Genomic DNA, 143,534 nt, shown 5'->3' with positions numbered 1-143,534 from the left:
TTTTTGGAGTAAGTGTCAATGACAACTACTGCAGAACATTTCACGGACATTTTGAGATTTACATGCCTCGTTTATGTTAACAATCCAGTGACCCAGCTCTGTCCTTCCCATTTATTAAAAAATGTTGAAACTATGTCTTCATTTATCTGCACACAAAAAAATATGATACTGAAATAACCTAGCAAATTAGAAAATTCCATAATATAGATTTCCAGAAAGCCTTTGACAAGGTCCCTCACCAAAGGCTCTTATGTAAATTAAGTTGTCATGGGATAAGAGGGAAGATCCTTTCATGGATTGAGAACTGGTTAAAAGTCAGGGAACAAAGGGTAGGAATAAATGGTAAATTTTCAGAATGGAGAGGGGTAACTAGTGGTGTTCCCCAAAGGTCTGTCCTAGGACCAATCCTATTCAACCTATTCATAAATGATCTGGAGAAAGGGGTAAACAGCGAGTTGGCAAAGTTTACAGATGATACTAAACTGCTCAAGATAGTTAAGACCAAAGCAGACTGTGAAGAACTTCAAAAAGATCTCACAAAACTAAGTGATTGGGCAACAAAATGGCAAATGAAATTTAATGTGAATAAATGTAAGTAATGCACATGGGAAAAAATAACCCCAACTATAATACATACCATATGATAGGGGCTAATTTAGCTACAACTAATCAGGAGAAAGATCTTGGCGTCATCATGGATAGTTCTCTGAAGACGTCCACGCAGTGTGCAGCAGCAGTCAAAAAAGCAAACAGGATGTTAGGAATCATTAAAAAAGGGATAGAGAATAAGACGGAGAATATCTTATTGCCCTTATATAAATCCATGGTACAACCACATCTTGAATACTGCATACAGATGTGGTCCCCTCATCTCAAAAAAGATATACTGGCATTAGAAAAGGTTCAGAAAAGGGCAACTAAAATGATTAGGGGTTTGGAACGGGTCCCATATGAGGCTAGGACTTTTCAGCTTGGAAAGGGGGGATATGATAGAGGTCTATAAAATCATGAGTGGTGTGGAGAAAGTGAATAAGGAAAACTTATTTACTTGTTCCCATAAGAACTAGGGGCCACCAAAAGAAATTAATGGGCAGCAGGTTTAAAACAAATAAAAGGAAGTTCTTCTTCACACAGCGCACAGTCAACCTGTGGAACTCCCTGCCTGAGGAGGTTGTGAAGGCTAGGACTATAACAGGGTTTAAAAGAGAACTAGATAAATTCATGGAGGTTAAGTCCATTAATGGCTATTAGCCAGGATGGCTAAGGAATGGTGTCCCTAGCCTCTGTTTGTCAGAGGTTGGAGATGGATGGCAGGAGAGAGATCACTAGATCATTACCTGTTAGGTTCACTCCCTCTAGGGCACCTGGCATTGGCCACTGTCGGTAGACAGGATACTGGGCTGGATGGACCTTTGGTCTGACCCAGTATGGCCATTTTTATGTTGTTATATGATGAAAAGATTTAAAAAACCTTATTAAAAACACATCATGGATGAGGTTCTCAGCTAATATAAATCAGCATAGCTCCACTGACTTAAATGGAGCTAAGGCAAATTACACTAGCAGAGGATCTGTTTCACAGTTGCATACTGACAGCAATGTCAGTATCTGTCCTATCACTTACAAATCGCAAATGCGTCTAAGCAAGGAAATGAATTACTAACTACATCATTAACCTTACACTGTTCACATCACAAACACATTATTCTTATCAAGTAATAACTATTTCATCACAACACAACCACCTTATAGTCCCTTACAGGAAAAAAATAACCCTATTCTTTTATTTGTAATGTCAAAATATAAATGGAAAACCCTTCTACATGGGGAATATAAAATACATATAATATAAAACATAAAAATTAGAATACCTCGCTAGATTTTATCTAACACTTTTCATCGATAGATATCAAAACACTTTACAGAGGAGGTCAGATTCATTAACACCATACTACAGATGGGGAAACTGAGGGATGGGGGCGGCATCATGACTTGCCCAAGGTCACCCAGCAGGCCTGCAGCAGAGCCAGGAATAGAACTTAGGTCTCTAGTTTAGTGCTCCATCCACAGCCTTACTGACACACATTACTTAGGGCTTGTCTACACTTAAAACGCTGCAGCACGTGCCTATGCTGACGGGAGTGGTTCTCCTGTCGGCATAGGTAATCTACCTCCCTGAGAGGCAGTAGCGAGATTGACGGGAGCATTTGCCCATTGACCTAGAACTGTCTACACCGGGGGTTGGTTAATTTCACTGTGTCGCTCAGGGATGTGGATTTTTCACACCCAAGTGACATAGATATACTGACCTAATTTCCTAGCGTAGACCAAGCCTTAAATGTTAGCTCTTTGGTGCAGGAGTCATTTTTTTGTTCTGTGTTTGTACAACGCCTCGCACCATGGGGTCTTGAGCCATACGCCTGGGGCTCCTATGTTCTACCACAGAACAAATAATATTAATAATAAATATTGTTATTACTATACCAATACCCACAAGCCTCAAATGCAAGTCTACAAGCCATCCAGAAGCTTGCCATAAACCAATAACATTATATATGTTTTCCTATTAAACTACAGAAGTGATATTATTTTCAAGAGACAACAGTTATCAAAACTGCACCAAAATATTTAAGTGTGAGCTGGTAAATGTAGTGATTCATCATTTTTCCTCCATTTAGCAGTAGCTCTTAAAAGAAGAATATACATATAGATACTGAAATCAAGAGTACAAAAATAATTGGTAAGAAAACCAGTAATGCATGGGTCAGAGTTAAGGTTACAGTGTTGCATTAAAATATGCACTTTTAATATTGTCCAAAAAAATGGGTGAAAATCCTAGCCTCGTTAGGTATGTCTACACAGCAAAGAAAAGCCCACAGCACCACGTCTCAGGGGCCAGGTGAATTGACTCAGGCTCACAAACTTGGACTGCGGGGCTAAAAATAGCAGTGTAGAGTGATTCAGGCTCTGAGACTTGGTGCCACAGGTTTTTCTGGACAGTGTAGACAGACCCATTGAAACCAATCGCAAAATTCCCACGGTCTTCAATGGTGCCAGGATTTCGCTCAGTGAGTGTAAGATGTGGTCAGTGAAGATATCCTTAACCAGTCATTTCCTTGCTGTGAAGCGCTCAAGAGCTGCAGATGATCTATGTGGGTACATTGTTGTGGCTTAGCAAACTTCACTGGGTTTCTTTAAAGAAGATTTTGGAAGATGAGCCAACAAAGTGCGTGTGCAGAGCAAACAAACAAACCTCTTGCTCTCCTGCTGATGTAACCCTCCTCCTTCCCTGCCCTCCCTTTTGTTTACTGCCATTCCTGTAAAAAGAAAAGGAGGACTTGTGGCACCTCTGATGAAGTGAGCTGTAGCTCACGAAAGCTTATGCTCAGATAAATTTGTTAGTCCCTAAGGTGCCACAAGTCCTCCTTTTCTTTTTGCGGATACAGACTAACACGGCTGCTACTCTGAAACCTGCCATTCCTGTGTCACTTCACATTTAGATTGTCAGATCCACCGGGCAAGGACAGGTAAACGTCCATATTTAATTCAATGGGAGTTTTGCCCCAGTCAAGACTGAGTTAGAATCGCGGGATCGGGCTCAAATATTTATACAGGTGTGTAAATCTTGTTCCCCCCGCCCCTCCTTTGCCCCCCCATCACTGAGATATGGGAAAACTTGGCTACAACTCAGAACAGATGCTATCTTCCCAGTTGAGATCAGAGTCTGCAGTTGTGCAACCCCAGCTTAACTCACAGTATCAGTCGAAGACCGTGTTTCGTAGAGAGGCGCGGTCTTGCAAGGGATTGCAACAAATGTACCTGGTTTTCCTCCCATGCAGATCCAACAGACCCAGCTAAAGGGGTGCCCAGTTGTTCAGGCTTCAAAGGCTGATTCTGCAGATGCTGACACCTTGATTATCATACACATTGTAAGGAGAGTGATCACTTTACATAAGCTATTACCAGCAGGAGAGTGGGGTGGGGGGAGAGAAAACCTTTTGTAGTGATAAACACCCATTTTTTCATGGTTTGTGTGTATAAAAACATCTTCCATATTTTCCACAGTATGCATCCGATGAAGTGAGCTGTAGCTCACGAAAGCTTATGCTCAAATAAATTGGTTAGTCTCTAAGGTGCCACAAGTACTCCTTTTCTTTTTTCCTATAAGGTGCTGATCTTAATTCTTAAATCCCAGTAAAATGAATGGGAACTGAAGGATTTCAGCAAGGTCATCAGAACTAGGTGATGTTCTGGCCTTAAAACCTATGAAGCTTCCCAAGGATCAGGCCCTAAAACAGAAACCAAAAAAAGGTTAAAGCATTTTTTTTTTAAAGTTCTTTCCCACAGGAAATTTCCATTATTGTCGTCTTTTGCCTAAGGTGAATTCTGTTATCTGTCATTAAAAATTACTGCTGTCAGCCGTAATGCATCAGAGAAAACCAGAGGGTTGGGCCGTGGTGGTCTGAAAGGGGATTTAAGCCGTAGGTTGTTTTTATCCATCACCTCACCCTCAACTCAAGCGAAAATGCTTATTGTGCAACAAGGCCAATTTAGTGTGGAACAGAGATGATGTCAGAAAGAAATTTTCTCTATGCTGTTTTCATGAGCGGATGCCTTGATGCTGATTCCTAATCATAATAGCCAAAGGCTGGGAGATACATATTTTGTTCACAGATACTTTAGGACTGAGCTAGTGCGCCAAGGTATAGGTGGTGTGACTAACAGGAGGAATCTAATTAGAAGGGCAATGTAGCTTAATATGAACAGGGCACTCGAATGAGAGTCAGGACTGCTGGGTTTAAAGCCTACCTCTGCCACCGACTTACTGCATGACTTTGGTCAAGCCACTTTGCCTCTCTGTGCCTCAGTTTCCCCATCTCACGTAGTAAAGCTGTCTCCCCTGTATGCCTACTGTGAATCTGACCTGTTAAGACAGTCAGTGTTTTATCTAAATTTTATGTAAGCATACATCCATAATGTTTTAACTAGACACAGAGCAATGGCTGAAAATTCTGGTGCAGGGTAAAATTTTTAAAAACTCCCAAGAAACGTAGGCGCATGAGGCCTATTTTCAAAACTGACTTGGGGGTTTAGGAACCTAAAATACCATTAATGTTATTTAAGCTCCCAAGTACCTATGCAAATGGGTCTTGGACTCCTATGGCTTTTAAGCAGTTTTGGCAATTTGACCCAATATTCTTTGCTAGATTTGCAACATCCCCTTCTATCCTAGGCCCTGATTCAGCAAAGCATGCGCTTTGTGCCTCAGTGACCACAAGAGCCAGCCCTGGGAAAGACCTCCTCTTCAGGAGACAACAAAGCCTTGCAAAATTACATCAGCAAAAGGAAGACTGTTGAAAAGCCAAAATGTGCAGTTTTGCGCTTCATGAAAGGTCTCTGTGATCCTCTCAGCTAGTTCACCTGTTTACAGCTTGCAAGGCTTTTCAACCCAGGCAGCGAGAAAGATGCTATTAATTACTCCTTGTTTACACAGAGCTTGGAAGAGATTTATATGGCGCTGATCAACTGTTAAGAGTTGTGCTACTAACTATCCTGAGTAGTAGTGATAGGAACTGCTCCCCACGTGCCTCCTCTGTTATATGTAAAGATCACAGGGACAGGCACCATTTACAGGCTAAAGCCTCCTTCACATTAAAGAGCCACTACAAGCCTATGGCAATTTTCACACCCAGTCCTGCCTCGCTTGCTCTGCCGAGCTCCCCTTTCACAGCACAATGCTGCATCTGAGGCACATGGCAAAAGCACCGCTCCTCCCTGGAGGAGTGACTCTGTGAAAAGGCTGCCATCACAGGGGGTTCCATGGGTATTGACGCCACGATTTCTGTATCAAGTGTACTTGCTTTACATGGGGGGTAAAAGATGATTTTTTATTTTTTTTTTTTAGCTGCCAGCCCTGCAAACATATGTTGGAACCTTAAAGACAGATGAGACTTTCTCCTGCTTGTGCGTCATCACTGTAAAAAAGGCTTTGGGAGCCTCCCCAGATGCACTGCCCCCATGGTGGCCTCCTCAGTGACATCTCTGCAACCTCTTTGGCTTTCATATTCTCCCCTCGGGGACACCTGTGCAACCACATAGCTGCCGAGGCATACGCACGCCGCAGATGATGAAGTGGGTTCTAGCCCACAAAAGCTTATGCCCAAATAAATTTGTTAGTCTCTAAGGTGCCACAAGGACTCCTCGTTGTTTTTACCGGAAGGAATGGACTCTGGCTCACACGCTCTTTGCCTTGATGACTCTGCAGGGCTAGGTGGAACAGGGTTGCTGGCATGAGAAGGTGCACTCACTATACTAGGGTGGGCAAACTTTCATCTGGGAATAGAAATTGTATGGCAGGCCATGAATACTCATAAAATTGGGGTAGTGTGTGGTGGTGGGGGGGTGAAGGCTCTGCAGTGGGGCTGGGAATGAGGAGTTTAGGGTGTAGGAGGGTGCTCCGTGCTGGGATCGAGGGGTTTGGAGGGCAGGAGGGGGATCAGGGCTGGGGCAGGGAGTTGTGGCATGGGGGGAGGCTCGGGGTGCAGTCTCCAGGTAGCGCTTACCTCAAGCGGCTCCCAGAAGCAGCAAAATGTCCTTTCTCCGGCTCCTATGCGGAGATGTGGCCAGGCAGCTCTGCACGCTGCCCTGCCTGCAAGCACTGCCCCTGTAGCTCCCATTGGCCACGGTCCCTGAGCAATGGGAACTGTGGGGGCGGTGCTTGGGGCTGGGGCAGCATGCAGATCCGAGTCCCCTGGTTGCCCCTACACGTAGGAGCTGGAGAGGGGCCATGCCACTGCTTCTGGGAGCCACGTGAAGCAGCCCCCGACCCTGCTCCTCAGCTGCAGCGCCAGAGTGGGGCAAGCCCCAGACCCCACTCCCTAGCGGGAGCTCGAGGACCAGATTAAAACAGCCGGCGGGCTGTAGTTTGCCCACCCCTGCACTACACCATTGTTCTCTGGGGTAGACCGTTGCAGCACCAAATAGAGCCTGGTCTCTTTCCGTCCACATGTTTGTAAAGAGTCTTTCACCGAGCATTTGAGCACCAGAGATTTGCTGGTTGTTAGCATCCACAAAAGCGCTGAAGGAACCTAGCACAGCTGAAGGCCCTGTCCTTCCCTCCTTCCACAGGCAAAATTCCCCCTGGCTTCAAGCTAGCACCAAGAAGGGGAGCAGAGACACTGGCAGGTACATCTCTGATGATGGGCAACAGATTCCACAGGGGAATGTTGGTGTGGGCTGGAGACGGGCAAAAGGATCCATAACTATGCAGGATGCAATGACCCTGACCCCTGTTTACATGGGACTGGGGGGCTACAGCCCCTACTGCAGGCCATGCTCGGTAGCAGCAGCTTGGCAGGCCGTAGACTGCAGACATAGCAACAGCTTGGCAGGGTGTACCACGCATCTCCACTCCCCAGCTTGAGAGCTGCGATCTTCCATTCTCCCTTCCATGCCTATGGAAAGGCAGAGTAACTGGATTTACGCAGGTGAAGTGAATTTCACCCTGGGTGAGAAAATGCAATGGAGAAAGCATTCTCCCTAGCATGCATTCATCACAGAGCCCGGGTGGAGCTCGTAGGCAGGTCTGTTTATCTGTTCAGAGCCGTTGCAACAAACAGGAGCAGAAATTTAACTATTGTATCATTAAGCATGCCCATGCTTCCTCAAAATGCTAGTGTGGCCTCCTTTCTGCTTAACGAACTGGGGATTAATTAGGAGCAGGTAATTGGCTTCTGAAAGCTGCATCATCAGGGCTGTTTGTTGATTCAGCTAGTCATTGTGTAATCCCCAGCTGTGTTTTGCAGTAACTATAGGAAGCAGGTACAAATAACACGTAGTGCACACACCACCGTACGAGTTCAAAGCACTGCACAGACTTCTTGGTAGAAGGTCTGTGTTTCTGCGTCTTGTACAGAGCCAAGCACATCAGCAGCACACAACAGACAATTCTGGACTGGGAGTCAGGAGACATGGGTACTATTTCTGGCTCTGCCACTGGCATGCTGAGTGACCCTGGGCAAGTCACATCACTTATCCGTGCCTCGTTTTCCCCAATATACTGACCTCCTTTGTAAAGTACTTTGAGATGTCCTGATGAAAAGGGCTATAGCAACTATGATTCATTAATCATCATCATCATTATTAAATCCCCGGGTGATGGTTTGAAAAATGGTAATTTTTTTGTGTGCAAAAATTTTGTAAATTTTTCACTTAAAAAAATCTATGAAAAGTTTTACAAGACTAAAACCATTCGTTTAGAGGAATTTTCTTCCCCCATCCTTTGCCAGTGGCAAAAAATGGAAAAAGAAAAAGAAGAAGAAAAGAAAAAAACAGACTGAAAACAGTTTTTTGTTTTTTCATTGAGAAAATGGGAAAATTTTAAAAAAAAGACATTTCCCATGATAATTTCCATTTTGAACACAAAAGGCCAGTTTTCATTAAAAGATATTCTTCAAATGCAACATTTCAACCAGCTGTACCCAGGGGGAAACTGAGGCACAGAAGGGTGACGTGACTTCCTTGGCGACAGAGTGGGTATTGAACTCAGGAATTCCATGGCACTGAAGCACATTGCTATGGCCACTAACCACTAGGGGCCTGATTCTCCATTGCCTGGAGCTTGCCCCGTCATTTTTACACCAGTGCCAAGTGGATGTATCAAGCTAAGGACAAGTCTACACTTAAAACGCTGCACAGGCACATCTGCACAACTTTAAGTGCTTTAATGAAGATGCTCTAAGCTGAACAGAGAGCTCCCGTTGGCTTAGTTAGTCCATCTCCCCAAGAGGTGGTCGCTATGCCGGGGGAGAAGCTCTCCTGCCAACACAGCACTGTCTATACGCCGGGGCGGGGGGCGCGTAAGTCAGTATAAGTATGTCGCTCACGGGGGTGGGTTTTTTGACACAAGTCTGCAGCGTAGACCAGACCAAAGTCAGAAGGGTAATGATTACATTCATTTTGCACTGGGGTAAGCCACTGCCCAAGGTGGCGGAAGAAGAGAATCCGCCTCTATGGGTTCAGTGCATTCCACAGAAACCCACTCAGGGCTGGGCCAGGAATTGGGTCTCCAAAGCGTTTTCCCTGACACGATCTCTCAGCAAAGGACATGGTTACTCCCTCCTGCATTGAAGCACTGTTTCTCTCCTAGGCCGCTTGGATTTTAGCAGTGACTCCCACGTCACACACCACTTACAGGCTACAGAATACGAAGGCATGCTAGTGGGTTTAACCTGCCTGCCACAGTTCTGTATTTGCTCCATACGGGATTTGGGGCTGAGATCCAATTTCAGTTTTGTCTACACAAGTCATCACAAAAAATGACTTCTGAATTTTCCTTCTCAGTTCCCCTTGGGAAAGGGTAGAAATTCGCCAGCCTCTTGAAAATCAGGGCTTAGAAATGAAGTTACCTCACTCTTTGCTTCCAGTAGGTGCAAAGGAGCTGAAGACGTTCTCAGGACTGCAGCTGTCTACCCAGTTGGGCAGCTGATGCACTAGATTTCATTTCATTCGGCCGATACATGGTATTTTTCTTGGATCACATAAGGCAAAACTGTCACACATGAGCGTACCAGAGTGGAGGCTGTCTCTGCCCTACCCATGGCACCATTTGGGAAGAGGCCCTGGATGGTGGCCTCATGAGATCTGGACTGATTCCTGGCTCTGCCGCAGGTTTCCTGTGTGACCATGGCAAACAACTTACTTTGCAGAAAATGGGAATGATACTTCCTTTCTCCTAGTCTGTGTACGTCTTGTCTAGCTAGACTGCAAGCTCTTTGCGGTGGCGGCCATCTTTTCGTTCAATGTTAGTACAGCGCCTAGCGCAGCGGGGGCCTGGCATGCGACTGGCGCTCCCTGTGCTACTACAGTAATACAAATAATAATAATTCATTGTGTCCTCTAGCTGCGATTGCAATAATTACCAAAAACAAACAGTGCCGGCTTGATGAGACTGAAGTCCTTATCCATAGAACAGGGATCTGCAGCCCCCAAGCCAGCGCAGTTAATCTGGGTTAAAGAAAACGTCATAAATTCTTTTTCTGGGAGGTCACACCTCGTCCCCCTGCTCTGACCGCACCCCCTGCCCCCAGGGGCACTGGTGCAGTTTGAGGCATTGAGTGCCGACCCCTCCACAGCGGCTTGGTCTGCCATTTCAGACACTGAGCAGGCGCCCTGGATCAGTTGATGCACTGAGGTCCTTCCTGAATTATGTGTCCTCCTGGACAACCCTTGCCCTCTCTGAGGAATTGGACAGGGCTTAGGCCACTCCCAGCCTGAAAGATATAAGGACTCTCTCTGCTTTGTCAAACCTGCTTGCACCAGACTCCTCTCTGCCGTAGCGCCGCAGACTTCAATGTAGCTACAGCGAGGAGAAACCAGCCCCTTTCCTAACAGACACAAACCGACGCTTTATTATTGTGAAATTAGCTTTGCACTAAGCCTCTAATAGCACCAGAGAAGACCCCTCCTTGCTCTTCTCCAGAAAAGCTGGAGGCTATGGGCCAGATCTCACATGAATCCAGAGCACCCCAGTGGAGTCACTCCGGATTCACACTGCTGGAACTGAGCTCAGCATCAGCTCCTTTCAGAGCCTCAGTGTAACTCAACTCCAGTTCTGCCCCCAATCCACCAAAGCTTAGTGCAGAGTAACGTAAGGAGCAAGTGCTGCAGCGTTCCCTACTCTGTTGACCCACTGTTGTGTTTATGCCAAAACAAACCACCCCTTAGGCACAAACACAGGGCTAAACTCTCCCGTCCTTCCCCCACCCCCCAGCACTGGGTCCCGGCTCAGCTCCATTCATTGTGGTTCCATTGTTGTCAATGGCAGCATGCATAGGGAGCATGGAAAAATGAAGATTTGCCTCCCTCTAGAAGCTTTCACCCAAGGGTTGTAACATGCTTTACAACCATTAATTCACTGTGCCCTGCTAAGAGAACAATGGAACACCACTGGACAGATGGGGAAACTGAGGCACAGAGCCAGGAAGGGACTTGCCCTACACACACAAGCAGTCAGTAGCAGAGCCAGGGACAGATCACAGATCTGACTCTCAGCTTCGTGTGCTACCCACTAGACCATGCTCGCTCGCTCTCTCTTTGAAACAGTATTCTGAGCTGCTCATCATGCACTTTAACCACGTGCAGTAGAGGCAGTTATTAAGGAGCTCCTAATTTCTGTGTCATTTCAAAAAAGGAAGTTTCTAGCCCTCCTGGTTTCAGAGAAAAGCTTGAAAACAGGACCAAGGTGCCCCCTAAAGGTGGGAAAGCAGAAGGCAAAGAGAAAGAATCCAGAAGATAATATTTTTTTAAATCTCACAATTTTTAAGCCAGTCTCTTGATTTTTGCTCGCTGGGGTTAGCAATAGATTGCATATATATCATCTGTCTCTATCTCCTGTATTATAGGCTTTGCATACTGACAGCTACAACCAAGATGTTCTTCAGTATTGTGCAAAGTCCATCTAATGATCAGGGAAAAAAAGTTGGGAATCAGGACTCCTGGGTTCTACGCCTGGGTCTGCTGCTGACTCACTGGGTGGCGTCAGGGAAGTCACTTCCACTCTTTGCCACAGTTTTCCCATCTATAAAATGGTGGTAATGCTGCTGCCCCATCTCACAGAAGCAGTCGGAGGGGGAGCCAATATTTGTACATTGCTGTCTATTATTACGAAAACTCCAAAGCTGTACATGAAGGATACCCTCAACAAGGCAATGCATGGACCTGGCAGAACTCAAAGGAGAGGGGTGCGTAGTTCACCCACACAGAGCCAAGCCCTCTATGGGTGGGGCTTTCAGTGATATGTCTGGCTAGACATTAAAGTGGATCCTATAAGCTGGTTGAATCCTCCCCCTCAAGGAACCAGATTTGCTACGTGAATGCTACACGCTCAGGCTGGAAGTAGGACTGTGAGGACAGACAGAAAACATACAGGGAACTGACACACTTACCAGGAAGCAGAGAAGGGCCTACAGAAATCAGAATGAAAAGGGCCCCCTAAGGGCTGCAGTTGGTGTTCTCTCCCAGATTTAAAGGGTCAGCAATCAGGTGAGCAGGGTGGGAAAGGCATATATAAAAGAGCAAACCAACCAAATAAAAGAGAATGGTAATAACCAGGAAGGGGAGTGTAAGTACTCATCTTCCTGGGGAGTTGTGCTAAGAATAGCTGAGACTCTGATAGCTAGAGTTTAGCATGGCAAGGTGATGTGTTTTTATTACTATTAATTGTTTGCATTACATTAGTACATAGAGGCCCTAACAGAAATCAGGACCCTATTATGCTATATGATGTATGAGAAACATAATAGACTGTCTCTGATAACTTATAATTTTAATAGACAATGCAGACAAATGATGGGAGGGGAAACTGAGATGTAGAGAGGTGAAGTGACTTCCTCAAAGTGATACAGTCCAGTGGCAGAGAACAAGAACAGAATCCAGTTCTTCTAACTTGCAGTCTGATGTCCTATCCACTAGTCAACACTGTCTTTCTCTTATCCTGTGATATTAAGGTAAATCTCCCAGTCCTTATGGGCCTCAGTGGCTTCCTTTGCTTGAGATTTATCATTTCCATGCCTTTGGTGGTCCATTATCAATGTCTGTCATCATTTCCCCAGCCAAGTAATGAAGAGCTATATTGAGCCTGTCTCACCTGGTGGTTGTTTTTTGGAAGCTGCCTGTTCTGTCCTAGCAAAGAAAACTCTTGGTAAGAAATAAATTAATTTTTAATGTGAATGGCTGTACAAATTCCTAGCAGCACCAAAGTTCCTGCCTAGAAGGCCTCTTCTCTTCTGGATGCCTGCACATCACTCCCATTAGCACTAATGAGAGTTAACATTGATGAAGGCGAGAGCCTGGAAAGTTCCTGGCCCTTTACCTGGGTGGGGGTTTGTCACAGCAGTGAGTCTTCAGAAAAGATTTCAGTTAGATTGCGGGGTGGGGGTTAGATCGTCCCATTTCAAATCACTGACACTTTAAATTTGAAGCTTAAGTACAAAGCTGTTGAAAAACATCTGAGAAAGTGAAGCCAATGTCCTGAGCTAAATAACTAACGAAGGAGCCAAAAAGGCAGGCAGTTTGCCCTCTCCCTGCCTGACAATGCTCCGCTACCTGTCCATCTGTCACCAGTGACTGCATACGATATCAAGACGTTCTCTCTCAGCTTCTCAGATGGAGCTGGAAGGAAACCCCATGTGCATACTGCTGTAATGGGCTTTGATCAGATGGAATTACCAACTTGGCTGAAGTGTGTTAAACATCTGTGATGTGTCTGTCTGTCTCCAGTAGGTGCACCTGCTATGGAGTGACCCCTGCTGAGAAGGGGAAGCATGACTCAGAAGTTAATTGAGTTCCATGCTATGGTATACCAGTCCGTGGCACTCCTCTGGTGCCTTTCATAGGAGGGTCTCCAAGCACTTTATTGCTAAGTCTCGTGATGCCCCAGCGAGGTAGCTAAGGGGTGCACAGGGATCATTTCACCCACCACTAAAATGCATCTCGCTCTGGTCTGACTTTCTAGAGGAACGAACCCCTGCAGCAGGGATATGAAAGGAGAAATCTCAACTTGCTGGGGATGAGGAGTTTGGGGTGCAGCAGGTAGGTTGCTCTGGGGCTGAGGGCCAGAGAGGAGGACTCCCCGAGGCCCTCTCCTTGCTGACACAGTGAGCTCCAGGGGAGAGGGGAGCCCCTCCCCTGCTCAACACTCACCCAAGCCCCCCCACAGGCTGCTGCTCAGGAGGTCCAGCCAGGATAGCTCCCCCAGCAGCTGCTGCAGCCTGCCCCCAGCACCAATCCCTTGTAGCTGGCAGTGGCCGGCAAGGGAGCGCAGTGCAGAGCTGTAGGGGGCAGCCGCCCGCGGTCCAGAGCAGGCAGGGACGCTCGGGGGTGGCAGGCAGGGCTGGGGGATGCTCTGAGTGGGGCGCGCAGGGGCGGTAGGTGAGGCTGGGGGAGAGACCTGGCCCCGGACATCGATGGCGCCGGGCCCTGCGGGCCTTGAATTTTCTGGTGCCTGGGCACCATGGGCCCATATAACTCGCTGCCGCTGCCCCTGCCTCTTTGGAGATGCATCAAGGGCTCCCTCCGATGTCAGACCTCCCGCCAAGGTGTCCAGCCCCAACCTTTGGGGCATGAGGTTGTGAGGCCACAATGTGACTCCTCCTTGCACCAGCATCCTTGCTGCCCCCGCCCAGATGTTCAGTAGGGTGGGCAGACACCCTTGTCCCAGGGAAGTCTGGACCCATAGGTTCTCCATGGAGAGGGGTGGGTTGCAGTGGGACGACTCAACTGAAGTCTGGAAGGTGCTGTAAAAGCCGGGTATTAAAGTCTGTCCTAAATGCTCATGGAGACCTTATCTGCTTCGATCTCTTCCCATAACAGTAAACACCCATTAGCTGCCTGGCTTCAAAGTCTCAGCAGTGGTGGGAAGGGCTTCTGCATGGCTGGGGGACATTTCCCCCAGTGCATATACATCACTGGAGGCTCCCATTTCCAACTTTTCCCATGCCTCTCTTTCACTGATTCTCCTGTCATTCAGATGAGCTCATCCTCTCCTGATGGCAAAGGGGCCAGAGAGGACTCCTGGCTCCTTGGAGACTTTCCTCCCGGCGATGGGGAGGGTGGGAGCTGTTCAGACAGGAGACTGGGGGCCTCTACATTAATTCCTGTCAGCTGCAGAATGGGTGTGGTGGTGGGAAGCACATTCTACCCAGCGTTCTGGGAACATCCCACTGCTAAGGCTAAGGGCGAGCTCCTTAGTCGATGTAAATCTGTGTCGCTCCATTGGAGCCCATGGACTGATCTCCATGATAATGCCACCCAACCCAACGTCCCCCTCACTCCCCAGCCTCTGCCGAGCCCCAGGTGTGACTTGCACTATCCTCGGAAAGTCAGCACACAGGCTCTGTTGGACCAAGGGAGTAAGTGAATGCCAGAGACACGGCACGTTCACTGCAAGGGCCCAGCTACCCGCTTTGTAACTTGGGGGCTGTTAGCATGGTGCGTTTCCAAGTGCTCAGCGCCCACAATTGGGGTGATGTCAGGATCACGCCTGGGACGTGGGGGGGGGTTGGGCCTAATGGTTAGAGCCATGGGGTTGGCCAGACCTGGAGATGAGTGGGCCACTGCTAGGTCAGGTAGTAGCTTAGCTCTGCTGCTCCACCAGTCCAGAAGTGCAGCCATTTGGGTAGCCCCTGCCAGGGTCAGCTATGCCCAGGTTGTTGCTAGAAGACTGGCCCGGCAGTGACAGGCCAGAATTTCAAAGGCGCTCAGCACTCAAAATGCACCCAATGTGGTGATCAACTTGGAACACCTGGCCACTTGCGCTGGTGCCTAGATGGGAGCTGGGCTCTCCTGAGTTATCAGACCCTAGTGCCAAATAATTACTGCCCTGGTTGAACCTCAGCTTACCATGTCTACTCTCCATTCACCAACTGCAAATCACCTGGGGCCAGATGTACCCTGGTGTGTCAGGAGGAGAAGCTGCTGACGCGAATGGAGTTGTACCTGACACCACTGACCGACTTGGCCCCTGGTGAATGTTCTCCTTTGCTGTTGTCTTGTTTAAAGAAAGGATGAACCTTAGAGAGGTGCTGGGGTGACAGCCCTGAAGAGTGGTGGCCTCTGTTTGCCCAGGCTTCCCCCACACGAATGTCCTGTCCCTCAGCAGGCAGGACCCCCTGGCAAGCTGGGGGGCGGGGTGGCCAGTCTCCATAACCCACTCCCAAGAAGAGGCTCAGGGCTGGTCTAGACTACCAAGCTTTAGCAGCAAAGCTTGCCTTCTGTCAGCACAGCCTTGTACGCCCCACACACGATTTTGGAAGCCTGGCAGCAAACTCCTGAACTTTCGTCAGTTAAGTTAAAGCGGTTCCCTGCATGATGTAAGCCCTCCACCAGCCCCATGCCTGTGTGGATGCGGATGTCCATCCATTCCTTCAGAAACTAGCCCACAATGCATCTGTCCTCACAGCAGTGACCACTGGGGTGGAAATGTTGAACTCTGCTGCTGTCTGCGCTGGCTATGCTAGTGCTGTCTGTGACGGGGACACTTCTTTGCTACAAACTTGGGAACCCACTGAAGGCATTCCACACTGGTCATCAAACGGCTAATCACTTATTTCACTGGTGAGTAAGCCTGAATTTACCTTTACCTTTGCGTGTTCCTTCTTCCCTTCCCTGGCTTGCAAGTCAGCAACAATAGAAGTGAGAGGTATTGAATTAGTTAGCGAGCTAATTAACTTCGGTAGCACCTATTGCCTTGCCAGCCAACCTCTACAATGCAAAACATTGCCAGCACTCAGACGCCCCTCTTGCCCAAACAGGGAGTAAAAATGGCCACTGATGCTCGCAAGAGGATCCGATAGAACCACGCTGCCTTCATGTGGGCTCTTGAAAGTACTGCTGCCTCTAGGCGGTGCTCTCTCCCACTACCCTGGCTTTGACTCGTGTCCACTTGTGCAGCTCACTCCCCTTCCCGTGATGTTGTTTCAATGTAAGGGACATGAGATACTCGGCTTCCCTCCCCCACAGCTGTAGTGTTATCTCCACCTTACTGCTGTTGAGCTGAACACAGCCAGCACCCAACGCATTTCCGATTTGGAGCAAGATCTTAAAAGTTCTTTTGAACCCTCTGCCAAGCAAAGGGATTGGTCTTTTCTCGGTGCAGTCCACTCTGTGTTCATTTAGATGGAATCTATGGGCCCAAAGAGCTGCCACAGATAACATCACCATGAAACGGTCTAACATTAAACAGTTTTAAACAAGGTTCAGGGGTTGGAATACAGAGACTTCAGCCTGCTTAGGACCTCAGCAAACACACCATTAAAAATCCTTTGAACCTTTTATTAAAGATACAGCCAAGAAGAGAAAACAGTTAAAGCTTTTGAAATATATCATGTGAAGTAAGGCTTTCATTTTAGTTACAATATTTGTTCCCTTTCCGTTTTGCTGGAGAGATTTTTAGAAGGGAAAAAACCCTTGTCTGACTGTCTCTTAGATGGTATTAAAGATGGTAATTTTGGCCTTTTGGGGGAAAAGAGAAGTTAGTTGAGATGGGCTGGTGGTGGTTTTTGCTCTCATTGTTAAGGTCCAATCCTGGTTCCTAAGAAGATAAAACAAGACAAACACAAAAGGGGAAAGAAAAGAACACAAAGATAGGAAATGCTACTTCTGTTTCTGGTGTTGACTCTCACTTGCTACCTCACTGGTGGAAAAACACAGGCCCGGCAACATGTAATCAGCCCTTCCAAGAGCTGACAAACGTGTGCCAGTGTTGGGCTGTTTAGGGCATTGCTTTTCTCTAGTCATGGGCTTACAGCAGTGTTGTAAAATATACAGTCTTGGCCAGCTGAGCCAGATTTGTCTTGGGTGAGGTGTGGCTTCTCAGTGACTGATTGCATTCTGGTGACTGCATCTTGCACTTCCCAGGAGTGGCAGGTTCTCTTTGCTGAGGTGAGGAAGTCAGGTAAAAATCTCTGCCTATTTCCATCTCCCAGATCAAACAGCAGTGGGTGCCCATGCAGGCAATCCTCAGCTGCCATGGACAGCTCATTGGTTTGCACTGGAGTGGTCCTTTCCCCTTACGGTAACGTGTCTCACCAACACTGTCATCCAGGAGAGAGGTTAAAGTGGCACCTAAGCAGATCTGTGCATGCAGGAGTCCCACTAGGGCTGGGGTTGGTCCATGCAATGCCCTGCAAAGAGCCTGAAACTTCTGCTAGCATGGAATGCAGCCATTTGGCCTTTGTGTGGGATGAGAGGTGATCAGAGAACCATAGCAAAGTAAAGGGACTTCAAGAAGTCATCTAGTCCAGCAGGATTAAGTATCTCTAGACCATCTCTGACAGATGTTTGTCCAACCTGTTCTTAAAACCTCAGACGACAGGGAGGTTATGGAATCTCCAGGTAACCTCGTCCAGTGCTTAACTGTCCTTACAGATACAATGGTTTTTCTAACCGCCCTCGTTGCAAATTAAGCCCATTACTTCTCATCCTCTCCTTGGTGGACACAGAGAACAAGTGATCACCATCCTCTCTATGTCAGGTTTCAGAGTAACAGCCGTGTTAGTCCGATGAAGTGAGCTGTAGCTCACGAAAGCTTATGCTCAAATAAATTGGTTCATCCTCTCTATGACAACCTTTGACATATTCGAAGACTGTTATCATGTCCCTCCTCAGGTCTTCTCCTTTGCCTTCCTGAATCCTTTGAAAGACGTTCCAGAGTGAATAGGAACCAAAATAGCGGAAGCCAGAGCACTCAAATTCCACACTGCTGGGGCAATATAAGAACCTAGACAGAGAGCGAATATACCATACTGAATCACAAAAGACCCAGTCCCACAGGCTACAGGCTAAACACTCCACTGCAAGATCTTTGAAGAGAACCACTCCAGGACTTCCCAGTGATAGGGTGGGAAAGTTCAAGCTGCTCCAGCCTGGGAACCAAGGACAAGTCCAGCTGCCATATCACAGAGTGCCAGGATCAGGCTCGGGGCTCTCCGTGAAGCTGTTACAGCACCTCAGAGGATTCGGCCAGTGCTTGTCACTTTGATTGATCTGCTTCTCTTCAAGTACGTGTCTTCCCCAAGAGGTCAAAGTAACAGAAACAGATGCTCCCTAAGGTGATCACTGCTTATGAAATGGGCTGCTATTCCTGGACCTTAGTGTGGAAGGGCCGTATAGTATGTGTGCCCATGGCTGCTCCCTTTATCATGTGACTTGTCCCACAGAAGGTGACTGTACTGTATGAACCGGTAAGTAGGAAGGAAGGAGGCTGCTGTGGAAGTGGAAATGGAGCCAAACATGGTTGGAATCAGAGAGGGATCTTCCCAGCCCAACTCCAGGGCGCCCTTCCGTCCAGCATCACACAAATGGGGAGAGGCTCGGAAGGTGCCAAAGGAAGTGAGATCAGAGCTGCTGGCCAGAAACCAGCGTGGCCTTGAAAAATTATGAGCTTCCATGTGAAAAATGTTGTTTTAGTGAAATTTGTCTTTGGGAAATTTTGAAACAAAACCATTTTGAATGGCCTTTTTCATTGAATGTTGGTTTTTGAAAATCAAAATGCATATCTTCTATTCAAACCAAAACCAGACTGATTTGTTTTCATTACATTTCTAATTTTCCCATGAATATTTTTGAAGGAAAAATGTCAAATGGAACTCCCATGTCCCATCCCAGTTTTTCAACCAGCTCCAGCTAAGACACTTCAGGGTCGGCAGGCTTAGAGAGGTGGTTAGGGCACTAGCTGAGGATTTGGGAGAGCTGGGTTCAATTCCCTGCTCTGCCACAGTCTTCCTGTGTGACCTTGGGCAAGTCCCTTAGCTGCTCTGTGCCTCAGTTTCCCTTATGTATAGTGAGGACAGTAGCACTGCCCTCCCTCACTGGGCATAAATACACTGTGAGGCTCTTAGATACTACAGCAAGGGGGGGTCATGAAGTGCCTTAGGTCAGACCCATTGGACCAAAATTGCATTGTGATAAGACATTGGGAGTGATGAGAATCCCACTCACACTGAGGCTGGTTCCCTTTGCCTAGATGCTCCGGGGTGAGGAGAAAAGGAGATGCCCATAAATATGTGTTGTGCTTAACAGAGAAATCAGTGGGACCCGTCCCTGCCCCGAGGATCTTACAATCTAGGTTAGAGGAGCTAGGGCACAGGAGAGATCACAAGAGGTTGGGGAGGACTTCACACTGTCAGGTCAGGGGGTTGCTCACCACGCACGTTATGCTAGTTAGCGGACTGCATGGGTGGGGCTGGCTCTGAGGAAGCATCTGAAGGAGGAGAGAGAGAGGCTGCACAGCATCTGTGATCCAGGCAGTCGTTCCCAGCAAGGGAGAAAGCACTAAGTGCTGGAGAAGGATAGAGGGGTCCCGAAGGGAAGCACAGTGGAGTGTGAGCAGGGACTAGCAGGAGAGAAGATGTCAGTGGCACAGTCTGTGTGGAGCCTGGAAGTCGAGGACGAGGCCACACAGGATGTGGAGTTGCAGAGAAGCCGCCAGAGGGACACAGTGTTGCCCAACTCTCATGATTTGATCCCAAGTCTCATGATATTTGGTGGCTTTCTTAAAGCCCCAGCTGCAGGAGTCAGATGGGAATTGCAGCTTTCCAAGTTTCTAGCTCTCATAGGTTTGGAGAAGAGCCTGAAAATGTGACCTAGGTCTGACCCAAAGGGCTCAGAACCCAGCAGGCAACAAAAAAGAACCAACGACCTTTACACCAATCCCCTGATGTTGGGGGGCAGGGGGGGGAAAGGGGGCTGACTCATGATTTTTGAATGCTGAAGAAACTGGGCACCCATGAAGGGAGGTCAGCTGATTAGAGAGGAGGAGGTCAGCTACTGCAGTTTGGACAGACTGACCGAGAGCAGTGCAAGAGCTGGGGGACCCTGAAAGCAGAGGAGTGCAGCAGCCTGAAGGATGGAGAGAAAGAAGTGCACTTTAGAGAGAATACACAGGAGGAAACACTGGGGGTAAAGATACAGGGGGCAGGGATTGTCTCTTACTCCGTGTATGTACAGCCCCTAGTGCAATGGGGCCTCTATATCTCAGCTGGGGTGATTACTCGGTAAAGATGTTCTGCTGGATTGGGCCCTTTGGTAAATTGCAAAACGAAACAAACAGCCCACATGGCAAAGAGCCACTGGGATGTTTAAATGGCTTTCCGTTTGAATAACCAAAGGGCTTTGGAGTCAATCATTAACCTAAGCTTTTAGGGCTAGAGGTAAGATATGTTTTTAAACACGATCTTTACCGTACAGCGTCCCTTTAAGAACATTGTCAAAACATCCAGTGAGAGCTACCAGGAAGTCTAACTGCATTTGACTAAAGGCTTGGCAACACTGGAAATTTACAACAGCATAGCTGGGTCTCTGAGGAGTGTGAAAAATCCACACCCCTGACAAACTAATGCCCAGTGTAGACAGTGCTAGGTCAATGGAAGAATTCTTCTGTCAACATAGTCACCACCTCTTGGGGAGGCAGATTACCCAGTACCAGGTTTACAATGTGCCAATGGTGCCATCGCACCTAGCCCATGCCATAATAACTACACGGTGGCCCACAAAAGGTTAATCCAGCCCTGGGGTTACCTACGCTGGTGGGCGAACCCCTCCCGTCAGCATGGGTTGCATCTATGCAGACACATGACACCGCTGGAGCATTTCAAGTGTAGACAAGCCCTAAGATTTTCAATTTCTGGTGTATGCGAGACAGCTTGGTCACTCGACACTCCCTGCCTGAGATATTCGTCAATCCAGCCTGACGTTATCCTACCCCAGGTAACGAGAGCCAATAGGAAAATGGGAGATAAGGGGCAGGGCAGGGATTCCATGAAATTTTGAAACAAGCAAACAAAAAAAAACCTTTAAAAAATGTTTTCCACTGAAGTTTTCCAGTGCTTTGACAGAAAACGGAAAACTTTTTGGTCGTCAAAACACAAAATTTTGTCCATGTTTCACTGAAAAAAACCTGGAAAATTTAGGGGAGAAAAAACCCCAAATCAACTGCAAAAAATTTCTTGACACAAAAAGGCCATTTTGCATCAAAAAATGTGTTCCTAATGAAAAATGTCAGCTATCTCTAAATGAGCAATAAAAATAAAAAGACATTAGCAGCTGGAATGACTCTAGCAGAGACCACCATCAGCCTTTATTAGTATTATTTATTAGTCTTGCTTGTGAAAATCACAATTTTCTGTTGTCCAAACAGGAAGAGTTCATTAAACTGGTGCTGTCCCCACCGTGCCCCAGTGCATAGGGGGTGCTACCATCCATCATTCACAGGTGCTCTCAGTTGCTCTTGATCCCCTACAGATAGAGGCAGGTGTGGTCATAGTGGCAGGCTGACTGCCCCAGCCAGCTCATCTCAGCTTCCTTTCAGCTTAGCTACCTCTAGTGCTGGATGCTTGACCTGGCATTTGTTTCCAGGTAATTAGCAGTTAAGGTAGCTTTGAGAAGCAAAGCGTCCAAGCTGGAATGTCAGACTCAGACCCATCAGCTCATCCCTAATCCCACAGGGAGGTGCCTCCTTTGTATGTGTTTGTAGGTTGGAGAGTTCTTATTCTTCCTCGCTTTTCCCTGCACCCAAATCCTGGCTCAGAGATCACCTGCGCTTTTTCTTTATTCCATGACCTGGGAGCATGAAAATGGCTCTGGTCCCCATGGCGACGCTCATACCAGAAATCCCCTCTGTCTGTCAGCAAGGGCCTCCAGCTGGCAGGGGATTGGGATCACTCCAGGCTTGGCTGTGAAGATGACTTCTGCACCGACTGGGCCAAAGCCCCCGGTCATCACTTAGTATCACTCAAGCAGGGGGCCCACTGGAACCAACGCGAGTTTGCCTGAGTAGTAACTGAAGGCCTGATGCTGCCCCCCACTTACTTTCACTGCATTGCACCTTCCTGACAGGGCTAATCCCATGGCTTTCAGGAGGGCTGCTCATGGGGAAAGGGGTAGTCAAGCCCTGACTCAGTAAGGGCTGAATCACTGGTTGCAAAGTCAGAAAATAGCTGGGACTCTCTAAGTTTCACTATTATTGTGATTATGGTAGTGCCTAAACGCACCAGCTGAGATCAGTGCCCCGTTGTGGTAGGTGCTATAAACAGAGTGAGAGTCAATCCCTGCCCCAAAGAGCTTACAATCTAGACAGACAGGACACAGGGGAAAGAGACACAGATAGATCAAGGACAGAGCTGGGAAAAGCACCTAGCTCTCCCGACTTCCAGGCCAGTGCCCTACATGCTGTACGATACTGCAGGACAACCTGGATTTTACACACTGTTTAAGATTGTGGCTCACGCAATGCCCTGATCTGGAGCCCACACAGCCCCACTGAAGTCTGGGTATGCTGGCATGAGAGTAGAGTTCGGCTGTAAGGGTCTCATGTTGGATGCCCAAAGTTAGTGGACATCTTTGAAAATCTGGGTGCAAGCCAATACAGAAAAGGGCACTGGAGGTGGAGGGAGTTTTAATAAAGTACATTTCAAGTTCCTAAGTGAGTCTCAATTCCATCCCAGATTAATGCCTGTATCCTCCTATATTCCATGTGCTAAGTATCCCATGGGTTTTTGCTTGCTAGGCAGCACCACCTGGTGGTACTGACCTGCCATGTTAGCTTGTTTCTTTTCTGTGATTTAGTTAGTTTTGGGGGGCTGAATAGGGTGACCAGATATCCCAATTTTATAGGGACAGTCCTGATTTTGGGTCTTTTTCTTATATAGGCTCCTATTAACCCCCCGCCCCCATCCCGATTTTTCACACCTGCTGTCTGGTCACCCTAGGGCTGAAACCTTGACCCTGTTGAAGTCAAAGAGAGTTTTGCCATTAACTTCCAAGAGGCCAGGATTTAACCCCTGATGTTCTACAGGGACACACAGGTGTGGAGGTCGGAGTCTCCTAACTCTTGCTAAAAATTGCATGTTCTCTTTTATATTGACCTTCCTCCAGGGCTCTTAGGAAGACCTGAAGTGAGGTATTTGCTATAGATGCTGTTTCCCACTCCGCTGCAGAGTGGGGGAAAGAGTCAGAAATTGCTACTCGCCTTCCTGTGCAACCCCATTCCAGGTCTGGAAACTTCCTCTACCTTCACCATGGTGAGTCACCCTCTTTGAGCACTGTAATCAGTGGACACTGTCTGACCTCTGCCATGGATGGGGGTATTAACTGGTTATAACCCTGAACCACCACGTCAGGTGACTGGGGACTAGGGATAAAGATCACCTAGCTACTAACAACCCTATGTGTCAGCCTTTCTTTCCAGGCACATGTGTGCAGGCAGCCCTAACACACACATGTGCATTCGCTGTCTCTCTGTGCACTGCTCACACCTCCTGTGTGCCTGTCTCTCCCCGGCTGTCCTGGTCACCACCACAGGGGAGCCTTGCAGACCCAGCACCCACTCTCCATCCTCATTAACAGGCACAGTAGATCCCTCACTGAGATCTGAGGCATCCTAAAGAGTTGTTGGTGCCCAGGACTTGAGCATCTCCTGAGAGTGGCCGGGAATGTGCTCGGGGAAGGGGGATGAGGGGATGCCCCCAGGGCAATGACAGGAACAAAACAATGGCCACCCATACCCTGCTCCCATTTGTTGGTTCTCCTGCAAGTGAAGGTTCCACGGCACAATGCAGGCAGGCAGTGAGCGACCCAGCCTCTGGGCAGAGCTTGGTGGAGAAAGCTCATTCCCTTTTGCAGGGGATTTCGAGATTTCAACATTTCTCTCGTCAGTTTAGAGCATCTGCACTAGCGGAGATGCTGGGGTGAAAGTTTTGTTTATGTTCTGCATTGCCTTTTTTGTTAGTTGATGAAACTCTCCACAATCATCTATCAGTCTGTCTGGACTTGTTGAAATGCTGGTAAGGGAAAAATCAAGTCAGGGCTCACCTGCAACACCACACCCACCGGCAAGGGGATGCACTGGGTCAGCCTGGAGCAATAACAGTTCTCAATACACAAAGGAGAAATCTATGGTCTCTGTGAGAAAGCGCCCAGGGGTGTGACTGGGTGTAGACCTGGAGTCTAGTCCCAGCTCTGCCACTGATAACAGTGTGACTTTGGCAGGTCACTTTCCACATCTCCATGACTCAGTTTCCCCATCTGTAAAATGGGCATAATAATATCTTCTAAAAATATGCTCAGCCCCAAGATATAGTCTCAACACAGGAATGACTGGATGAAATTCTTTAGCCTGCTACTAGACACACAGGCTGGGTAATCATAATGATCTCTTCTGCCCCTAAAATCTATGTATGGATCTAAGAATACTTCCCCACACCAGAAGGCTATTTGGAAGCAGAAGTATTTGTAAAGCACTTTGGAAGGGAAGGCTAGAGCATATTTATCATTGAAGGTTGAGAGTTGTTTTCTTTTATTACAGCAATCGTTAAACTGGGAGCTGCGTACCCTTACATACAGGTGTCATATGTTCAAAGTACAGCTCAGCCTTTGGATTGCAGCTGATGTGTGAGGCTACCTCTCTCTCAGGGAGTGGTTCATGTGTTCTCCTGTGGGTGGCTGACGGGCAACACTACTTATTACAGGAAACTGGATAATGAAAGTGGTCATAACAAAAAAAACTCATTACAAGCAGGAAGTTGAGACTTCAGCATGTCTACCCAGAGAATCGGAGTCCTGTTAGCTCTGTCTTCCTTACAGCAGATTCTAGGTATGGTATGGACATCTTTGTGCTGCTTTGCTCATGTTAAAGGCATAGTCCAAGCATAGCGTATCCTTTTTGCTTTGTCTTTGCCAAAGCAGTCAAAGTCGCTGTGGATGGGGCCTCGGCCATGTAAACAGGAGTGAAAGGCTCTGGGGTGGATAAATGTCAAATGAAAGGTTTTCCTCTCAGGTGTGCCTACATTTGAAATGGGAGGTGCGATTCCCTGTTCATGGAGATATACTCACGCTAGTGCCTAAAACTAGCAGTGTGTCTGTGGGGGCCCAGGCCCAGGCCCAGGGGGTTGGGCAGGATTGTTCTCTGGGTGGCTAGTCCCAGCAGTTGCCAGTGCTGCTGTGGACATGCTGCTATTTTTAGGCGCTTGCTCACGCAGAGCTAGTGCAGGTCCATTTACAGGAGCTGGGCATCACACCCCCAACTCAGACGTGGACCTACCCTAAAAAGCATCGTGCTGAAGGAGCAGGGATGGCTAGAAATTGGTTCTGTCCTGAAAACCCCAGGTGCCTGGCGTGTAGGGCTGGCAGGGCCATGGCCTGCTTCGGACTCAGAAATCTGGAATTTTGGGAGTGATCTGTTTTTAAAAATTGGAGTTGAAACAGTTGTCTGAGGAATTGCTGTAGGACTGAAGGTAGCACCTTCAAACCAGAGCATGTAAACTAAGAACTGATCCAGTCCTTTCCCCAGAGCCGGATCTGAACCCCAAGCTGCTTTCAGGGGTAGAGAAAAGTGTGGGCAGCCTACGACCTCGTTGAGGCTGGACTCAGGTGCACCGAGCTTGTTCTTGTGCTTGAAGGACAAAGCCTGAGGGGCAGGAAAATGGGCAAAACCAAAACATGCTCCAACCCCGCCCCCCCCTCCCTCTAGGGCCGGGGTGAATCACGCCCATTGGGAGTGCTGCAGGAAGGCATCAGAGAGCAGTAGGTCCTCACACATGCTGTTCTCCCATGAGCGCCCAAACCTGTCCCAGCCCCAGAATCAAGGCTGGAGCATTTGAATAGCTTTTCCTTCCTATTTCCTTCCTTTCCAGGCTCTGTAGCTCTGGGGCAGCCCACCGTGCCACTGTCCCCCCCTCGCAACGTGACGCTGCTGTCGAAGGATTTCGGCATGGTTTTGACATGGCTCCCCGGGGAGGGGTCCCCGCCAGATGTGCTGTATACCGTGAGATACCAAAGGTGGGTGTCTCACAAGGGAAAATGACTAGAAGTGCCTGGGGCTTGTTCCCCATGGCAGTGGGGGTGTGGGGAGAACTGGGTGTGGTGGTTCTATTAGCGGGGTCTGTTCATAGCTTTTTATGCTGGATGGACCAGGCCCGCAAACAAACTGATCAGGTACAGGGCTGTCCCTTGTAGGGCTAGGATTGCCAGAGGTCTGGTTTTCAACTGGAACACCAGTCGAAAAGGGAACCTGGCGGCTCCGGTCAGCACTGCTGAACCAGGCCATTAAAAGTCTCATTGGCACGGGGCTGGTAGGCTCCCTACCTGGCTCCACGCAGCTCTCCAGAAGCAGGGACATCTCTCGGCAGCCCCTAGGTGGAGGCGCTGCCAGGGAGGCTCTGTGTGTTGCCCCTGCCGCGAGTGCCAGCTCTGCAGATCCCACTGGCCGGGAACTGCAGCCAATGGGAGCTGCGGGGGTGATGCCTGCAGGCAAGGCAGCGCACAGAGCCACCTGGCCGTGCCTCCACCTAGGAGCCAAGAGACATGCTGCCAGCTTCCTGGAAGCCACCTGAGTTAAGCGCTGCCTGGAGCCCAAACCCTCTCCCACACCCCAACCGTCTGCCCCAGCCCTGAGCCCCCTCCCGCACCCAAACGTCCTCCTGGAGCCTGCACCCCCCACTCCCTCCTGCACCCCAACCCCCTGCCCCAGCTTGGAACCACCCCCTGCACTCCAAACCCCTCGGCCCCAGTCCAGAACCCCCTCCTGCACCCCAAACCCCTCATCCCTGGCCCCAGCCTACAGCCCACACCTCCAGCCAGAGCCCTCACCTCCCCCCAGCCCTGACCCCCCTCCCACACTCTGAACCCCTGATTTCTGGCCCCACCCCAGAACCTGCACCCCCAGCTCAGAGCCCATATCCCCTCCCGCACCCCAACTGCCAGCCTCAGCTCAGAGCAGTCTCCCACACTCCAAACCCCTCAGCCCCAGCCCAGAGCACCTTCCCACACCCCCCAGCAAGAGCTCTCACCCTCTCCCAGACCCCAATCCCTGTGGAAGGGGGTGAAAATGAGCTGAAAATGAGCAAGTGAGTGAGGGCGGGGGAGAGCAAGCAACAGAGGGAGGGGGGAAGGAGTGAGCAGGGGTGGGGCATCAGAGAAGGAGTGGGGTGGGGCCTTGGGGAAGGGGTGGGGCAGAGGGTGGGGCCAGGGTGTTCGGTTTTGTGCGACTAAAAGTTGGCAACCCTATGTAGAGCACTGCGGGGAGCTGGGGTGCAGGCAACTTAGAGCCTGGTTAAAAGCGCTCCCCAGTGCTGCCCAGGCCAGCCGGGCCGTGTTTGCTCTCTGTGCTGTCACGGGGACTGTCTTAGTACACCCCACGCAGGCTGGCTGCTAAAATTCCCTTTCTCCCCTGCCATTCTGAGCACACCCCTGTGGTCCCTGTCTAGCTTCCTGCCTCTTACCACTGCAGTTTCAAGTTCCTTAATCTCATCTGCCCCAGGCTCTGCCTTCCTCTTTTACCTCTCCCTAGAGGGTCTCTCTTTTGCTGATCTCCCTTCAGCTGGCCCCTTGCTTCCGGCCTTGCCTTCCTCTCCAGGTGGTGTCAGTTCCCATGGGTCTGGTTCTTTGGGGCCTGAGCCAAGTCAGTAGACGTCTTTCCGTTGATGACCATGTAACTGGAGACATGGCGTTTCACCAGCAGGAAGCTGGTGCAGCAGAGTGGAGAATCTGGCCCCTTGTTTTCATCTACCAAGCACAATCTCTCTTTTCCTTCTCTCTCCTTAAAACCCACTGCTTCAAACCTCCCCTTCCTTTGATCCTCCCTCAGCCTTCCCTCCCCTGGGCTGCCTCTCCTCCTGCCTGTGTTTGCCTCTCTTCCCCAGGGCCCGCTTGTGCAGCCCACATTGGGAGGACTTGCAGATCCTGATCCATCCTGCAGGGATGTCAATGGGAGCCTTTTCACTGGCCTCCATGGGCAGGGACTAGGCCCAATGAACTTAAGCTAAGAGTTTCAAAAGTGATTTGCGGGCCCCAGTGTGAGACACTTTCAAGGGGTCTGATCCTCAGGAGTTGCAGAGGACCATCCCTCTGGAACTCAGGACCTTTTAAGGCAGCTCAAGTAGGGCACCCAAAAACCCCCCAGGGGTGCCTAAAATTACGAGTCACATTTGAAAATCTTGGCCTGGGGTTGTAAAGCTTTTTAGGGAAGAGGCTGGGTCTCATTCCTTCTACCTTAAGCACTTATATGTCATATCTGAGTGCCTGACTGTGTTTAATGTGCTGCTCATCATGACATCAGTGCAAGGCATGGCAGGGCAGTGTTATTATACCTGATTTACAGATGAGGAAACTGAGGCACGGACACTAAGTCGGTGTCTATGCTTACCGCGGTGTGTGGAGTACAGAGGTAGCACGCCCCGCAGCACAGGAGTAAACAGCAGTGTAGACGGCGAAGCACTGCTTAGCCCTGTAGAGTAGAGACATGCCAGAACCTTAGTGTGTGTACCCTACACAGCCCTACATGCCCAAGCTGGGCCTCCCATGTCTGGACTGCTATTTTTAGCAGTGTAGCGTCCTGTTACCTCTCCTCTGCCAGAGCCTTTCCCCACCGCAGGGAAAGCCTCTGTCAGCGGGGAAAGGCTCTGGCCCGGTGGAAACAGTGGGGAAAGGCTGCAGCAGCTTCCCTGCTGCCAGAGAATTTCCCATGCATCCCATTTTTCACTGCAGTATGTAGCTACATGTACCCTACTCCACGCCACCATCAGTATCACGGCATGTGTGATTTTCCCAAGGTCACCCAGGAAGTCTGAGTCAGAAAAGGGGATTTGATCCATGGTTGCCTGAGTTCTAGGTTTGCACCCTAACCACTGGGCAATCCTTCCTTTCATTGTTTAGCTGCAAAGCAGAATGTAAATCTGTGAGGCCATTTAAATAATTAGAATTTGGGCTCTGTCTCTTTGCCAGGGCCAATCCCTGGGAATAGGCAAATATGGGGAGAGCTCTGCCGTAAACCCTCAGCCATGTTTGGGGCTAGTTCTGCAAAACGCCACCCCTGCTAGCCCAAAGAAGCACTAGATGTTCAGCCCTGTGTTGGTTTTGTTTCTTCTTTCAGATGGGATCACTTAAAGCACTGGGAAAAGGTCCAACACTGCAGAAATATTTCCCAAACCACCTGCAATCTGACTTGTGTGCCAGACCTGTACAACAAATTCAGCGCCCGTGTCAAAGCCCGGTCGGCAGGGCGCAGGTCCCCTTGGGTGGAGTCGGGAGTCATGGAATATCATTTTGATGGTATGTTATTGTTAGTCTATGCTATGGCTGAACAGCCTTTCCCGAGAGAATGTTTGTGTGATGCCCCCACAGGACTAGAAGAGTTTGGAGTTTCCCTCTACTCTCCTCCACGCTTGTAAGATTTCGTAAGGTGCTCAGATACCATGGTGCTGGACACGGCATAAGAACCTGAATAGAACAGACCCACACTACAGCTGTAGGCCCTATGCAGAGAGCTGAGTCTCAACAACCTCCCCTGGAGGAAGGACAGTGCCCATTGGGGAGTTTCTGGTCGGCAGCTCTTTGTCCTTCATTATCCAACATGTTCACTGAGATCGTGGCTTCTGCAGATCAAGGGGCTACTGCCAAGTCAGATGCTTAAAGCACTGGCAGGCCCACTGACGGGGGGGGGTAACGGGGGCAACTGCCTAGGGGCCTGGGTGATTTAAAAGGGCCCGGGGGCCGCCGGCAGCAGCACAGCAGGGCTAAGGCAGGCTTGCTGCCCGCCCTCACTCTGCGCTGCTGCGGCAGCCCTTGGGGAGGGGGTCTCCACGCATTGCCCCCGCCCCAAGTGCAGACTCCACAGCTCCCATTGGCTGGGAACTGCAGCCAATGGGAGCTGTGGGGGTGGTGCCTGTGGGCAGCGGCAGGCAGAGACTCCCTAGGCCCCCCACCTAGGAGCCACTGTCAGAGGGGTATGCCAGTTGCTTTCGGGAGCCACCCGAGGTAAGCGCCGACCCCCTGAACCCCTCCTGAACCCCAACCCCCTACCCAAGCCTAGACCCTGCACCCCACACCCAAACTCCCTCCCAGAGTCCGAACCCGCATCCCTTCCCGCACCCAATTCCCTCCCAGAGGAAGGGGCGGGGCAGGGGGTGGGGCAAGCGTTTTTGGGTTTGCGTGATTAGACAGTTGGCAACCCAACTGGGCGGGCATTTGGAAGCCTGGCTGTGCAGAAGAGCGCAGCCAGCAGCTTGCTGGGCACCAGCCAGCACAGGCGCAGCACTGCCCAAATGTCAGGCGGACCACGTCCGCACAGGTTCGGCTTGTGCATGCATGGGGGCCCACTGCTTGTTGTGCCCTGGGGCCTGGAATTGCTGTCGGCGGGCCTGAGCACTGGCTTTGAACTCTTTCTAGCCATCTAAAAAAGAGCCTGAGCTTCACAAAAACTTAGTGTCCAGGGTTGCTTTATATGTGGCCTGTTTGGGTGGCTGGCTTTGGGCTGCATACTGGGATCTATGCGAGTGCTGCTCTAACATCTGGGCACTCAATTGCAGTGGAACTGGCTCCCCCGACACTAAAAGTGAGCGTGACGGAAACTACAATCAACGTGAGTGCCACCTTCCCCCTGGCCTCCTGTGTGAACGAAGCCTTTATCGGTCTGAAGTATGACCTGGATTTCTGGGAAGCCGGAACTGAAGACAAGGTCAGAAGACCAGTGTTTCATTGGATTAGGCATAGATACATACTGGAGATGCAAAGCTTGGATCTTGGTCCAAATTTCTCTAAAGTTCTGGGGAGGGGAGAGGGTTGGATCTGGGTTTTTGGGAACAGGGAATCCTGGGAATAGTTGTTTGATTCCAGTTCCTTCTGCTATATATCCCACAATGTACAGAGACAAAAGTCCCAGGATACATAGAGTCCTGCAAAGAAGCAAAGCCTTATGGGATACCTGCCCACGTCCTCCACACAAAGTCCAAAGTGTGAGACACGCTGATAGGTATTGAATCAGAGAACAGCTGACGTTGTGTATACAGAGCAGGCCGTCTCACACGCACCAGTTAGTGTGCAAAACACTCAGCGCAAAATTAACACCCCCTAGCCCCACCCCTAGTGCAGCCAAGGCCTAGAAGACTGAAACAGTCAAATGAGAAATACCAGTGCCAGACCAGGCGTCTGTGGAGTCATACGTGGTTCTTGCCTGACTAACACCTACACACTGAAGAGGAAAGACGTGTCACAAAGGTCCCTCCAGAGTCTAAACAGAGGATCCAGGTCTGAACAGAGAACCCCAACTGTCTCCAACCCTCCGTTTTCCTTGTGTCTCAGCAGAAGCAGTACTATGACAACATGAAGCAGGACAAGGTAACAATCAACACTTCTGTGTTCAGCGGCAATTACTGCCTGAGTGCCAGGGCTTCCTTCCAAGCAATCCAACTAAAACACAGCAAGTTCTCCAAGCCAGTGTGCGTGCTGTTAAAGACCAAAGGTACGGCCCTGCTGGGGGGGAGCAAGGGGATCGGTGGGAAGGGGCAGGCCTAGGAGGAAATGTTTCCATCCAAACTGGTTTTTAATGGAGAATTGGGTGGTCCAGGAAAGAGGCTGGTTTTGCAAAAAAAGTGACTCCTTTCTGTGGAAATTTTTGTCAAAAACCAAAATGCCCAAAAAACTGAAAGACTTTGGCCATAAACCAAAATATTTTAGCCAAAATAACTTGGTTTTTCAGCCCAGAATTTTTGGTATTTGAATTTCCCCTGAAAATATAAATTGTCCATGGAGAATCCAGATTAGAGTGTTTGGTTTTTTTCCATTTTCAGCAATGTTTTCTGTAAAAAAAAATGAATTAGGTTTTGACCAGCTCTAGACAGGATGCTGGTCTGGATGTGGGCAGACCTGAGTTCTGTTCCTGGTTTGGTCACTGACCTGCTGGCCAAATCACTCCCTTGTCTAGGCTGTTGTCGGATGAGGAGAATGACACTGGGATTTGAGACCGACGGATGGGAAGTCCTCTGTAAGAAGCTAGCAGTATTTGTAGAACATGCCCACAGCTACAGAACTATTTCTTGGCTTTCTCTCTTGCAGCCATGGACTGGAAGTTCCTCGCCACCATTGCAGTCCCATTGCTCGTCATGCTTTTCCTTTGCGCTGCCGCTGCCTCCATCCTATGTCTGGGTAAACAAGCTGCCAAGAGAGAGAAGAGGCCTCAAGCTTTGGTATGGAACGACTGCGTTATTGGGTCAATCCTGGAAGCTGCCGTGTTCTTGCAACTCTTCCTGATTTCCTCCGCACCTCTCAGGATTGAGTCCAGAGTTGAGATCAGATAACACAAACTTCAGTGTATTTGAACAGCGGTAGCACACAAGGCTTAGGAAAGGGATAGATAATAGGACAGAAAATATCATCTTGCCGCTATATAAATCCCTGGTATGGCCATATCTTGAATACTGCGTGCAGATGTGGTCACCCCATCTCAAAAAAGATATATTGGAATTGGTTCAGAAAAGGGCAACAAAAATGACTAGAGGTATGGAAGGGACAGGAGCTGCTTCCAGCTGCAGGGGAGGAGGGGGGAATAATAGAATATCAGGGTTGGAAGGGACCTCAGGAGGTCATCTAGTCCAACCCCCTGCTCAAAGCAGGACCAATCCCCAATTTTTGCCCCAGATCCCTAAATGGCCCCCTCAAGGATTGAACTCTCAACCCTGGGTTTAGCAGGCCAATGCTCAAACCACTGAGCTATCCCTCCCCCCAGGGAAGGGATGACCTGGCCTGTGTTGTTGCAGAGTTCATCTCCTCTCCACCCCCCACCCCCAGTGTGGCTGGAAGCAGCTTGTCCCTTTCTGCCCACACAGTGTCAAAAGGCAGCTATCACCTCCAGGCTGCTTCTTGGCACCCACATAAGCCAGCCACCTCGGCTATGGCACAGGCAGGAAGGGGTTAAGCCCTAAGAATGCATTTTGCACCAGGGCCCAGGGAACCTGACTGCAGGGGCTTCAGTGAACCCAGCCAGAGGGGTGGTTCAGGAAGGGAGGATTCCTAGGGGATGGAGCAGCCCCGCGCTCCCTGGGGGCAAGACCCGGGGGTGGGGTGCTGAAGAGGGTGCTAAGCCTCTGCCCTGAGGGCTGCTGTGGAGCCTGCAGGTTCGGGTATGAACAGGCTGGAAATTGCTTCTCCCCGCCCCAATCCTGCCACTTCAGAGTTTAGCTGAGGGGCGGAGAGGCTTTGTTGTACCAATAAAATAAAAACCAGCAGGATCTTATTAAAGGGAAAAAAGGCAAAATACCACATTTATTGTGAATACAGAAAGAATCATAGTAAGCAGTTAGTTATAGCTATAACATTCCATTCAATCTCATATTTATTCACACATTCATTCATACAAACACACACACACACACATACACACCCACACACACAGGTTCTGCAAGGTTGTTATCATAGTTACCAGCCTTAGAGTTGCTCATGCCAAGCCACTGGCCAGGTGGCCTGGACATGAGGAGGGAGCAGGGCCTTGTCAGATGCTCATCTGATGCTCCTGGAAGTTGGTTTGCAGAATCAGACCCCCAAAGTTCTCACTTTTTAGAGTCTATTTTTATAGGAATTTCTTCCTATGCCAGTCTATGGGAATTGCTTCATCATGCTGTTGCTGAATCAATCAGCAGATAGCACATTCCTGACGGCTCCAAGATGTTATCTTGTTCTTTGGTTCTCCCATTCTTGAGGCTGTTGGGTGGATTCCAGTCTGCCCTCCGGGTGGGGTCCTCTGGTTATTTCCACTTGACGCCTTCTTCAGCCGATGGACACTGGATTCTTAGGCTGGCACCTCCCTGATCATTCAGTTATTATCCACACCAAGCATCCATCCACATACATCCTCTATCTCTATTTTAATGACAATTGTTAATACAACAAAAGGGTGGGGAGTCTCTGGGTGCTGTTTCTGTTGTTAGAGTATTGCTTTGAGTCTCTCTCTCTGTGAATTGCTTTGAGAACAGACTCTGTCTTAGAATGTACTAACACAGTTAGCAGCTTGCAAGTTTCACACATAGAGGGAGAGAAACAGTACCAAAAACCAAGAGACCTCTTAATTAGTAATACCCTGGAATTTGAACTATGGGGAATCAAACTCATTTGTGATTTTAATACAGAACTTCTTTAATATGATCCAACATAATCCCCCTTTTGACACTAAGATTTATAATCGTCAGTGTCACTTTCTATGTAGCCTATTCAAGAGAAAGTACTGTGAGGCAATTTGAGTTTGTGATTCCAATTCTTGCCACATACATGATCCTAGTGATGTATCTTTACTACAAGGTTCTGGGGCAACAGGCAAGGTGAGGCACACCCACTTTTGAGGAGTCCATTCGGTACACCCTCTAGTGTCCAATAGCTTCCCTCCCTCCCCAGCCCACTGGCTCAAGGTCCAGGGTAGCCAAAAGGATCATCCCATGTGTAATATGGGGAGTGGGTTAACCTTCAATACCTTTGCCTCCAGGGACTGTTGGTGTGCAATTTTGACAACAATTTCTCCCATTAACAAGTCTGGTTTACAATAGTGGAAACATATTGCATCCATTCATATTGATAAGTGTCAAACAATGATCTCTTTCTTTTTTAACAAATGCATCAAACCCTTAATATTTCCCAATATGACCCAGAACATTTTGTGTTCCAAAGTAGCTAGTGCAAGTATCTGCATTTCAGTGCATCCCATAGCTATGGCTGTGTAGTTTCCTATTTCTAATATATTTTTTTCCTTATGGATAAGCCATGTGCTGGTATTAAGCCATTACTAAAGATTCCATTGGCCTTTTAGGTTACCTAGACCAATTTGGACCAAGTCTACATTGGCATGTACTTGTTTTTGTATCAGGCTGTCCTGTAGCTGGGACAGAAAGCTTAATTTATTTTTAAGTTCCTGCAGGTCTTCAGTATTTTTTTTTTTTTAAACACACAACAGTGCTAGCAACAACACAAAACACAAGACAAAACATAGAACACAGAACACAATTTCTATTGTGACAGTAGATTCATGGTATTGGGTTGCTTTTCAGCTGGCAGCTTTTCCTGATTTTCTGAAAGACAAAAAAACATGTTTCTACCCCTTTTGGGGTGGCAGATTATTGCTTAAAATATTTCTTTTACAAATACCCTTGCTGATTGCAGGCAAAACAGAGAAATTGCCCCCATATTTTCCTGTTTTTGTTCTATAGGCAGGCCAGGTTTCAAAGGCTTTTATCTTTTAAGGGTTATGGGGAAATTATCCCACTGTTTAGTCATTAAATCCCTGAGTTTTCCTTCTTATACAGCAGACCAAGTTTATAATGTTTTTCCTGCTGTGTTAAGCTTTAAGTTTTATTTACAGGTAATAACTGAGAAGCATCATTACCATACGACCTTAAAGGATTTTTCCAAAAATCATACACACTATATGTTGTTACAGGGATACTTATTATCATTATTATCCCATGCCTTTTATTTAGACAATTTGTTTGCTGACCAGGTATGTCCTTTATCTGCAGCTCCTTTGTGCTGCTAGTTCTTTCCTTCCTTTATCATTTAGGTCATTTGCATTTTCACAGAAACTTCCTGCTTTTGGATTTAAAGCCATCAGCAGCTCAGAGACTCTATCTTAAAAGGGACACAATCAACTTTCACCAGAGTTTTGATTACTTTTAACTTCTGCTTCCAAAACACACAGCAATCTGAAAAAGAAAACCCAACCTATTGTGGCTCCCTTTGGAGCCCTAATAGCATTTTAATTAAGTAGCATGGTATGTTTGCATTTCTTTTGCCCCTTTCTACAATATATCCTGCACATGTTCTGGGGCAAATGCACATTCCTTCCATAGTTTAACTTCTATAACATTATCCAGATCCATTTTTACATAAGGTGTCACTATTTCTTTTTTTTTGCTTACAGAGTTTTCATGTACCTTTATCAAAGTGACAGTCTGATTACTCAGAGCCATTTTAAGACTCAGTGTTTCTAACATTGCTCCTTTTTGTTTTGTGCACCTCACCCCTGCTGTTGCTTCAGAGAGGCACTGTCTTTTTTAATTTTTTTTTTTTACTACAACTCTCATCTGCTATTTTGTTACAAAAACAAACAAACAAAAAACAAACAAAAAGAATCCAAAAATTTTTTTTTATATTCTCCTGATTTTGACTGCCCTGCTGCAGCCACAACTTAAAAACATTTTAAATTTTGTAAAGCATTGAGTTACCTTTTAAGGGTTAAATGCCAAATCCCAAAGCCAAACAACACTAATTACCTGTGTCTAGCAAAAAGGTCTGTCAGTTTTGCAACTTTGAATTAAAGAGTCAAATGGATTTTTAGTGGCATTATTTAAAAAAAAACAAAACTAACTGGTCCTTAGAACTTTACATATTTACACACACACAGACAGATACATACACATTTTCTTTTCCTTAACATCCCTTCCACACTGCTCTGTTTTTTACATCTTACATTCCCTTTATACATTTGAGGCAGTTAAGTTCCAATAGAACCCTCTTATGTTCTTTTAGCAAATTTGACTAAATTGTCCAGTCAAATGATTTTAATCAGATAGTTTATTTTTGCCTGGCTAATTTACAGACATTCCTTTGGAAAAGGGCCCATTTTTCTTTCAGAATGGCTGCAAAGAAACCAAGAATGCTCTAACACTTTTCCTTTTTAACATTTTCGGTTAAAAGTTGTTTGGGTGAAATACAAAGTTTAACTGCTTAATTCCCTCCAGCCTCTGCAGAGTTAACTTTTTTTTTTTTTTTTTTACTCTCTTTTCTCTTTGTAATTATGCCTGGGGGTGCCGTACATAGGACCTTCTCCCCCTTTACCTGCCTCCCTCCAGCCTCTGCAGAGTTAACTTTTTCACTCTTTTTGTATTCCTGGAGTGCCTCTTTCACTATTTTCAGCTGGCTTTGGATATTTGTAGCCAGCACCTTCCAATTGTCTGCTCCCTTTTCCATTTGTGCCTTTTCCTCTTTACATGAAGACAAGCAGAGGGAAGAATCCTTACATGCCTCCCACAACAACCAAATTGCTGCTGCATCTCTTTTGGCAGCACTAGAAGGTTTGTATATGAGGATATACTGAGCCAATCTATCCTCTAGGTCCGAAATAGTGCAGACATCAGCTAGGCCTTGTTTAGTCCAAGGACTGTGCCCAAATTTTTGAAGGATTTGTTTAAAAGGTGTAATTTCTTTAACAAAAGGTGAGGTTGGAGTTCCTTCTGACTCCATTTCTCCCTCTAGTACTGGCTTACCCTGTTTTCTTTTAAACATCTTAACATGGATATTTCAATCTCTTTGTCACTGCTGGTATTACTTAGCAAGTGACACAGCCTAGATTCTGAAATCATAGCTTAATCTATGCGTTTTTCCCCTGCTACCTTCCCGGAGGCCAGCAGGTCCCCTGCTACCTTCCCAGAGGCCAGCAGGTCCAGTTAACCTATTTCTCCCTGCTACCTTCTCGGAGGCCAGCAGGTCTGGTTAACCTGTTTCTCCCTGCTACCTTCTCGGAGGCCAGCAGGTCTGGTTTAATCTGTTCTTCCCTACTACCTTCTCGGAGGCCAGCAGGTCCCCTGCTACCTTCTCGGAGGCCAGCAGGTCTGGTTTAATCTGTTTTCCCTACTACCTTCTCGGAGGCCAGCAGGTCCCCTGCTACCTTCTCGGAGGCCAGCAGGTCTGGTTTAATCTGTTTTCCCTACTACCTTCTCGGAGGCCAGCAGGTCCCCTGCTACCTTCTCGGAGGCCAGCAGGTCTGGTTTAATCTGTTTTTCCTGCTACCTTCTCGGAGGCCAGCAGGTCCCCTGCTACCTTCTCGGAGGCCAGCAGGTCTGGTTTAATCTGTTTTCCCTACTACCTTCTCGGAGGCCAGCAGGTCTCCTGCTACCTTCTCGGAGGCCAGCAGGTCTGGTTTAATCTAATAGAAATGCCTAGCTCACTAGAGCTGGCGGTGTGCACACCAATATTTACAATAACTGAGGTTTTTTACCAATATTCCCCCTTTCGCAATTCTCCACCAAAATGTTGTACCAATAAAATAAAAACCAGCAGGATCTTATTAAAGGGAAAAAAGGCAAAATACCACATTTATTGTGAATACAGAAAGAATCATAGTAAGCAGTTAGTTATAGCTATAACATTCCATTCAATCTCATATTTATTCACACATTCATTCATACAAACACACACACACACACATACACACCCACACACACAGGTTCTGCAAGGTTGTTATCATAGTTACCAGCCTTAGAGTTGCTCATGCCAAGCCACTGGCCAGGTGGCCTGGACATGAGGAGGGAGCAGGGCCTTGTCAGATGCTCATCTGATGCTCCTGGAAGTTGGTTTGCAGAATCAGACCCCCAAAGTTCTCACTTTTTAGAGTCTATTTTTATAGGAATTTCTTCCTATGCCAGTCTATGGGAATTGCTTCATCATGCTGTTGCTGAATCAATCAGCAGATAGCACATTCCTGACGGCTCCAAGATGTTATCTTGTTCTTTGGTTCTCCCATTCTTGAGGCTGTTGGGTGGATTCCAGTCTGCCCTCCGGGTGGGGTCCTCTGGTTATTTCCACTTGACGCCTTCTTCAGCCGATGGACACTGGATTCTTAGGCTGGCACCTCCCTGATCATTCAGTTATTATCCACACCAAGCATCCATCCACATACATCCTCTATCTCTATTTTAATGACAATTGTTAATACAACAAAAGGGTGGGGAGTCTCTGGGTGCTGTTTCTGTTGTTAGAGTATTGCTTTGAGTCTCTCTCTCTGTGAATTGCTTTGAGAACAGACTCTGTCTTAGAATGTACTAACACAGTTAGCAGCTTGCAAGTTTCACACATAGAGGGAGAGAAACAGTACCAAAAACCAAGAGACCTCTTAATTAGTAATACCCTGGAATTTGAACTATGGGGAATCAAACTCATTTGTGATTTTAATACAGAACTTCTTTAATATGATCCAACAGCTTCCCCGGGCCAGCGCTGTGGGTGAGCTGAACACTCTGACCAGGGTTCTCCACACAGTGCTGGGAGCAGGACACGACCCGCTGGGGGGGATATGGAGGACCAGAGGGGCAGGGGGGGCGAAGGGGCAAAGCAGGGAGAGGACAGTTAGAGGGGGAGCATGATGGGTGGGCAGCAGAGGCGACATGTAAGTGGCCATCACCTGGTGCCTGCCAGCACTCACCAGCCACCGCAGCACGCAGCCAGCACCAGCCAGAAACAGGACGGGATGGCGGGGTCCTGCTGGCCGAGAGCTGGCACACAGCGGGGGCTGCGCTGATGAACCAGCAGGGGGAGCAGCCAGCCCTGCACGCTGCATCTTCGCCCCACCACCAGCCTTGTGCACCCACCCCATCGTCCGCCACTGGACACACCCCCGCCCCCTTCACCACTGGTGGGTGGGCGGCTGGCAAGCAGGGACCTGGCCAGCAGCAGGACCCACCGTACTGATGTGGGGGAGACAGAAAATACAGGACCATTTGCCTGTTTTTAAGAAAAAGTCTGGACACCTGCAGGAGAGCTTAAATACGGGACTGTCCCTTTAAAATGGAACGTCTGGTCACCCTAACTGAAGTCAATTGGGACTGGGCCCCATTGTGCTGTACAGGCCCACAATAAGAGCCATTCTCCAGGCTCTCTGCCACTTCCCATGCCCACTACAGTTGCTTTAAAAAGTATCCATCAAAATCAAAACTCCCTTTAACCTGCCAATCTCATTTCCCTTCCCTCTAGGATTTCTCCCATTTCAGAGCTCCTAGGAAGATCCTTGAGAAGGAGACCAGCGAAAAGGAGTTCTTTGAGGAAGCCCTCGTCTGCTTGGAGAAGCCAGCTTTGGGAGGGAGAAGGAGTGGTCCTTCAGTGAGGAACAATGTATCACTAAAGGCTTCTCTCCTCTCACTCTGGGAGGAAGAGGAGGAGGATGACAGCAGCAGTTTCAGACCCTACACTGAAATGCCTCGGTTCCCGAAGAGAGCTCCCAACAGCCAAGCAGCCAGCACGAGTCACCAAGGGTCCCACTTGGGCTCTGAACTGGGTGGCTCCCACCTTGAGGGAGGATCTTTGTCTAACCTAGCAGGGTTAGAGTTCTCTCAGCTTGTCTGGAGAAGAGGCTCGGCCGAGGAGGACACCTCTGGGTTCCAAGACAGCGAGAAATCCTTCCTTTCTGAGAGTTCCTCCTTGGGAGACTTCTCTCTCATTGAAGCCAGATATCCAGCTACTAGTGGAAATGGGCAGCATGTCTGCCAAGGAGACACCTTCCTTCAGGTGACTGTGTTGATGGAGGGGCTGAATGGGAAGCCTCTTGTCAGCGAGGACTCCGAGGGCTTCCCTCTTGATGGGCCGCTTGTTTGCTTCCAGACTTTAAAGCTCGCAGAGGATGAGGGCATTGCAAGCGACAGTGACAGCCTCACCGTGTGCTCAGAAGACGAGCCACCACCCCTGGCCTCGGTAGTAAGCGAGATTTTTGAAACAGAGACACGGGGGAAAGGTGACAGCTTGCAGCAAGAGAGCGATCCAAAGTTTAAATTCCAGGGATATCAGCATGTGCATTATATGCCAAGGAACTGACAGGGTTAGCAGTCCTGTGGTTGGTCTGGATCTAGGGAGCTCCATCCAGGAGGAAAACAATGACAAGTGTTTGTCAGACCCAAGATTTATGCTGCTTATGCATTACCACCCATGCAAAATGCTTTCTGCTACTGTTTGTCCTGCCTAGGGCTAGGTCTTCCTTCACTCACAGAAAGAGGTGGGTTTTTGTCACGGGGTATCTAATGCACGTTAGCTATCCCGCTGGAAAAACAAGGCACTGTAGTTTTACCATGAGGTAAGCAAAGTGAGGTAGACCCCACGCAGGGCTACCTCATGGTAACACTACAAGTGCCTTGTTTCCACTTAGAATTTTACAGTGAGATAAGGCTCTTGGGCTAGTTATTGTTAAGGCTGCATGACCTCTGTCATGGAGTTCATGGAAGTCATGAAGTCAGTGACTTTCCGGGACTTCTGCAATGGCCAGTGCGGCTGACCCCAGGGCCATCCAATCAGCTGGCCCCAGGGGCCTCAGAGCAATGGCTGGCCAGGTGCAGTCAGCCCCCGCTGTCAAGCAGAGGCCAGTCATTGGCCCCCAAGGTTCCCCCAGAGCAATGGTGCCCAGGGGCCCCAGGAGCAGCTAAGGTTTAGTCAGGGGTATTTATAGTAAAAGTCATGGACATGTCATGAGCAATAAACAAATATTCATGACCTGTGACCTGTCCATGACTTTTACTATAAATACCCCTGACTTAAAAATACCCATGACTACATCTTAGCCTTAATTATTGTACTGTAAAAAACACACACCTTTGTGTCAGTGAAGACAAAGCCAAGGGCAGTATAAAACTGCCAGCAAAATACTGGCAACATGGTATGTTCCAATTATGTGTGGATTTCAACCTAGGCCAGCACACTTCCGTTTCCCCAGCTGTCATTGTGCAGTTGCTTCCTTTGCTGGATGGGACTATCTTGGGTGGACATTTGCCTCCCACATAGACATTTGGACACATCTGCTTTTCGTGGGGTAAAGGGAGCTTCCGGTCCGCCTGCAGCGCTTGCCCTTCATGTTTGAACAGAGAGAACAAAAATCGAGGTGGGCAATGTGAGATGTTTGTTTTGGTTATTTATTTTGATTTATATAAAAACACACCTGTCGGTGCTGAAATTCACCCTGCTGAGCAGAGTGGCTCAAAGCTGCTGTGTAATGTTTGGGGGGCGTTCCGCATGTGTGTGTATTTGCATTTCCCCACCACAACACAGGGCTACCTCTGCTCACTGGAGAAAGCCCATGCTATTTGTCAGAATGGAATCCCTTCCCGTCCTTCCCATCATCACTCGGTGTGAGTGAAATTCTGAGCAATTCATCGTGCACATTGCTTCGTTTGTGCTAGGGCTGAGCCCGGCACTTCTCGGCCTGGCAGTTCAGAGCCCTGGCACCACTGGACTTGCTGCATTAGTTAGGAATGTAAAAAAATTGCTAGAGGCCTGGCACTTAATTGCTTGAGCCTCAGCACCTCTTTCATTACAAATTAAGCACTGATCATACATCTCTCCTCCAAGAATACTATTTGCTGTTGTAGGCTGCAGTTCCCTTGCTGCTTACCCATCTCTGAGCGAAGAGTCAAAGCTTCAATACCACCCCTAACTACCCAAGAAGGGGGTGCTAGACAGAGGTGGGATCTGTGCCCGTCTCTAGGGGCTGATGGTGTTTTACTTGTGGTGTTTCTGGCTGAAATGAACTTGATATGTATGTTTTATTCTGGTAAAGGAGATCAAGAAAGGCAAACTGGTTAAAGGGGAAATAGTGAGCTGCCTTTGCTCAGCGCTCTCCATGCACACTGAGACATACCTTAGAGAGTTTACACTTGGAGAAAAAGGCAGGGGAGTATTAATGTGGGTCTTTAATGTTCACAGCCTTCAGGGGATGGGGAGACTGAGATCAAGCACCAGAAGCAGGAGAAGAGATCACGTGATGGATAATGGCAACAATGCCTTTCACCATTATGGGTCACTCCCTGTTTCAGATCAGATAATGACTAGAGACAGCAGCAAGCTGCAGGGTTCAGAACCAGATCTGGACTTCAGTGTATTATCATAGAATCATGGAAGATTAGGGTTGGAAGACATTTTAGGAGGTCCTCTAGTCCAACCCCCTGCTCAAAGCAGGACCAACACCATTGGTTCAGGCGAGACTTGAGTAGCAATTGAAAGTTGTTACCATCCGACAGTTGTTCGTCAGTCTGTGTGAAATGAGTTGATGGTCTCAGTCCCGTTCTCAGTGGACATATGTCCACATCACAATTGCTTTTGTCTCCCTTTGTATGGAGAATCGTAGACCCAGATACAGAAGCAGATTTGCTTCCCTCTGCAGATTTGGGAGGAGAACGTAGGCTAAGAATTTGCTGCATGTGGCAGGGATCCGATTTCTTTATTTGAGGGGAGTTTGTGGCCTGATTTGCAGAGGTGCTAAGTCTCATGGTAACGGAGTAACGGAAAAAATCAACCTTTTATGTGAAAACACCCAGGGAAATGGCAACAAATGTTATGTATCTAACCTGCCACGGAGGGCAGTGGTTTAGAAAGTTTGGGCTCTGGGGCTGCCACTGTGATGTTAGAGAGGCAAGATGGGTGAGGTAATATCTCTTATTGGACCAACTTCTGTGGGTGAAAGAGATAAGCTTTTGAGCTACATGGAGCTCTTCTTCAGGCTGTTTGTACACACCCAGCCAGCAGCAGTACTCTGGCAAGCTTTAGCAAAACTTCAGTGATTTGGGATTTAGTCTCACATAAAGTCAGCACCGCTGATCTTACTGTCAGTGAAAGCAGATATGTGGTCTAGCAAGTAGAACAATGCAGCTGGGTGCTCTTCGTTCACAGGAATCCCTGGGTTGAACGCTCTCGCCTGTGTAATGCAGAGGTCACATGAGATGATCCAATCATCGCTCTGACCTTAAAATCTATTAACTGCAAAATCGGATGACAAGACTTCTCACCCTTTTCTCCCATGGTGCAAAGTTCCAAGCAGAGTTTCATGTTAAAGCTGTGTTATAAATGACAGGTTTCAGAGTAGCAGCCGTGTTAGTCTGTATTCGCAAAAAGAAAAGGAGTACTTGTGGCATCTTAGAGACTCACCAATTTATTTGAGCGTGAGCTTTCGTGAGCTACAGCTCACTTCATCGGATGCATAACATTTGTGTTATGAATGACACTCGTTCCAGTTCTGCCTCACTGGAGCTCACAGACCCCCACAAACTTGGAGAGGCTGGACTCCAACCCCATATCTGAGCTTTACAGCTTGGTCCCCCTCTCTCTGAAGAAAAACAAATTCCAAGAGGCAGGTTCCGTCCCTCTACAAATTAAGACAGACAAGCAAGGCCTTCAAATAATAATCTCAAAGCACCTTGGGTGATGGAACGCTCTTGAGAACGAAGTCAAGCACCCACACCATAGTCCTTACATAGGTCATCATGAGTTATAGCAAGCCCCTGTCAACATGGGTTTGTAAGTAACATGAGTTCTGAAGGGAGGAAAATATGAGGGCAGTTTTACAGTCTTCATCCACAGAGCTCCTTGATGGATGGGGCTGTGTGATTAGACACAAGCAGTGTTAATTGATAGGTGGGTTTTGCTTAATTAACTGGTTGGACTTCTACAGCTTGCCCAGGTGAGGTGGGAGGGATACATACACAAGCTTTTCTATGAATTTGTGGCGCACTCGGAGCATTCATCAGGGCTTATATCCTACTGGGATGGGTGCTAGAGAAAAATCTGAGGTAGAGTACTAGAGAATAATAGAGGATCAAGGCCAGGGACTGCATAGACATCAGGTATGGTATTTTCCTAATATATGTTTGGCCTTCAGGACATCACAACCAGGTTATGGTGCACAGGGCTTTACTACTGTATTTGATGAGTGTCTGTAATTAATTTAAAGTGGTTGTAAGTTGCGCCCCAGGCTCATTTGAGATGGTTTGTGCTTGGGAGAAAAGCTTTGCACCTAAACCAAACTCCAAGGAGAAATGAAAGGGGAAACCAAGTATTTCGGATTTTTAAATTGGCTTTAAAGAGTACCAAGTTCCCACCCCAGAATGGGGCCGAGAGGTTGGCCCCCACCAGTTCATAGCGCAGCTCTGTTACACATTCAGGGAATGCTTTGAGGGTGATCTCATTGATCAGCCATTTGCTTGGGCCAAAGCTCTAGTGGTGGTAGCAGCTAGATGTCGGGGGGGTGGCTGTTTTGCTCTGCCTCAGGTGAAACCCAGATTTATGTAGTAGGCCAGGATAGGCCTAGGCAATACTTAAGCCCCAGGATTTCACTCTGTTATGAACAGTAAGATACTGAGCAATTGATAATACAAACCCCAGAAATATCCAAGCAGGAATCCATCTGCTAACTAGGAAGTTACTGTACCTTAGAGTCCGGGAGCAGATAGCTTGCAGGGAGTGGGGGCTTTTCCACGGCTACGCACACACAGTCGCTGTGCCTGGGAACTCTTCCAAGCCAAACAGAGTGTGCAGCAGTGCCAACTCTCATGGCTCTATTGAAAGTCTCGTGATACTTGGTTTGTTCTTAAAGCCCCAGCTCCTGGATGCATAGGATTAGGTGAGACGCTCAGCCTTTTAAAAAGAAGTCTCTGTCCCTTGTGGTTGTAGAGAAAAGCCTGAAACTGTGACCTGAAGGTGCCCAAAAGGCTCAAAGACAAGAAGGCAAAGAACAAGAGCCCTGAATAAAGATTAAATCTCATGATTTTTTTTTGAGGGGGCTAAACCCATGATTTTTGGGGGGAACGTTATGTAACAAGCAGCCACATCTACAGTAGGATGGTTGTTCATGGGTTGGCTGTAGTGGTCACTTGGAACTTCACAGCTGTAATAAGGGATACAGCTCGGCTCCAAAAGCCCAGGCCCCTATTGCTTGAGCTACAGGAAAATCTTCATAGCTAGCCAATGATATAGGGGCTATGACACACAGTTGATCACTTCAGATTCCATTCCATAGAGGGCAGTGCTGCACGTCAGCCAGCCAATTCTAATGCAAGCAACAGGTATAGAGCTCACTAACAAGTGAGGTGGGTGGTTTTGGAGTAAGGGAAGCAGCCACAGGGTGTTTCCAATGTAACTAGCTGCCTTGTTGGCAGAGGTTACGTAATCATGACACCAGCTTTGCCTTTTAAAGTAACAGAGGCAAAGCTGCCAGACCAGAAAAGCCAGCCCCAGATGGGAAATACCAGCAAGGGCTTTCAGGCAGGCAGTTCCTTATCAGAAAACAGGCACTTGGCTCCCCTTCAAAAAGTAGGGAACTTTTCACTCCTTGTGCACCTTTGTACAACACAGTGTGTGAGTGGACTCCCATTCCCTCTTGTGCGCGCACAGCCTCATGTGCTCCGACGGGAATGAAGGCAGGCTGGTAGCTCCTTCCTGGCCGCGTGGCTTATGCTCCCGAAGACAGGAAATTACTTCCCTTCAGAGGTGACTCACCTGGGCTTGGGAAAAATCCCCATCTTACCATCCCAGCTCACAGAGTCATTCATGAAGGAGCCTCTGATCTTTTGGGCTGTCTGTTCCCTGATGGGTAAGTACTGGCTTTCATTTCCTTTTGACCAGGGGAACCACGGTCTTCAGTGGTTTTACTGGTGCAGGGGCTGGCTCCCCCAGCAGGGGTGGCTGTTATGTGGCTGCCCTGAAATGAGACCTAAAGCAGGGGTTCTCACCTTTTTCTTTCTGAGGCCTCCACCAACATGCTATAAAAACTCCACAGCCCACCTGTGCCATAAGAACTGGTTTTCTGCACATAAAAGCCTGGGCTGGTTTTAGGGGGTAACAAGCAGGGCAGTTGCCTGAGGCCCCACACCACAGGGGCCCTGGCAAAGCTACATTGCTCAGGCATCAGATTCAACCCCGGGTGGTGGGACTTAGGGTCCTGGGCTTCAGTCCTAGGAGATGGGGCTTCGTCTTTCTGCCCTGGGTCCCAGCAAGCCTAACACTGGCCCTGCTTGGTAGCCCCTCTGAAACCCGCTCGCAGCTCCCCACGGGGCCCCAGGGCCCTGGTTGAGAACCACTGACCTAGAGAGTTTGCTTCTGCTTGGGTTAGTTTTTAAGGTCTCTGCCGGCATTGCTCCAATCTTAGTTGTTTTTGTAGCGCTGATGTACGGATTAGCAAGGGAAGGACTAGGAGGCCTGATCCAAAGCCTTTCTAAATCACTGAAAGGCGCCCATTGACTTCAATGGGCTTTGGATCAGGCCCTCTCGGAATTAGCAGACCTTGGGGATGGAGGAAGGTGCAATAGGAAACTGGCGGGGGAAGGGAGGTAGAGGGATCATTGGGGTCGGATCATTGGCTGGGTTTCTGCAGGAGGCAGCCCCATAGCTGAGGCCAGTTACCGTCAGCAAATATACCAGGCGAAGAGCTGAGCTTAATGACTAAGGAGCCGCGTCACCCCCTTCAACAGTGGGATCCTCAGGAGAGGGGTCAGGGTGGAGAAGGGTTCAGGTCTCTCTGCACCATGGATCCCCGAGATCTGTTTGAAATGTGCCCCCGAATCCATGGCAGATGGAGCCATCCGCATGCAAAGCCCCTTTTTCCCCCATGTTCTGTTGGGACCCCTTCTGCCAGTGGCTGGGTTCCCCTGGGAATGCTAAGTAGCGGCCACAGAGGGGACAGTGGGACCTATGGCATCTCCCAATTAGGTTAACTCGCTCCGGTGTCTGTGCAGGAATCCAGCAGGTTCTCCAGTACCACGGACCATGGCCAGGCCTCTGCCCCCCTCTCTCCTGCTCTCCCAAGCCCTGCAGAGCCCCTTCCAGGACACATCTGAGCAAAAGGGACTTCTGTGGGGAGCAAGCAGGCTGGGTGTGTGTGGAGATAGCACACAGATGGCATTCGCTCCCGCTCCCACGTGGGAAGAGGAAGACTCAGAGCCACATGCTGACCCCCAGGGGGCGCTCTGGGACAGTAGGGCAAGAGAAAAGGCAGCAGCAACCCTTTTATGCTGAGCAGTGCCAGGAGCAGCATCTTTCCGAGGCTGGCTATGTGAGCACAGGGGCCGCAGAGTCAGCCCTCAGGCCTGGTTCCAGGAGCCCACAGAGGGCATTTCACCCTCGGGCATACTTAGGGACACATCCTGCCCTCTTTCTGCCCCCACCACTGCCCACATTACTATCCATGTGCACTGCCCTTGTGCCCAGAGGACAGCTGTGCTGGGCCATGCACAGACAGAGACAGGCGCAGCCCCGCCCCGAACAGCTCTCACTCAGAACAGGGACGTCCATCAGGGCAGAATCTGGCTAGCCCGTTTACTTATCGCATGGTACCAGTATGTTTCCTTGTCGCTTCGGCTGCACCTAGTGACTTCTGAAAATGTAGGTCACTGGCTCCAGAGGGACTGCTGGGGCATGCTGTGTAAACACAGCCTCTTTGAGGGTTAGATGCTAAACACAAGAGCCTGGATCAGTTCCCTCGGCTGCATTCCAGACCAGCAGGTAGCACGAATATGTCGCGGGAAAACTTTGCTTTGTGTATTTACATTAGTAAGTGCTCTGAAGGGAGCCCAAAGCCTGAGCGCTGGTCAGTGGCTCACATCAGCGTCTTGCTGGGCTGATTGCCAGGCAGAGCTAGCTCTTTAGACCACATAGAGAAAGGTCAAGTGATTTCCCTGCTCCCCAGAGCCAAGCTCCTGGGCTGAGCCTGATTAAGCCAGATGTCATGTAGCTGGGGAGTTGTCTTCACCCTGATGCTCCCAGGCCAGAGTCCACTGTCAGGCCCTTCACAATTCCTCTGAGTATTGCTCACTGTACAGTCATCCTGAACCCAACCCAACTAGCTGGCAGACTTCTCTCGGCAGGAGAGGTTCATTGCACTCATTCATCCAGGGTTCAGCTAGGTCAGCCAGGAAGTGACACCCCAGACTTTAGCATAATGCTCCTCACTGCCCAGGGAAGAGGCAGAGAGGAAAGCGAGAGGGACAGGAGGTATGGATTGTACCTGGCAAGCTGCCTTTGTTACCCAGAGCAGGGGAATCCTCAGGTGGTATCAAGCCACTAGAGTGGCACTTATTATATTTATTGCAGTAGCATCTAGGGGCCCCCCAACCAAAGGAACAGGGCCCCATTGTGCTAGGCACTGTACAGACACATGGCAGAAAGATGGTCCTCGCCCCAAGAGCTTAGTCTCCACCCACCCTCCCCATGGCCAGCGTGGGCATGTCCCAGGGAAAGGAAGTGTGGCCAGCACCCCTTTACATCTAGCTGATTCGGGACTGCCTGAATGACCCTTTGAACTGATGGTGTAAATCGGAGCAGCTTTCAGGGAACCAGCCAGAGGCCTGGACAGCTCGAGGTCTACAGGCATGCAGAGATGGTGTAAAGGCACTGTTGCCCCTCACTACGCCCCACGAGCTGTGCTGAATGCTTGGGGGGTCCAGCTCAGGATCTGACCTGTCGCATGTTGCTTGTTGTGCTAAGTGCACTACTGCAGAATCGCAGGCTGTCTCCAGCAATACTGGCCTCAACCCCAGCCCCAGCCTAAGCTCAGTCCAGATCCAAACACCAGGTCCTCAGCCCCTCTCCAGGTGACTGTAATGGGCATACTCTGTAGTCCTTGATCACTACCATGGAGCTAGCTAGCACCCCCGCAGCTGGCTGAGTGTTGTGGCAAAGCTGGAAACCCTGGCGTTATGATTTGGAAGGTGCCTTTCAATGCTAGCTGCCTCATTCCTCTAGGCTGTTCGATCGCAGAGAGGTCACCGCTTCTGAAACATGCAGCCTTTAGTTCTACAAACTTTGAGAACATCTTCAAGTGGGAAAGCGAAGCAGAGACTCCCCCAGGCACGGTGTATGAAGTCCAGTACAAACGGTATGTGGGCTTTGCCTTCTCCTTGGGGCCCTGCTTGAATGGGTGTCGAGTTCCTGGATTTCAGGGAGAAAAGGGCTGGATCAGGAAAGCAGGTTTAGCTGCCAGTGGCTGCTTCTTTGACTGCCAGGGAAATGACACTGCTTGGAACTGAGCTCAAGGGTCTCGGAGTTAATCTCAGCTGGAGAGTGATTGTCAGTTAAGAAGGAATGAATGGAAACTGAAAGCTCTCCGGCCCAGTGGATAAGGACCCTGGGCTAGCGGTTGGGGTTCTAATCCCTGCTCTGCTACTGACCTACTGTGGGACTGTAGGCTGTTCTGTGCCTCAGTTTCCCTATCTGTGAAATACTGCCCATCCTTTGGTAAAGTGATTTGAGCTAAACAGATGAGCAAGACTATAGAAGAGCTTCAAATGATTGTTCCAGAACCAGTGATGGGTGGAAAACTTTTGGCAAAAACAAAATCAAATGAAAAACAAACTCAGTTCTATGATTATTATTGTTGGTTCATTTTCCAGCCATTTCTAAGCAGCACATATTTTCTGCCCTGCAGAGCCCAGCCTCCGCTCTGTGGGGAGGGAGAGGTTGGGGTTATTTCTTGGTACAGTCATGGGCATTTGAGAGCTGGCTTAGAAACAGGCCACATAACATTTCCCAGACTGTGCCCAGGGGGACTTCAGATAATTGGCCATTAGAATTTTCTTGCAATCCTCCAGCTGGGCCAGAGTGCGGTGGGGTCTTCTTCTAGGAGAGCTCACAGTTCTGTCACTCTCTAACCCCAGCCCTGCCATCCCTGCCCAAGCCTGCTGTGTGTCAGCAACAGTGATCACGCTGGATTAGCAGTTAGTCAAGAGCCCCAAGAGAAAATGCAGTTTATACAAGGAGGCTCCTGTGTGGATCATCTGGTCCTACAGGCCATGAGGTCCCGGGCTGCATCTGTGGTGGTACATGAGACACATGCAAGACCCAATTATGCAACCCTGTTCTTTTCCTGACCTACACTTACTCATGTGAGCTGCAATGGGACTATAGCTGGGTAAATGCTGCTAAGCATAAAGGCTGCAGTATCAGGCCCAGGGTGAATCCAGCCACTAGCTGGGAGCCCCTGTCCATTGAACATGTCTGCTGTAGGGTCCTGATCACCCAGGGCTTGATCATTGAACTCAGCAAGTCTTTCCATTCGCTTCATTGGGTTTTGGATGGGTTCTCAGCTGGCAAATTTTACAGCGAATTTACACACAATGATTCAGTGGCAGAGTTGGTGATGGAACCCACACCCTCCCCATGCTTTTACCAACGGGCAACACTTTCTCCAAGCAAGACACAGACAGATTCCATAATCAGGCAGGCGCCAGGAGCAGCAGATGAAAGAGTGCAGCCAGCTCATTAACCATTCAGCTCCCAGATGTGTGTTAATTATACTAATTAATGAAAAAGGCTGACTTCAACCCCTGTGCTCTGATGGGTAACTGCTCTAGCTGCCAAGCTACAGGGAGCTTCTGACAGTGCTTATTTTGTGCCAGGGCTTGGCAGGGCTGAGCCCCGGCACATCTAGCCTGGGCAGTTCATAGCCCTGGCACCTCTGGTCTTGCCGCATCAGTTATGAAAGTAAAAAAATTGCTTGATCCCCAGCACTTCTTTCATTACAAATTAAGCACTGGCATCTGGGGTCAGCTTCTCCTTACAGTTCCCCTGAGAGGAGGAGAAACAATCTATGCAAGGAGCCTCTTCCAGCAGAGATAAGAACAGCCCATTCCCAGTAGCTCACTCTGCTGCCTGGATTACCATCACCTGGTGGTGGCACAGCTCCTGCCTATGGGCCATGTGGATCCCAGATTAGCTGGGGTCCTGGGTAGGATACACACATACAGTGAGACTGGCTGCTGCGTGGAAGGCTCCATGTATAAGAAAATTCTCCTCTTGGGTCCTGGTTACCAGCCGGCAAACACAGCAGTGGATTACTGAACCCCTTCCAGAAAAGGCAGAGAGGGCATGTGCTCCTTATATACCTGCCTTATGATCCAAAGCTCAGAATTGGAGTTTCCTCTAGTAAACAGGGTCAAAATGTTCCATGTTGGGTGTCGACATGCACCCAAATCCATATCTAGGAACCTAAATACAGAAAGTAGCTGGGTTCCCACAGGTACTCATTGCACGGTAGAGGGGTGCAAAGCCCTTCTTGAAATCAGGCCTCTGTAAGCGTCCAGATAAAGGATATAAGTATCTAACGTTAGGCACCCAGCTCTGCAAATGTCACCTTTAATCTGTTCAAGGTCTTTGTCAGCTGCAGTGAATATGAGTTGTGTGTACTTCCTGGCCCCTTTGTGACACTGATTCTGTTGTTCATGTAAACAAGCCCCTTTTTTGTAAAGAGATAGGACAAAAAGTTACCCACTCTCTGAAGAAACTCTTATCAGTGGCTGAAAGAAAAGAATCTTTAAACGACCCAGTAATTGTATGTCCCAAATCTGTATATTGAGTCATTTATAGAGGGCTAGAAATCACTTTGGGTCTGGGAGCTATAAGACCTGGGTTCTATTCTGGGATTGACTGCTGATTTTGGGTAAGTCACTTCCCTGCTTTGTGCCTCAGTTTCCCCATCTGTAAAATGGAGGTGTGTAAAATGAAACTTCACAAGAGCATTCTGAGGCTTAATTCACTCATATTTGCAAAATGCTCTGAGACCCTGCTCTGAAAAGCATACGAGAAGCAGAAAATAGTGGCATTGGTGTTAGTCATTACTTTGATATTGCAGATCTCAAATATTTAGGGAGCACGCATACGGGTGTGTCTATGAGTGTGTAAAATATATTCTAGCAATCCAACGGGGCAGACTGAGAATAGTCACTTTGTCTTCTCTTAGGTACGGGGACGAAGACTGGCTTCAGAAAAGTGAATGCCAGAACATCACGCAGCCCTTCTGTAACCTCACTCACGAGACGGAAAACTTCAGAGAGCGCTACTATGCTCGAGTGAGGGCTGTAATCCAGAACTGCTGCTCCTCTGACTGGGTCCCTTCACAGAGATTCTACCCCAGAGAAGACAGTAAGGGACATGGCTGGAGTCTGTTAACACCACACCTGAATACTGTGGGCTCAGTCCTGTTCTCATTGATGTCTACTGCGACATGTCCATTGGCTTCAGCGTTGCAGGACAAAGCCCACTATGGGAAGGGGCTTGTGGGTGTTCCCCCTCTGAAAGAGACTGTGATGCCAGACAGGAAGGAGTTCGACTAGGGGGCTTTGGGCTCCTGCTGACATTTTGTGTTCAGAGTGGGTTGGAGGTGGAGGAGGGCTCCTGACCTCCCCTGGAAAGCCAGATATCTCTGAAGGAGCAACTGCCCATGTTAGTGCACTTGTGGGCTCTATTAAGGGATAGCGAGACTCAGCGGGACACTAACAGGGGTATGATGGGAGCCTGTGAGCAGCCACGGACCTAGTCATGGAAGCTGTGAGATTGGAGCTGTGATATTGTGAGCTGTGAGATTGGAGCTGTGATAATCTGTCAGCTTTATGGATATGTAACATAATCCCACCTCCAAATTATCTCTGCCACTGATTCACAGTGTGGCCTTGGACAAGTCCCATAACTTCTTTCTGCCTAATTTTTCCCTCTCTGTAAAATGGGGGTAATATTTACCATGCCTACTTCACAGGGGCATTGTGAGACTTAGGGTATACCTATATCTAAATTCTACAGTGGTGCTTCCATCAACCTAGGTGTATCTATACCGGGGCTTAGGTTGGCTAAACTATATCTCTCAGAGGTGTGAATTTTTCACATCCCTGAGTGATGTAGCTAGGTCGACCTAGGTTTTAGGTATAGGCCTCAGTGTTTCCAAAGCTCTTTAACATCCTTGTATGAAACACGCTATCAAACTGCCATGTAGTATCCCTAACTATTAGAAATTCACCTTTCTTTGGGGTGCATCTCAAGGTGGGATTATTGTGCCCCACGGCCATTCTCTACAGTTTGATTTTTAAGGCTATGTGACCCTGAGGTGCTACAGGTGGTTGCTTTTAACTCACAGCTGATCAAACGTTTTGCCTCCACCTGCAATCTTGTTTGATTTCTTTTGACACTTGCCCTTCAGTTTATTTGAGAATTTAGCATTCACAGTGACTCTTCCACAGCCTGCGATAAGGAATGATTGATGCCACATTTTATAAAGCTCCATAAAAGTTTAATAACTCTAGGCTGTTGGGCATATCGGGCTGAAGGGCACTGTACAATGTCAGAAGCAATAATTATACTCGCTAAACAGATGCTCTAGTAATTTATCATCTTTCGTCTAGTTAAATGACATTGCCCACTCTCCATCTTCTTAGCTACTATTGGAAAGCCGGAGGTGAAATACGTTCCTAGCATTAGATCCATAAAGTTTTTCATCCAACCCCCCTACACTCCTCTAAGAGATGAGGATGGCTCCCAGCTAACTGTGGAAGACATCTACAGCAGATTTGGTACCATCGATTACCACATGACGCTATTCAGCCAAAAGACGCACCAAGAGGTAACACACCTCCACAGATCCACTAACCGTTGGCTTTTGTAAAACCCAGCCTTTTTTGTCTGAATAAAATGTGGGGCAGGGCAGGGCAGGGCAGGCATACAAGTGAATTCATGCTAGATGGGATTTCTGAAGAACCTGAATTCTGTAAGAATTCTGAAGAAGAGAATTTTCAGTATCTTTGATATTCAGAGAAGCCCAATCCTACAACTGACTAGAAACTGACCAGACTCAAATGGGAACGTGACCTATTTGGGAGGGTTGGTTGGAAAATGGATTTTCAATCTGTCCCATGAAAAATTTCAAGATTTTGAAACTTTTTTCATTCTGAATGGGGTCAAAAAACCAACAATTTCAAATTTTTTCACGAAACATTCATTGTGGGTCAGCTGAAATATTTTGTTTCAATTTTAGCTCTCTTTTTATATATACATTTCAAAATGAGAAGTTGTTTAAAAATGAAAAATCAAAACTCTTTGTTCCAAAAATGTCAAAACTGGCTCTTTTGACACTTTTGAAAGTTTTTCCTCAATGTTTTCCTAAAAAAATTTTATCAACATCAATGTGATTTTGTGGAAAATATCAGTTTTGTCAAAATATCATTTTGCAATGGAAATATGTTGCAGTGAAAATTATCCAACCAGCTGTACTATCTTCATTGTCTCAGGGAAGTGAAATACAAAAAGGAAACAACCTAATGGTGGAAAACTAATTAGATGTTTTGCTAATCTTGGGGGTTATTAGTAAGAGTCAGGTGAGGATTTTATTTGTAAATGCAAACTTTTTGTTTTTTTTTTAATTGGAGTTGAAGTAATTAAATAATTTAACCTCTTTAAAATACAAATCTCTGCTTTGGGTTTTTTTTGTTTTGTTTTGTTTTAACAGTGGGAAAAGAATGAGAACAACAAAGAATTTGAAGTTTCTGACTTGAACCCAGACACTGAATATAATGTCACAATATATCTCAAGCACTTAGAAAAAAGAAGCCAGCCTCGTGTGTTTTCCATTAGTACGTTACCAGGTGAGCCTGCTAAATCTGCACGTCTGAATTAGAGGCCCGTGTAGTTGGAAATAGGAGAGGACGTGGGTGGTGGGTGAAGCCAGCACTGGCCCTGCCCCTTCCACCCAAGGCTCCACCCCTCCGCCCGCTGAAGCTCTGAGCACTCCTCCCCCTTCTCCCTCTCCTCTCCCCGCTGTGGCCAGAGGAGTCCCGTCCCAGCCACGCTGGCTGACCTGACCCCCAAGCCACCCAGGGCTGCTGGCTGGCCCGAGCCACCCCTGGCCGCCCCAGCCCCTGGCTGCTGGCCTGAGCCCTGAGCTCCAGGCCATCAGCTGGAGCTGAGGCCCCACTGGCTTTGGGAGACAGGGGGAGTGAGGGCAGGGCCTTGGGGCAGAGCGTGGGTGGGGCCTTCAATACCTGCTGCCCATGGGAAGGGAGGTGTCCATGTGACACTCTGTTAAGAGGTGGGTCCATTCCATGAAAAGGTTTGAGAACCACTACATCAGGGAGTACAGTCCAGAAGCATGTTATTCCTCTATTTGAAGTTTCCACTACCCCAAGGCCTTTGTGCAATCAGATACAGCTAACCATGGGGTCCTGGGCATGTTCTGCCTAGGAGAGTCAGTTTGCAATTACACTCAGAGTTATAAGAAGGAGTGGGATCAATTTATTCTCACCAGTCCATTAGGAATGGGGAAAAAAGTGACGATCTCAAGCAGCAATAAGGAGCATGGTGGAAAACAGCTGTTGTGCTTAACGGCACCGTTAAGGCCTAAGAACTGAATGCTGGAGGATGGATTAGATGATCCAGCACATTATTTCCAATCCTATTCTGTGAGGCTAAATTGCATTTTTTTTCCCCACTGAACAGATAACACCTGGCTCCTATACTGTGTTGGGGGAATTACATTTGCTACAGGATCGCTGTTTGCTGTGGTATGTTATGCAATCTATAAATACATCAAACAACGCACAGCACGGCCGAAGTCTTTGGTAAGTGTCCTTAAGTCATTACAGAAAATGTTTAATATGCATGGGAGAATGTGAATCCATTTGAATAGGATCACAGAATTATAGCAATGTAGAGCTGGAAGAGACCTTGACAAGTCAAGTCCAACCCCCAGTGCTTGAGGCAGGACCAAGTAAACCTAGATCATCCCTGATAGGTGTTTGTCTAACCTGTTCTTAAAACCCTTCAATGATGGAGATTCCACAAACTCACTTGGAAGCCTATTCCAGAGCTTAACTACCTGTAGAGTTAGAAAGCTTTTCTTCATATCTAACCTAAATCTCCTTTGCTGCAGATTTAAGCCCATTACTTCTTGTCTTGCCTTCAGTGGACATGGAGAACAGTTGATCACCGTGCTCTCTGTAACAGGCCTTAACATATTTTAAGACTGTTATCAGGTCCTCCCTCTATCTTCTTTTCTCAAGACTAAATATGCCCAGGTTTTTTTTTTTAACCTTTCCTGATAGGTCAGATTTTCCAAACCTTTTATTATTTTTGTTGCTCTCCTCTGGACTCTCTCCAGTTTGTCCACATTTTTCCTAAAGTGTGGCGCTCAGAACTGGGTACAGTATTCCAGCTGAGGTCTCACCAGTCCTGAGTTGAATGGGACAGTTACCTTCAGTGTCTTCCATACAACATTCCTGTTAATACGCCTCAGAATATTAGTCCTTTTTGCAACTGCATCACATTGTTGAGTCAGATTGAATTTGTGATCCTCTCGAACCCCCAGATCCTTCTCAGCAGAACCACTACCTAGCCATTCCCCATTTTGTAACTGTCCATTTAATTTTACCTTCCTCAATGTGGTACTTTGCACTATCCAAGTTATTAATGAAAATATTTTAACAATACTGGACCCAGATTGACACTCTCTGCTGTCCCAGTTTGACAGCACACCATGTATGACTCCTTTGAGTACCATCTTCCAACTAGTTATGCACCTACAGTATAGTAATTTCATCTAGACTGCATTTCCCTAATTTGCTTATGAGACTGTCATGTGGGACTGTATCAAAAGCCTCACTAAAATCAAGATATATCACAGCTTTCCCCCATCCACTAGGCCAGTAACCCTGTCAACGAAGGAAATTAGACTGGTTTGGCATGATTTGTTCTTAACAAATCCATGCTGGCTATTCTAACACTATTATCATCCAGGTACTTACAAATTGATTGATTGATAATTTGTTCCAGTATCTTTCTAGGTACTGAAGTTAGGCTGACTGATGTATAATTCACCTGGTCCTCTTTGTTCCCTTTTTTAAAGAGAGGTACTGTGTTTGTCCTTCTCCATTCTTCTGGGACCTCGCCCATCCTCCGGGAGTTCTCAAAGATAATTGCTAGCAGTTCTAAGATTGTTTCAACTTGTTCCTTAAATATCCAAGGATGAATTTCATTAGATCCTATTGACTAGAATACATCCAACTTATCTAAATATTCTTTAACCTGTTCTTTACCTAATTTGGCTTGTGTTCCTTCTGCCTTGTTAGTATTAATTGTGTTGAGTTATCTGGGCACCATTAATTTTATAGTAAAGCATGAAGCAAAATAGGCATTAAACACCTCAGCCTTCTTGATGTCATCAGTTATTAGCTCTCCTTCCTCGCTAAATAGAGGACCTACATTTCCCTTCATCTTTTTCTTGTGCCTAATGTATTTAAAGACCTGCTTCTTATTGCCTTTTATGTCCCTTGGTAGGGTGTAATTCATTTTGTGCCTTAGCCGTTCTGATTTTGTCCCTACATGCTTGTGCTCTTCTTTTGTAACTCCTCCTTAGCTATTCATCCATGTTTCCACTTTTTGTAGGATTCCTTTTTTGATTTTCAGGTCATTAAAGAGCTCCTGATGGATCCATACTGGCCTCTTACTATTTTTCCTGTCTTTCCTTTTCATCAGGATAGCCTGTAGTTGTGCCTTTAATATTATCTCCTTGAGAAACTGCCAGCTGTCCTGAACTCCTTTTCCCCTTAGGTATTGTTTAAAGTTTGCTTTGAAGTCCCATTGTCCTTGTTCTGCTGCTCTGTCTCTCCTGTCCTTAGAGTCATGAAATCTATCATTTCATGATTCCTTTCACCCACATCGCCTTCCACCTTCAGATGTTCTATCAATTCCTCCCTCTTGGTCAGAATCAAGTCTAATGTAGCTGTCCTTCTGGTTACTTCCTCCATTTTCCGAAATGAAAAGTTCTCCCCTGTACAGTCCAAGACCTTTTTAGAAATGTTGTGTTTTGCCATATTACTTTTTCAGCAGATGTCTGGGTAGTTAAAGTCCCCCATGACTACCAGGTCTTGTGTTTTGGATAGTTCTGTTATTTGTCCTAGAAATGCCTCATCCACCTCCTCTTCCTGATTTGGTGGTCTAGAGTAGACACCTACCATGACATCACCCCTATTGTTTTACCCCTTTTGTCTTTACCCAGAGACTTTCAACTGATCCAGACCTTCTGGACCTCAGAACGAGTGCATATATTCTTGATGTATCTCCTCCCTTTTTATCCTGCCTTCCCTTCCCCAACAACATACACCCCTCTACACCAATATTCCAGCCATGAGACTTATCCCACCAAAAATAGAATTGGCAGATAACTGTCCAGAAGAGGTAATTGTGTGAGGTATGTGTAGCTCTCCTTTGGAAATGCAGCCTGGCCATTCTAGCTCAGCAAAGATTGTTAAGGCGAGTTTCAGCGTACGGCAACACAGGTGATGTCAGGTCTGAAGACTTTGTTAAGAAAGTTAAGGAAGCTGGGTTTATTCTCCTTGGAGAAGGGCTGACTTTGAGGTGATGATCTGCTGGACGGTTTCAAAATTGTGAACCCCAAAAGCAACACTTTTATTATTCTTTACAGTCTAAGTTTTCAAAAGTGACTAGTGATTCTGGGTGCCTCCATTCTTGGGTGCCCAACTGGCAATAACTTAGAGGGACTTGATTTTTAGAAGATGGATGCTCAGCACTTTCTTAAAATCAGACCTCCATTAAGGCACGTCAAGTATGGCGGATTGCAAGCTCCTATGCAGAGTTTCCCAAAGGGATTTTGCAATAATATAAAATAAACTTTGAAAACTCACAGCTTCATTGCTACTAACGTTTGTCTTTCTACCACGACAGGACTTCAGAGGGATTTCAGCCTTCCAGCCCCTCATGCTGACAGTGGAGCATATTATAAGCCCCATTAATGATTTATCCAAACCTGTTCTGTACACCCCAGATGTACAGTTAATGCCGATTAACATGCTGCAGCAGACGTCTTTATTCCCTTTGCCAATAACTGCCTATCAACAACAGGCCAATGTGTTGGCATTTCAGCCCATCATTCAGCCAGTCAACCAAGCAAATGGTTTTCCTTCTGCATACACTCCTCAAATAGCCCAGGAAAATCTACCATGCACGCTGAACAAGAAACCTCTGGCCTTGACATATGGAGTGTGCATCGAAAGCCCAAGATGCATCAACAGGAGGAATTCTCAGTCAGACCAGATGCTGCAGGATGTTTCTCCTGAAAGGTTTGTCATTGGCAAACTTAAAACCAAGACACCAGGCGACAGGTACTGTGATGAGAACTACAAGGAGCAGAGGCCGAAGCTGGTAGAGAGAGAATTATGGGAAAGCAGTGACACTGACATGACAGGAGTGGCGTTCTCCATGGGGCCAATGCAGCAGTTGATGCTCCAGACAGACTGTGAGGAAGCTAAGCTGCACATGCCCCAGCAGTCACTGTCTCTGCTGCAGGAAGGTGGAAACTACAGACGGCAGATGGCAGGGTTGCTGCCATTGCTGTCCTTGCTGACAGTTGACACAAACTCTGTCTCAGAGGATGGGCATTCTCCGTCATCCTCCTCCCCCTTACTAAAGTCAGTCTGTACCTGTGATGACCTCCCCGGGGAATGCAGCACAGGCCAGTTGATGTCATTAGATTCATTGTCATATCCTGAAAACAAACTGAAGCCTCCGGACTTTCAAACAACAGATGTGTTATCGGCAGCAAGGGAGCCAGGCTGCCTAGAACTAAACACCTTTGCACCCCATGCCTCTGGCTCCATCCAGGACAATGACATGCTTTTGACTATGTTGTTCAGAGACTTGGATTTAAAGGTACAGTGAGAGCATGGCCAGGATGAAAACACACTGATGTATTACCACAGCATTGAATGATTTTTAAGGGCTGGATTCTGCCAACCTTTACTCACATTAAAGAGTGCCCTACTGGGCAAGCGTCCTCACTGAAATAAATGGAACTACTCGCTGAGTAAGGTACTAATCAACATGCATAAGAGTGTTAGAATCTGGCCCTACATTGTCACAGGCATGAGTGCCTTTACTAACTGCACTGCTTCCAGAAAAGCTATGTTATCTTTGCACTTTAATAATACCTAGCTCTTTGATTCTTGGATGTTGTCAAATTGATTACACCTAAAAGTTGGCCTATTTTAAAACTAGAGAGGGAGCCCAAGCTCACCTGCCAGATTCAACCCCCATAAAATTTGGGTCAGTTTGGGGCAGGACCCAGATTTCGTAGCTGACGCCTGTTTCTTTTCACCAAAATCTCAGATCTAAACTTTGGGGAAGTTCAGCTCCGGATGAAGTCACAGCAAGAAACAAATCTCATTTGGAGAGGATCTCATGAATGGTCATTTCCCAGATGGTAATAGTATTTTTAAGCAGATTTTGTTTAAAGCAAGAAGACTACAGGCTGGGCCTGGAGTCTCATTGTGCATTTGTTGGTTGTGCATCACTGGTCAGCCGGACTCTATCAGAGATTCTGAATAAAGCTGATTGCAAACTGTCTCTCCTGTCAATGTCACCAGAAAAAAAGGGTTAGTTCAAGTTACACTCTTTTCCCTTTGGCTTTTGGCTAAGACAAACTGTAATATCCACTGAATACCTGACTCCTCCTCCTCCCCTGGGCTTATAGGAGGAATAACGGATGTGTCTTTTCCATTTTTAATATCTCTGTCTTAAATGAGGAATGAATAAGGGCGACTAATAAAGAGATGAAGCATCATAACGAAGGCAATAGCTGCCAATTCACTGGCTTGTTTTAAATGTTTCTATTGATGTTTTTAGGTAAATATTTATTTGGAAAAAAAGCTAATTGGATTGGTTCACGTACAATCCAACCCAAGTTCTTTATCACAGTTCCATCATTTCATCATTCAGTGGCTTTTTCCTGCTGTGTTCACTTCCACTTCTGGCAATGGAGCCAGGGAACCTGTTAATAATTTTATAAACTGGAGCGGGTTACAGTAATATGTTACAATTGTATTTCCCCTGTACGTTGCAAACATTTTTCGCGTGAGTCCAGGTTTCATCCCTCATTCTCTGTAGCAAGTGAATTATGACCATTCATTTTCATAGCAAGGCAAGGCCTTCCTTCCTCCAGTACATAAGCTAGCTGCTTATTTTCTACATCCAATAGTTACAGCTCTATACTGCTAAGGAGGCAGCCTGAGTGGTCTAAGTCTCTGCTGGAAACTCTCTGCAACCAGGGGTTCAAATCATGGCAGAGCGAGCTCAACCCTGTGTGCATTTCAGGGAACTAAATGGAGTTCCAGGCAGTGAACCTGCATCTGTGGCGTCAGCACGAGCCATAGTTCTGTCTGCTTTGCGTGGAGGCTCAAAGGGCCCTTGGAACTTTTTGTGGGAGTCATTAGGGATATGCCCCAGTTTCCATAACTAAAAATTTCTTCTCTCCCCACTGATGAGCAGTGTGCCCTGGGCAGGCTGGCCAGCTGGTTCCCTGCACTCCAGAGGTAGCTGGTACTGTATGTTTTATGGCCAACAACTGGTGGCCCTACTCCATTTTTATACATCCCTTGTTCACTCTAAACTCCCATTGGAGTCAATAAGAGTTTGGCCTGAGATAAGGTCTGAGTCAAGTTCTTCAGACTCTGGCCCATTGTCTATACGGTGAGTTGGGATCTTTTGAATTAGAAGTACCTACATACAAGGTTATTTATTCAAATTGATTACTTAGGCCCATGTCCTAACCCATTCACTTCCCAAGGTAGCTAAAGGTAAAATTCTCCAAGTGCACCCATGTGTCCTCAAAATCTATAAACATTCCTATTCCTGAGCCCTATAAGGAAGGCTGTTGAATGAGGCTTGGGAGTGATGGAATAGGGAGCACAAAGTACCCTAAAGCTTTAAAGGCAATGTGGGGCAAGAGAGACACTCCCAGGCTACTATGTGGGGTGGGAAGGTGAGCTGAGAATCTGTCATTTAAAATGTTTGGTGTCATTCAACACTCTGGAAATGTTACAAGCGCGACGTCCCGTTCTCTGACCCTTTTATTAGCATCTCTGAGTGTGACAGATTTTTCTTCCAACCCAAATGGCCGGAAGTGATTTCTATTGACACCACCCCCACCACCACCGCACCCCCATAAGCAGCAATTACAATCTAGTGACTCGGATTTGCTGCTGGTTCAAGATGAACACGTCAAGCAGTGGGGTCATAGCCACAACCGTCAGGATCCAATTTCACAGGGGCATTTCAATACACCTGAAGCCAGTGCTGGGCAGACAGGGTGAAAACTGACCCTCTCACAGACAGGCTACTACTCAGGGCTTCCATGACAGGGGCCAGTGAGGGCTTTGCTGGGGTGTGACTTGGTATTCAGGGGGGTGGTCCAGATGTTCTCACCCAGTCACATCTCTATGCACAGCCATCTGTGCAAAAATTAACCCCGTTCTTACTCGTAATAGGTAGCACAAAGATGCTCTCAGGAAGTATACAGGCACATAAGGATGTGCATGTGCCTGGTGAGAGATCCATTACACCTGCTTCCAGGCTACTCTTCAGAATTTGGCCCTTTCTTTGGAACCTGCTACTTAAGCCAAACTCCTCTTTCTTACAGTTCTGGTACCGGCTCATCAAATGCTTCCTGAGTGTGAGGTCGAGAGAGAGTCATTTCCCAAGGGAAAGGGGAGTGAAAGCCCCATCATTTGAAACTGGCATGGACAAAGTCCTAGGAGACATACTTAAGGGATCAGTAATATACAGGAGAAGCTTAATTTGGCTAGTATTTGCCGTACAAAGCACATTGCCCAAAGCTTTACAGACTTCAATAAATAAGAGTAGAGGGAAAGAGGATTTAGAGGCAAGGGAGAAAAGGGATGTTTTCAGATTGGCTGAGCTGGGAAGCGGATGAGGCAGCAAGAACGCTGCATTGGCTATGTGAGGGGAGGCTGTATGTATATTTCCTATAATAAAAGTTTCTTATCTCTGATTACTCTGATTCTCTCCTGAGTTGCACTGGGCCATGCATGCAATGGCATATGACAAAGTGCCATCTCTGTAAAAGAATCAGCTAGCTACTCACTCTGCTTCTGGGTTCACGATCCTTACAAAGCCAGAGGCTGCTCCCTGGAATGGAATGTTTGCTTTGCAGCTATGGTTCCTTACAGCCTCAAGTGAATTTATGATCATAAGCTTCAGACATGAGCAATAAAGTGAAACCGAATTCCCCTTTGTCCACTGTGCTCTTCAGTGCCGACAGGGCAACGAAACCATCCTTCTTTGTCTTTTTCAATAGTTCAGCATGGTCCCTGACCAAACCCTAAGTGGTTGCTCAGATTCCACTTGGTTCTTTTATTCCCTGGAGCCAACAGATTTTTTCCCCACTGAACAAGAACCGAGTGCCAATGGAGTCCCCATGCTATTCTCTGAGTGGGGATAGGGAAGCTCAGCAGAGACCAGCTGCAGGATGGAGAAGAGACGGCAGGAGGAGGGCTGGGCCTGTGGTGTACATTCCTTGCCTTAAATGCCATGGGGAGGAGCCACCCTGGGGCCATGTCTACACTACAAAATTACGTCGACTAAACTTACCTCAGTGTGCAACCAGTGCAGTTATTACATCGCAGGCGTGTGCACGCACTTGGCTCATGGCGGCAGTGCGCGTCCTCACCAGGAGCGCTTGTGTCAAATGCATTGACCGTGTGGGGTATTGTGGGATGGCTCCTGAAAGCCAGCAACAGGCGATGTGAGTAACCCATCAGTGTCTACACTGACACTGCGTCGACCTACTTACAGTGACAGTGACTGTGCGCCGCTCGAGGAGGCGGTGTTACTATCAGCTTACAGAGGCACTTACACAGTGAAGAGACTTCCACAACAAAGTCGACAGGAGGCAGCTTACAGTGCCCTAACCCGGTTGTGTAGACCAGGCCTGGGTCGAGTGTAAGGGACATTAGCAGGGCAGGGGGAGGAAAGCATATACTGTTGTATCTCTTCTGTTGCTAAACAAAATCTGTCTCCAGAGACTTCTCTTCAGCATCTTTTCTCCAGCACTAACCTAAACAGAGGGGGAAATTCCTGTAGAGTAACAATATGAGGCAATCTGCAGCTGGTGCCCCCGATCTGTTTTTTTTCCAGCAGTAAACTGAGCAGCTGCTAACGCACGCAGCGTAGGACACAGGTGGACTTTATTGTCTAAAGCACCAACCAAGTGGGTAATTATTTTGGAACGGGGAGAAGAGCAAGCTCGGCCTGTGATTTGGAACAGGTGTGGAGGGAAAGTCATTTGAGCGCATGATGCTGTCAGTTTTAAGGGAGAAATGGGATGTTTCTGTAGGAATAAGCAAAGCCCTTCTCTGGGTGGTGTGGGGAGAGTTCAGTTGATGAGTGCGGTGGGGAGATGAGTTATTCAAAACATGGGGAGCAGTTTGACATGTTTTTTCAGCCCAGAGGGAGATGAGGTCAAAGGTTACATTCCATTTGCCTTAGTGTGGTTTTGCAATTTGACTCTAACCCTAGGGCTTAGCCGTGGTTATGCTGGCAACAAGGGAACTGGGAAAAGGAGGGGTCCTGCCTAGCATGAGCTCACATGTAGCGTGGAAGCCACATGTTGGCACAAAGCGTTGTAATAGGCAAATTGCAATTCTGGTGGTGGCGATGACCGTCTTAAAGGGCCAGATCCTACAATCCTGAGGAAGAGTTCTGTCCTTAGTTCTCACTCTGGTACACATCTCACTGAATTCCATGGGAGTTTTGCCTGAGTAAAGTCCCCAAGATTTGCCCCAGAACGAAGTTGTTGTGTGGTGAAAAAGCTAACATCCCCATCAGTGGTTCATGCTACACGGTCCATAGTGCATGTCAACGATTCAAATGAGAAAAGCCCAGAATTGCCCTACCGGTCTGTGCTGCATCCAGACGGAAGACTGGGGCGGGGAGACTGGAGAGATAGGATAACGGTGATTACATGCAAAGGGGAGCAGCAAAGGGAACAAGAAATGGATTGAATGTTTCTTTTACTAGCAGCACCAGCAAAGGTTCTCTCCCTACTCCACCCTGCACCCGAAAAAGTTCTATTTGGGTGGGAAGAAAAATAGCAGTCACAGCCCAGGGAGATGGGGGCAGATGCAACAGCAGACACAACAGTGTTGGCGTGCCTGATGGGCCAGGCTGTCATTAAGGCCAAGTTTTTTAGGAGTTTGTCACTAGAGGTGGGTAGGAACTGGATTTTCCATTTAGTGGGAAGTTCCGCAAGTTCAAGAATTTTTGTTGTTGTCTGAAAACAAAAAGTTCAAAATTTTCCATGTAATGAGATTAAAAAAATAAATAAAACCAACAACTTGATTTCAGGTCAATCGAAACATTTCATTTTGATAAAAACTAAACATTTCATTCCAATTTTCTGATTTTTCTTTTTAATTTTTTTGTTAAATGTTATCTAGAAAACAATGAATTTCATTTGAAGAAGTCCTTTTGTTGTGAAAAATTCCATAGGTGTTGAAATGGAACTTCTGGCATTATTGAAATGCCTCATTTTGTGGGGAGGGAGGGTGTTTAAAATGAAATTTAATTTAAATCAATGCATTTTGGGGAAACATTTGGATGCAAACAGCATTTTTTGTCATAAAACCATTCAGATGAAAAATTTCTGACCCTCTCTACTATTCGCTTGAAGGCACATCACCCACCATGAGTCAGCCCCTGGGTCATCTGGCTCTAGAACTGCTCCTGAGCTAAGTGCTGTCGTCAGGAGCTTGTCTAGCAGTGCGGCAAAGGTGCAGGCTATCAGCCTGTAGAAGACATTTCTATTGTGCTGCCTTTGCTGACACCATTTGGTGCCACTGAGTTGATCTGGACTGTTGTTTCCTTAATGACGCCGTTTGCACTGGCTCATGAATCCCATGCTTCTGTGACGCCAGCAGAACATTCTCCCCCAGGAAATTACAGCTGCAGATGTTGCAACAGGCCAGCTGCCTGTTAACATGTTGTTTCCAAGGAAAAGGCTGAGTCGGAAGCAGTAACATTCTGTGAAGCCAGCTCCCACACTGGCAACGGCTCCGGCTCAAGCCAGTGATGTGGGCTTCTTTTTTCAGTGTCGTCGCCTGCAGGCTGGGTATCTCATGTCAGCAGCATTCCAGGCGATGCTACTCCGGGAATAATTAAATGCCACTGTGCTGTCATGCTGGCTGGTGTTGTGAAACAAAACCCAAGACGCGGGATCAGCAGGGACAGCACAATGCGGGAGGGCAGGGCATCTCGGCAACAGCTTTTAAAAGAACCCGTTGAGAAATTCAGCCTGTGCACTTTATTTAACAGCCTTTTCCAGTCCCTTTGCTATCTGCTGCAGGTATTTATCCTCACCACACTCTCTGAGGCAGGGATGTGCTATTAGCCCCATTGTCCAAGGGGAACTGAGGCACAGAGAGATTTAGGGCCAGATTTTTAAAGCTATTTAGGTGTTTAGAGAGTCAGATAGGTGCCTAGTGGGAGATCACCCACTGAAAACTCCCACTGAGTTTGGATCAGGCCCTAAGTGACTTGCCTAGGGTCATATAGGAAGCTTGTGGCAGAACTGTGCATGGACTCCAGGTCTCTCAAATCCCAGGCTTGCACCCTGAAACACTGTTTCATCTTTCTTTCCCTGTTGTATCCCTCATGGCAGGGAAGAGACAAGATTGAACTGTAATGCACGTGGGCCTGATCTACTCCCATTGAGGTAAACGGAAAGACACTCTGGATCCAGCCCTATAAAAGGATTCTTGATAGAGATATTCCCACTCCCCTGCTCTGATCACAGCTTACCCAGGACATGATCATGTACTTTGGGCCCTGAAATACTAAACCAGCAGGAGATACATGCTTGTCTGGTGAGTCACTTTATGAACTGAAGGGGAAGTGTCTTCTCTCTGAAACCATTCTCCTGGGGTGGGAGGGGCAGGGTGGTTACACCTGTCTAATTTTACTGAAGCTGTTGTTATAAAATCCATCATGGAAAAAGCTGTGGTAACGGCCTAATGATTTGAGCCTGCTCTTTTCCATTCCACTGAAGGCCAGCTCCAGATAAACAGCCTGGTTTCAACGTCGCTCCAAAGGCCTGTAAGTCATGCTAGCCAGCTGTTCCTCACTAACTGGAGATCATTTCGCATTTACCTTGGCTTTGGGGGATAAGAGGGTTTAGGCCTCAGAAGACAATAAAAGCTGGAGTTGCCTCGCAACAAAGGCCTCACTTATTCTCAGCCAGATGTCATGGTAGTGACAGATAAGCCTTGTCATGCCAGTTGTCTTAGTGATACCAGCGTGGCAGGTGCTATCTGTAACCCTACAAAAAGGCATTACATCTTTAGTTTCTCAGCTATATCTAGGAAGCTGTCACATAGCCACTCCCTGTGCCAGCCACCCTGGGCATAGCTTACAATGGATTGTCACCAATGCAACCTGAAATGTGTCCCTATAGCAGGAGATGAAGCGTTGGGTGCTTCTCTCTTACATGCTCTTTGTTTGTTTAATCTTTTCAAGGGGTCACGTTTGAAGAGAAGAAAAATGGAGACATTTTCGACTCAGTTTTATTTAAGCCGCTGCACCTTGGGAAAGACTAACTAAAACAACATCTGGAAAGCGCCAAACTTCGAGGATGCAGGCCAAGTGAGATGGCCCAGAGGAAAACACTGTGACTTGCCATCTCTGCAGGCCTAGGAGATCCAGTAAAATAGGCTTAATGATCTTAATCCTGGCCTCCCAGTATGGACATGTTTATTCAGAAGGGGCCAAGAGTGTGTTGCTTCAGGGCAGCTCAGATGGGTGCAGTGGGAGAACTATATGAGAGAACTTGCAAGGCATCTGCAACTTGGTGCGGAGCAGGGCTATTCACTTCCGTGGGATCAGAACATTTCTGCTGCTCATGCACGTTTGTGTCTTTGCAAATGAAGAGAGTCAACACGTGACTTCCAGCTGAGCCAAGATCTGAATGGCTGGCACTGGCCTGGCCTCTGAAGAGCACCAGCATTCACTGAGCTTACCTCAAAATGTGAAATACAGAAAGCTCTAGGCTCATGTTAAGAGTCCGAAGAAACCCCTATAACAAATCTCACTTTGAAAGGATCTACTCAAAAGACATGCCCGTAGCTCCGTTCTCTGGATGTACAGTGCACAAGCTCGGCTGGTGAATGCCATGGCAGTACATAGCAGCGCTCCGCCAATTCACAACTCTGGCTGCTTTGAGCAGTGCCACACGGATGCAACTGGATTCAGCTGGGAAGCGCTTGATTGACAATCTGCTCCTGCAGCCCCCTAAGCCAGCCACTCTCAGAGCTGCATCTCTTTTTCTGTAGCAGGATCTGAGACCACAGAACACATCGCCAGTCCCTCGCAGGGGTGGCAGCAGTTGGTCCTTATTGAAACTCAGGCCAGACTTTTAAGTAAAATCAATCATTTCTGTTAGATGGCTCTGCTATTCTGCACAAAACTCTCAGATACCATGGTGACTGGCATTCAACGGATGGAAAGACTGATCCACTTGGATGAGGCAGGCCTCGATTTTCCAGTAACTGTAAAAGTATCAGACAAATGAACTATGTAATATATTCCACAAATGGAGACAGCTGTAAGCCAATCAAAACACAGATCTGCCATCAGCTCCTGATCCAATTAGATTTTCATGCAAATTGGCTGGAACTGGCATTCACTAAAGAGATGTCAAAGTAACTGAGTTTCAGCAGCTGTCCACTAACACATGGGAGATCCAGGAGGGGAGATTAAAATGTTCTCAATTCATTTTAGAGGCTTTGTGAAATTCTGCCCAATGTAAATCAGCAATGAGTAACGCTATGCTCCCATGCCCTTAGATCTGTCAGCATCTCCCCCCCAATACCGTTTTGATAATAGCATTAATCTGCTTGACCTAGAAAAGGTTTTGCAAGTAGCTGCCAGTGCAGCAACCTGTTTAAACATTGTAAAGAAAACCATGGATAGTTTCCCCCATTGTCATTGCAATGCTATGGCACAATGCTATATTTAAGACTCCAGGGTGGGCACATACCCATAGGGCACATTCTTTTGGGAGCAGTCATTCTTAATGTCATCAGCAGGGAAAAGGAAACGGTCCTTTGTCCTTTATCTTTCTTGAGGACAGCCACTCTCTCTGGTGCCTCTCTGGGTGAATCTGGCTTATCTGTAAGTAGGCTACAGTTTATACAAGACTTATAAGACTTTTATAACAACATCAGCTATTGCAAGCGTTCATTGCACTTGCACATGGCGATAATTCATGCTTCTTGAGTGTCTCTTGCCTGAAAGGGTTCCTAACACCCCCCCCCACCCGCCACCCAGTCTTTTCCTTCTGAGACTGTTTTTCCGGCAAGAATCCATTCATTGGTAGTTTTTTCTAAATAGATCATTGCATTTTGGACTGGAAAGCAGTCGGCTGCAATACAGCTGGCATTATGTTTTAACAGAACAAAGCTCTATGTCTCTACAGAAGACCTTAGGTTGCAGAGCATTGAACGTTAATTCAAAACGATCGAGGAAAAAAACTGAAGTAAAATAAAAGCAAACATGAAACAATATTTATGTGTAGACCATGGAAACACATAGCTGATGCCTGGTAGTTATTTTTCAGCTGAAATATAGTTCAGATCATATTTTAAAGAGCATAGAAGCATTTTTCTGAAAAATAAGGTTGGTCTTATTTTCTTTTCCTTATATTTCCTTTGCTGTCTAGGGAAGCCTCTTCTCAAGCTGTGTTCTACTGATGGAATAGTGACATGATAATTCTATAGTTTACTTTGCATGTTGGGATATTTTGAGTTCCCTATGACAAATAAGTTTTCATCTGGGGTATTTTTAAGCAGGTTACTTACATTAACATTTAAACAGCTTATTAAAAGAATTAGACTAATGCAACATAATTGTATCAAATCTGTATCTTCCTGGCTGAATAATGTTTTAGGATTAGAAATGCAATAAACTAAAAGCCAAACCAAAATAGCTAGGGAAAAATTCCTTCCATTGAAATGAGCCAGTGACAGGTTTAACTGCATGGGTTTTCAAGGAATATTATTAATAAGGGTAACATTTTCTGAAGTGCCTAAATCTTATTTTCAAAAGTCACTTAGGATCCTAAGCCTCATTGAAAAGCATTCCGATTCAGGTGTTTACAGTTCGAAGTCATTTTGGAAAATAGGACTTAGGCTCCTAAATCCACTTAAGCATTTTTGAAAAATCTACCCCAAATCTTTTATAACCAAAGTCTTTTCCTACCCATTCATTGAATCCTGTAATTTGTATGTGACCCAGACTGATTTAGCTTTCATGTATTAGTCACATCAGGGCTACTCTGGAGGACTTGTTCGCTTTCATGAAGCGGGTTTCTGGAAAGGCTGTAGGTGGGGTGGGCTAGGAAGGGATACCCTTTTAAAAGTTGGTGCCATTTAATCCCCAGGCATTTATTCAGTACTTAAAAGCAGCTCACTGCACATTCCCAGAGGAGGGGCTGCAGGGATAGCTTAGCTTTTTAGGCAGCTGATGGGAGGAAATGGACCAGAGCCAGTAGCCACATTTTTCACCCCCCACATTTCCACCTCTAGCAAAGAGAACAGACGAGAGGATTTGATATCATATATGATAATCACATTGTAAGGAGAGTGGTCACTTTGGATAAGCTATTACCAGCAGGAGAGTGAGTTTGTGTGTGTGGTTTTTGGAGGAGGGGTGGGGGTGAGAAAACCTGGATTTGTGCTGGAAATGGCCCACCTTGATTTTCATACACATTGTAAAGAGAGTGGTCACTTTGGATGGGCTATTACCAACAGGAGAGTGAGTTTGGGGCGGGGGGGGGGAGGAGGGGTGGAGGGTGAGAAAACCTGGATTTGTGCTGGAAATGGCTCAACTTGATTATCATACACATTGTAAGGAGAGTGATCACTTTAGATAAGCTATTACCAGCAGGAGAGTGGGATGGGAGGAGGTATTGTTTCATGGTCTCTGTGTATATAATGTCTTCTGCAGTTTCCACAGTACGCATCCGATGAAGTGAGCTGTAGCTCACGAAAGCTTATGCTCAAATAAATTGGTTAGTCTCTAAGGTGCCACAAGTACTCCTTTTCTTTTAGCACATTTTAAGGTGCCCTTGGATTTAAAAAGATTTCAGTTTTGTGCCTATGGATTCCAGTCCAAAACTCTGATGACTTTCTAACATGTTTTAAGATTGTCTATCAAACCTATTTTAGTTTAATTTATCCCACCTCATCTACCCTATCTGGCTCATCTAGGTTTTATACCAGGCTCCTCCTTGTAGTGTCTGAATGCTATTTTGGAGCTTGATCCCACACCCATGGAAGCCTGTGGAAAGACTCCCCCCCGATTTAATCGGGCCTTCGTGAACAATCAACGTAGTGACTGGATTTTAGCTATTTATTGTTCTTTTCCTGACACCAGTTACTTTTAAAGGCTCTTGAAGGACCCTCTGCTCTTAGATTTTTATTTTTCACCAAGAATTGATTTCACTGCTGTGGAACCAAAATTGTTCATAGATGTTAAGACCAGAAAGGGCTGTTCTGATCTCTTGCATAACACAGGTCAGAGAACCTCACCCAGTAACTTCTGCATCAAGCCCAGCACTTCTGTTTGAGTTAGAGAATATCTTTTAGAAATATTTTTTTCACTGCTTTGTTTTTAAGGCAGATGCTGGCCCCAGTTTTTAAAATGGGAATCCCTCATTTGCAAGCAAATGGATGCTTAGGAACCAGAAATAAGTTGCTGTCTTAAAGATTTGAGATTGGTCTCATTGAAGTTAATAGGTGTTTATTTGTACGTGCAAATGAAGGGTTATCCTGGACTGTCAGAGACAGCCCATTTGGAAGGGGGGCTTAAGGTGTATTTGACTCTGTTCTGGCAGGTAAGATCCCTCTGTGAGTGCTCAGCATGGAAACTCGGACTCTGTTTCACCGCAGTGAGGAGGAGCAAAAGGAGGAGAGCCAACGCAGCTTGCAGATGACCTCTACCACAAGAAAGGCAAAGTTCAGGTCCAGGTGAGTCAAGGGGCTAGTGATGAGTCAAAGAGTTTATGATGAAGTGAGTCAGGTCCCAGTGAATCAGCCAGGCCTAGGCAAGTCAAGGGACTGGTGGTAAGTCAAGGGATTATCAATAAGTGAAATAAATAGAATGCCTTGTTCACTTATTCATACAACACACCCAGCTACGTCCTGTGCTGCCTAACCTGGACTGTGGTTTCAAATAAGCAACTGATTCTTTACTGCCTGCCCTAAAGAGCTGTGTGTGCCAATCTATGAACATTGCATCCCAACCCATCAGAGAGTGGTAGATGAAGTAAGTAAGTAGATGGAGTTCTATGGGAAGAATAGCTGATGTTAAGAGCAACCCTACAATAACAAGTCTGTCTGTTGGTCCCAGATCTCATAAGCCATCCCTATAATTATAAACCATTGCATATGTGGACACCAGCCCAAAAGGCAACTCTACAATAATAAACTAGTGTGTGCAGCCCAGCCCTCAGGAGTGGCTCTATAATATGAAATTAGTGTCTGCACAGCCTCACGCATGTGAAAGACACTACAATAATATGCCTGTGTGCCTACAATAAGGGGAAAGGCCGTAAAGGTCCAGATTTCTGTTTTAAATGTCCAAGGAGAAACTATAAGAAGAATAATTGCAAATACCTTTGTTGATCTTTCTTTTAGGGGCTACTGAAATAGATCTTCAGTGTTCAAATTATAGCTCAATATACTCACTCTAAAGCATGGTCCTTCACTCTCTTGTGCTTTGAGTTTGGTGGAATGGGTGCCCAGATTCCCAAAGGTATTACAGTACCCAGCTCCCACTGAAATGAATGGGAGCTAAGGGCCTAAATGCCTATGAGTAGCTGGGCCTGGGGCCCTTTCTCTTTTCATTCACTGCTGTAACTCCAGCCCAGATTAGTCATGGCTGAAAGTGATTTCCATAAGATGGCTATGGTTGGATGGTCTAATGGGCCAAGCAAAGTAGACTGAGGTAACATTTCCAAAAGTGACTTAGGTGCCTAGGAGCCTAATTCTCATTGACTTCCAATGAGGCTTCTAAGACCCAGATCCTCAAAGGTATTTAGGAGCCTAAGTCACTTTTTAAAATGGGACTTAGGTTCCTAAGTCAGGCACTTTTGGAAATGTGACCCTTGCTGCTGGACATGTACGTCCAGGGATCATTTTCTTTATGAGTCTATTCAACATGATCTGAATTATTTTTCTGTATCTGCCACCTGAAGTGAGGAAGAAGAGACTTTCACCGTTTCAGAATTATCCATAGCAGCTGCCCTCGCCTTGACCTCAGAAGTATCATGGTAGGTCTGACATGAATATTGCTACTGTGGTTGTATAGAGTGGGCTAGATTTAGATCACATGTACCTAGAAGATGCACAGATTCACAATAATTCTTAATTTGAACCAATAATAGACCTTGTAATGTTACTACCATAGATTTACCCAGGCAAGGCAATTTGTGGATATGGTATAGTGTCTTGTAGTTAGAGCCCGGGAGCCAATGCTGTTTGGTTCTATCCCCAGCTCTGTAAGTGACTGCATGACCTCAGACAATTTCACTTCACTTCTCCCTGCCTCTGTTTCCCATCCCAAAACTGATGATAACAATCCTCCTCTATCTCCCAGGGGAGATGTGAGGTCTAATTAATCAATGCATGCATGCATGCAAAAGCATTTGGAGATCCTTGTTGGGAGGTGCAGAGTGCTATGAGATGGACCCATAGGATCAAGAGACACATTGTACAGCTTTCATAATGCCTGGGTGAATTTTTAAGAGACCTGCGGCCCATTCCTTCTCTCAGTGAGATTAATGGCAAAACTCTCAGTGACTTCCACCGGGTGCAGGACCTAGCCTCAGGTTCCTAAATTCTTGGTGTATTCATGTTTCTCTATACACCCCATTCATTTTTCCATCCTGGCAAGTAAAAGTAAGTTTGAGAAAGAATCTTTATCTCCAAAGTTCTCATTGGAAAGGAAACACTATGGGACAAATCCTAGCAACATACCAGAAAGTCAGAAAAGCAAGGGCTGCAGGATAGAGCCAGAGCAGCTGCTTGGGCTACTTGACTCAAGACCAGAAGCCAGAAACTCCTGGCTTCTAATTCGACTTGTTTTCTATGTAGCCATGGGGAAGTTACTCAGCTGTTCTGTGCCTCAGCTTCCCCATTCTACAATAGGGTTAACAGTTACTAGCCACCCAAGAGGTGGTGAGGGTTAATCCGTGGATGTTTGCAAAGGGTTCTGAAGATGTGAAGCTTCAGTATATACGCTGCCAGATCCAGCCAGTGGAAGGGAATCCAAGTCATTAGTAGGCAAAGTACCATGCAGTAGGCAAGCTCAAAGCACCCCCAGGGCACAGCTAGTTGAAAAACACAATTTCTGTCCCGTGCTGCAGCCCAAATTGAGACAAAAGGTCAAAATTTCAGATTTTTTCACAAAACGAAATATTCTGATATGTTTTGTTGCTATAGGGTAAAAATGTTTGGTTTGGACTTTACCATTTCTGCTCAGACAATATGTCACAATATGAATAGTCCAAACAATAACATCTAAGTTAAATGTTTCAGCCTTCTCAAAACAAAATGTTTCAATAATTGTCCGCTGAAAATTCAACACCGTCAGGATGTGCCCATGAAACCTTTTGATTTCATTGAATCAGCATTTTCCGAAGGAAATCTGTTCTGTCGGAACATTTTGGACCCACTTTGCTTCAGGTCGGGGTGCTTGTCACTTGCTGTCTTCAAGCACAAAACACTCATTGCTAATGGAAATCTGTTGCTGCAGGTGGCAGAATAAATACGTACTGGATTTGAGGCTAGCTGTGCCCTTATTCCTGAGCCCACTCTGCAGTGCAGTTAGCAGCCGCTCCTAGAGCTGGCTGCTCCAGGCCAGGACTTAGAGGAGACTGGGCAGCATAGTCTTAGTTAGTCTGGGAGCCAGAGAGAACCACAGCTCCAGAGACCGCAATAGGGAATTTCTATGGGACACTACACACGACTCTTAACCCTCATCCTCCTAGTGCCACGGTGTATAACAACCCATCATGCCAGCACTGTCTGGCTTCTAGAGTTTAAGATAGCAATATCCCATCCATGCCCACTGCTGAGTGGGTACCAGAGTGTCCTTCCTTATAGACCTGCATAGATTTAGCCCGGCGTGTGTGCAATGAAAACTCACAAAGGACTTCACCAGTTGTGGCTGTTTTATTAACATTGGCTGTTGCAGGGAATTCAAGCTGAGGAGAGAAGCTACCATCATAGAGCTGGAGAAGCGGGGTCAGAAGAGAGTCCGGTTTGGGAATGAAATGGAAAAGCTGGAGAAGGCGGTCATTAGGAACTGCAGGCTCCTGCGCGTGAAGGCTGATCGGAAGGCCTTTCGCAAGAAGGTCAGAGTTGCAAAGGGATTGCAAGAATATCCAGAGTTATAACAATTAATGCTAGCAAGCATTATGTGGAAGGGATATTAAACCTCTTGCTTCAGGGTTTAAGTTGATCTCTAGCTACTGGAGATCAGGCTGAGACCTAGCTTATGTCCACACTACAGCATTTGCAGCAGTGCAGCTGCCATGTTTCTGGTGAAGACGCTCTAAGCCGACAGGAGAGAGCTCTCCTGTCGGCTTAATAACTCCTCCCTTCATGAGAGGCAGTAGCTAAATTAGTGGGAAAACTTCTCCCTCTGACATAGCACTGTCTACACCAGCACTTAGGTCGGTATAACTACATCGCTCAGAGGTGGAGATTATTCATACCCCTGTGTGATGTAAGTTATACCGAAGTAATTTGTAGCGTAGATATAACCCGAATGTAGAGGCAGATTACCAACATCTGTCGCGAAGGGGTTCCTACACCTTCCTGTGAAGCAGCCAGGGCTGGCCACTGTCCGAGACAGGACACTGGGCTAGATGGACGATGGGTCTGATCCAGGCTGGTAACCTCATAGTCCTAAGAGGGGGAATTTCTGGCTATTTTCTTACAAGTGATGAGTGTTTCAAAATCTACCCCAGAAACTACCTACTTTTCATTCCACCCAGGTTAAAATACTATAAAGCTGGCTGAGGCCAGCACCATTCATACAGCCACCACATCCATACCAGGCACTCCAGCAAAGCAATCACTGTGTGGGTAATGGAGTGAAAAACATAGCCCTGTCTTTCCTTGCCATTTCCACCAGTGACACTGTCTTTGGAGTTAACAGATCCCCACAGTTCTCTAACATTAAGGGGCTAAGTAGCTGCCCAAAAAGCAAGATTTGAGGTTTCTCTCCACCTGCTGTCACTCCAGTAGAGCCAGGGTAAGATCCTCAGCTGGTGTAACTTAGTGACAGCCCTTTGAAATGAACAGAGTAACGCTGAGCTACTCCAGCTGAGGATTGGGCCCTTATTTCTTTACTGTCACTAAATCCAGCAAGGAGAAAGGCTTTCAGAAGTTGCATGCCCCTTCAAGAAAGTGTCTCTTCTGGGACAGTTTGTTCTCAGCTTGTTAACAGAAGGCATCTGCCACCAGTATTGGGGTTGGAAACTTTCACCCTCGTGAAGCTATGAAAGTGGTGTGCAGCTCTGTTTTGACAACCACTCCAATCAACTTCAGAGCCAAGATCTCTGCTGGGTGGGAGCAGCCTGCCGTTTTGCAATGGGAGAAGGCTGTTGCCATTTACACATGCCTCTTCTTCAAAAGAACCTGCATCGTTAGAACATAATCCTGTTGTCCTTGTCCATTCAATCCTTGCCCTAGGCTCTAGAGAAGGCCCAGCGGGAGAAAGAGTACATCGAGCTGCTTTCAAGCCGGCCCCCCTTGATCTGGATCCCACTCAGAGTTCATGCAGTCTGGGAGAGAATGGGGGTGAAGCTTACATGTATCATTCTGGCTTCCCCTCCACCGCAGGTCACCTGGTGCGTGAGTTGGGGGCGATGACTGGAGCTGACCTTGTGGATACAAAGCATGTATGCACTTTGAGGGGCAAACAGGAGCGGAGTAGCTGTGTCTTGTTAGAAAGCTCTAAAAGGGTGGGGGGAAGGGGAACACGGTGTTCGGAAAATACAGAAAACACTTTCCCTTCTGGGTCAGTGCTTCAAATACCCTCCCCGATTGGCTGGGAGTTGTTACTGTCTGGTGACGCTCTGTGAAATGGGCGGCTCCCACAGAACAAGGTGTCCAGGTCTGAAAACATCTGCACAGTCAGTAGAAACTGCCCTCTGATAACACGGCTGCTACTCTATAGTCTCTAAGGTGCCACAAGTCCTCCTTTTCTTTTTGCGAATACAGACTAACACGGCTGCTACTCTCTAGTCTCTAAGGTGCCACAAGTCCTCCTTTTCTTTTTGCGAATACAGACTAACACGGCTGCTACTCTGATAGTCTCTAAGGTGCCACAAGTCCTCCTTTTCTTTTTGCCCTCTGATAGGCAGTCTCAGCAGAGAAGCGCAGGATCCAATGGGCCCCGGAGAGAGAGAACGGTTGTGGTTTTTGTCCCACTGAGCTGTCTGAGGCAGGGCTGATTCACATATCAATGACATGAGGCATGGAGAACTTGCCCTGCTGCTGTATCGATTCTGTGCATAAGCAGAAGACCAAACCCACCAGGGCTATCAAACTCGCTGCTCCCTCCAGCTCCAGATTCACTCAACAAATGACAGGGGGGGAAATATATTGACAATTCAGTGGAGGTTTTATTTGACCCTAATGGCCTCTCTGGGTAAACTAGACTCCAGAAAGACCCACCGGCAGACACCACTCCCTCAGCTCCCATTGGCCACGGAGATGCCGGCAGCTTCCCGGGAGTCACACAGAGCCAGGTAGGGAGCCTGCCTGCGCTGTCAACCGGACTTTTGACAGCCCGTCAGCAGTGCTGACTGGAGCCGCCAGGGTCCCTTTTTGACCGGGTGTTCCGGTCAAAAACTGGACACCTGGCAACCCTAGTCCCACCCCAGGGAGAGAATTCTCCTGGGCTATAAGCAAGACTAACCAATGTTTGGTTTCAGCCGTGTTAGTCTGTATTTGCAAAAAGAAAAGGAGTACTTGTGGTACCTTAGAGACTAACCAATTTATTTGAGCATAAGCTTTCATGAGCTACAGCTCACTTCATTGGATGCATACTGTGGAAAATACAGAAGATGTTTTTATACACACAAACCATGAAAAAATGGGTGTTTATCACTACAAAAGGTTTTCTCTCCCCCCACCCCATTCTCCTGTTGGTAATAGCTTATCTAAAGTGATCACTCTCCTTACAATGTGTATGATAATCAAGGTGGGCCATTTCCAGCACAAATCCAGGGTTTAACAAGAACGTCTGAGGAACGGGGGTAGGGGAGGGAGGGGGGTGTGGTAGGAAAAAACAAGGGGAAATAGGTTACCTTGCATAATGACTTAGCCACTCCCAGTCTTTATTCAAGCCTAAGTTAATTGTATCCAATTTGCAAATGAATTCCAATTCAGCAGTCTCTCGCTGGAGTCTGGTTTTGAAGTTTTTCTGTTGTAATATCGCAACTTTCATGTCTGTAATCGCGTGACCAGAGAGATTGAAGTGTTCTCCGACTGGTTTATGGATCACTTTAGATAAGCTATTACCAACAGGAGAGTGGGTTTGTGGGGGGGGAGGGGGAGAAAACCTGGATTTGTGCTGGAAATGGCCCACCTTGATTATCATACACATTGTAAGGAGAGTGATCACTTTAGATAAGCTATTACCAGCACGAGAGTAGGGTGGGGGGAGAGAAAACCTTTTGTAGTGATAAACACCCATTTTTTCATGGTTTGTGTGTATAAAAACATCTTCTGTATTTTCCACAGTATGCATCCGATGAAGTGAGCTGTAGCTCACGAAAGCTTATGCTCAAATAAATTGGGTAGTCTCTAAGGTGCCACAAGTACTCCTTTTCTTTTAACCAATGTTTCACATTCTCAAAGTAAAGGCAGAAGAGCCAGTCCTCTCTTATTTATCGATGCCAAACTGATGTAAGGGGCCTTAGTGTAAGTAAGCATCAGGCCCGTATGGGTCCAGATTCTGCACTACTAAAGCAAATGGGAGCTTTGCCATTTGGCTCCAATGGATGTCAGCTCAGGCCTGTTGCCTACACCCATTGTGGCCTTTCTGACGCAGCTCTTATCAGAGACCACAATCCTGGAAATGAAGTCTCAGCAGTTGATGAATGCTTGATATTGAACTCTCACCAGTGTATAACCCAGCACCTCTGACTGTGTTGTCAGCAGTGTGGATAGAACCCAGGACTTATGGACCTAAAAGCGTGAGCCTCTAGTCTACTGCCTGAGCTATAAGAATCTCAGCATGGTTCATCCATTACAGGGAGACAGGGCTACACTCAGCAAGCGAGGCTTACATATGTAATTCCAGGGACTTCAGTGAAATTACTCCTGATAAATGCCAGTGTAAATTATATCAGGCTCAGGACACAGGCATGTGCATGTGCAGGGGCAGTTGCCTATGTATCTCTGTATGCGTTCTGAGTTTGGAGGTGCCTGGGTATGAGGAGGTATGTATGAGCACTGGAGAGGAGCAGGAAAAGCTGTTACCCCAGACTCTGGTGTCTGCAAATAGGCAGTTGTGGAATGCTCATTTGTTTCAAAAGGGCCTGATTCTGATCCTCCTTCCCACCTGGTTATACCCTCTTCTGATTTCCATGTGGAAGCTCTCACCAGAAAACGAAAGAACATTTCCTTCTCCCTCCTCTGGAATAGAAGGAAAGGTCTCGCCCTTTCTCCCATGCTGCTGCTGCACCACCTACACCTGTTCAAACACAGCGTGTTACAGAGAAGTTCTGAGCCGAGCTAGGGAAGACTCTGAGGCCCTTTATAGTTGTGTACTAGAACGTATTACATAATAACAAGACTACTCCCTAAAGCTTTCGATTTGGCCTCAGACCAGAAGTAAATGAGCCCCCAGCACAAACAGATTTTGATACTTAGAGGAAGCCCTCCTGCAGTCTCTTAAAATAATTTATGATATCTCTCTCTAACAAGTTTGACAGTGGTCAGGCTAAGTCCCAAAAGTCTAGGTTCTTTGGCAGAGATTAAACCAGCCCAAAACCTCAGAGACCAACACCCTCAAACTCTGGGGAGTACTGAATCTGGATCCAAAACTCTGTGGCTCATGCCCATTAGCAAATATCTTATCTCGGTGGGACAAATTAGTTGTTGATTTAGCCCACATATATACAGTCCACGTAGCATTTCAGTGTGATGGTGGCAGAAAATCAGCTGTTCCAGAGTAAGCAATGATAAGAGGTATGTTTCTTCCAAGCAGGGGTGTTGTTGCTGTATAGACGGGATGCTTCTGTTGACTCTGATCAGGGATTATTTATTTATTTACTCATCTGTAGAAAAGGATGACACAAAATATTTCAAGAAACTCCTAGTATGTTCCAGTTTAGGAGCTGTTGTTTCTAATCTTCCTTCTGGTCTGGACGTCATCCTTGCTTTTATTTTGACCTGGGGGGAGGTTTGCTAGAGGGGAGAGAACAGGAGACTTCTACAAATAGGCTGCTACTCAAAGGAGGAGATGGCCTTTTTAGTTTACATTATAGTCTTCCCATAAACTGTAGTAAACCCTTGTATCCAATGCAGAGTGTAGGACTGAGCACTCCAGAGATGCCTAAGTGAGGCAATGTTATTTTATTATTTATTTGTATTGTAGTAGCACTTAGGAGCCCCAATCATGGACCAGGGTCCCACTGTGCTGGGCACCGTACAAGCACAGAACAAGTCCCTGCCCCAAAGAGCTTACAATCCACGTCTAGAGCTATTCGAGTTACACAAATAAGCAAACTAAACAAGAAGAATTGTACATTGGTGGAACTGACTCAATTCCTCTAGCCCGTTACAAGCTTCAGGGAGGTTTATGAACAGGCTTTACATTTGCTCTTAAAGACGGTTCCATACAAACTTTTTCAGAATGTGACCTCTTTGATTCACTCCCTCCAGAGTTATCTCAGCTGTCAGAGCAGTGTCACCTATGTACCAATACCGAACTTAGCTTTGGAGAGTGGATCATTGTGCTAAAGCCCCCACATCTCCAGCTTGTGCTCATGAATCTTAGTCATTGGCCAGCATCTTAGAGCCGACGAGACTATTTCTCCAATGCACTAGACAGGTGCAGACACACTGGACATTCGCCATCAGGGCTGGACTAACAGTCAGGATACCGTACGTGCCTTGGGATTAAACTGCCCTGGCCCCTAAAATTTGAGAAATATGAAGTGACTCTTTTCTGTTTACTGAGCTTTGCTTAGTTACAAACTCACAGGATGGAAAATGTTGTTGAGATCTCTTGGGATTGTCTGCAGAAGTTACTGTTAACAACAGCCGGGCAGAAACAACAAGGAGGCCAGGAATAACATTTCACACATTGTGCACCAAGGTCCTTGCTCAGTTTGACAGTCAAATTGATTGTCCTCAAATGAAAATGCCTGAAATAGTCAAACATTAATTTCAATTACTTTACTAGGGGAAAATCTCCTCTACTGTCAAAGTTTCAGATGGGCTTTGGGGGCAGATTAACTTCCCTACTCTGGTCCCTTTGCACCTTTCCAGCAGTGCAAAGGGAGCCAGATGTCTGCAGTAGTCAGAACCAAAAAAGCCAGCTCCTATACCTCCCTTCCTGCAACCACCAGAGTGAGGGCGGGGGGAAACAAATGAGGTAGGAAGCAGCGAGCAGGTGGAGTGGTTGGAGAGTGATGCACTCTGGCAATCCCCAGCTTTTTTGGTCCCTAGGCAACCATAGCCAGGTGGAACAAGGTAAAGCAGCCCTGAGACTGCTCTAACTTGTGCTGGGGCAGAGAATCAGAGAGCTGTGACCAGCTGTCCACTCCCCTGTTCTGCTGTGCCCCATGGAATATATGTGGCTGATGGTGTTACTTTGAAAACAAGCTGTTAAATATACCCATTAATTTTCATCTAAACTAGAACATCCCTCTTGAACAGTGTGTCATTTTATATTCAACTAGGTATAAAAATGGAGTCCGTATTGATCCCCGACTGGCTCCAGCAGGGAAATACAGGATCCAGAACAAGTTTGGCATGCTCACACTAGACATCAATAGGTAATGTACAGACCTTCTGCTTAGCTCCTTCTTCATTAGCAGCAAGGCCTGGTCTGCTGAGATTCCCAGGCCAGTTCTGTAAAACAAAGAGGGCTGGAGGAGGACTGGAAATGCATCTGGAGTCTGATTCTCCACTACCTTGCTCCAGGGCTCTAGGAACTTACCTGGACCAAATCTCTGCCCATTGTGAGGTTGACCCAACACTTCTAATAGCTCATTGGGCTTTAAATATTATTTTATTTTGTTTGAACCTGTATAAATGGAGGTAGATGCAAAATCTCTATGATCTATTGCAGATCCTCATTACTCTACTTTGTTTCCTACAGTACATTAGGGATACCTCATCATTTTGGCATTAAGTGTACTCAGGGCACTGTACAAATCTGGATGGACTGATACCTTTCTACAGAAACAAAAAGGCTGCAAGATATATGTGTAATATATATAAGGCCAGGTCTTCAGTGGAATTAATGTGATGCATAGGCCCTTATTCTGAGAATCTCACCTTATGTGCATAATTCCTTGTATATCAAAAGAACAATATATTGGGCAGGATGACCTCCTGAGGTCCCTTCCAACCCTGATATTCTATAATTCTATTATTTGACTTCTAAGTGTCAATAATGCCTGACTCCTGCATTCCAAAAAAGAGTTGGCAAAAAACAAGACTTCTCTTTTAACTTTTGGTCTTAAAGACCAACCCCTATTGACATGCACTGCTCAGAGTTAACCCTCGAGCGGAAGCATCAAAGACTGAAACTTAAAAGGAAAAACAAACCATTTCTTACAGATGCTCCTTGGAAGACTCTGCTGAATACAGTGTCGAAGTTAAAAATCCATATGGTGAGGCCTATTCATTTGCTACGGTGCTTGTCCAGAGTAAGTTTCCTTTTAAACATTTTTTATGGATTCTTCTATTTGTTTTCGTTAAAAGAAATTACTGTATTAACCACATACACATGAACAAGGGGATGAAGTGGGTTGTCTAGCTAAGCCTTCGAGATGGGGGGAGAGGTAGGAGGGAAGAACAATTGGATTTAAAAAATATATTTAAAAAGCATCAATCAATATGTTTTCCATGGTAAACTGTCCATAAAACAATTTCTATTGTCATTACAGAGACAAATAGCCAACCCATCAGAAAGGTTGTTGGTAAATTAACTACAAACCTCAGAAAGAAAATCCATATCAGATTAACTTTTCTTATGCACAAAATTTTAGGCCCTGAGCCGCAAAGATATTTAGGTCTCCTACCTTCCAGTGAAATCAAAATACCTTTGAGGATCTGAGCCTTAGTTCGTACTCATTTGACTTGCCACTAACCTATCCCTCCCTAGTCTAAGTCGTAACATGTGCAAAGCAGAGTTGCTAGCAGCTTATTTCCATACACACTTTTTCTTTATTATAACACTCTACCTACAGATTGTTTTTCTTCATGGTTTTATTTCCTCTCTTATTTAAAGCAGGGAGTGAGATCACTTTGGTTAGAGGCATGGAAGTTTGTCTAGTGGAGTTTCATGCAAATGGTCAGGGTCAGCTTGTGTGGTCTAACAGCAATAGCCCTTCTTTGAAAGAGCTCTTCTCCTGGTGTTTGCTGTTGTCAGGAGTTGAGTTAAAAAGATTTTAACTAGAGTGTGTTCTGTTTAAACAAACAGAAATCAAAATGGCTGGACTCATGTTACAATGAGACCCAGTATTTATAATCCAGGGATCTAGCTTAGCCTATGTCTGACTGTCACCATTCTTTCCCCTTCTGCCTCTGCAATAGCCTTTGGGTGGAAGCCTGAAGTTCCTGGCTGTTCTGAGTCAGGGTCCCATTCTCATCCCCCAGTCCTTTAGACTGCTGTCAGTCTGGGCCATAGGGACTTCTTGTTGGCAGGATCCAGCCAAGGGCCACTGCCACGATTCTCTGGGTGCCCTTGTTTAATTTCTGAAATGCTGTTTTGTAGCAGCTTAGTGCAATACTCTGGAGACCACAACAGAGAATCAGTGCTTCCTACACCAGCAGTCGCTATGGAACTGGCTTCCCAGTCAGGCCACTGGACTCAGGCCAAATCTCTCCCTCACACCCTTTCTGTCAGAGCCTGTCAGGCCCTCTCCCTCAGGGCCTGCCCAGATACACCTCAAAGATGGCTACTCTGCCTCAGTCCCTTGTGGCCCCTCTAGACTCAGCCAAAATCTTTCAGACCCTTTCTGGACACAGCCCAGAATTTAGCCCTGAAGTGGACTAACACCACTGCAGTGAAGGTGTGCTGTGTCTGGCTGCTGACCCCTTCTGTAGTGATACTACCAGGCCCTGCAGTTCAAAGTACAGCAGGTCTGTGGAGGATCTAGTTGTTTTTTCTGAATGTCAGTTTGAGAGCACTGTTTTTCCCAGATCTCTCTCCAGGCAGAGCTTCACAGAACACACAGTTCTCGTTGCCGAGTGTAACCCAACAGAAGAGCATTCAGGGCTCTCCTCTCCCTGTATCTGTTGTCATTCCAAGATAAGCTGCATGGACCCTTTTTATGAATTCCTTTATAGCAAGACAAATATACAGCAAGATTCTGCCCAAGCTAAAGCCAGATGCATGGGGAAACAACTGGAAATAAAGTGCTGGTACTTACAAAGGGAAATTATGCCACGCTCTAGGGAATATGCAATGGCATCTCATGGGGTCATTGTTTAGACCTTGACATTTCTAATCTATATATAAAACAATGCTGTCATAAAAACCTGGACTGGAATAGACCTACAGAACTATAGACAGCTAAACATGCTCAGTGAGACTGACATGGGCAATAGAATAACAGAGATGGGAACTGATACCATTCTGGAATAGGAGGTGAACCGACTGCTTCAAAGGTCTTATTGGTATGAGAGAGATGAGCTTCTGTGGCAATGTGAGATGCAAAAGCCAGCTTGGTCGATTACTCAGAAAGCTGGGTCTTATAAAAGTATATATGATTCAAAAAATTCTCTACTCCATCCTCGGCCATGTTATCACCATTCCTTTTCTTTGCATGTTGTGCACTGATAAAATCTGGATCTCCTTTGTAGACTCAGCTTTCACAAGAACAGAATGTGCCCAAAGAATTTTAAGGGTCATGTTTTGTTTATGCTATCTTTAAAATCTGTTGTTAAATAGTGCCCTACATGAGTCAGAATCAGCACGCACGCACATACACACATGCACATACACACTCCAGTTGCAGACAGATATTCACTTATAATTAGAACCGGGCAAAATGTTATGCACAAAGCTTTTTGTGGGGGTGGGGAAGCAAAAAAAGCAGATTTGGCAACACCAAAATGTTTTGCAAATTTGTGTCAATTTCACCAAATTGATTTGGTGATAAAACCCCCTAAAATAATCCAAACATTTCCATATTTTGGTGCAAAAGTACTTTCTGTTTCACAATTTCCTTTGCTTTTTTATTCAAACCATCAAAAACATTTTTAAAGTGCTTGGAACTGAAATGAAACATTTTGTTCAACTTGAAATTAATTTTTTTTCGACTTTCTGATTTGCAGAAAAATTGGATAAATGTTTTCGGTTTGACCCAAAACCATTTTTTTTTTTTAATTAACAAATTTTTCAGTTTGCTGGTATTCACCCAACTCTACTTATAATAACAATGGCAGCCCTTAGTTTGCATGGCGGACCAGCCTGGATAATTCTTATCCTAATGCAGGAAGTATGTAAAAAGCTCGGGGGTGTACAACTATTCCATACTATTGGGTTCTTATAGCAGGCTCATCACTGTAGTAACTAAGCCCCTTCCATTAAGCAATGTGGCTACCATCTGTCACATGTTGTTTGTTCTCTCATCTGCCCCCCGGGAGTGCAAATCAAACTGAGATGCAAATCAAAAGCACACATAACAGCATGATTTTCTGCCAAGAACTCTTGTACATTGCACCATCCAAACAGAGCAAAGGTGAACTCCCGAAAGCTAAGCAATGGAACCACATGGGCTTCAGTGTGCAAAGTCTATTGGATTGTGGCATTTATTTGCAGCTAAGAAAGTAATAAAGAACAATTTATTGGGCAGTCCAGGCAGGAAACGTGTGAGTGAAAGTTTGGCTGTCATGGTGAAGGAATTCCACACTGCAGTATTTATATGACTTATTGTGTTAGCCTGGTTTTCAGAGGTGGTGAGAGTAGCCGCAGATCCCATTGACTTTAGTGTCTCTGTGCCTTGGAAAATCAGGCCATATATCTCTAAGAATCAGGAGCTTAAAACTATGAATAGATCCTGGGAAAAGACAGCAGAAACAAGATCCTTCCATGAGTGATTGGATACATTCCAACTGGCTTGATTTACTGCCCTGAATTGGCAATAAATTCCGCAAGGGGCATGAAACTGACTTGGTGCTGATAGATGAAGTGGCATGAAAACAAGCAGCACACAGCACTGGAAAATACACTTTCCACTGCTTCCAAAGGAGAGAAGCAGAAGTAGGGTGGTCTGAATAACATGCACGAGAAAGGTCACAGAGTACCCGCCCTCGTTCTCTCTCCCAATCACTCTTTTCAAACCCTGCTTGTGAGAAAAAAAAAAAACAGGTGTGACAACAGAACAAGGCAAATGATTCTTGTTATGTTCACAGCATACAAACAGAAAAATTAGATAAAAACATAAAATGCTCTGTCTAAAAGGTTGCAATTTAAACATGACTTTATTTCTTAAAATACAGAATACTAACACGCAAGAACCAAAAACAAGCATAGAGAAAGCAGGCAGCTCCAGAGATTGAGGCACAACTCACTGCACCTTCCTCTAGGCTGGTTCTTTGCAGACTGACTGCTGAAAAACCCAGATTGCACACTTCCTACAGAGCCCCTGAAACCCATGAGAATTAAAGTGATAGCTTATAACTGTAACACGATTTTCAGTACACCACAATTCTATCACTCTTTCCATTCCACTAGTATCTCAAGAGGATGTTAAACAACAGTCAGAAAATGTGAAGAAGGTTCAGAGAAGAGCCATAAGAAAAATTAAAGGACTAGAAAACCTGCCTTGTAGTGATAGATTGAAGGAGCACAATCTATTTAATTTAACAAAGAGAAGGTTCGGGGTGACTTGATCATAGTCTAAAAGTACTTACATGGGGAACAAATATTTAATAATGGGGTCTTCGGTCTAGCAGAGAAAGATATAGCACAATCCAATGGCTGGAAGCTGAAGCTAGACAAATTCAGATTGGAAATAAGGTTTAAACTTTTAACAGTGAGGGTAACTAACTATTGGAACAATTTACCAAGGGTTGGGGGATGTTTTTCTAAAAGATCTGTGCTAGGAATTATTTTGGAGGAGTTCTGTGGCCCATGTTATACAGGAGGTCAGACTAGCTGATCACTAGGGTCCCTTCTGGCCTTGGAATCTATGAATCTATTATAGAAAACCTCCTTGGAGGAGACAGCTGTCCTAGCACCACTTAGTACCAGATCAAATTCTCCTTTATGAAGTCTCTGGTCGGAGCAGAACTCTATGCTATTGGCACTTCCAAATATTGCTTCTTACATTTGCTGTTGGCAGGCCTGCGTTGTTCCTTCTCCCCTGACCCTGCCTGATGCCGTCCTGGTAACATGCCCCTTCCTTTTGCTATTTGTGTTTAACAGTCTGAAAACAGAATCCAAAGCAAAGCCATAGGGCTTGGCCTGGAAGTTCTCCATGTCCCACTAAGCAGGCCATTGGCAGTCGTTCTCTTGGCCCCTGCATTGCCTGACATACCTTTGATGTCTTAGGCGGTCCCAAGCCCAAACGGCTCTCTAGGTTAGTGGGGCTGCCCTGCCTATCAATGATATTTTGGGGTTCTTTGTTATCCTTGATGAACCCAGCATGTCCCTTTGATGTTCTCCATGACTCCCCTCTTTAGTCATTGCCACCCATTCACCATCTTCTGCCTATGACTGTATAATGCTATCACATGGCTTCATTCATTTAGGACCATCCTTTCTACCTGGCCAGCAGGTATGCCCTTAAAGCAATGCTTTCCCTTCCCCACTCCTCATGCCACGCTCAAAGCGTGCCACCTTCATGATTCATTGTGGCCCAGGACAGATGGAAACAACAAGTGAGAGGCTACTTCTGAATGTGGGATTTCCCCATAGCAGTGCAAAGTTTTGTCTGCCTTCCCTTTCATCACAGCAACAGAAAATCACTTCTGGAAAAGATATCAGAATGTCCCGGTCTGAGATTCCTGATTTCCATCCATTTTAATTGCCATGTACTGGCTACTGAGAAAGAATGAATGTGATCAATTCTTATATGCATTTATTTAGGATGAGAGGTTTAAGAAACACAATCATTTTCATCTTGTTTTGGAATTCTTCAGTTCCTTCAGCTGCGGGATTACGTTGCATTAAGCTCAAAGCCACTAGACTTTGTTCTGTGATCCCAGCAGTTTGCAAGGTTTGGCTAGGATTGTTGTTTTCATGGGAGAGACCTCCAAGAAACACGTAGGTGCCGCAATAAGCGCTGCTGGTGATTCAGTGTATGACACTTTTCCCTCTGAGCCAGTAGTGAGCCCATGTCTTGGAACATTCTGTACTTCTGGACATGCTGTCTTTGGGATGAGTCACAAACCTGAGGTCCAGGCATATGTGGTCACTAAAGATCCCATATCGTTTTCTGTAGTGGTACGGCAGCTTAACCTTGGTGTCCAGGCCATATTCCAGCTTCAGTAACTAATATGTTATGCTGTCCTAAATCTCCCCAGCACTTTCAACAGAATATTCTTCTTCCCTTCCATTCCTGTGTTGTTGCATAGTGTTGCCATGTGGTGTTGAGTAGATGCCAGGCTCTGCCCCAGGGGTGGCTGCATTTCACTTATGGGTGAAGTGATCCTTATCAGTTTGTTAAGCTAGTAAAAGGCTATTGGAAAGTGTTCCTGCTTGAAGAAGTCACCACCCAGGTGTGTTTTGAAGGCTAATATTTAATGTTTGTAGTGGACCATATTTCGAAGAAGTGATACAATACATAAGAGTTAAGTATCATTGCATATTATTAAGAGGAAGATAAATATTGAAACATAAATTTGTTAAATGTGTTTATTCCTCCCATCCCCTCCCCCTTCTTTTGCAGAATATTATGGGAAAGAGTCAGGATTCGATTCAGAAATATACAAAAGTGAGTAAATTATTGTTGCTGAGTTTTTATGTATGGGCCGAGGCCCCCGGCACAGATTCAGACAAGGTGATCCTCTTCCCAGTAGCCTGATGTTTATGAAAAGCACTACACATACCTATGGCACTAGATGAATGACCACAATAATGACACGAACCGAGGAGCCTCTTGTTTTTATCGTGACTAGGGCTGTCATTTGGGCTTGGAAACTTTTAGTACATTTCACAGCAGAGGTGTGGGGAAAAACCGATAAGACTCTGGTGTCCTAAGCCTCTGTTTGTCAGAAGTTGGGAATGGGCAACAAGGGATGGATCACTTGATGATGACCTGTTCTGTTCATTCCCTCTGAAGCACCTGGCATTGGCCGCCGTCGGAAGACAGGATATGGGGCTAGATGGACCTTTGATCTGATTTAGTATGGCCATTCTTATGTTCTGAAAGCAGGGTGGGGATTACAGAATGAGGAGTCCCGCACTCACCCCAAAACAGCAGCTCCTGTTCCACAGAGCTGGGGCCAGCTCCCCGTGCTGGGCTTTGAGACTGGCACATGGGGTCGCAGCGCCACTCAGGTTTGGTTCATCCACCTCTCAGGAGACAGAGGGGCAGAAGGACCAAATCTGAGTGGCGCTGCAACCCTGAGCACTAGGTTACAACACCACTCAGTTTGACTCAAATTCACGATTTCTGTGACCATCGTGACCTCCGTGACAAAACTGTGGCCTTAATCATGGCTGCATGGTTTTGCTCTTGTTTCATAGGATCACTCATTGGCCAGGAGGCAGATTTTGCCTTTTCACTGAAGCCCCTATTCTCCAGAGAGAAGGAACCTTTTACCCTTTCCTGCTTCTTTTCTTCTGATCTACTTCAACACCAACGAGATATCACCTGGTTCAGAGATGGTGTGTATTCATATCCACATAGCTTTCTTTGGTACGACTGCTTTCCCCCTATAAGCTCTGGTCTAGTGCTTGCAGAAGAGAACTGGATGCCAGGATTCCTGGGTTCTGTTCCCAGTTCTGCCCCAGTTCTGGCATGTCCCTTAACTTGAGCCTCCATTTCTTCATCTGTAAAACAAGGATAAGAATACAGACCTGCTTCGTGGGGTGACATGAGCCTTAATTAATTCATGTTTATAAAGAGTTGTTAGGAACCTTGGTTCTACACAGTGGAAGTGCAAAATGTTGCTATTATATTCCTGTAAAGCCAGAGGAGACACTGGCGAATGAAGTAAAAGGTAGGCCTCCCAGACAGCCCGTAGGAGGGTAGGTTACAAACAGAGAGGCAAAATCAAGGACACTGGTCTTTGCCAGGATGCGAATTGCCTCTGTGCCTTTAAACTGTGGGAGGCTGCACCTATCCCAGGAGCAACACAGTAAGACTGCCTTTGTTTTACAAGTAGGCCTGCTAGAATCAGCTGTGCAAGCAGCAGACTGCGCTGTGTTCTAGAGATGGGCCTGGATCACAGAGTTTAGATCCATATCTGAACTCTCCCAAAGCTTGGGGATAGAGCCAAAATACACTGGCTTGGTGTACATTTGTGCACGGATTCTAAGCCTGGCTCTGCCACTGGCCTGTTGGGTGACCTTGGGCAAGTCATTTCCCTGCTCTGTGCCTCAGTTTCCCTATATGTAAAATGAGGGTACCAAGCTCCTTTGTATGACAGTGTGAGATCTGCTCATGAAAAGTGCTAGCTACTGTTACTATGTGTCATGGCTCCTTGTGGCCCTCAGGACAAATGCCTGCTATTTACTGAGAGTGAATGGACTTACTCCTCTGGCTCAGGTTCCTCCGCACTGAGTAGAAGTTAGTCCCAAACCTCCCGCATTGGTGTACAGCAAGAGCAAAGGATAACAAATAGAAGGATTCAGAGTAGCAGCCGTGTTAGTCTGTATTCGCAAAAAGAAAAGGAGGACTTGTGGCACCTTAGAGACTAACCAATTTATTAGAGCATAAGCTTTCGTGAGCTACAGCTCACTTCCTCAGGAAGTGAGGAAGTGAGCTGTAGCTCACGAAAGCTTATGCTCTAATAAATTGGTTAGTCTCTAAGGTGCCACAAGTCCTCCTTTTCTTTTTGCAAATAGAAGGATGTGGCCAGAGTGTGACTGTGTCTCAGAAGGCAGGGGTTTGAGCTTGTTCCTCATCTGGCTAATGAGCTTAGCCTGTAATGCCTCAGATCTACTACTAGGCAGAAGTAACTTGGGCTCAGCAACTCAAAGGTATTCATGCACTTAACTCCCATTGAAATCAAATCTCTTTGAGGATCTGGGCCTTGCTAGCTGTGCAGCAGTGTTGTGTTAGCATAGGCCCAGGGTCCCCTGCAGTGCCCGTCCTGCTAGCATTTTACACTCTGTGCAAGTGCTACATGCCCCTCTGAACAGGGCATCATTCAGGTGGAGTTCCACTGAGTTTTCATTTCCCTGCAGGCGAGTTTCTGAAGGATTCCGATCGCCAGCAAATAAAGTGTCTGGATCGCGAGGCTTCTTTGACCGTGTTGTGTGCTTACAAAGAAGACGAGGGATTCTACACTATCCATGTCCCTACACTGGACGGGTACAATGAGCAGAGTGCTTACGTGTTTGTTAGAGGTACCTAGAGATTTCTATCCTGTTTAAAGCAAAAGGCCTTTTCCGATCCATTGGGGTGGGAAAATTCACAGCCTCATTCACAATGAAAGGCCTTCCCATATTGCCCCCAACTTGAACCCAAGGGTGATAATTTCAAAAGTGCCTGCATCCCGTTTTCAGTTGTGACTTAAGCACTTGGGATTTTAGGCACAAATCCCGTTGACTTCCCATCGTGTTTCCTCTGTAGCAGTCTCCACTGAACTGAGCATTAAATGGCTGCCTGCCTCTGTGGACAGCAGAATCCTTAGTGCCAAACACAGAAAACAAAGGCCTACCTGTTTACCACACACAACATCCTTCCCCCTGTAATTATCAGATGTGGCCTAGGCAGTACTGGAGGTAGAGAATAGATTTCATTTGCTTTTGGGGTGGGGTTGGGGGGCAAATCCTGCCCCCTTCTCCACAGCAATGTGGGGTACAAGAAACATCAGAACCAAAGTAGCACAGGACTTGGGGAGCTGTTGCAGGGGGTCTGCATACCATGGAGCTCAGCTCTGCAGCTCCCCTATGCAGTGGGATTTGGGGGCAGGGTTGGGATGGGTAAGGGGAAAGCAGGGATGGCACCAATACTATGTAAACACTCTTGCCAGTGATCCCCACAAGGGATGCAGAAGCATCATGATATGGCGACATTACCCCATTGGGCGAATTCCTTCCCTCAGAGAAGTGCTCTGTGCCACACGTCTCAGATTTGATGTGGGGAACCCAGTTTAGCCCTTAATGGCCAAACAGAGAATTGACGGTGGGCTTTCAGTTACAAGAGTTACTGAACAGCCATTTACTCAGATTTACAAGACAAGGTCAGGGTTGCTGGACAGTTGTCCAGTTCTAATTGCAGGACCTGTTTGCTTTATCAGCATGACAAATGTTTTTCACTCTGATCAGATGCTGGATTATTTTTTTTATACCCTGAGTAGGTCAGTTCTTGTTCTTCTCAAGATCTTAAAAAAAAATTGACCTTGTTATTAATCTTAAAAGAAATTACTCTTAATATGAATTATTCAGAATTGAATTTGCTAATATTTTCCATTCCTTGTACCTTTATTAGGGTCACAGTATAATATAGGAAGTTCCTCCATTGTTGTATTCTGGAGTTATGTCTTCCTTTTATAGCTCAATGCATTTATCTACAGTTTTAAAATGTGGATTTTTTCCTCACCATGCAGATCAGACAGTTTGTTTTCCCTACACGCTCAAAGACAACAATGAAACAAGAAAGAGTATAGATAAGATTGTAAACTCTTTGGGGCAGGAACCATCTTTTTGCTCTGAGTTTGTACAGCACTAACACCATGGGGCCCTAAATGCTACTGCAATACAAATGAATAAGAAGAGGAGGAAAGAACAGGATGAATATCTCCAGGAGAGAGAGCTCAGAGTGTGTGTGTCTCCTCTGTTGCACTCTGCAGCAAGCTGAACACAAAATGACAACCTCTCTCTGTAGACAACAGAGTGTTTGGAGACTGAAAGATTCAGAACACAAGCAGGAAAGAACAGCTTAACAGAATTGCTCTATATTCCTTTAGATGCTACGGCAGCAACAGCCGGTGCACCTGGATCCCCCCTCAATGTGAAATGCCATGATGTAAATAAAGATTGCCTGCTCCTTTCCTGGGTAGCACCCAGCGATAGTGGAGGAAGTCCAATCTTCGGTTATTTTATTGAAAGGTCTGTATGCTTATGTTATTGTAGTAAAGTGGTCATGATAGGGTTACTGGGGATACCCAGAATATTATGGGATGGCACCCTGCTCCACTCCTCAATTCCTGTTTAATCAATGGGAATTTTCTCCTCCCACCCCAATTATGTTGTGATGCAGTTAAATAAAGCAGCAAATACCCAGCCTGCAGTCCTGTGAGTAAACATATGTTTGTTGCACTGAGCAGTCTCTTTACCAAAGTTATAGCCTGCAGAAGGCCCACTGCCACATTGGGGGAACACCATGGAGGTACTGCATGGTCTTGCTTCATTGCAGGTGTGAGGCAGGCACAGACGAGTGGATGCCATATAATGAAATGCCCGTGAAGACCTGCAGGTGCCCTGTTTTGTGCCTCACAGAGGGAAAGACATACCAGTTCCGGGTAAAGGCTGTCAACCATTCAGGCATCAGTAACCCTTCCAAGGCCAGCGACCCAGTCACAATGAAAGACCCCAATGAGGAAAAAAGAGTGATAAGTACGTATCAGAAACAGGATATTATTCCCCTATGTGCTCTGTGAGGCTGCGGCGCTAACTTGGGATGACTTATCCCAAGTGCCCTATTCTCATAAACATCACTGCAGCCCCTATGCTGCAAACATGCCTCAGCCCTGCTGGAATCACGAGCTGAAGTCATTGGTCCAGACTGAAAAAGCTGGAGACAGACTGACCTAAAACACCATTTTCACTTTGTGAACAGCACTGGGTAGGCAAAGACTGTGAGTAGATCCTCGGCAGACGTAAATCATCAGAGCTCCAGGGAAGCCAATGAAACCAGGATGACTGACACCACCTGAGTGTCTGTCCCTATCATTCCATGTGTTACTCTCTTACCCAAACAGTGCTCAAGCTCTGCTCACAAACCCCTGACTGTCTGGAGTGCTTGCAATGGGAAGACAAAAGTGGCAATGGGTAAACTGAATCTGGGCCTAATATGTGTCTAACTCAAAATGATTGTTTTTGTATTTTTAATGTCAAGGAAGTTCCTATAATTTTTTAATTAGTTTTCAGTTTGTCACACTTCTCTTGGTACAAACTGTTACAGAAAGGGAGAAGGCCAAACTACCCCAGCTTATGGGCTTTGTGTGCATATAGGGAAACTCAGGATTCTTGTCTCTGTCTTTTCACTAAACTTGTGGCTTTTTCTCCTTGTGAATAATATTGATTTTTTTTTAAATCACTAGCCATCCCTTATGATGATGGAAAGGAGATTACAATTTCCAAAGATGAACTGGAAGGTAATTTCAAACGTAAACTTAACCCTCCTTTTAATGCTTGTTATTGTACAATGATGCCAAAATAATACTTCATAGGACTCTGGGAGGAAATATGCACAGGAAAATGTTTTCTTACACTCCAAGACAACGGAAGCATTCCAAAATACAAGGCCAGTTTATAATGGAGCTATTAGATACTGTTAGACTTGTGATTGTGTCAAGCCTAGAGACTTCAGTCTAAGAAGTAGTGTAGAGTTTTTATTAAAAGCAAAGGATTATGGGATAAAATTTTCAGAAGTGCCCAAGTTCCATTTTTAAAAGTGACAAAGGCCCAGATTTTTACTGGTATTTAGGCGTTGTTCTTCACTGTGTTGCAATGCCTAACTGAGTGTTAACCATGGTGTTAAGCACCCAGATGCTTTTGTAAATCCCACTAGGCACCAAAATACCTTTAAAAATCGGGCCGTAAGTCTCATTTTCAAAAGTGACTTAGGCACTTAGGAACCTAAGTCTCATTGAAACTCAATAGGACTTAGGATCCTAACTCACTTTTGAAAATGGAATGTAGGGACTTTTGAAAATTTTACTTGTGGAGACAACCCATTGTGAGGTTGCTGAGGGTTAGAATTCAGCCCAGACACAGCCATCTGGAACTCTATGTTACAAGTTCAACTCCTGAGAGGAAGTTGTATCTGGAGCTTGAGGAACATGGCCATAGGATTAAGAAGGACCACAAGGTTCTGGTAATGTGCACCGCAAAATCCTCTAGTGTTTTGAAACTGGGTGTAATGGAAAGGGACACTGGCAAAGTAATGTACTCAAAGGTGGACACTGCAGGCAGTGCAGTGGGCCCTTTGTACCTCCAGAGCAAGTGAGAGTATGATGACAGCTACATCCCTTTATTTAAACAAGAAGATGAAAGCAAAGAATGAAATAATTTATCATTAAAAATTATCAGACCATTGACAACCAAATGAACACATATATATCCCCAATGCATGCAAAGAGTTAAAGGCCTCTCCTTTACACCAAAGGAGCTTACCTGATACTGAAAAAGCATAAACATCCCTGTTTAATAGGAGACTCCTTTCCTGGTATGTTATCACTGAACCGGTATCAAATTCTTGCTTCCCACAGGCAAGATTAAAATTCCTTTGCCACCCACCAATGTTCACGCGAGTGAGATCAGAGAAGATTACGTGGCCCTCTCCTGGGATGAACCAGATCCCAGAGGCAAGGAGCCACTGAGTTATTATGTGGAAAAGGTAAGGAAATAATCTATGGAAGGGTGAATATTACCACTCTGGACACTGGCAGTGGAATACATCCCCTTTTACCTCTAGGTTACAGCTCCAAGTCCAGCACAGGTCAGTAGTGACAGAATGCTTTTACCAGCTGATGGCTTGTCAGTGGCGGGCTGTGTACAATGAGTGGGTGATTTGAAGACAGGCTTTGCACATCACAAAGGCACTAACACAACTGGTGCCCTTGAGGGTAGCCTCAGCAGAGAGGCAATGAGGTATGGATGCTGAGTTACGCTCTCTCTCCTAAGCATGGCCAGTCCCGATCTGGAACGAGACACATGGAGAGGGCAGTGTGTGGGGAAACTGCCAGTGCTGTGCACATTGTGTGGGTAACTGAAGGCCTACTGCCTCCGAAATGGCTCTGTCAGCCTTTCACTAGTACTAAATGTAAAAGAGCGTAAATCCAGATCCTGATGCCTGGCCCCTGATGATAAGCCAACAAGCAGGCAGGGAGGAAGGAATCTTCCTTCCATAGGCCACATGCAGGAAACTACTCCCCCTATATGGATGGAATAACCTCCACGGGGCCTTACCCAGCCATCAGCAGTAGAGAGGATGGGAGGAACTGCACAGTACCAAACATTCTGGCTTCCCACCGTCCCTCCCCTGCTCCATTCATATCTTACCCCCACGCGTCCATTCCCCATCTGCACAGTAGCACTGCACCACCTCTGCTGCAAAGAGGCCCTTTGTGGCCGACAAGGAAGGGGCTAGATTAGCCCCCAAGAAATATTTAGTTCAGGTAAAGAAGATCTTTATTTCTCAAAAACAGTACACAGTTATGTTGTATGACCAGGGGAGTAACCGCTCCAGACAGTTTTCATCACTCTGGATTGTAAATTGCCATATTTTCCTTTCCAGTCCATTGCAGGCAGCAACAGCTGGCAAAATGTCAATCTGGAGATGGCGGTGAATTCCCCAAGATTTGCACTCTTTGATCTTGTGAAGGGAAAATCATACTGTTTCCGAGTGCGATCTGCTAACAAATACGGAGTAAGCGAGCCATCCTTGCCCAGTGAGCCCATTACTGCTGGAACAACATTAGGTAACAATATAAAAAGCATGACACTAATAACATGGAAAAGGTGATATGCATTGGCTTCTTTTCTCTTTCCTTTGTGCACTGCGGTACACCATTACAGCTCTCACTTGGACTTCAGGAAGTCTCTCAAAGCCTTAAATCCATATTTAATTACATTGCAGTTGCTCAGCACACAGCGTAAATCTAACCAACCAATGAGGCTGGAATTAAAGTTATTAAAAAAAGGAAACAGATCAAGTCCCTATATTCCATTCCAAGCATACTTCTGGGACTCACTCAAATGTCTCCTGTGTCGTACATGCTCTAAGACAGATGTAGCACATAGCAGCACAAGAAGGAAGGCCACAGCCCTATTCTACAATGGTGGGTGACGGAGTCAGTCTCTGGGGACTCCAGGATGAGCAGCAGCAGGACATGGGATGTTTGGTTGGGGGCGATAATTGTGTAATATTTGGGCTGAGATGTCTAGAATACGAGGAGGCAAAGACTCGTGTTTCCCATGTGTCATGCCAAAGTTAGGCCTCTAGGCCTTGTGCTGGCCTTTTTCATTCTCTCGTTTGAAGGTGGCCTGAAGTTCATTCAGGGTGTTCTGTGCCTCTGGCTGCTCCCATCTAGTGTGACCTTTGTATTTTGTCCCCAAAACAGCATGTGGAGTTGGGAATTGGGGCCTGATTCTCCTCTGATTTAGGAAGGTATAAACCCCAGGAGTAACTTCTGCGTTATCAATGGAGTTACAATGGTGTGAGAGGAGAATGAGGCCTTATAAATCTAGAGACAGACAAACAGACACACCCACAGGCTGCAATCAGGAGATTGGATCAAGACACTGTGCTCTGCTTTGGGAAATGATGCCCCGGCCATGAGGATATCAAACATCCCAAGTCACCCCTGGAACTGAGTTACAATTTATAATAGAATAAACCTTATTTTGTTCCATTTTTTCCCCTTTTTCAGCTCCGCTCCCACCTCCCTCTCAGGTTCTAGCTTTCAGAGACACCAAGACGTCTGTTGTTGTGCACTGGGATAAGTTGAAGGAGGATCAGGAGCCCCTCGGCTATTACGTATATTGTCAGGAGATTGGGACAAATGAATGGCAGACTGTCAACAATAAACCCGTGACGTGTAACAAGTGAGTTTAGCAATTGACCTCCATTCAGCAAATACGGTGCATTCACTTGGATTTCTGTGTTTATGGTAGGAATGGGGTGCAGATAAAAAAAGAATTCCCCTACACATACGAGCACACATAACACACATCTGAAACCTTTGCCTGTTTTTAGAACCGAACCACTGTTCAGGTTCTGGAATGTCCAGATTTAATTTAACATCTGAGGCAAATTAACATGTGGGGCAGCAAAGTAGCACATGTTTCCATGTGTTGTCAGAACACAGTCATTACTGGGGAGGTAGATCTTGCAGTGTCTGTGGAACAACAGACCATTTGTATTTGCTCTATGGATTAACAATGTGTCATCTTTCAAGAATGGGGAGTAAGGGAATGCCTCTTGTTATACGGCCTGATGTTAATGAATTAGAAAATGCCTGTAATAATACCTAGCTCTTATATAGCCCTTTACCAAGAAGGGCAGTAACATTATCCCCGTTTTACAGATGAGGAAACTGAGGCACAGGGAGGGGAAAGTGACTTGCACAAGGTCACCAGCAGTCCAGTGGCAGAGTCAGGTCTCCTGAGTCCCAGTCCAGTGGTCTATCCATTAGGCCACACTCCCTCAGAAAGTGCAATTTTGGACAGTGGGCAGGCATGGTCTGAAATAGATGCTTCTCGTGGAATGCGTTTTAGGGGATGCTCAGCACATGCTCAGTCACCCCATGAGTAAAATGCGCTGGTGCCCACAAAGGGCAGGTGGCATCAGAGCATAGATACCTGTCAGGCTGAAACTCAATGGGGCCGGATTCTCATTTACATAAAGGCTGCTTTACAGCAGTCCGGCAGCACAAAGAGGTCTCAAGGTGAGTGAAAACTTTAAGTCCCCTTTCCACAGGCAGAGCAGTGTAAAGGGACCTTAGTGTGAATGAGACTGAGCCAATAAGAAGAGCTGGGAGACAGCCATTAAACACCCTCTCTCTCCAAGTTTGCCCCGGTGCAGAAGGCCTTCACTAAAGTTTCTTTTATCGGATCCAGATGTTGAGAGGTGCCAAATGCCCACAACTCCCGTTGATTTCATCGGGAATTGTAGTGCCTAGAATCAGCTCAATAACTCTCAAGATCAGACCCCTATTTACTGATTGTTCTATCGGTAACACTTTTGTGAGTCAATGCGCTTTAAGCTACAGGGGTGAAGAACCGCATGACACAGAAATAAATTGTAGCACACTGATAAAATTATTGAAATGCCGTTTTCTTCCAAAGGGCTCTTTGCCTTACTTTGAACACCTACATGCAAGCAAATTAATGATCTCTCATAGGTTTACTGTTCCAGGGCTTCAGCCTGGGAAGGAGTATGTATTTTGTGTGAAATCTGTCAATGAAGCAGGAGTGAGTGACAGCTCACCAGAATCTGACCCCATCATTGTCAGGCCGGCTATCTGTAAGTATTGCATTGCACATGCACACGCACAGAAAACTAGCTCCCTCGTCAATGTATCTTTTATGCACAGCTGGGTCTAGCCATTTGTAATTGATCCCACCCCTAAGCAGGTAGAGGTAGAGGGGGCTTTATTCTCTCCTGACATGCGGCTTGTCTCCTCATTTGCACTTGTCCAAAGTGACTGTAGAACGTTATCACTCTGATTTGTTAGTGTTTCACATTGCATTGCATGCACTTGGCACAGGTGTAAGTGACCACACAAAATGCAAGAGAGCAGAGAATCTGGTTCAGTATCTTCCACTTCTCCGGTGCAGACCCCATTAGTAGCCTCCCAGCAGTCATATCACGTGCCTTCATCATTCTCCATTATCTCACACTGCTGCCTTCCCCCGACCCTCTCTTGCATTTGCCCTGCACCAGTTAAAACTATAAAGCTCCGAAACACCCAGGAGTTTCCCCACAAACAATTTAAATGAAAATTAGGCGCATTTGAAGGCCCCTTTACATAGCCAGAGTAGTGTAAAGGGGCCTTAGCAAATGAAAATCAAGCCCAGTGTGAACATGCCTGGCACAGATAAGTCACTCTCACTGATTCAACATCAACAGCTCTTTTCTGGATCGCCAGCAGGATCCCAAATATATTTCATACAATATCTATTTTCCTCTCTCTTTTGTCCTCACCATTAGCTCGTCCGTCAGCCCCACGTGACTTTGCCCTGCTGAGCTGTGGGAAGAAGGACATGACTATTGGGTGGAAAGCCCCAAAGCACAAAGGAGGAGGAAAGATTCTGGGCTACTTCCTAGATCAGCATGATGCTGCTGAGCTAGACTGGCATGAAGTCAACATCAGACCTATTGTTCAACGAGTTTACAAGGTATTGATTTCATAATGCAATACTGCATTTCTGTGTGAGGGAGTGATGGCTAGATGAAGAGGTGAGCCATTTTCCTCCTCCAGCCTTGACCCTTCTGTAGCCCAGACCCCCTCCCTATCTTGCTCTTTCCCTGTTCCTCATCCCACACCTTTGAGTGTCCCCAGTAAGTCTGACAACTTCTCTGTTGGACCTGGGGGATGCAATTCAGTTCAAGTTTGTCCCACAGTCTGATGCCCAGTGCATCTGGGGCTGTTTGGAGAGTTCTGAGTAATACAATGTTGCTGCTATTCTTAATTCATCATAATTCAGCATCACACATCTCTTACTAATTATTCTACAGGGTTACTAAGATCCTTTGAGGTCTCGTTCCGGCTCAACAGAAAGAGCAATCAAGCCCCTTTCTGGCATTGGGTGTGGGGGCTACCACCCAAGGACCTAGGCCACACAGTAGGTCAGAGCTCAGCTGTGTGGACTGAAGAGCTTCCCTGATTGCGAGGTGTAGGATATCTGTTGCAGGTTGTGCGTGTTAGAGCAAAAAGCCAGGGGAAGCAGCTGTGAGTTTGACTCGAAGCAGAAGTAGAGGGATATGGCTCCTTGGACATGGAGCTCACAGGAGTAGCAGAGTTAGGGATTTCTGAGCCAAAAAAAAAAAAAAATGGCCTGCTGTGGTTTGTTTCTACTTTGTTCAGGGAAACAAGACTTTGTGTAAGTTTTTTGTAAACACACCAGATTACACCAAGACTATGCCTGACTCATATCAGTCATTTCTCCTCCTAACAGAAACAACTCTGCAAGACCCCACATTTTGGCTAACCACTCAGGCCAAAGGGGCAACAGTATGTTTTAAGGGTATCTTAATTGGCAGGTTGCTCTTTTCTTTCCTAACACAATGTGTACGCAGGATGTTTTTAACAGATGCACTGAATTATCTACAAATGCTCTTTGTTACTAGGTTAGGAGGGGTTTTTATAAACCCTTTCCATGCCATCCTAAAAACATGCCCTTAAAGATCCTAATTACAAACACACTGTACTATACAAAGCTATGCTAATAATCTCTTTGCTTCTGATCTCAAAGGTTACCAACCTCAATGAAGGACATTTCTATGAGTTCCGTGCTTGTGCGACGAACATGGCGGGAGTGGGAAAAGTATCTGAACCCAGTGACTTGTTCAAGTGTGAGGAATGGACGATGCCACAGACAGGTAAGGACAACATGTCAGCAACAGCCAGAAAACAATTCTAGGGACATTAACTATCCCCCTTTCATAAGATAAACTGACTTACTCTTCTGTGATGTTATGAGATTTTTGGAAAACTATGGATTTGGTCATATTGATGAGCTCTGGTAAGAACCCTGGATTCAAACACACTAAACTTTGGGGAAGTTTGCATCAGGAGCCGTATTGTGATCTGTATAGCAGACTGAACCAGAAGCCCTGCTCAGAGCTCCTTCCACATTTTGGGAAGGCTGGGGTTGGAATCTGTGCCAGAGTTTTGCAGCTTGGGCCCATCTCCCAGTCACGCAGGTGAGTTGGGAATCTGAATCCCTTTCACTAAAATGTTAGCATACATGTCACCAGGCAAGGAGATACAAACCATGCTGGTCCCGGAGAAGCACCTCTTACCTCAGGCATGCACAGAGGTGCAGCTCCCCATGGCCCCTAGCTTAGGACACCCTGTTTCCTGGGACTGTACTAAAGGAACACAGGAAAAAAATAAGTCATCTGCTACAAAATAAAGCAGGCACCTCAGGCTCTGAGATCCCATCCTCAGAGCACGAGGAGAATCTCTATGGGACAGGGATCATCTTTTTGTTCTGTTTGTATAGCGCCTAGCACCATGTGACCCTGGTCCATGACTAGGATCCTAGGTGCTACAGTAATACAAATAATAAAGAAGAAGAAGGATCATTGTACACTACACCATGTAGCCAGTTGGGAGCCCCATGCTCTGGAATCCTGTTGCCAGAGAATGGGGAACCCTGACGCACTATGTAAACCTCTCTGTATGTTACATAAGTACAGATGACATTAAATAGGACAACGTGGCCATTTTCATACAAAGCCTGCTGGAGAAAGGACCTCTTCTGAACCCACCATTCATTCACTGCCCTCTGCGATCTGAGGCTCACACCAGAGGCACGTTACTGCATCGTCTGTTGTGATGTCCCTGTGTGACAGTCTACCTTTCTTCCAAACAGGCCCCCCCTATGATGTGAGGTTCACCGAGGTGCGGGACACAAACCTGATGCTGCACTGGGAAGCACCGTTGTATACAGGAGCAGGTCCAGTCACTGGATATTACATTGATGTCTGTGAAGAGGGGTCAGAGGAATGGAAGCAACTAAATAAGCAGCCAACAGCCAACACCCACATGAGGGTTTGTATACAAGCCAAGCAGGCAAGCATTCTTTATTATTTAGCATGGAGTAATTCATTACATTGGGTTTCCACAGGTTTCTGACCTGGAGACGGGGAAATGCTACATTTTTCGAGTACGGGCATTGAACAAGGCAGGGATTAGTCTACCTTCCATTCCCTCTGATCCTGTGGTGGTTGAAACCAAACCAGGTATGAGCCTAAGGGTGAACAAATTCTGTCTTTGTTGAATGCCTCTCAATAAAAAGACACTAGGGTTAATTGCACAGGCTGAAGTGTGAGGGGAAAATAGAGTATTCTATCTACAATACGTCTCCTGTCCCTGTTACCATAGGGTTCGAGCACCTCGTAATCTCCAACACATTTATCCTTCCTCGCAGCACACTGTGAAGTAGGGGAATGCTAGATTTCTCTGTAGTACAGAGACACTCAGTGATTTGCTACACTTCACACACAAGTCCGTGGAAGAGCAGGGGTTTGAACACAGTGCTCCCCAGTCTAAGGCGAGCATCCTACCCAATGGACCATCCTCTTTCACTACTGATTAGCTGAGTTTACAGTTCATCTTGTGCTATGATAAACGTTTGCAATGTGTGTGAGAGTACCCACTGCACCTGCAGTGCAAACAGAATCACAGGAGTGTAGGGCTGGGGGTTAGGGTTGGGACCTCAAAAGATCCTCTACTCCAGCCCCCCCACACTGAGGGAGGATTAAGTATAAGGACCAGCTGGCTTGCATGTAGTGCATATTAACATGCTTCACAGTTGGACCATGTGCAATAAAAATGGTCCCATTTTGTGTTTCAGTCTGCATGGATGTAATCTGTTCTGTCCTGCTAAATGTGATTAATTTAGCCCTGGCATAAACACATTTTATTTTATTCCAGTGCAGTTACACAAAGGATGAATTTGACCCTTTGCTTTAGGGGAAAACACTGTCTATCACAACAGCCCAAGCATCCATAGAAAGGGAGTTTGCTACATATCTCAGAGATGCCGTGCTGTGATTTTTAACGGGGTACACCAAGACAGATTTCTCTAAAAATCTTATTAATACTCTGATAAGAACCTGCTTATTAAATATTTAGTTCCATTTTTATTCATTTTTAACAACAGCAAATGGAGTGACAAGATTAAAGGATATAGATGAGCAAGTCCAGTGGCCAGAAATGATCTAAATTATGTAGCTCTGGACTTCTCTGAAAATACAGAATACCGTCTTTCTTTGCAAAAAGAAAAGGAGTACTTGTGGCACCTTAGAGACTAACCAATTTATTAGAGCATAAGCTTTCGTGAGCTACAGCTCACTTCCTCAGATGCATATCGTGGAAACTGCAGCAGGCTTTATATATACACAGAGAATATGAAACAATACCTACTCCCACCCCACTGTCCTGCTGGTAATAGCTTATCTAAAGTGATCATCAGGTGGGCCATTTCCAGCACAAATCCAGGTTTTCTCACCCTCCACCCCCCCCACACAAATTCACTCTCCTGCTGGTGATAGCCCATCCAAAGTGACAACTCTTTACACAATGTGCATGACAATCAAGTTGGGCTATTTCCTGCACAAATCCAGGTTTTCTCACATCCCCCCCACCCCCATACACACACAAACTCACTCTCCTGCTGGTAATAGCTCATCCAAACTGACCACTCTTCAAGTTTAAATCCAAGTTAAACCAGAACATCTGGGGGGGGGGTAGGAAAAAACAAGAGGAAACAGGCTACCTTGCATAATGACTTAGCCACTCCCAGTCTCTATTTAAGCCTAAATTAATAGTATCCAATTTGCAAATGAATTCCAATTCAGCAGTTTCTCGCTGGAGTCTGGATTTGAAGTTTTTTTGTTTTAAGATAGCGACCTTCATGTCTGTGATTGCGTGACCAGAGAGATTGAAGTGTTCTCCGACTGGTTTATGAATGTTATAATTCTTGACATCTGATTTGTGTCCATTTATTCTTTTACGTAGAGACTGTCCAGTTTGACCAATGTACATGGCAGAGGGGCATTGCTGGCACATGATGGCATATATCACATTGGTGGATGTGCAGGTGAACGAGCCTCTGATAGTGTGGCTGATGTTATTAGGCCCTGTGATGGTGTCCCCTGAATAGATATGTGGGCACAATTGGCAACGGGCTTTGTTGCAAGGATAAGTTCCTGGGTTAGTGGTTCTGTTGTGTGGTATGTGGTTGTTGGTGAGTATTTGCTTCAGGTTGCGGGGCTGTCTGTAGGCAAGGACTGGCCTGTCTCCCAAGATTTGTGAGAGTGTTGGGTCATCCTTTAGGATAGGTTGTAGATCCTTAATAATGCGTTGGAGGGGTTTTAGTTGGGGGCTGAAGGTGACGGTTAGCGGCGTTCTGTTATTTTCTTTGTTAGGCCTGTCCTGTAGTAGGTAACTTCTGGGAACTCTTCTGGCTCTATCAATCTGTTTCTTTACTTCTGCAGGTGGGTATTGTAGTTGTAAGAAAGCTTGACAGAGATCTTGTAGGTGTTTGTCTCTGTCTGAGGGGTTGGAGCAAATGCGGTTGTATCGCAGAGCTTGGCTGTAGACGATGGATCGTGTGGTGTGGTCAGGGTGAAAGCTGGAGGCATGCAGGTAGGAATAGCGGTCAGTAGGTTTCCGGTATAGGGTGGTGTTTATGTGACCATTGTTTATTAGCACTGTAGTGTCCAGGAAGTGGATCTCTTGTGTGGACTGGACCAGGCTGAGGTTGGTGGTGGGATGGAAATTGTTGAAATCATGGTGGAATTTGGGCTATCACCAGCAGGAGAGTGAATTTGTGTGGGGGGGTGGAGGGTGAGAAAACCTGGATTTGTGCTGGAAATGGCCCACCTGATGATCACTTTAGATAAGCTATTACCAGCAGGACAGTGGGGTGGGAGTAGGTATTGTTTCATATTCTCTGTGTATATATAAAGCCTGCTGCAGTTTCCACGATATGCATCTGAGGAAGTGAGCTGTAGCTCACGAAAGCTTATGCTCTAATAAATTGGTTAGTCTCTAAGGTGCCACAAGTACTCCTTTTCTTTTTGCGAATACAGACTAACACGGCTGTTACTCTGAAACCCGTCTTTCTTTGCATTCAGATCCCATCTTTGTTTGCACTGTGTGCCAGAGAGAGAGAGAAAGGTGAAGTCATCTGTGTGGACACTGTGTCCTGCTTTGTTTGGATAAAGGACCTTAGAAATGTAGGCTTGGAAGGGACCCTGAGAGGTCATCTAGTCCAGCCCCCTGCGCTAAGGCAGGACCAAATAAACCTAGACCTTCCCTGTCTGGTCTTTGTCTAACCCATTCTTAAAAACCTCTAGTGATTGGGACTAAATGAATCAAACTGTGCCATAAAATCTCTGTGGATAGAAATTCCATGCTAGAACAGCCTGCTAAACCCAGGGTTGTGAGTTCAATCCATTTAGGGACCTGGGGCAAAAATTGGGGATTGGTCCTGCTTTGAGCCTGGGGTTGGACTAGATGACCTCCTGAGGTCCCTTCCAACCCTGATATTCTATGATTCTATGATTCTATGACTATAGCAGTAGGAATATACTACCAACCATCTGACCAGAATGGTTACAGTGATTATAAAGTGCTTAGGGAGATTAGAGAAGCAGAAAATGCAATAACCATGAGTGATTTCAACGATCCTCATATTGACTGGGTATATGTCACCTCAGGAAGGGCTGCAAAGATAAAATTTCTGGACCCATAAATGACTGCTTCTTGGAGCAGCTTGTCCTGGAACCTACAAGGGGAAAGGCAATTCTTGATTTAGTCCTAAGTGGAGCACAGGATCTGGTCCAAGAGGTGAATATAGATGAACCATTCAGTAATAGTGACCATAATGTAATAAAATTTAACATCTCTGTAGGGAAAACATACCAAAGAAACCCACCACATAGTATTTAACTTCAATAAAGGGAACCACACAAAAATGAGGAAGGTAGTCACATGGAAATTAAAAGGAACTGTCAACAAGGGTGAAATGCCTGCAAACTACATGCATATATAAAAACACCATAAAGGCTCAAACTAAATATATACCTCAAACAAAAAAAAATAGTAGGAGAACCAAAAAAGAAAAAAGAAAAAAAAACCACTCCCAGGGCTAAACAGCAGAGTAAAAGAGGCAGTTAGAGGAGAAAAAGGCATCCTTTAGAAATTGAAGGTCAAATCCAAGTGAGGAAAATAGAAAGGAGCATGAACACTGGCAAGTCAAGTGTAAAAGTAAAATAAGGCAGGCCAAGAAAGAATCTGAAGAGAAACTAACTAAAGACACACAAACTAACAGCACAATATTTTTTAAGTAGATCACAAGAAGCCTCCAAAACAGTCAGTGAGGGCGCTGAATGATTGAGGCATTAAAGGAGCACTCAAGGAAGACAAGGCTGTTGCAGAGAAGCTAAATAAATTCTTTGCATTGGCCTTCACTGCAGAAGATGTGGGGGAGACTCCCACAGCTGAGCCATTCTTTTCACAGGACAAATGCGAAATGGCCCACCTTTATTATCATACACATTGTAAAGAGAAAAGGAGTACTTGTGGCACCTTAGAGACCAACCAATTTATATGAGCATAAGCTTTCGTAGCTACAGCTCACTTCATTGGATGCATACTGTGGAAACTGCAGAAGACATTATATACACAGAGACCATGAAACAATACCTCCTCCCACCCCACTCTCCTGCTGGTAATAGCTTATCTAAAGTGATCACTCTCCTTACAATGTGTATGATAATCAAGGTGGGCCATTTCCAGCACAAATCCAGGTTTTCTCACCCCCCCCCCCCAAACACACAAAAAACTCACTCTCCTGCTGGTAATAGCTCATCCAAACTGACCACTCTCCTTACAATGTGTATGATAATCAAGGTGGGCCATTTCCAGCAGGAGAGTGAGTTTGTGTGTTTGGGGGGGGGGGGTGAGAAAACCTGGATTTGTGCTGGAAATGGCCCACCTTGATTATCATACACATTGTAGGGAGAGTGGTCACTTTGGATGAACTATTACCAGCAGGAGAGTGAGTTTGTGCGTGTATGGGGGTGGGGGGTGAGAAAACCTGGATTTGTGCTGGAAATGGCCCACCTTGATTTTCATACACATTGTAAGGAGAGTGGTCACTTTGGATAAGCTATTACCACAGGAGAGTGAGTTTGTATGTGTGGTTTTTGGAAAAAGGGGAGGGGGGGTGAGAAAACCTGGATTTGTGCTGGAAATGGCCCAACTTGATTATCATACACATTGTAAGGAGAGTGATCACTTTAGATAAGCTATTACCAGCAGGAGAGTGGGATGGGAGGAGGTATTGTTTCATGGTCTCTGTGTATATAATGACAGGTTTCAGAGTAACAGCCGTGTTAGTCTGTATTCGCAAAAAGAAAAGGAGTACTTGTGGCACCTTAGAGACTAACCAATTTATTAGAGCATAAGCTTTCGTGAGCTACAGCTCACTTCCGAAAGCTTATGCTCTAATAAATTGGTTAGTCTCTAAGGTGCCACAAGTACTCCTTTTCTTTTTGTGTATATAATGTCTTCTGCAGTTTCCACAGTATGCATCCGATAAAGTGAGCTGTAGCTCACGAAAGCTTATGCTCAAATAAATTGGTTAGTCTCTAAGGTGCCACAAGTACTCCTTTTCTTTTTGTCCCCAATTGAGTTGTCAAGAGAGGAGGTTTTTGAACAAATTGATAAATTAAACAGTAATAAATCACCAGGACCAGATAGTATTCACCCAAGAACTAAAATATGAAATTGCAGAACTATTAACAGTGGTATGTAACCTATCACTTAAATCAGCCTCTCTATCAGATGACAGGAGGGTAGCTAATGTAATGCTGATTTTTGAAAAAGGCTCCGGAGGCAATCCTGGCAATTATACGCTGGTAAGCCTAACTTCAGTACCAGGCAAATTCGTTTAAACTATAGTAAAGAACAGAATTATCAGACACACAGATAAACATGATATGCTGGGGAAGAGTCAATACAGCATTTATAAAGGGAAATCATGCCTCACCAATCAATTAGAACTCTTTGAGGGTATCAGCAAGTATGCGGACAAGGGTGATCCAGTGGATATAGTGTACTTGGACTTTCAAAAAGCCTTTGACAAAGTCCCTCACCAAAGGCTCTTAAGCAAAGTAGGCAGTCCTGGGATAAGAGGTAAGGTCCTCTCATGGATTAGCAAGTGGTTCAAAGATAGGAAACAAAGGGTAGGAATAAATGGTAACAATGGAGATAGGTAAATAGCGGGGTCCCTCAAGGATCAGTGCAGGGACCTGTGCTGTTCAATAATCTGGAAAAAGGGGTGAATAGTGAGGTGGCAAAATTTGCAGATGATACAAAATTACTCATGATAGTTAAGTCCAAATCTGACAGCAAATTGTTACAAAGGGATCTCACAAAACTGGGTGAGAAAATGGCAGATGAAATTCAATGTATGTTGATAAGTATGAAATAATGAACATTGGGAAAAAATAATCCCAACTATACATACAAAATGATGGGGTCTAAATTAGCTGTTACCACGCAAGAAAGAGATCTTGGCATCATCGTGGATAGTTCTCTGAAAACATCCACTCAATGTGCAGGGGCAGTCAAAAAGGCTAACAATATTAGGAACCAATAAGGAAAGGGATAGATAATAAACCAGAAAATATCATAATGCCACTACATAACTCCATGGTATGCCCACACCTTGAATACTGCATGTGATTCTGGTCACCATAATCTCAAAAAAGATATATTAGAATTGGAAAAGGTGCAGAGAAGGTCAACAACAATTATTAGGGGTGTGGAATATAGCTTCCATAGGAAGAGATTAAAAATACTGGGACTGTTCATCTATGAAAAGAGACAAGTAAGGGGAGGATATGATAGACGTCTATAAAATCATGAATGGTGTGGAGAAAGTGAATAGGAAAGTGTTACTTACCCCCTCACATAACACAAGAAGTAGGGAGTCACCCAAAGAAATTAATAGGCAGCAGGTTTAAAACAAAAAAAGAAAGTACTTCTTCACACAATGTGTGGAATTCATTGCCATGGGATGTTGTGAAAGCCAGAAGTTTACCTAGGTTCAAAAAAGAACTAGATAAGTTCCTGGAGGAGAGATCCATCAATGGCTATTAGCCAAGATGGTCAGGGACCCTATGCTCTGGGTATCCCTAACCCTCCAACTGCCAGAAGCTGGAACTGGATGACAGGGGATGGATCATTCAAAATTGCCCTGTTCTGTTCATTCCCTCCGAAGCATCTGGCACTGGCCACCATCAGAAGACAGGATACTGGGCCAGATGGACTGTTGGTCTGACTCAGTATGGCCGTTATGTTCTTATTTTACAACCTCCTTTGGAAGCCTATTCCAGTGCTTAACTATCTTTATAGTTAGAAAGTTTTTCCTAATGTTTCCAAAATTTTGTTTCTCTTATGCAGGCACAAATGAGATTGAACTGGGAGTGGACAAAGAGGGCTTTATTTACATGGCCTTTGAAACTCCTGATATGTGTGACACTTCTGAATTTATCTGGTCAAAGGATTATGAGGGACCTCCAGATCCTAACCGAGTCGGAACTGAAGATAAAGGCAACAAGTAAGTGGGCAATGTACATTGGGAAAATGAGTGTCGGAAAGTGGGGCAGAGGACTGTTTACACACTAAGCTGGGGAAAACATCAGGACAAAATATTTTCCAGAGAAATGATGGAAAGCAAAGCTTTCAACCTCCCAACCCAAATGTTCAACCTCTCCATTAGAGATGGTTGAAGAACCAGTATGGAAAATGTAAGATCCTTCCTCTCGCCCTTCAAACCTCAGATAAACATTTGTACTTTTACAACACATCTGACAATGAACCCAAACTTCCAATCTTATTAGGAACACTAACACTAACCAGAGAACACTGCTGATGATACATCAGGGATGAATTTGACCCATTGCTTTTATTTCCCAAGCATATCTGGACTACTGTCCTGACTTCCAAATCCAGAGCCCATGATGTGTGGAGCTCAGTTAGGCCTTGAGCATCACAGAAAGGAAGAATCAGAGTTGTTCTTCTGCTAACGCTTTAAGACATTTTGGCTGTGCTACTCCCACAGTGGCATTCAAATTACTACATGTTTGCTCCTCTAGATTTACAAACTATGTTGCGTTGTCCTCTCAAATAGCCCCATTTTAGACAGACCGCTACTGTGTTTCTTTTTCTTCTTCAAGATCTAAACTCATACTGAAAAATGCATCAGAAAAGGATCTGGGGACATATTCAGTGGAGGTAACTGATGTAGATGATGAGATCTCCGCCAGCCATACTTTAACCCAGGAAGGTAAAAATCCCTCATTACAAATATCTTCCCATGGGCTGTAATTTGTTAATTCTGAATGGCTGGGCAAAAGCTCTTCCCAGACCTTTAGGAGAAGAAGTGGTGCCACATAATGGGAATAGAAAGGAGACTTCCTATCCTTTAAATGGCCAGATGTGACTGATTACTCCTATGGTATGAGAACTTGAAGGTCATGACATATGGCATGAGAAAAGAAATGTTCTCACAGCCTCAGGGCTTGTCTACACTTAAAATGCTACAGTGGCACAGCGCTACCTACGCCAACAGGAGAATGCCTCCCATCAGCGTAGCTAATCCACCTCCTTGACAGGCAGTAGCTAGGTTGATAGAAGAATTCCTCTGTCAACATAGTGCTGTCTACATGGGGATTTAGATTGGTTTAACAACACTGATCAGGGGTGTGGATTTTTCACACATCTGGCCAACATAGATAAACTGACCTAATTTTCTAGCGTAGACTAGGCCTCAGAGTTTTGCATATTACCACAACATCACAGTAATTTAGGCTTTTCTTTAAAGCTGTTTCTCTAACTGATGCCAGCATTGGATATTATTTTCCCAGCTTCATAATCCCTTCAACTATGACTTGTTTTGTACCTGTTAAGGACTACTTGACTGGATGATGAAGGGTCTGTTAACAAGATGAATTGATAATGAGTTGTGGTTTCAGTTTGGCTTTACTGATCTAAGTCCTGTGCTGTTCTTTGCATTTTCAGAACTGGACAATTTGCGGAAAATTAGTCATGAAATCAGAAACCCATGTAAGTTGAACTAGTGGCACCAGGCATTTGGGAACATCATACACAGACTTTCCTGGGGACTGTGGGAAGACTTTTGTGTGCCAGTGGGAATTGCATGCCTGGGAGTTGTGTGCCTGGGAGTTAAGCCAGCAGGAGTTTGATCTCTTGGTAGGGCCACCCAAGCTGGACAGGTCAATGGGGAGGGACTAGACAAAGAGCCATCCACTGGCCCTCCAGGCTGGGGGTTGAATGATAGCTTTTTTATTAGGCTAGGTCGTTGGCTTAAGTTATGGAAAGACAATATGGTAGTCATTCCAACAAAGAGCATAATAGACAGGGATGGAGGAGCCTTGTTTGTGCCCAAAGTGTCATCTGATCGCATGGGAAGGATTTAGATTCAAATATAATGCACAGTAAGGGTGAAATTGAGATCAGTATCTAAACTCCAACTGATACCATTGGATCAGGATTTTATCCTAAATCCTCAACCATGACCAGCCACATTCCCTCTCCTTCCAGTGATTGAGCTGATCTCCGGGTGGAACATCGAAGTCCTTGAGAAAGGAGAAGTGCGTCTGTGGCTGGAGGTGGAAAAGCTGTCGCCAGAGGCAGAGCTGCATTTAATCTTCAATGGGAAGGAGCTTTCAAGCACTCCGGTACGTGTGTTCCTTCTAAACTCCCAACGTGTGCGTGACTTCCTCTGACCCGTCTTCACAATGGGCTAGACTGTCTCTATGAAACCAGAGCTCAGAGGAGATCATTGAATCAGAAGCCCATTGTTTCCCATCACATATTTTTATGCTTCGTCTTTTCAAAGACTCCGGGCTTCATTCCCCACCGTGCCCCAGTGGTCTGAGAGAGAGCCAGTCACTGTTCCCGGATTCTCAGCTGTCAAGTCTCAACATTAGTTAAAGTCTATGATGTAACGTCCCTTGGGCATCTTGTGCCAGCAGAGAACTGAACATGAGAGAACCTCACTCCACCCTAACCCCTTCCCATCCCCATTCCTGACACACACCCTACATCCCCTTATGCTGAGAAGGGGGTTGGGAGCTGCAATGAAGAATATGACACAGTCAGGCAGCAGAGCTACCTCTGCCGTCTTTGCACTAGCAGACTTTCTCCCCGAACAAGGGGGTTCTCCAGGGGCAATCTCCAACCATTTTAAGTTCACTTTACATGATAAGCGAGCTTGGTGCACCAAAGAATCCAGTCTCCCATGACTAATTTAGTCCTGGTGTGAGCATGTGCTAAGAAATACTGTCTTTGCCAGTTAGATGAGGGGGAGGCTTAATGCTGCCCTTCTGTACTACCCAGCAAGCCTGGCTGATTTTCACACCCATCTTTGAGTTGGCTGTGTATAAATCTTCTGGCTTTTGAGAGCAGATGCATGCAACCCATTTCCAAATTGCAGACATTGAAAATAACATTGCATCATGTGTCGCAAAGTACTCTTGCATTGTTGTACATTTAAAAGAACATATTAACCCCTTTTTGGCCCTCCCATCCCAAAACCTAATGCTATATATGTTTTAAAAAGTATTTACTCTGTGGGACTCGACGGTTCAGAATTAAGAAAAGGATAATGGAACTATTCACCTGTGGTTCAAATGCAGTCTAACAATGTCAAAATAACAAAGTCATGGGTGTTTTGTGATAGGCAAAACCTGAAGCCTCTCCTAGCCTTTGTTGCCATGTGTTCTCCAGAGACAGAAAGTGTCTAGCAACATTCTTTGAGGCTTTCCCTATGCAATCACTATCTTTCCTCAACTGTGTGGTTTATGTGGTAATGCATGATTAAACAGTGCATGTCAAGCTCTTTGTATTGGTAATATTTGCTTGCGGCAAACAGGTTGGCCACGACTAATGATGACAGCTAACATTTTTAAACGTCTGATGGATTTAAGCGTGTGTATATATAAATGTTCCTGGTATATTAGTGAGTGCACAGTGCCATGGGGTGGAGGTGTTACCCTCACTACCACCCAGAGGTGTGACTACTTGCAACACATGGCTGCTGCTTTCAGGAGCTCTTTTTCATTACATAAAAATCCATGTGATCGCACAGAATCCTGGCGAGTTGGGAGGTTTAATACGCAGCAAGGGAGAATCTATTGTACTATGTGTTACAGTGGAAACCTCTTAGGCTGTGTTCTCCACAGAAACACCCTGCCACAAGCAGGTTCCCCTGTGCTGATGTGAAAACCCAGTACACAAATGCATATGGACTTTTAATAGAAAACAAAATTCATTTGGGAGTCAAGTCCTGGACCATGATTACACCAGAGTAAGGGATGGGCATGAGGAGGGAGAGGGTTTGTTGGCCCCATTGTAGCCCTGGGTGTGTCTACACTGCAAAAAAGAAAAAAAAAGGTACATTTTTAACTTGGGTTAAAATAGCAATGAAGACATGAAAATAGACAAAGAAAATAACAGAACGCCACTAGCCGTCACCTTCAGCCCCCAACTAAAACCTCTCCAGCGCATTATCAAGGATCTACAACCTATCCTGAAGGACAACCCATCATTCTCACAAATCTTGGGAGACAGGCCAGTCCTTGCCTACAGACAGCCCCCCAACCTGAAGCAAATACTCACCAGCAACTACATACCACACAACAGAACCACTAACCCAGGAACCTATCCTTGCAACAAAGCCCGTTGCCAACTATGCCCACATATCTATCCAGGGGACACTATCACAGAGCCTAATCACATCAGCCACACTATCAGAGGCTCGTTCACCTGCACATCTACCAATGTGATATATGCCATCATATCCCTCTGCCATGTACATTGGACAAACTGGACACTTTCTACATAAAAGAATAAATGGACACAAATCAGATGTCAAGAATTATAACATTCATAAACCAGTCGGAGAACACTTCAATCTCCCTGATCACGCGATTACAGACATGAAAGTTGCAATATTACAAAAGAAAAACTTCAAAACCAGACTCCAGTGAGAGACTGCTGAATTGGAAATTATTTGCAAATTGGATACAATTAACTTAGGCTTGAATAGAGACTGGGAGTGGCTAAGTCATTATACAAGGTAACCTATTTCCCCTTGCTTCCCCCCCCCCCCACACACACTGTTCCTCAGACATACTTGTTAAACCCTGGATTTGTGCTGGAAATGGCCCACCTTGATTATCATACAAATTGTAAGGAGAGTGATCACTTTAAATAAGCTATTACCAGAGGAGAGTGGGGTGGGGGGAGAGAAAACCTTTTGAAGTGATAAACATCCATTTTTTCATGGTCTGTGTGTATAAAACATCCTCACTGCATTTTCCACTTTATGCATCCGATGAAGTGAGCTGTAGCTCAGGAAAGCTTATGCTCAAATAAATTGGTTAGTCTCTAAGGTGCCACAAGTACTCCTTTTCTTAATGAAGACATGGAGACTCGACTTCTAACTTGGGTTAGCAACTCAAGTTTTATCCCAGGCTCCCTTGCAGGGTTTCCCTTGAGCTGCTAACCCGAGTTAAGAACCAAGCTGCCATGTCTTCACTGCTATTTTTACCCAAGTTAGCTAACCTGCGTTAAGAATACACCTTTTATAGGCAGTGCAGTCATACCACGGGTATCCAGGGCAAATATACCAGGGTGGTTCTACAGGTGTAGAGCGAAGCCAGGCTCTGTAGCTCCAGCCAGACTCTATGTTGAAGACGGCATGAGGCTAGGATTTGATGCTGGAATGATTTCCCTATGAAAAACTGACCAATTTACCACCAATACTTTGTTTTACGTAGACACATAAGATAAACTTTGACAAAGCAAACGGCCTCATAGAACTAATAATCCAGGACTTCTGTGATGACGATAAGGGGACGTACACAGCCCAGCTGCAAGATGGAAAAGCTAAAAACCAGTTCACTCTGGCTCTCATTGATGACAGTAAGTAGAGATTCAGGGCTTAATCCAAAGCCCACTGAACTCAGTGGGAGTTTTTCTACTGACTTCAGTACATTTTGGATCAGAACCTTAGAGCAAGTGCCAGCTAATGGCCACAAATGGTTTCCCACAGTTATATTGTGGGTAGTGATTGAAGGTATCAAGTATTTATTTTAATGCATTTATTCAAAAGCCAGGAATCGGTCTTCCAGTAGAAGCTATCTGAATGGCTCCTTAGCACAGATCCAAGACTTTAGTTTTATATCTGGAGTCCTGGATAATAATCTTTGGCCCTGCTAGAACATCACAGCCATGGATCTGTGTTCATATATTTTCTTCTTTATTTGCTGTATACACATAATTCCCTCACAACAAACTATCTATTGACACACAGGGATTGATGGTGTGTACTGTGATTTTTAGTCATTTTAACTTATCATAACATTGGCCTGAAAATTCAAGGACGTTAACAACTACATTTGAATAAGTGCAATAAAGAAACTGCAGTGAATAGAGAAAGTCCATATGGAAAAGAGAACGGAGCTCTGTAAGGTGAACAGATAGGCCCATATGTGCAAGTGTACAGAAACATTTTTGGCTCTTTATGAACAGAAAGTTGCAGTTTTCCAGTCTAAATTCTTCCCTAAATAATACTGTAGCCTTTATTTGACAGTTCTCATTTTTAAACAGTTTGGCGATTGTTTTTAATCTTATTGGATTGAGTCTCTTGATGTCTGAATCTGTATTTCTAATATTTCTCCCTTGAAAAGTTGCAAGTTCCAGGACTCCATCGTGTATTCTTTACATACCCCACAAAACTCCTATTTAAACCGATGGGAGCTTCCACTGCCTAAAGATCAGCTCTTAAAAGCAAATTCACTGTATCTTCTTGAAAATAAATATTACATTCTGAGCTGCTAGCAGCATGAAAGGCTAATAGAGCTAACCTTGCCATGGATTCTATACTGAAGAACAGAGTTTAACTGAGGCTGGAGAGATGGCTCTTAGAAATATCATACACTGTATGTGTTTTAGAGTAACATCCTTCCCGGTTAGGAATCTATACCAAGTTACATGGAAAGGGGTTGTAATGGTTGTTTCAATGCCCTTTTGTTGACCCTGATCTGTCACTGTTTGTTCTTTCAGGTTTTGATAAAGTTGAGGCGGAGGCTGATGCTAAGCGGAGAGACTGGAGGAGAAAGCAAGGTAAGATAGCCTCAAGGTCACTGACTTTGCCAGGACTGGTGAAAAGTTGGTGAAAGCTGAAACAAGGATATTCTACTGAGAGCCCAAACAATAAGTGAAAAGTAAATTGCTCTCTTCAGTATACTCTTATTTAAACTGCTTGCTGGACTAAGATAGAGCATTTTATTTTAGGTTACTGTTTTCTGGCCATTAAAAATCAAATAAAATCAAAGTTTGATTTGTTTTAATAGTTCGAGGCATGTGACCAGCTGTCTCTGGAAGAGGGCCCCTGAACCAACACCCTGACTCTGAACATGCCTGAGATTCAGAAAAGGTCCAGTTCAGATGGGACTCAGGTCCATCTTTATCTCCTGGTGGAAAGCAGAGAATGTGGAAATCTTCACTGTCAATGGGAACAGTACATTCCCCTGTCTCCCTCCCCTACCTTGTGGCTGATGTATGAATAATGAGTATAAAAAAGCTGTTTTCATGGAAAAGAGTAGCTGATTCATAGATTCCAAGTCCAGAGAGACCTTTGTGATCATCTAGTCTGGCCTGCTGCATAACACAAGCTATATAGAACTCCCCCAAAATGATTACTAGAGCAGAACTTTTAGAAACACATCCAATCTTGATTTTAAAAGTGTGAGTGGTAGGGAATCCACCACAACCCTTGATAAATTGTTCCAATAGTTAATTGTTCTCACCATTAAAAATTTACACCTTATTTCCAGTCTGAATTTGTCTAGCTTCAACTTCCAGATATTGGACCGAGTTATACCTTTCTCTGGTAGATTGAAGAGCCCATTATTAAATATTTGTTTCCCATGTAGGTACTTATAGACTGTAATCAAGTCACCCCAAGCCTTCTCTTTGTTAAGATAAATAGATTGAGCTCCTTCAGGCCATCACTGTAAGGCAGGTTTTCTAATCCTTTAGTCATTATCATGGCTCTTCTCTGAACCCTCTCCAATTAGTCAACATCCTTTTGAATTGTGGGCACCAGAACCAGATTAAAAATGGACAGATGAATTTGCCTTTTAATTGGGTTCATAGCAGGAGAGCAGATTGGAATATTTACACATTATCTATTCCATTGCCCTCCACCTGCAGAATATCCATAATCTTTCAATATTGACCTGACACTCAACCTAAATGAAAGGAGTAATTGGAGAGCATAATCTACCAGCATTTTAAGAAAAGTCCTGTTAGTCACCACAAGAACTACTGTCCTCGGGAACTTTTTAAAATTATACATCTAACATTATGGTGCCTACTGCATATAAAATACAAATTCCATAAAATTGGAACACGGAAGAGTTAAATACAAGGAGGACAGTGCTGTGATTTACCACTAGATGGAGCCATTGCATGGTCTAATATTAAAAGCAGACCTGCAGGAAGGACTAGGAAGACTGGTTTTTTGTTTTGTTTTTTTACTTGTAGGTCCTCATTTTATAGAGAATTTGCAGTGGAAGGTTACTGAGGATTGTGAAGTTCTGCTGATGTGCAAGGTAAGTATTACTATACAATTGTTACTGTGTACAGTAGCATCCATCTATTGTTAATATAGATGTGCATTTTAAGGAGACTGCATAAATAACACCAGCTCTAACTAATTGATATTTGCCTACTGATAAAAGGCAAGATCCTGGAAGTAAATCCTAACAGCTTTGGAAAACAAGGGGGAAAGCTTCACCTAATACTGAGGGAATCCCCTGGGACAGCTGAAGTCTCATAATTAGAAAGACATCCTTGCATTCAGAAAGATCAGTATTCTGACTGCTAAACCTTTACTTCGAACAGGCAACAAACATGAAAAAAGACACCAACTTTAAATGGTTCTTGGATAAAAAAGCACATTTGGACGGTCTGTATGATCCGCAGACTGGGACTGGAACTCTTCGGATTAAAAAGGTGAAAAACATAATGCAATTGGGGGCATTCGTGATACCACTTCAACATGCAATAAATGTGGGTAGATATTACTAAGATATTATTATTATTATCATTTACTGTTTGTTTCTGGCAGTACCCACAGTGTGCTAGGCACTCTTCAAATACAGAATAAAGCATGAAAAAAAAAAACAGCAAAGGCTGGAAGATAAAGCCAGAGAAATTCAAATTAGAAATAAGGCTCATATTTTTAACAGTGAGAGTGATTAACCATTGGAACAAAATCCCAAGAGAAGGGGTGGATTCTCCTTCTCTATAAGTCTTCAGATCAAGACTGGATGCCTTTCTGTGAGAGGCTTTGGTCAAACACAAGTTATTGGGCTCAATACAGGAGTAACGGGATGAAATTATATGGCCTGTGATCTGCAGGAGCTCACTCTAACTGATGTAATGGTCCCTTTTGCCCTTAAAAATCAATGAATCCTTGACCCACAGAGCATCAACAGGTGAATGAAGGGGGCTCTGTGGTAGAGTTAATGAACTAGAGTTTTGTCTGTGCAGAGTTATCCTGCTTGGTCTCAGTTTTTCAACTTAATTTCAAATAAACCATTTCCGTATAAAAAACCAGTATATACATAAGCGTGAGTGGCAATCTCTGCTTAGATGAGATCCAGGACCATCAATATACATCAATCCTGCAGGTGAAGACTGATGTGTATCAATACGGCTGCATGGGGGAAGCTTGCAAGGGGCTGCTTTCATTCTAGTCAATACTGTTGTTAACTCACCAAATTCACCCAGATGACCGGGGGAAATTCACCAGTACATTACAAACAGAGCTCTGATCTCACCCGCCCAAAACTGTCCCATACTTTAGTGATCTGGGAAATTTCCATTTTGAAATATTTTGCCAGCTTACCAGAGAGGATAAAGGAATATACAAAGCGGTTGTTTCTGATGACCGAGGAGAAGACATTACTGAACTTGATCTCAGTAAGGAAGGTAGGATGATTTCATACTAATAGGCAATATGTTACACTTTTTTATATATGTGTGTGTGTGTGAGTGATCAGGCTTTCAACACAGCTTTAAAATTAAACTTTCCACCTGTTTTAAGTGTTTTCTATAGTACTCATTATTTTAATATATAAATGCTTCCAAATGTAATCAGGTCTACATTATGAGCTCTCTAGTGGACTTCGAGAGTTTTCTACTCTTTTCTCTTCTCTGGTACAGGAGGCTATGTATTCCTTTATATATGTATGTTGTAAATTTCAAGCATAAGAAGTATTTAAATGTGGGATTAGGATCAGAAAATGTACCAGGTACAAATAGCCCCTTTTTACTTACTATGGTCCTGATCCAAAGCCCACTGAAGTCAATGGATCAAATCCCCTGGCTATTCCTTGCATGTGTCTCTGTCATATGCAAGTTTAAACTCCTGCTAGTTCTGCAGATCCTCAAAAGTGAGGGAAAAGCAAAATGGGTACTGTTTTCCATTGTGCAGCCTCAACAAAACTGAGTTTCTGATTGCAGAATCTTTAGTACCAGTGATGTCAAATGCAAAAAGGACACTTTTACTTTCAACCCCCTGCTTTAATTAGCAGTGCTGTGAATTCTTCTAGAAGTTAGAGAGTAGATGTTAGCGGGCTTATTCCTTCACCCACTTACTTCCCTGGTCCTTCTCGCATGAACAGAGAGCAACAATACCCAAAGTCCAAAGGTGCAAACAATTCGATGTTTATTGGGGTGAACTTCCAGCAAGCATGATTCCAGTTTCCTTCCTTAGTATCCTCCTTCCCAGCTCTGACACCACAGAGCCTTACACCTGTGTCCCTGTTCCCATTCCTACCCTTAGCCAAACATGATTCCAACTTCCTTACTCCCATTCCCTGTTCCCATTTCCCCCTTTAGCAAAACATTCCCTGTTCCCATCTCCCACACACCCACCCACACCCACCCACTTCCTCATTGACTACAGATTATATAGTAAAACTTGAGTTCTGCTTAGCTATACCTTAACCAATCATTTTCCTGAAATTTAACTAACCAATCCTAACATATTGTAACATGATTATGTAACCAATTATATCCCACCACCTTAATTAGTTTACACCCAGCAAAATTAATTATACAGCAGACAGGAACCATCACAGAACCAGACAGAGATTATACAGACAAACAATAGCAAAGTGGGAACTATAATGACAAGACAATACAGAAGTGAGGATTTCACATCCCAGCTATTGATAAGTGAGTTCTTGCCAGACAGGATGCTATCAAACTAAGTTTCCTTTTACATTTTCTAGGCACTTCCCTTTCTCTGGAGGTGATAGGAATACAATCCTGTCCTGATAATGCCTAACAGCCCAATAGCACCTTATTTCAGTGTGACTAGTTTGGAATGTGAGGATGTGACTGTTCGCTTCCCAGCTTATGGCTGCCTCTGCTGCTTAGCCAAAGGCCTTAGCCTAAGAACAGGGCCTCAGACTATCACAGTAAGAGAAGGCCCTTACACCAGCAGATAGTGATTTTGATTCTTTCTTTTATACCTCTATAATTAGCCAAGTGATAAGAATACACCTAAATTCTTAGAGTATAGGCCTTTACAGACAGGCCTGAATATCTATATCCTAACAGTAAATATTGACAATCCTCCCAATGTCATTCCACACAGTCATTTTTCAAATCGTGACCATGCTATAAAACCTCTCGAGCAGCAGGGAACAGAAGGAGTGAAACTCAAAGGTATTCCGAGCATTTAAACTCAGCAGGAATTAGGAGACTTTTTTCCCCAGGCTTTAAACTCTGCCATGTCATCTGGCATCTATCATTTAATCCTGATAGGTAAATTTGTATCCCATGCTAGATACATCACTGTGTATGCTGAATGTTAAGGAAGCTGACAACATCTGAATAAAGTAAGATATGTCCAACATGTAGAAATAAATGAGTCAATGGCAAAAACTTTATAGCCAGTGAAGTTTACCAATAGGAAAACACAACAAAATAAATACCATATACAGTAGGTTTTATGATCTGAAGAGGCTGTTGGTGAATCAGATGCACATTGCTAGTGAACGTATTTATGGCTGATTGAAGCTTCTTTCTGTGTGTGCAGGGTTTGAAGACATTCTCAAAGAGCTCTGCAGGGTTAGTGGTAAGTCTGTTTCTCATCTGCTTCAAACTGTAAAAATAATACTTAGCAGAGGTATGTAACTATTATCCCTACTGTACAGATGGGGAAACTGAGGCAGAGGGAGGCAAAGTGATTTGCCCATGGTGGGAGAAAGAGCTGGTCTCAGGGCTAGGATTGGGACTTAGGAGTTGTCCTTTGTTCGATCAAGAGGCCACTCCTTTCCCTCTGAAGTAAAACTCCTCTGTGTTGTAAAGGCAGCAAATGGGGAAGTAAAATGAATGGGGAACAGGAGGCATTTAGACTCTGTTGTGGGTTTGGGGGAATTTGGGGAATTGAAGTGTGGGGACAACAGTCAGTAAACAGCTGGAAATGAGAGGAAGGGGAAGAGCAGTGAGCTGAAGGCAGGGCTGCTGCAGCAGGTGAGAGAGGAGTTCTACTCCTGTTTTTCACCTGATCCTCCCAGAAGGGCAGGAAATGTTATCTCTTTAACTCTTGCTATGATCTGTTATTTCTGCCCAGACACCTGCAGTTGTCACATTCTAACATCAAAGTGAGCTGAGACCTAAGTCTCTCTGGCCTTGTCTATAGTAGGGAATGTGCCCATTGCTGACAATGGGTTCAGCTGGCCTGGTGCAGTATAGACCCGAGCAAATCCCGTTCAGAAAGCATCATTAAACCCTGCACAGAGCAGGCCTAGATGATGTGGTGGTAAAAATGTTACTCTACCCACATCATTGGTGGCTGCCCCAGTATTAGAACAATGAAAGGTGAGGTTGAGAGAAGGCCCTAATGTGTCTATGGGACCTCCTCTACTTAGGATCCAAGCCTCTGGAGGAAGTATGCACATTTCTGCTGGGTGGAAGCCGTAGCGCCTTCATATGCTGGAACGCCATGTCGCTTTCAGCTGCCCGTGTTCTCCAAACAGGGTGAAACATTAGGTTCTTTTTAAAAAAAAAAAATTGCCAGTATATAGACTGGCTGGTCACCCAGTGAAATTCCAGTCTTTGAATTCTCTTCTTAGCCCTTTCTGCTAAACCTCTGAAAGTCCAGCCAACTGCAGAAGGCATTCGAATCTACAGTGAAGTGAAGTACTACATGGACTACATGAAAACAACCTGGTATCACAAGTATGTACTTCAGATATGCTAGCAAGGCTCATAACATATGGACAGTCTGTATTATCTGTCATGGAAATTAAAGCACATTGGCTGAGATCCTCAAAGTATTGTAGGCTCCTAACATCCACTCAAATCAATGGGAGTTAGGGGCCTAAATACCTTTGAGGATCGGGATCATTGTGCGCGAACCTGCACTCCTTGAAGACAGTGGGGGATTCGTCGGAATGAGGATTGCAGGATTGGGGGGATAAGGGGTTTTAAATTCAACTGTCTCTTTACATTGAATCGTGTGTGGGAACTCGTCAGTTACCAATCATGTTCTATTTATTTTCTGCTGCACAAGTACTCCTGGGTGACGATTTCACTGGTGTGATAATGATACTATCAAATGACAGGTTAGCTACAGACATGGGAGGATGTATTTTTTTAAAGTACTTTGTCTGTGCAGCTTTATACTTCTCTGAATGACCGCCTCATCCCACTCTGAATAACTAAATGCTACTCCTGCTTCGCATTTATACACCCTTTTATTTGAGCATATCAAAGTTCTTTCCCAACATTAGTTAATTTGGCCTCACAACACCCTTACAGAATAGACCCATTTTCCAGATAGGCAAAATTTAGATGTGAAAGGGCCAAATTTTCAACGGTATTGAGGTTTGGGCTTTTGAAAATCCCACTAGGTGCCTTTCTGCATGTTTAGGTGCCCAAATACCCTTCAAAATCCAGCCCTAAGAGACTTGCCCACAGTGAGTCTATGGCCATCAGGAATAGAACCCCAGAGTCCTAGCTCCCAGTCTCTTGTTCTAAGCAATAGATCCTAAAAAGTCAGTTTAATCTCAAAACTTGTGCAATTTTACTTCAATGTTGTTAAAATGATATAATTTGTTTCCTTAGGGAGAAGCGACTAGAAAGTGGTGAGAGGCTGAAAAGCGGAAGTACAATGGACCAGATCTGGCTACACATACTGAACCCCACGGATTCGGATAAGGGAAAATATACCCTGGAAATATTCGACGGGAAAGATTCTCACAGACTGTCAACTGACTTGTCTGGGAAAGGTGAACTGGAGCAGAAAATTTCTGTCTGAGGGAAGAGCTAAACACCTGTTACTTTCTGAGATTTCCTCCTCACTTGGGCCTTCAGGCTCATCTCCCTCATGCTGAGATGGGGCGCACAGAAGAGGGGGAACTCTGTGAAGTGCCAAGGGGATGGTATGCTGTGAGGAGGGGGAGTGGAGGGAAGTGCACAGAGGAGGGTCATGTGCAGCATGGGCAGAGTAGCTAATGGCAGGAAGACTCCAACCCCCCTTAGGGATCATTACTGCCATGGGAGAGGAAGCTTCCAGAGAGTAGGGCTATCCTGAGAGATGACCCAAAATTGATTTGCTTTCCCCACAGACCCTTGGGGTTTGCAGGAAGCATCCCTGCCCCTCTCTTGGAGGAGAGAAAGTGACTCTCACTCTGCCACTGGGACCTCTCAGAGTTGTTCAGATTATTTTCCCCTTCCCTGGGGCTTCTCTATGGGAAGGGAGCATCAGGGCCTTGATCTTTTAGCAGCACATAAATAGATCACATGTTTCCTTGAGACAGCTATAAATACTGTTCTATGTGTGTCTCTACATGTCCCTATTATCACACACGTTAGGTTAAATCTATTAAATAACAAACCACAAACTGCACTTTCTTCTTAAAATCTCTTCTATTCCTTGCAGCTTTCGAAGAAGTAATGGCTGAACACCTACGGCTAAAGTGAGTTTCTTCTCAAATACTTTCACATTTGAAGCTGAACTAAATGTTTACATTTAAAGCTAAACTGCCTGGTTTATTTTTGTTAATAAATGAGACTCTGCAGCTTGGATTAACCTCCACGCTGCACATCCCACGGAGATCCAGTCCTGGCAGATTTCTCTTTTACAAAGAGCCTTGGTAATGTGAAAATTGCTAAATGCAGGAAATTATTCAAACCTCATATTTGCAGGGAGGAGAATGTCTGGGCAAGGTATAAGCAAGCCATAGCTTTGGAAGACAAGGCAAATTAAAATGAATTAGTGCCAAGGGAGAGAAGGTCCATATGCATTTAGATAATATCCTTCTTCACTTTAACCAACGTAAGTCAATGTGTGAGATGTTCAACAAAATAGAAAATAGCATTTTAGGACCCTGTTTGCCCTCACTGCTGTAAAGCAGATCCACACACACAGAGCCCCATTGCCCATGCAGAGGCCCATTGATATCACTAAGGCCCTGTTTGGGGCAAGAATCTGCCAGCATGGATCCAATTTCAGAATCAGGGCCTGTTTGCAACATCTAGGAAATGGATCCCATAGAGGGATGAATGGCTTAGGGTGTTGGTTATACTACAGTATCTTCTTCCACTAGAACTCTAGTTTAGAGGTTGCTCTGCTTGCTATCCACCAACTCTCACTACCTTTTGACAGCTGTGCAGTGGACCTGATGACGTGAGTTGGTGGATGCAGTCTAGACGCTGATGGACTGGGGCCCCTGTAGCAAAAGGCACAGTACACTAGTGGTGCCCACAGCCATACGCCCACTACGCACAGTACATATCATTGACAATGGCGAGGAGGAGCCGCACTGGCTGTCCACTGCCCACTCAGGTTTGGCCCCCACAGCCCCTCCATCACAACAGAGGGGCCACAAGGCCAAACCTAAGTAGGCGGTGGGTCACCCAGTGCTGCTTCTCCACAACATTGCCGTGGGGCCAGCTCCTGCACCAGGGCTCCCTCAAGGGGCCTGCCCAACCTCATCCGCTTCCAGCAGGCCCTGTCCCCTCTGAGGGGATGGGGAGCAACACTACACCTGGGCAGGCCAAGCTGGAAGGTGGGGGCTGAGTATGGCACTGGTGCAGGAGAGGCATAGGGGCCAGCAGCTACAGCAGGGATGGCTCCACAGGGATTGGCAGTATGAACCATGGGAAAAAATGTTGGGTCAGCAGAAAAGTCACTGCAGGATCATGGCCACTCCTAAGTCTGAGAGGCCTGGAAATGGAGTTCCCTCTCGCATGTAGGAGTGACCCTTCCAGATCAGGTTTGAGGCATGATGATGGGATCCCGTGAGGAAGCCTGCATTTCCTGGTCCCTGTGCGGTACCTCTTCTGTAGATACACAGAGGGCTTCCGCTTTCGAGACTGTCACTCTGGGACAGTTTTCAAAACTAAATTCACTTTTAAAGAAGAAGAAGTTTTCCTAGACATGAAGCTGAAACTCCGACATCAGCCTTTTCTTATAGTGACCAGCGAATCAGAAAGGACCTCTGATCCTTCTTGGGTGGAGCACTTGTGAGATCAAGCCTTAAGCAAACATTAGAGGAGCTGCATTATCCATTATCAAGAATTAAAAAATTTGTTTTCAACATGTCTCTCTAGTTCCAGAAACAGGCCAAAAAACCCTTCCTCATCCCCCCCACCCCAGAGGAAACCTAGAGAATCCCTGAAAATTTCAGACATTTTCCCTGTTCTAATATCTCACCTTACTGAACATCTTTGCTTTCACTTTGGAAGTGAAGTTCTCTATAGAAATTAGGGAACAGGTTCCTATTAAAAACATTCAGAGTACATATTTAATAAATAAAAAATACTACATTTATCTTCAATTATCTTTTTCTTACTTTCAGGGAAGCGCTGATAGCAGAAAAGAGTAAGTAAAGGAACGTTGCACATTCTCCTTGGTTCTGTCATACAGATCAAAGGGCCATACTGGTATGTAAAGTTGAACAGTCACATTTGTTCCTTCCCAGATCGTGCCAGAGTTGTTCAAGGTCTGCCAGATGTTGCCACCATCATGGAGGATAAGGTACTACTGAGGAACTGTATACCTATCATGGCCAGGTTGCACAGATGGCTGGCAGGAGGAACACAAGGAGCTTTCCCCTACCTTGTGTCCCCATATAGTGGATGGCCACCGCTGCAGTCCCTGTGCTTTCCTGAGCTATTGCAGTTGTCAGAGGCCTGGTGTGATACCCATTGCTAACAACACTGAGCAATATGATGGTGGGTGGTCCTTCCAGACACACACACCTTCTCTATAGGAGAAAATTTTGGGGGGTAGGGCGGGGGTTCCCTTTGAAATCCACAAATCTAGCTAGGCTTCAAGGTTCCATTTTTCTGAACTTGTGAAGTGCAAGGATAGTTTTAATGCTAACCATAGGAAAAGTTACATGAACATCTCTCTCCTTACTCAACTGCCCTCCTTAGACATTAGACCCTGGTTTTCAGGTGCTGACAATAGTATATGGTAGGTGTTTCACATGCCCCTAGTCTCCCTTCCCAATCCCTGCTTTAGGCTAACAACTTTAAATATGGGTCCTGATTCTTCTGTCACACTAGTCTTATAATCTATTGGGCTGGATTCTCCTTTACTCTAAGAGCACTGTGGCTGAGTAAAGAGGCTTTAAAATGACTGTAAATGTAATTTATGCCCACTTTAAGGTCCCTTTACACTGCCAGAGTGGTGTAAAGGGGCCTTAGCACAAATGAGAATCAGGCCCATTGACTTCAATGGAAGTATTCCTGATTTACCTGGGGAAAGTGGCAGAAGAAAGAATCCCATGTCTAAATCTCACTGACTGGCCAGTCCCATCAAAAATCCTAGCGGCTTCTGAGGTCACTTAAAATGCCTAACTTCTGTTTAGACACGTATAATCCAGGTTTTGAAAGCGATTAATATAAGCAACCTGCACTTCATGTAACCACAGCTGTGCCCACGGAACATGCAAGGAAGAGTAATTAAATTTTAACCATAACTGCCCTTTGTTTAAAGCTGCAGGCTGGAGAAGGTAATTCTATCTCATTGTGATGCTGTGACTTCTAAACAAAGATGCCTCCCTGCAGGGAAACCTACACCCCTGCAGGAGCTGTAGACAGGTTGCAGTTGGTGTGTTTGTACCATGTCAGACACACCATGGGCATGCACTAAATAAATAAAAATGTAGAGCAGCCATTCTCTCCATTCACATTATTCTGGTGTGTAAGACCCCTACACCTATCCAAAAAAAGATAAACCTGCCCAGCTTAACAGCCTGAGTAGCCATGATAATTTGTAATTTTAACAAGCTCATATGAAGTATTTAGGTTTTGCTTTGGTAGATTTGTTCACTAATAATATAAATCTTGCTCACCCCCTCAAGAACCTAGTTCTGCCACCTCTGATATACTTCTCAACTCAACTAGATCCTACTATTGAGGGACTCCTGTCTTGTATCATAATTAATAACTCCTTCATAGCCTAGAAACTAAAACAGCCTTGAATTTTATGGTCACATTAATGATCCTTAACATTTTGAAAACCGTTAAACATACTTCTATTGCTAATGGCCCCAAACAGAGTAGCAATGATTTCAGCTGCATGGATTCAATTTTCTATATGGCTAAATATTTGTGCACTTAAAAAATGTAGTCTTCCATTTCCTGGCAAGCAAAATGGTATTGTAAGATCATGCTGTCCTAGGCACTAAATAGGAGAAGTACAATATCTGTTTTAGGTACAAAAATTGCTGGGATCAGAATCAGGCCCATAGACTTGTATTCTCAGACCACTGCCTCTCATGCTGACCATATCATCTCATGGTTTCCTCTTTACTTCCCATCTGTATCCAGCTGTTGTCTCTTGTCTTATACCTAAAGCTGTTTGGGGGCAGGGACCATCTTTTTGTTCTGTATTTGTACCACAATGGGGTTCTGGTCAATGACTAGGTCTCCTAGGTAATACAAATAATTAATAAGAATGATAATACATGAGAGAGAATCTCATCTCTTGGGATCAACACAGCTAAAACAATACTGTGAACAATAATAATCCATAGCATTTATATGGTGCTTTCCATCTTCAAAGAACTTTAACAAATGTTAATCAGTTAATCCTCTCAAGTCCCTCTCTGGGGGAGATGAATAAGCAGTATGATCCCCATTTTACTCATGAGGAAACTGACACAGAAAAGTGGATAAGTAGCTTGCCTGAGGCCAGAGTGTCTGAGCTGATAAGAACTTATGAGTTCTTGGATCAGTGAAACTTGTGGTTTTTGGAGATCCATTTTTATCTTTTTCTTTGCCCAATTATACTTTAAGCCACTGGCTGTGAATTGTCACTGTAACGCTGTATTTACTATATTTTTAAAACAGACCCTGTGTTTGACATGCTGCATATCTGGTGACCCTTACCCAGAAATTACTTGGTTCAAGAACGAGAAGGTAGTAGTTTTTAAAGATCGTTACAAAATGGACGTGAAGGGGATAGTTGTCACAGTTACCATTGAGAAAGTCTGCAGTGACGACACAGGAAAATACAGCATCTATGTCAAGAACAAATATGGCTCTGAAACAGGGCAGGTTACTATCAGTGTGTACAAGCATGGAGAAGAACCGATCGAGCTACGGGAAAAATGATTTCCAACACACTCAGAAACGCAGGTTGGGATTTCCAAAGAGACCTAAAGGCATTAGGCACCAAACTCCCATTGAATGTCAAGGGGATTTAGACACTTGGTTTCCTTTGAAAATCCTGGCCTTAAAATTCAGACTCTCTCTCTTTTTATTATCTATGTATAAAATAAAGGTTTTCACAGTGATTTACAGTATAAGAAATCACAATGTACCCCTCTTAAAAGCATCTATAGAAAACTGGAGAAAACCTTCAAAATCCCACTCTAACCCGACAGAATTAGACAACTGCTTCATAAAGTGTACCACTTTTCAGCTAACAGCACTATGTATCGGACACTGTGGGGGTTCATGTATACAAGAACTTATCGTTTTGTATTAAGCCCTTGTGTGTTATTGACTATCCTATAGCAGGAAAATGTTGATGTGTGCGTTGTTGTTAAAACGTAACCCTGCTTGGGCCCAATTCAGCACAGTACTCAAGCACATGCATAACTAGATGTCAGCGGGACCACTGGTGTGCTGAAAGTTAGGCATGTTCCTAAATACCTCGCTGAAACAGGGTCTTATGCACTCATGTTTACAAGTCTAAGCCATGTGGGAGGAAAGTAAGGCAGTGGTTTTGAGCCTCTGTGGCTTTGCAGAGGAGCATGTGTGCGATTACTGTGTGTACTACGACATAGTGCGAATTTAAACACATTTAAAGTACACAGCTGTTATTTCACTCTAACGTATTGTAAACTGTCAAATGATGCTATATCTGAACACGTTTAAGTGATGATAACTGTTTTGATCAGTGACTGGGCCAGATTCAGCCCAGATTAGAGTAGTATAAACTCAGAGACAGAGTTCCAGTGGCAGGAATATTTCCAGAGGAGAGCTTATGGTGTGGAAACTCATCGCTATTTCCTCTTCACTAGTGCTTAACTGGGCAGCGCTTTTTGGAGAGGGGGCATGGTCAGGACAACAGAGAAATGGGCTATTCAGTGCAATCGCTCAACAGTTTCCACGGGCAGTCACACAGAGGGGAACTCATCCCAGCCTTAACATAAAGCTACCCCAACTCCTTCCTTTGAAGTGAACATGCTGTATGAGCTAGCTGGCACAGAGTACAATTTACACTTTCCTGCACCAGAAAGGTAGGGAAGTTTTTTTTATTCCAGCCCAGTATTTTAAAGCCCAGGTGTGAGTGATGAGGCTGAATTTGGTTCTTTATTCAAAAGGCTGAAGGTTGAAAAAAAATCATGGGAAATTTTTTTTTCCCTTTTCACCTAGATAAATGACAGTGGATTACATAACAATATTAGCTCATGTGTTTTAGCATATTCCTTTATTATTTAGCATATTCCTAGATATTTATGAGATACAATAAAGCTCCCTATCCCACATGGTGTAATTGCCTCTTCATATGAATGAGATTAGAGGATGTGTAATAACAAATTACCTCTCAAATCACATGAAGTGACATGTCTAGGCAACTGCTAAATTATTCTGAACATTCTCAGACACACCAGTCCCCAAACTAAAGCTTAGTTTCTGTGCAGAAGAGGAATCCTCAATTGTACAGAACTCACTTCCTTCTTCAGTTTTTAGAATTCAGCTCCCATAAAAATTAACTGAAAAATGCTGTGTCACAAGCATGATGGGCTTTTTGACGTAACACTCCAAAGAATCAGTAGCACAGCTGGCTTTTATCTGAGAACACAGATGATTTTTGTAGAGGATGACAATAGAAATCCAGAGGAATGAAATAACCCTTGTAACATGACATATAATGCTGTTTTAAATAAAGATCAAGGTACAAATAGAAAAGTTCATTTTTAAAATGTTTGACAGCTACTGGTTCTAAACTACCCACACTTTCAGAAGAGGGTTTCCATGCCACTGTTTTATCTGTTACTATTGATCAAGAACAGTGTTTGCCTGTCATACTGTAGTTGATCCTGTATTCTATGCAGTGTTTAAAAGGTGTGTAAATAAAAAATGTAAAACTTGATAACAATACAGGAGTGAGTCATACCTAAAAGTGTCCATGGAAAAGATTGTTTAGAAACAGATTTGTGCGTGCAAGGGAGAGAGCAAGAAATACAAACTTTTCTGAATTGGAGGTAACTTCCCTATATGACTAATTACATTAGTTTAAACAGAACACATCTTCTACAAAGGTGTTTGTGCAGTGCCAGGTACAATGGGCCTGTGATCTTGGTTGGTCCGTAGGCACTTCTATAACAAACATGATTAATAATGATAACATGACATAGTATTTGGAGGATTACGCATGGTTCTTGACATTCAGAATTTGGGCTGGAGTTGGTGTGGGTTCAGGGTCTAATTTCAGCTAAGGTCAGCAGAGACAGGAAGAAGCTGTGTTGGAAGGGCTTTTATTTGTGCTTCCTTTTATTATTAATTATTATTATTATTATTATTACATAGAGCAGGTGCTGAAAAAAATCAGGTGCACAAAATACAGTCCTAAATATCTGTTCTTGTTCAGATTACATGGAATCCACTGGCTCACAAACTGCAGTTACATATTCAGATTATTAAGAGCATCTGGACTAGTATCCCTTTGTATCTCTAAGACACAAAGAAGATGAAAAATAAGTACATCTAATGAAAAAGGACTTTCTAAAGTCATACTTCTTACAATAAAGACATACAAACTGAATGTTGCTGATGAATTTTATCAATTTAATAATCCATCGTCCTTGATTACATTCTATAACTATCAGTGTTCAGTTTTACCCAGTTATTCTAGTTAATAGTAGTTATTCTAGTAAATAGTTGATTTAAGCCGGCCTGTTATCAGGCTTTGATTTTGCAACGAGATTTGCACAGGCGGACCTTTGCACCCGCACAGATCTGATTGCAGGATTGGGCTCGCAGGAGTAATTTTAAATTAATCTCTTAGTTTCTGATGTTTATTAGTTTTGGTTACATTATTTTATATGGCTTTAAAATAGCAGTCCCTGTCTGCAAAATAAAAGCCTACATGGAGGAGGTACAGAATGGCAGCAGCCTCTGTTCCAGTCTCTAGCAAGAGTAGCAGCTGCAGAGATGCTGCACTGTAACCCCATAGCCTTGCTATGATTGATGTATATGTGAATTCTGTCCCTAATACGTGTACACACACACACACACACAGAGAAATCCCTTTATAAAGCCTGATTTTGAGTGCAACAGATGCTTACCACTGTTGTGCACTTTAGTTTAATGTTTAGCTTCGCAAGGTCTGGCCATTGGAGGACAATGAGGACAGGTCACTATGAAAAGTTTAACAAAATCCATGAGTCAGTGAACTTTTCCAAAGTCAGAGCCTGGTGTTTGTGCATGAACTCCTCCCAGAAATTGAAACTTCCAGTTGCAAACAGATGAGCTGCCTGATGAGCAGCATTGCATTGTTGGCAAGGTGCAGTTTGTATATTCCCCCTTCCTGTGAAGCATCAAGTATTGGCTATAGCTGGGGACAGGATAACACACTGTTGGATCAATGGTTTGCTCAGCTAAAGCAAATCCTTTACAAATATGTTTTAAAATTCCTTATTAACAAACATATATTAATCTTTTAAAATCAGAAATTGGATCTCTAAAATTAATTTTAAAACATTCAAATGATTAAAGACAATATAGTTTAGGGCAGTGTGCTCTTAAAATCAAGTGGAGGTTTAGTATCCAGCACTAGAACTCAGATCTCCTAACTCTTAATCCTGTGACATACTTACTGATTAAAACTGTGATGAATTAGAGATAGACCTGAACTGTCCCAAAGTTTGGGGTGTATTTGGATCTCTGATCCCAATTTGGGCTTGTCTCTAAAAATTACAACTGGACAACAGTGTAAAGTAAATTCATAAGAAAAATTCATCATTATTTTCGCACTCAACTTAAAAACTACTGCCTAGTCTTAATACAGTACTAGAAATGTTGATTTAGACAGGTCAGTCACCTCTAGGGCACAAACACTATTTGAATTAAGCAACTGTATTGCAAACCACATACAGTTTTACCTAATGCCTTCCAAAGCCAGCAGGCAGGCTTGATCAGGGAGGGATGAGTATTACACTGTGAGTGAGGAATTCTGAGGTTATGAATGTGGAGAGTAACAATCAAGAATTAAGTACTTCCATTTATTTTCCACTTCAATCCCCAGGCAACAGTTCCATGTTTCGTTTCCCCCTTAAATCTGTATGTCTGGGACCATCATTAAATAATGGAGTGCCCCAAGGGTCGGTCCTGGGGCCGGTTTTGTTCAATATCTTCATAAATGATCTGGAGGATGGTGTGGATTGCACTCTCAGCAAATTTGCGGATGATACTAAACTGGGAGGAGTGGTAGATACGCTGGAGGGGAGGGATAGGATACAGAAGGACCTAGACAAATTGGAGGATTGGGCCAAAAGAAATCTGATGAGGTTCAATAAGGATAAGTGCAGGGTCCTGCACTTAGGATGGAAGAATCCAATGCACCGCTACAGACTAGGGACCGAATGGCTAGGCAGCAGTTCTGCGGAAAAGGACCTAGGGGTGACAGTGGACGAGAAGCTGGATATGAGTCAGCAGTGTGCCCTTGTTGCCAAGAAGGCCAATGGCATTTTGGGATGTATAAGTAGGGGCATAGCGAGCAGATCGAGGGACGTGATCGTTCCCCTCTATTCGACATTGGTGAGGCCTCATCTGGAGTACTGTGTCCAGTTTTGGGCCCCACACTACAAGAAGGATGTGGATAAATTGGAGAGAGTCCAGCGAAGGGCAACAAAAATGATTAGGGGTCTAGAACACATGACTTATGAGGAGAGGCTGAGGGAGCTGGGATTGTTTAGCCTGCAGAAGAGAAGAATGAGGGGGGATTTGATAGCTGCTTTCAACTACCTGAAAGGGGATTCCAAAGAGGATGGCTCTAGACTGTTCTCAATGGTAGCAGATGACAGAACGAGGAGTAATGGTCTCAAGTTGCAGTGGGGGAGGTTTAGATTGGATATTAGGAAAAACTTTTTCACTAAGAGGGTGGTGAAACACTGGAATGCGTTACCTAGGGAGGTGGTAGAATCTCCTTCCTTAGAGGTTTTTAAGGTCAGGCTTGACAAAGCCCTGGCTGGGATGATTTAACTGGGAATTGGTCCTGCTTCAAGCAGGGGGTTGGACTAGATGACCTTCTGGGGTCCCTTCCAACCCTGATATTCTATGATTCTATGAAATACATTTAAATATTGTAAGAAACTGATTAGTGCATATGTGCCCCACTGATGTCTACTAGATGGAATCACAACTGATCAGCTGTGGGTCGTAGGCCCTGTACTGATAATGGCTAAGGGAGATTCTTTTTTTCCTCACGTCGTAGGGGCCAGTTCTTTTGGAAAAGACTGATCTGTGTTCTATCTTCACTGTCTCTGTGAAGTTCCAAGTACCCACATGCAGCATAGTGAGTCATGAAGTTCTTCACATGCCATGGATTTATTACAATATATAAGAAATATAATTTCACATCCAGTGACTACTTCTCTAAAGTTTTATATAACTGAACACTTGTATTTATTTATTTAGAATATGGGTAAAATTTTCAAAAGTGCTTCAGTGACTTATGAGCCTAAGTATCATTTTAACTAATGACTTAGGCCTGGTCTACACAGTTTATGTACCAGTATAACTGTGTCAGTTTTCGGTGTGATTCTTTTTATTTATATAGTTATACCAGTATAATCCCTAGTGTGGACACAGTTATATCTGTACAAAGGTGCCTTACATCAATATAGCTTTTTCCCCTTCCTTTACGGAATAAGCTATACCAGTATAAGCAAATTTATATTGGTGCATCCACACTGGAGAGGTTGTATTGCTTTAACTATACCATTATATTTAAAGTGATACAAATGTTATGAGTACACAAACCCTTATGCTTTAGGAGCCTAAGTACCATAGGCTTTCAATAAGACAAGGGCTTGCCTAAAACAGGGAAATAGCCTGGAATAGCTATTCCACATTAGCTCCCCATGTGGCTACTCTTATTCTGCATTTTGTACTTTAGTTTAATCTATTCTGGAAGCAATAAACTTGCTAGGAAAGAGACAGTCAGGGTAAAGAGACAGCCACAGACCACAATGAACTAGAGGTTATTTCTATTAAGAATAAACAGATGATTAATAATTGATACTATATTGTTAATAATTAGCAGATTATGTCATATGAGAGGCCACATTTTCTTTCTGTATAAATAGCATTTAATTCAGTAGACGGCTGCTCCATTCTCTTTCTGGCATCACTGCCATACTGTACTGCACCATCCATAATGGCATTCAATGGAACCTGGCGGGTCTATGCTCAAGAGAACTATGAAGAGTTTCTGAAAGCTCTTGGTAAGTGTCTTGTTATTTTTTTTTCTGTAACTTGCTGGATTTGTGAAATATAACAACATTTTGCATTTAAGGAACCTTCCATCAGGGAATATCTAAAGTGTTTTTCACAAACCACCTTCCATGTAGGGTGATCAGACAGCAAGTGTGAAAAATCGGGACGGGGTGGGGGGAAATAGAAGCCTATATAAGAAAAAGACCTAAAAATCGGGACTGTCCCTATATTGGGACATCTGGCCACCCTACTTCCATGAGTTAGGTAAGTGTTACTAGCCCCATTTTAGATATAAAGTGAAGTGAAGACACTTGCCCACAAGTCACACAGAAATCTGTGGAAAAGCCAGGGATAAAACCCAGATCTACTCAGCCTTAACCACAAGACTGGTCTTCTTATGAAAGGAAAGGTATTCAGTAGAAGCATATCAGTTGACCTGTTTCAGTTTATAAGGTTAACTAGGAGGGAATTGGTAATGGGATATAGAGCCTCTCAGCTCTGTTACCAGTTCACATAGAGCCTCTGACAGTAATCACTGATTACCTTATGGCTGTTTGTTAGCCTATGTGAAATGAGTTTGATGGTCTCTAGCTAGTTGTCAGAGGTGTCTAGGTTACTAAAAAACACCACCATAGTTTGCATTGTTAGTTGCAGCAAAACAATCAAATTAAACAGAGCGGAATGCCTTGCTCAGTGAAAATCCCTTCTCAAAGAGCATGTTGCCTGAACTACACCCTCAGCTCCAAAGGCGATCCTTTCAGGTCAGCTTTGAAGCTTATTGATGAGAAAGCTGGGGATACTTGCACTGTTTTGCCCTGTGGCTATGCAGAGGACTTCAGTCTGTCCTGGGGGAGGATGAGAGAGAAAATGAACCTTATGCAATGCTACTCATGTCATTTAGTGCAGTACTAAAGGTGCTCAGACATTACAGTGATATAAGAAAAAAACTATATAGAATGGAAAAGAACATAGAAAAGGTGGTCAGCCTTTCACCAGTGTTAAGTATGCACACAAAATTTAAAAAGAGAAATTAATTTATTGTACTAATGTAATATTAGGGCAAAAACACTTCAAAGTGCTTGTAAATATGACTATATATAGGGAAGATCCTCAAAATCTTAAGAAAAACAGCATACCTCATAAAGAACTGGCAGGGAAACTCCAAGATTATAAGAAAAGAAAATGAATCTAAAACCAAGTATCCCACTGATGAAATTGTATGTCCATAGAGAACAGGGTAATCTAACTTTGACATCCTTTTCTGTTGTTGATTTGTGTCAACCTTGTCACTTCATTGAATCAAAGTATTTTATTTGCATAACAAACAAACCCCATACTTCCCTCTGCATAACAGAGAAGTTAAAATTCCATTTTTCCTCTTTCTGCAGCATTGGCAGATGACCTCATCAAAGTTGCCAAAGACATTAAGCCTGTTATTGAAATACAACAAAATGGAAACAACTTTGTTGTGACATCAAAAACACCTAAGCAGTCTGTAACAAATTCATTTACTCTGGGGAAAGAGGCTGATATCACTACTATGGATGGCAAAAAACTAAAGGTAATATATTTCAAGAACAATAACTGCTCCCTCACTAGTACTTCAGGTTTCAGAGTAGCAGCCGTGTTAGTCTGTATTCGCAAAAAGCTTATGCTCAAATAAATTGGTTAGTCTCTAAGGTGCCACAAGTACTCCTTTTCTTTTTACTAGTACTTCAGTATCATTTTGCAAGTGGCATTTCTTTGTACTATTCCCATTAGGAAACTTCAATTGCTTCTGATGAGTAAGAAATTAAGTAAAACTTAAAAGCTCTAAAGAGAGCATGCAGGTTACATGGTAAGTGAAGGAGCCAGAAAGACTGTTTGTCTAGCTGGCTTTGTGGTTAGCGACACAGGGAATCTAAGTTTGTGTCACAAACTGCCATGTTAGCAGGTCCCAAGAAAGTTGTGGTGGCAACACATTAAGCAACTGTGGAGGAGCAATCACCTTACACCACTCTAGAGCAAACTCCTCTAGCTTCAGAAGGAGCTGCTTCCAGACCCTTTCAGTTGGAAAAATGGTTGCTGCAAAGCACAGTTTGAAGAAACCCCCATTAACCTCTAGGAAAAACTGAATGCTTTGTACTAATTCAGCTCTTGTCACACAACAGCTCATTAAAATGCTCAGGTAAAAGGTAACATTTCTTAAAGTAGTCAAATCTGCTGCTTCAGTGCATAAGTTGATCAACCCAGGGGTCAGGGAGGAATTTTATTCCCCATGTACATGAATAATTGGCTACAAATGTATTATGGAGTTTTCCACTTTCTCCTGAAACAGTGATTCCCAAATAGTGGTGTGTGGAGCACCCCTGGTGGTCTGAGTAGAGCTGACTGTTCCCATGGTTCTAGCTCTCCATGTAGTTTCTAGCTGACATAAAGCACATTAAAAAGATAAAACACATTAAATGTGTTCTTACTACAATTTTTTCATGTAGGGTATTGCTATAGCTACCAGTTGTGGCAGGGGAGTTGGGTCATATGTTTATGGATAGAAATGAGGGTAGTTTATGAGAAAATCTTTTTGTTAAGATGTGGTCCACACTATTAAAAAACAAAAAAGTTTGAGATCCCCAGCCACCACTGCCAGAAGAAGGATAACATCCTAGATGGACCAACAGTTTGATCCAATGTGGCAAAACCCGTTGTATAGTCTTACATTACGTAGGACAAATTTTACTCCCATTTTGCATATTTCAACTGCCAGTTCGCTTTACACACAATACCAATAACTATAAAGTCTTTCTAATATATCTGTATTTCCTGAAAATTATCTGCACACCAAGAAGTAGCATTTATACATGCATTGGTATTGTTTCAACAGTTAAGAGAAGTTTTCATTGAATGCTAAACAAGATGCTCATTAGTCCTGTCAATCTGAAGTTAGCATGAGATTAATGAAATATCAGTATCTACAATTCCATTCTTTCTTATCTGTGTAACTAACTACCATTCTAACTGAATTTCCCAGTTTCTACCTTTTGGCCTAAATTGCCTACCAGAAATGTACTTGCTGGGCTACTATAAATACTTACGTTTTAAAAATCTGTGTTCACAGTGCACGGTTAACATGATAGGTGGGAAGCTTGTGTGCAAAACAGAAACATTCTCCCATGAACAGGAAATTAAAGGAAATGAAATGGTGGAGGTAAGTGATTGGTAAATAAAGGTGCAATAGGAAAAATAATGGGGAAACATTTTCTATGCCTGTCAGTTTATAAAATGATACCATCACTTTAAAAAGTCCCAGTGTTGAGCACAGGAATTACTACTGTGAGCATGGATTATATCACTTTATTAATGAAAGAATATGTAACTTTATAATCCAAGGGTGATTGCAAGCAGCAAGAAACAACATTAGTTACCATTTAGTACAGCCAGGGTGATGCATTGTTACTTATTGACTCAATTGAATCTCCTCTACACATGGACAATGCCTGTGGCTGTCTGTTATAGTTTCACTCTATACATTTCTATCACTGAAAGTTGCTATTCATCACTTCCCAGGATACACTGAGCCAAATTCATTTCCGTTATCATTCCATTTTAGGCACTCAGGTTTAGCGTTGTTAGCTTTTGACCATCATGTGGGCAGGCTCTTTGCAAGATTTTTCACAGGGTTGTACAGCTGGGATGCTCTTGAGCAGAGAACGAAAACTGAATCAAGCCATGCTAATTTACATTTTCACCTGTTTTATTTACAAATCCTAGGAATTTATAATGTGTCCTGAACGGTTTCCTACTGGCACAGAACCCTTCTCCCAGGGAGTTGAACTTCCACTTGCCAGGCTTTTAATATGTATTCCAGTTGGTGTGATCATTGTTATAAGAATTACAGCTAAGGTTTTCAGAACTGCCTAGGGATTTTAAATGCTGAGTTTCCTTAGATGACTTTGAAAATCCCAGCCTACTTTCTTTACAATAAATCTGCAAAGAACCAGATCAAAAGTACTTATCTGGGGCAGTGGGTTTCTAGTATAGGGAACATACTTGTGACTGAGATTACTCCAACAGTACACTTGAAGATAACATTTGACTATTTAGATTTTCAGTGTTCAGAACTGGTTCCCTAAGAAGAACACCATTGTTTCAGTATGAATGTAATCAGCATGTCCATATGCAGTTGTTGTAACTGTATTTTCAGATGATATGAGATGGAATTACAAATATACTACAGCAACTTCAAAGCTGTTAGCTACATACAGGTCCCCCTACAGTATAAATGGAAAACAAGTAACATATTTGTGTCTTTTACAGACTATGACTGTTGGTTCAGCAACACTCATCAGAAGAAGCAAGAAGGAATAAACAATAAGAAGAAAGATGCATTTTATTTTGGACATTTTTACATTCCAGAATAAAGTGCATTTGCCATCAGTTGTGAAATTTGTTATTTTGAAAAAATGCAATGGAAAATAAAGAAATAGGATCTCTGCTTTCTTTCCATGCTCACACTTGATTTACACTAATATAAGAATTCATTTTCCCTGAGTATAGAGACACATCCCATACTCTAACTTCTGGTGGCCTACTTCCCATCCAGGCAAACCTCCGATTAACTTCAACAAGAGTTTTGCCTGTGTAAGTACAGGATTGGACAGCTAGTGAAATGGTAATTTGCCATAAGGATTACAGGGACAGGATGAAAGCTATTAGGAATGTGTCTTTGCCTCTTATCCTTATTAAGGAAGGCGATAATTTTAGTGAACCCCAACACCTTCTCTCTTTCTATCTGCCCAATAAGTCTGGGAAACCTACCAAAAATCAGATATCTAATTCCTACCCAGCAAGTGTTACTGCTGATCTTTCTGTCATCACAATAGTAATATAAATAGAAATATTTAAAAAAGCTATAAAAAGTATTGTACACGTTCAGCAGGTAATTATACACAAAGAAAATGAAGCTGAGGCACCAAAAGCAATTAAACTCAATGCCTATTAATTAAATTTTCAAGATCGAAAATGATTAAGCATCTCAGTTTGTAACAGTCTTAGTGAGTATAGCTGGAATATTTGCTTTCAGATTTGATAGGTATCTGTACTCTTTCTGGGATGAGGTATGAATTATACAGGACTGAAGCATATGAGAATAATGTCCCTGCACGTATACCTCCTAACTGTCCCTCACTACAAAGTGCATTCCCCTTTTAACACATTATCCTCCATCCCACACAAAATCTGCTGTTATCCCACATTTGACATTGTCATTTAATTGTCCCACGGTCATGAGGTGTCATCCCAACAGATCTCTGGTTCAGAATCACTGAATCTGCTCCATAATATATACCCTACTATGGCAGTCATGCCACTTATCAGGTCACCAGTTTTGTGGATTCTATTCTTCACCCACTGAAGTCAACAGGAGTTTTGTCAAGTGACTCAACTGGGAAAAGAATCTGACCTTCAACAAACATCACCACTTTGAAAGTGCCATAAGTTAAATCAGAAAAAAGCACTCTTATTCTGGGATAAGAGTGTCCACATGGGAAGTTTTACCAGTATAGCTATGCTGGTAATTTCCCTTGAGTAGACAAGCCCTTACTCTCAGAGGCATGCTTGTTAAAGATCAAATTAAATTCCCAATTGAATCACTTGAAAAAAACTCTCATGGACTTCAATGAGATAAGAATGTCCGCATGGGGAGTTTTACCAGCATAGCAATGCCAGTATACTTACACCTGCATAGGTATGCTGGTAATTTTCCCCATATATATAAGCCCTAAAACTTGAGTACAGTGGAAGTTGCACACATATACAAAATCCCACAGAGGCACAAAGAGATGTTGGCCAGAACAAACTTGGGAAGAAAGTTCTTTTAATGTTTCGTGGTGCAAGAAACCATTCAATACAGCTTGGAAAGGTATGTTTGTAAGTTGCTTGGTAACTGTTGCTAGCGAGATAAGGAAACAATACAAAAAGAAATTAGTTGTCTAACAGTAAATTCCCAGGAAACCACAATGCTTCAACAATCAGGTGCTGCATCTGTAAATTGCATTGTACAAGAGATTTGACACGTTCAGGTTCTTTTCTGAACTAGTCTAACTAAAAATATATTCAATTTTGTAAAATAAAATTGTAATTATAGGTTTTAAAACTTGTAAAAATGTATGCTACATTGCTTTTCACGTATTATGACATACACGTGTATTTATTTAGATTTAATTTAAAGCAAGTGTCTAAAATGCTAAGCACTTATGTGTTTAAGGAAAACACGCACACATACAAAAAGTTACATTGGGTTAATACCCACAAAAGAGCTCCCAACCCTCCACAAATAAAAGACTTCCCTCCACAAACTCACTCAGACTCATTCAACTCACCAACTCAGTGAAAGTCTAGGAAAACAGTTCAGCGGCCATACTCTGTAATGCAAAGGGAGACTGGGTTATAGAATGGTAGGATGTTCTGAAAACAGTACCTATCAATATATAAAATTAAAACTGTTTTTTAAAATATTTGTGTTTAAACCTCCATAACAGATTCTGAGAGCAAACACAGTGCAATGTCCAAATTATTTAAGCTTTAACATTGTCTACTACAGGGCTATTCATAGCAACATAGTCTCAGCACATTCCACTGCCATGTGAGAGATCTGAATTTGAATGTATGTCCTTTGTGCAGGTCCTTACTCCAACCTGTCAAGAACTGGGGGCCCTTGCTCTGATTTACAGTGGGAGGATGCTATCACATAGCAGAGGCAATTTTGGGAAAAACTGGGACCATCCTGCAAAAAGAGTTGGTGATATGACCTCTTGACAAAGGCAATCTGCAATGGGAAGAGCAATGGATTAACTGGGTGGAAATATAGACTGGTTAATGACGCAGGTGATGATTCTATAGTTTAGGCCAAGGGTCTTATGTTACTGGTTTGGGAAATAAGTCATTATTTACACATGGAAAAGTCTTGCAGTGAAAGAGGGATACATCCACCCTCCCCCAAAATCAAGTGAAATCATGTGCAGTACCCCTCAAGGGAATATTTATATAATTGCATCTTGTAATTCTGAACACTGCAGAATGGACATGGTCCATCTAGTTGAGAACCTTGTCTCTACCAGCTGCCAATACCAGAGGCTTCTGAACAAGATATGTAATTACTCCTGGCTACATGTA

General features: G+C 45.0%; 4 protein-coding genes across 5 annotated transcripts; all 4 read left to right on the top strand.

Moving 5' to 3' along the window:
* Positions 1 to 25,081: 25,081 nt before the first annotated feature.
* On the top strand, positions 25,082 to 42,002 carry IFNLR1 (interferon lambda receptor 1). Its single transcript, XM_084652185.1, has 7 exons — positions 25,082 to 25,147; positions 26,187 to 26,331; positions 29,423 to 29,601; positions 30,858 to 31,006; positions 31,630 to 31,789; positions 32,383 to 32,513; positions 40,054 to 42,002. The coding sequence occupies exons 1-7, from the start codon at positions 25,090 to 25,092 to the stop codon at positions 40,885 to 40,887; spliced, it is 1,656 nt and encodes a 551-aa protein (XP_084508311.1). The 5' UTR covers positions 25,082 to 25,089; the 3' UTR covers positions 40,888 to 42,002.
* Positions 42,003 to 46,251: 4,249 nt separating this feature from the next.
* Positions 46,252 to 60,996, top strand: IL22RA1 (interleukin 22 receptor subunit alpha 1). Of its 2 annotated transcripts, XM_084652561.1 has the most exons (8): positions 46,252 to 46,420; positions 49,567 to 49,699; positions 52,559 to 52,740; positions 54,024 to 54,208; positions 55,091 to 55,226; positions 56,077 to 56,198; positions 59,320 to 60,303; positions 60,760 to 60,996. In XM_084652561.1, exons 1-8 carry the CDS (start codon positions 46,282 to 46,284, stop codon positions 60,763 to 60,765), a joined length of 1,887 nt encoding a protein of 628 aa, XP_084508687.1. In that variant the 5' UTR covers positions 46,252 to 46,281; the 3' UTR covers positions 60,766 to 60,996. The 2 variants fall into 2 exon arrangements, with proteins under 2 accessions (XP_084508687.1, XP_084508686.1); XM_084652560.1 differs by having other exon boundaries at positions 59,320 to 60,996.
* Positions 60,997 to 72,360: 11,364 nt separating this feature from the next.
* On the top strand, positions 72,361 to 132,010 carry MYOM3 (myomesin 3; the record flags this gene model as incomplete). The annotated part of the gene is made up of 36 exons (XM_084652153.1): positions 72,361 to 72,467; positions 73,697 to 73,771; positions 75,697 to 75,856; positions 77,202 to 77,359; positions 82,430 to 82,525; positions 83,316 to 83,404; positions 89,600 to 89,644; positions 90,400 to 90,540; positions 92,065 to 92,226; positions 93,792 to 93,933; positions 94,241 to 94,440; positions 95,148 to 95,201; positions 96,318 to 96,445; positions 97,346 to 97,529; positions 98,481 to 98,655; positions 99,954 to 100,075; positions 100,763 to 100,950; positions 102,028 to 102,154; positions 103,153 to 103,331; positions 103,408 to 103,522; positions 110,763 to 110,919; positions 111,539 to 111,648; positions 112,383 to 112,427; positions 112,926 to 113,062; positions 116,168 to 116,312; positions 117,456 to 117,515; positions 118,941 to 119,008; positions 119,301 to 119,411; positions 120,305 to 120,392; positions 122,512 to 122,550; positions 123,551 to 123,656; positions 124,545 to 124,708; positions 125,362 to 125,398; positions 127,283 to 127,305; positions 127,406 to 127,461; positions 129,786 to 132,010. 36 exons carry the CDS (start codon positions 72,361 to 72,363, stop codon positions 130,047 to 130,049), a joined length of 4,257 nt encoding a protein of 1,418 aa, XP_084508279.1. The 3' UTR covers positions 130,050 to 132,010.
* A 4,247-nt stretch (positions 132,011 to 136,257) lies between these two features.
* LOC311533065 (fatty acid-binding protein, liver-like) lies at positions 136,258 to 140,798 on the top strand. The gene is made up of 4 exons (XM_084652159.1): positions 136,258 to 136,393; positions 137,774 to 137,946; positions 139,480 to 139,569; positions 140,679 to 140,798. Exons 1-4 carry the CDS (start codon positions 136,327 to 136,329, stop codon positions 140,727 to 140,729), a joined length of 381 nt encoding a protein of 126 aa, XP_084508285.1. The 5' UTR covers positions 136,258 to 136,326; the 3' UTR covers positions 140,730 to 140,798.
* Positions 140,799 to 143,534: the final 2,736 nt, after the last annotated feature.

Source organism: Lepidochelys olivacea, assembly GCF_965140295.1.
Source record: "Lepidochelys olivacea isolate rLepOli2 genome assembly, chromosome: 19".
Classification (NCBI taxonomy): Eukaryota; Metazoa; Chordata; order Testudines; family Cheloniidae; genus Lepidochelys; species Lepidochelys olivacea.
The sequence above is the reverse complement of the archived record's forward strand: the minus strand, read 5'-3'. Positions and strand labels throughout refer to the sequence as shown.

Excerpts from the sequence above, each read along its gene's own strand:
- LOC311533065 (XM_084652159.1), top strand. The coding sequence starts at position 136,327 with ATGGCATTCAATGGAACCTGGCGGGTCTATGCTCAAGAGAACTATGAA. Across the intron at positions 137,947-139,479 it reads TGGATGGCAAAAAACTAAAG|TGCACGGTTAACATGATAGG; the intron begins GTAATATATTTC and ends CTGTGTTCACAG. Across the intron at positions 139,570-140,678 it reads AAGGAAATGAAATGGTGGAG|ACTATGACTGTTGGTTCAGC; the intron begins GTAAGTGATTGG and ends TGTCTTTTACAG.
- IL22RA1 (XM_084652560.1), top strand. The coding sequence starts at position 46,282 with ATGCTCCCGAAGACAGGAAATTACTTCCCTTCAGAGGTGACTCACCTG. Across the intron at positions 55,227-56,076 it reads TTCCATTAGTACGTTACCAG|ATAACACCTGGCTCCTATAC; the intron begins GTGAGCCTGCTA and ends CCCACTGAACAG. Across the intron at positions 56,199-59,319 it reads CAGCACGGCCGAAGTCTTTG|GACTTCAGAGGGATTTCAGC; the intron begins GTAAGTGTCCTT and ends CTACCACGACAG.
- IFNLR1 (XM_084652185.1), top strand. The coding sequence starts at position 25,090 with ATGTCTACCCAGAGAATCGGAGTCCTGTTAGCTCTGTCTTCCTTACAG. Across the intron at positions 31,007-31,629 it reads AAGCCGGAACTGAAGACAAG|CAGAAGCAGTACTATGACAA; the intron begins GTCAGAAGACCA and ends CTTGTGTCTCAG. Across the intron at positions 31,790-32,382 it reads CGTGCTGTTAAAGACCAAAG|CCATGGACTGGAAGTTCCTC; the intron begins GTACGGCCCTGC and ends TCTCTCTTGCAG.